At 54.2% G+C, this 121,896-nt stretch overlaps 4 protein-coding genes across 7 annotated transcripts; 1 reads left to right on the top strand and 3 right to left on the bottom strand.

The window, feature by feature from the left end:
• Nucleotides 1-1,919: 1,919 nt before the first annotated feature.
• Nucleotides 1,920-14,284, bottom strand: SCNN1G (sodium channel epithelial 1 subunit gamma). Its single transcript, XM_030002329.1, has 13 exons — nucleotides 14,158-14,284; nucleotides 13,560-13,890; nucleotides 12,372-12,666; nucleotides 11,750-11,943; nucleotides 10,688-10,791; nucleotides 10,061-10,224; nucleotides 7,017-7,115; nucleotides 5,665-5,782; nucleotides 5,093-5,171; nucleotides 4,956-5,013; nucleotides 4,558-4,619; nucleotides 4,281-4,356; nucleotides 1,920-3,835 (listed from the first exon to the last, which is right to left on the bottom strand). Exons 1-13 carry the CDS (start codon nucleotides 14,186-14,188, stop codon nucleotides 3,446-3,448), a joined length of 2,001 nt encoding a protein of 666 aa, XP_029858189.1. The 5' UTR covers nucleotides 14,189-14,284; the 3' UTR covers nucleotides 1,920-3,445.
• A 374-nt stretch (nucleotides 14,285-14,658) lies between these two features.
• USP31 (ubiquitin specific peptidase 31) lies at nucleotides 14,659-61,696 on the top strand. 4 transcript variants are annotated; one of them, XR_005931419.1, is made up of 19 exons: nucleotides 14,659-15,358; nucleotides 29,865-30,002; nucleotides 30,499-30,587; nucleotides 32,249-32,341; nucleotides 33,529-33,664; nucleotides 34,149-34,293; nucleotides 35,080-35,263; nucleotides 36,009-36,132; nucleotides 36,734-36,828; nucleotides 37,375-37,452; nucleotides 37,927-38,056; nucleotides 39,417-39,536; nucleotides 39,714-39,939; nucleotides 40,786-40,944; nucleotides 41,668-41,820; nucleotides 42,869-44,427; nucleotides 51,650-51,747; nucleotides 52,301-52,549; nucleotides 58,621-61,696. XR_005931419.1 is itself a non-coding variant. In XM_041120156.1 (17 exons), exons 1-16 carry the CDS (start codon nucleotides 14,747-14,749, stop codon nucleotides 44,410-44,412), a joined length of 4,026 nt encoding a protein of 1,341 aa, XP_040976090.1. In that variant the 5' UTR covers nucleotides 14,659-14,746; the 3' UTR covers nucleotides 44,413-44,427; nucleotides 58,621-61,696. The 4 variants fall into 4 exon arrangements, 3 of the variants coding, with proteins under 3 accessions (XP_040976090.1, XP_029857621.1, XP_040976089.1); XM_041120156.1 differs by lacking the exons at nucleotides 51,650-51,747; nucleotides 52,301-52,549; XM_030001761.2 differs by lacking the exons at nucleotides 51,650-51,747; nucleotides 52,301-52,549; nucleotides 58,621-61,696 and having other exon boundaries at nucleotides 36,009-36,120; nucleotides 42,869-51,081.
• Nucleotides 61,697-65,184: 3,488 nt separating this feature from the next.
• On the bottom strand, nucleotides 65,185-66,617 carry LOC121232605 (basic salivary proline-rich protein 4-like). The gene is made up of 2 exons (XM_041120157.1): nucleotides 66,109-66,617; nucleotides 65,185-66,000 (listed from the first exon to the last, which is right to left on the bottom strand). The coding sequence occupies exons 1-2, from the start codon at nucleotides 66,151-66,153 to the stop codon at nucleotides 65,356-65,358; spliced, it is 690 nt and encodes a 229-aa protein (XP_040976091.1). The 5' UTR covers nucleotides 66,154-66,617; the 3' UTR covers nucleotides 65,185-65,355.
• Nucleotides 66,618-86,051: 19,434 nt separating this feature from the next.
• Nucleotides 86,052-100,626, bottom strand: HS3ST2 (heparan sulfate-glucosamine 3-sulfotransferase 2). Its single transcript, XM_030002065.2, has 2 exons — nucleotides 100,041-100,626; nucleotides 86,052-87,360 (listed from the first exon to the last, which is right to left on the bottom strand). The coding sequence occupies exons 1-2, from the start codon at nucleotides 100,529-100,531 to the stop codon at nucleotides 86,742-86,744; spliced, it is 1,110 nt and encodes a 369-aa protein (XP_029857925.1). The 5' UTR covers nucleotides 100,532-100,626; the 3' UTR covers nucleotides 86,052-86,741.
• Nucleotides 100,627-121,896: the final 21,270 nt, after the last annotated feature.

Genomic DNA, 121,896 nt, shown 5'->3' with positions numbered 1-121,896 from the left:
TCAGTATTTAGTTCACAATGAAGTAATCCGTTTCTGTAGCTACTCTGTGGCTTTCTGCCTCCCAAGGATTATTCATACAAGGGGAAAAGGTGCTGCACCTGCCCTGAGAAGTAAATGCAAAAAAACACCTACAGAAAACCTGTGCTTTTCCAAAGAGCTTAAAGTGAGCATTCATGGCAAAAAGCGCCTGGTAGGACACGTCCTGGGTTATTGACCAGAGTGGCCTTACAGGCGTGCTGCAGGGGAATGCTACGCTTCAGCAGCTTTGCTCTCAATTAAATGATATTTTCCTTATTAGAAGTGCAGTTAATGGGTATAAAGTTTGACCAGTCAATACAACTACTTTCTTGCAGGATTGGCAGCACTTAGTTTATTTTAAAGGGCTTTTGTTTTGCTCTGGGAAGACTTCAAAGATACAAGGCTTTCTAAAATTACAACTAGTTGAAACATCATCCACTTTACAGCTCTCCCCGAGTCTGACTTTGCTCTAACAAATGCGGTGCTGCAAGGCTTTGCCTGTGTTGTGAATTCTCAGGTACCCCAGAGAGAGATCTGGGAACCTGCGGCACCCACACGACACAGCTTCTGGCTGCCACCGCGATGGGAAGCGTGGCTGCTGACCAGCACTGGGGACACAGCTACCCTCCGAGGCCGTGTCCCCTCGGCCATCCCGAGCTGCACCAGATGCAGGCACCTTCCCCGGCCACAGGACCCAAGTGCAGCACAGTTGTCTGGGCAGCAGCTGTGGGGGGTTTCCTTCCTTTCCAGGGGGCTGATTGCATGATTAGCACCTGCTGATTTAACCCAGCTCTCGGTGCTGGGGTGTTGCTGGGAGTGGGGCAGAGCCACTTGAGCTGCCTGAGAGGAAGAGGAGTCCTTGAGTGAGCAGGCTTGGCAGCAGGGAAGGAACTGTGCTGTCCCAGCAGCAAGCAGATATTCTACAGCCCCTCCTTGGCACTGCCTGCAAGCAGAAGTGAGCAAACGTTGCAGTCCCTGCAGAGAGCTGCAGTCTGTCAAGCGTTGTTGCATGCACAGGTACGCATGAGGAACAGAACTGTGGTATGTCCCGCTTTGTGATATTTGCTTGCTTTTTCCCAGGGGAATGTTTGCCCCCCTCAATGCTCACAGGAGGCTGTGCTTTCTAAGAGTCGGAGTCAAAACTGACCCTAGCAACTACCTGCATCTGGAAGAAGGTCCCTAGTCAGATGTAACTGAGCCAAACCAGCTCCTATATAAAGAACCAACAAACTGGCAAGGAAGGAGCTTATTGTAAGACATCATTTAGCTCTGAAGCTTGCTGTTATTTCCACCACTGTTGGTCTTGACAGCTCACACCTGTAATGCAAAGGGGAAGGTGTCCCTGGTGCGCGTGGCTTGCACAGGCTAGTCTGTTCTTCTCTAGGTCTGTTTTGCCACTGTTGCAAATGGGACAAGTCTAGTGTAATGGGTGTCCTTATTATTCGATGCTGTGTTAGAGGTGGCGGGGACAAGCAATGGTTTGCTTTGAGCACCTCACCTTTGTGCGTTAGAGAAGGGGCTCTGAGGCAGAGCAAACCCCGTTCTCTCTTCTCCTATGGTCTCTAAAGGACTGCCCAGGAATGGAACTGTTTGGGGACACCTGAGGTTCCAGCGTTTTTGGTCACCTTGCTGGCTCATGCTGATTTCTGAAAGACATTTTCACTGCACACCTTCTTGCACCCTTGGCCTCCCTGCTGCCTGCTCCTGAGCCAGATCTAGCAGCACTCTGCAGCACAGTCCCACCTCTGCAGAGGAGCCCAGGGTGCCTGGATGGGGTGCTCAGCAGTGCTGAGCACCTGGCAGCCCCAGGGCAGGCACAGGCTAGTCCCATAACCTTTTGGGATGCCCAAGTTGCTTATCATTGATTTAAAAAAAAAAAAAAAAAAAAAAAGGCAAAGCAGTTATTCAAAAATATATCTTTATTTTTTTTCAGTTTATCAGCTTTTTAAATAGTTCAGTTAAAATATGTTTTATTGCACGTTAAAGAACCTTTCTGGATTCTCACTGTCCTATATAAAATAAGCTTATATAGAGAAAGGAAAAGAGACACTTTCTTACACTGACACACGCACGTGCACACACGCTCTGAATCACTCTTGCTCTACAAAACCCCTAAGCAGCCAACCCGGCGTAGGCTAGATTCATCCTCAACATCTACACAGGGTGCTCTAGGCAGCTAAGAATCAGCTATGGTAGCAAAGAGTCAGGTGCAGAACCGGGAGCAAGGGGAAGGGAGCTGCCACCGCAGCTGGGTGCCCTGGAGGTCTCTCCACGGGTGGGCGCAGGCAGCAGCCTCTGGCCCACCTGCGGCGCGGGGAGGGTCCGGCGCGGTGGAAGTAGCACGGCATGGTGCACAGGAGGCAAGATGGGGGGAGCTGGTGCAGCACTGTGGAATGGAAGGGGCATAAGCAAGGTGGATGACGGACCGGTGGGGCAGATGTATCCTCCGGCCAACTCCCTTCAGGGATGTGTGCGGAGCCCAAGGCAGCTCCAGCCCCGCGTGGCTCCATCACCTCCCTGGGCACTGCCAGCTCCGGGGCGGTGAACCGGGCAGCCGCAGGAGGGAAGTCCTTGCCCAGGGTTGAGCAGGAAAAGAGCAGCCAGCTCCCTTTGAGGCTTCTGGGAAGTCACGTGTGGCCAAGGCCATGCACTGCTTAACGAGCTCCTCTGAGGTTACGTTTAATGGCCGGCTTGAGCGATGTAAAATGAAACAAGCTTGCAGAGTATGCAATTCACTATCGTGATCCAAATTAGACTTCATGCCCTTTTCAGATGATTCTTTTGGGACGACTTAGGTACTCCTACTCAAGATGTGTAATAACTTGCTCTACGAGCACATCTATGGCTATCCTAACCTTTCATCTCAGAATAAAGAGCTCCTCAGGCCACCTTTGGAATCAGGTTCCTAATCAAAATTCAGCTTGAGAGCTTTCCTTTTTATCCATTTTGTGCTCTTCCCAAACCTCTGTCATACCCCTTCCTACAAATGTCATGCTACATTCCTGAAAGCCCTGGGTTTTTCCCACAAGTCAAGCCACACAGCAGAGAGCAATTAGCATTAATACTCAATGTGGCATCAATCTTCTGCTGTGGAGTAATTCCTGCCCACATACAATGGGGTGTGTCAGTTGGTTGTATGTCTCTGTCTGGCAAGACATCCTAGCTCAGTGCCACATCCTGCTCCAGCCATCTCCTGCAATGATTAACTTGAGAACTGATGTTGCTTCAAGTTCCTAATGTCTCTGAGCCCTTGGGTTTTGTGTCTGAGCTTTGCTCAGAGAAGCTTTGACTGCAAGTTCAATCCCTGAATAAGGGTCTGACCCAATAGCCCTTCAGTGCTTGTTTGGATGCGTGCCTTTCACCCCTGGACATGTGGGTCCAGCACCCACCTCTTATTTTGGCACCTGGATGGGCGGATAAATAAGCATCAGTGTTGCCCAACCTCTAGCGTATCGGGCAGCTGCTCCGTGAACGCAGTCTCTAGCCGCAAAGTGCTGTAATTGGGGGGGGGAGTCCTGGGCAAGGGGTTGTCCTGGGGCAGTGGCAGGCGGAGGGCGGTGTTGAAGGTGGGCAGGTCCTCATCGATGCAGACAGGGTTATCATGACCCTGCCTCTCCAGGTCGCCAGCCTGCGGTGGCTTCCCCAGCCGGTCCCTTTTTCGGTCGTTCCACCATTTCTTTGCCTTTTGCCATTGGCGACGCATTACGATGGAAAGCGAATCAATGAAGAAGACCTCGACGATCTCAATGACGCAAACGACTGAGCAGCTCATCCAAAGGCCCAGCTGGCCTCCGAAGTTGGAAAGAAGAATTACGAGCTGGAAGAAAAGACAGAGCAAGGTTATCGGCTCCTGCGGGCACCAGACGCGCATCCATGGCACTGTTATGGCACGCAGGGAGGCTGTGTCAAGCTGGGGTACCCAGGGTTTGCTGTGAGTGCTACCAAATGCAGTGGGACTTTCCTCTGCTGCCTGTGTTATCCTCTCCTGCCCTGCTCCAGCAGGGACGCAGAGCTGTGCTTAGCACAGGCAGCCCGCAGGCTACCCCAGTGCAGGGCTTAGAACCAGACAGTTTGAAAAGCAGCCCCGGATAAAAGGGCTGCAAAGGGCAGGACTGCCCCCTGCCATGGTGCATGGTCTGAGGACAGTTTCCTGCCCCTGCCTGGATGGGACTGCTCCCTGGCCAGAGGAAAACTTCCAGCCTGTCTGGGAGGAAGAGACATGTCTTCCTGGCACTGAGCAGGGAACTGCTGTGCTCACTTACTGTGTTGGCAGGATTCTCCGAAATGAATCTCTCGTTCAGGTCTTTGTAAAACACCATGAGGTTTGCAAGGTCCGTCCTGAGAGGAGAAACAGAAGGCAGGCTGAGCGTTTAGTAAAACAATAACATGAAACATACTGAAAAACTATGCAAATAACCAGTTGGACCAGTAGGGCTGGGCCAATCTGAGGGAGCTTTTTCCCCAATTGCCATCATTAGGGCTGCTGAGATTATATCTGAGCTTGAGGTGCAAGCTAGAAACACATACATGGAAACTTACTTGTTCAGCTTCTTGTTGATTTTTTGCCCTTTGTCCCAAGAGAGAACTCGAAGCATCCAGTCCTGGAAAAAAGACAGAAAATACTGCTATAGCTGTGTGTGCTTGTGTAGAAATCCCCTGGAAAGGGAGCTCACGCTCCACACCTCCTTGAACCACCTTGGGTGCCAGAATTGAATGCGTGTGACGGGCCAGCTGTCCCTGAGGGGATCTCCCAGCCCACAAGCCAAATTTTAGTTTAATGGTGAACTCCTGGAGGGGAAGTCCTGACCTCAACACTACAGACTGAGCCTCTGGGAGGAGCATCACTGAAGTGCTAACAAATACCCCAAGGGCCTGGGTTTATTTAATGCCTTGCTGTGGCATGCTATTCTCACTGTGGAGCGCAATTAGGAACTGACCTCTGACACGGTGGATGGCCACTGGGCGATGCTGGTGGTGAGTGCCCACTCCTTGAAGCTGAAGAGAGAGACAGGCTGTCAATTGTGAGCTCCAACTCCCATGCAGCATTTTACCTCTGGTGGTGGGCAGGACTTACCTGCAGGCGTCTTTGCAGATTTGCTGGCAGCCTAGCTGCTCCTTCACAAACTTTTCATGCAGTCTGTAGTAGCAGTACACTGCAAGAAGGGAGCAAGACATGTGTACGAGAAGCTGGAAAGAAAAGCAATGATCTCTTGCTACCTGTGTTGGAGTGGGGCTTCTGGGGTGTAGGTGGCCTTTGTGGCCATCACCTACGTGGTGGGGATAAAAAGGTTTACTCTATAAATATTGCAAAATACTCTGAGAAGTGGTTGTCACTTACTATAGGCGTGAACAATTGCCTCACCTAGTCAAGTCCTCCACTTGACACTTCTGTGGTGTGCACAAATGACAAGCAGTTAGGACAACTGTCAGAAACAAGTCAATCTGAACAAGAGAGGCGGTTTTAGGCTCTGTGGTATTGGGTTTTAAGTGGGCTAAAGCAGATCTGCCTGTTCCCAGCACGCTGTGTGGCTGGGAAGGTGCTCGGTGCGGGCAGGGCTGTGCTGACTGGGGATGGTGCTGTGGAGGGCTGTCGCTGGCAGCAGGTGGTTGAAGCACGTGCAATGCAGGAGGTTTTTGAGTACTTACTCCAGTTGGGGTTTTTCTTGTAGTTGCAGTACTCTGCCCCAGCAGGTAAGGGCTGTGCATACTGGGCACAGCCACATGAGTCCACCATGGCCTTCTGAAAGCAGGAGTGCAGGCAAATCTGGAGGAGATAGACCAAGAGCTGGTGTCTAAAAAGCACAGGCTGCTGGGCTTCTGCAGCACCAAAGTCCAGGCTTGCATGCACCTAAAAACATCCTCTGTTTATCACAGTAGCAGTGAGATGGGAACCCCATTTCACTGGGCCTTCAGGCTCTGTTGCTAGTGAATACAAATACAGGCAGAAAGTACCATGGAGGATTTATGCTCTAGTGCAAGAAATAAGAATATAATCCTCTCTGAGGGGCGGGGGGGGGGGGGGGGGGTCTGTGAATGCTCCCACTTCCCCTATAGCCATCAAAAGCTTCAGTGTTGCAGTTGGTCTTTCCACAGCCATGGAGAAGGTTTTCAGTCTGCCATGGCATGTGGTCCATGAATCAACAACTAGGTGTGGGAAGTGACTCACTGTTGAAAATGTTCACAGCTTTGACCAAATTGTGTTGGTGCATATTTGGAGACCTGAAGTTGTAAGGATTAATAGGGGAGTAGAGTCAGTGTTTTGTGCTAAAACACTTAATCAGTTGGAACAAGCCGGAACTGAACTTCTCTTTTTGAAATCCCAGTCATCGAGCCTTTTGGTCCCAGTCCCAGCCCTCCTGAGCACTGAGTTTCAGTGAAGTACTGTTATTAAAAACCTGAGATAATGTCTGTGTGATCCTACCTGGCAATACATCACAGCAGAGTTCAGGTATAATACCCCATAAAATAAAAATCCAGCCTAGGCACAGGCTTTGCAGTAGGCACCAGCTAATATAATTACAATTCTTCAAGTAGAGAGTGCCATAACAACTGACACTCTCCAAGAGGACCCAATTACAGAAACCATGCAAAATTAGTGGAAACTTACTCTGTAAACAAACATCCTGCTATCTGGATACTGATTAGATGGTATCTGTTATTCTTGGAGTCCTAAAGGTCACAATTTCTGGCTTCAAGGGTTACTAAGCTGCAACATTTACTTGGCCAATATTTTCCAGTCTCACACTGCTTGAAAATTGCCTAATGAGCTAATGTTCTCTCTTTATCTAACAGGGTGCCTAAGGGAACTTCAAACATCAACCACTTAGGAATAAAACTTGGATTTTAAAAAGTGCTGTGGTATTTTACATCAGTGGTTAAAAGCAGTGACCCTACACCTGGACTGTTCACAATCTCACATCCTGAACTACAGAATATTGTAAAGCTTTTTACGAAGGTAGTTTTCAAGCGACTGATAAAAACAAATGTAACAGATTTACCTGGAGTGAGTAGCTCTTGTTATAGAGATTTTCTACTGGTATGTCAGCACCAGTCTCCGTACAGTCACTGTAGGGTTTGCTCAGCTTGCGAGACCGAGTCTGAGAACCAGAAAAGAACAAATCTTGGTTTTTGGAGTTCACAGAGAAACCAAAGGATTTAGTGGTAATTCATCATAGTTCTGAAACTGTAAGTGATGGGGCAGGTTTGAACAGCATGTTTACCTTCTGCCATCTCAAATGATTTGTCAATCACTTGTCAAAACAAGGGGGGGGGTTGGTTTGTAATATCCATTTCCCAAAACACTGCTCTGGCTGGATTATCTGCTGCCTACGGTGAAAACCTCTGCAGGAATGCCAAGATGGTATCATCATAACAGTGAGGATTTTTCAAAGCAGAGTAATTCACATGTGTCTTCTCTCATTGCAAAGTCCTAGAGGCTATGCATCATTTATCCTGGATGTGTGTTTGTGTTTTGAGGGAAGCGGGGTTGTTGGTTGGTTGTTTTTGTTTGTTTGTTTTGTTTTCTGTGAAGACCCACACCTTCCTGAGCTGTTGTTGCACTGGCTGCTCCTGTTCTGTGGGTAAAACAGCACTTCAGGCTCCGCTAGTGCTCAACAGCACCTCTCTAAAATCACTCTAAATCAAATGTTTATATCTCCTTCAGGACTTTTTCCAGGTACTGCTTTGACCCTTCCTCTCCAACGAATGCTAACACCTTTTCCTGTTCTGCAATCTCTGCCCAGAGAAAAGAGCTCTGAAATGCCGAGTGCTGCGCCTGCGAGGTCTGCTGAAACCAGGGCTGGGAGCTGTGAGATTCACAAGACCCGATTCAGGCTACATTGTCTGCTTCCTGCAGACTGCCTTACCTCGCTCAGCCCTAAACTCTTACTATCTTTCTGCAGTAATTATCCACTTTATAACAAAGAAAGTGGCCTGAAACCACAAGAAATGTCATCCATTTAAGAATCCATTCACCTGTCTTTCTCTACAGAGTTTAAAATTAGGGGCTGATCCTACAAAGATTCAATTTAGTAGGAACCTGAGAAATGCCTGCTTGCCTTTAAGGCATTGACTATAGATCTACAGGTTACCGAGGTCAAACCTGATAGCGAGCATTACCATTTTTGTCTGCAGCAATAGAAGGCTACAGGCATGTATGGTGCAAGTCAGGTCTTTTAGAAGGATGCTCAAATCTCTCTTTGGAGGGAACACAGAAATATGTGATTTCAATATTAGAGATTGATTACTTCTGAAAACTGAACGCAACCAGCTTTTAATATGCTTGTAACTTCCGCAGACAATCTAATACCAGGACACCTGCCTCAGTCTGCCACTGTATCTTCTAGCAGATGATAGATCCTTTGTATAGAATTTTTTTGTCGTGGTTTATACTCCTACAAAAGCTTACTTGTTCATTCAGGTACTGAAATAATTTCCAAACTAAATATTTAACTAAAGCACTGAAACTCCTACCAAGCAATGCCTTGTTTGCATTCCAAACATCTTGGAATATTTTTGGAGGCGGTGGGGAGTCCTAGTACACTGCAGAAATACATGAGCGATAACCTAGACACTGACATTCGCATTTGGAAAACAGCAATTGCCGTGCTCAAGCCTGTAGCAAGCAGCTTTGAGTGTGGCACATGTCCACTGTGTCCTCCTTCATGTACTTGGATGTGGGTACAAGGACTGATCCGGCACCTCCATGGTGGAGCCATGTCCTGACAATTGCGACTCCCCCTCGGCAGGCTCTCTGGAGTCTTCTTTTACTGGCAGTACAGTGATGACCAGGTTTTGTTCTGTTACGTTAGGATGTAATCAGATCGCTTCCTCATGCCATATCTTTTAAACATAGCCACCGAGATCTGTTCAATCTTGTTTTTTATACTATATGCAACAGTTCAAATCTACTGTGCCAGGAAAATATTACATTAAATATTGAGACTCTGCCTGCAGTGACTTTCTCCTGTACAGTGTAATAGTTACAAAGGAAATAGTCCTGTGAGAGTTTGCCTCCTTTTAACTGTTCTGGTTCTGATACCTCCTATTCACTTTTCGTTTTTTAGGTGGCATTTATCCCCACTGGTTAGACCAAGCAGTCGCTGCCACAGTTTTCCAGACAGCTGGAAGATAGTTAACTATTTGCACATTTAAAAAACATCAGTCCTGTTTTTAATGTCTTTTCTAATGCGTGGACTATCTACATCTGGCACACCCAGCCAGGACAGATAAGCAGGCTGGCTGATGCATTTGACCCAACCATCAGCGAAGAAAAGGCAGAACTAAAATGCTCACTTAACAGCCCATCCAGATGAAAGGGCAAAGTCTGGCTTGCCTGATGGCACTGCTTTCACTTCTCTACCACGGGAGGAAACCCCTTGGGTCAAATGCCTTGTCTGCACTACAGTAATCGGGGAAATTTGGAGCTGCAGCCTTCCCTGCCCTTGCTGACAGCAACATCGAGATGCTTCACTAAGCTGGCAAAGGCAAAGTCTCTGCCCACGAGGTTTTTTTTACAGCTGGGATAGCAAGAAACCCAGCAAAACGAGACTTACACCCACAAAACAGTTCAATGGGTTGCGCTGCAGTCGTCTTTACAGACCTGACCCTAACACGGGTTACCCACAGCTCCAGCTCATTCTCTTCTGCCCCCAGAACCTGCGTGGGATGCAAACTTGTCTGCTTATTGCTAAAGCTAAACAAGGCACTTGACAGCACATTTCTGTGGTTGTGGATTTTGCTGCGAAAACAAACAAAAAAAATCCCCTGGAAAGCCAAAGGGTTCGAGAAAAGGGAGAACAAACAAAATCCCAGTAGCTGTTTGGTTTATAAAGACCTGATTTTCCAACAGCCTCTGTGCAAAGGAAAACTGTTCAGAAAAGTGCTATCACAGGATTTTCGTCAGGGCACTTCAGCTGCTCAAGTGTGAGGTATTAGATGCCTTCCAGCTGCTGCCTATGTTCAAACATCGTATCGGTTCATATTTACATCTGTTTCAAGGAAATGGTGCCATGCACCTGGAGACAAGATTGCTGTCACTCACAAAGTGCATCCCTATGGAGGTGGCTGCTGCAGTCTCAATTTCTGTGCCAATGTCTTCAATGAAGGGATATTCGTTTTGGTCATGGACAATGATCTTGGCTCCTGTGGATGTCACCAGGAAGGGGTTGTAGTCGGCTTCATCTATATACAGAACAACCTGCAATCCTGAAGAACAGGGACAAGGCAGGAGCAGAGTTAGTTACACCAGAATCCAGAGCCCTTTTTTTTTGGTGAGGGAGGGCAGCACAGTTTATTTAATGTTATCTGGCCTTGAGAACCATAACAACCAAGCAAAGCCTTTGCAGTGCTAGACTGAGATGCTTGCAGCAAGTAATGTCCCTCCGCGGCCCCAAGTAGAGCAAACAAATCATGTCTCCATAGAACGTGGCTGAAAATTACTTTAAAAAGTTATATAACTGGGAAGCAGTAATTTCAGATGGAAAACATTAGTGATGCAATGATATTATCTTTGTATTCTCTGGCAATAGTTTGCACTAGTTCAAACAAGCATTCCCCCAATCAGCTTGCGCATCTAGAGCCAACACATCAATCACTCTCCAGTAGGATCCAGTTCGCTGAACCGCTTGTTTGTTATCTAATAGCTCCTCTGCAAACTCAGTTTCCTTACCGTACTCGCTGCCTCCAGTGGAGGTGCTCAGGATCGTCCCGTTTTCTCCACTGTTGAAGGTGTAGCAATTGCCATGCAGGGGATGATGGAATCGAGTAAAGTGCCTGAAAGAAATCGAATATTGTTACATTGCCCTCTGCAGTTTTAACTGTCTGTGGAGAAAATCAGCAGATTTGGGCTTTTTGTTTTGGCAGAGACATAGCAGGACTGGATATTTCTTTTTTTTTTTTTTTTGCAAGCAATTTATTTTGCTGAAAAGTGTGGGTCTTTTTCTTAATATCTTGAAACTGCATGGAAATATGATCTGGTTTAATAGCATCAGGAAATGAAAAGTTTAACAGGTTTTCATGTGGGAATGGGGGCTGAGTGGGGGAAGTGGATTTACAAAACTAGCAGGAAGGTGGCGGTGGAAGGGACAGAGTCCTCTTTCATTTGACAGCCAAGTGTCTAAAGGAACACAAACCTTCATTTTTCAGAAAAGATGTCAGCCACTGTCATGCAGGGGAGGGCGAGAGGACACACCCTCGTGATTCAAGCACGTTCCTGTCCTTCCTGTGAACATCCCCTGCCACTCAAGCAAACGTCTTCCTTCCAGGAAAAGCTGTTATGCATTTGCATGATCACAGACACATGCAAAATGCCTTCAGTAATGGGAGTTACAGAGCAGCTTGCTTTGCACATGGCAGTGGGGAAATTGCTAAATCCAAGTACAAGTGCAAGCTTATCCCCACAACTGCATGGGGGAACTCTGCTGCTACCCCCCAGTACAAAGGGATGATGCTCCGGCCACCAGGACGCACAAGAAGTGCATTGCCACAATCATAAGGAGGTAGATTTGATTCTGCCAAAAAAACATAGGTTTATCTGAAATGTGGACAGCAGAACACTAAGACAAATGAAATTAAAGAGCATAATTAAGTTCATGAAGATGCAAATGTTTGCTTTCATTTAAAAATGGAAACGGTTCCTGCTGGAATTCAGGATATATCAAATATTAAATTCCTACATATTATGTACTTGGAAGTAAGCTGTTAAGCTGGCAGGTATTTTCTGTGCACTGACCTTTTGTCACAAGATAGGCCATCAAAGAAACATGTCAGCAGAAGGTCATCAGCAGAATAACTCAATTTTTCTTTAGTCTCCAGGGGAATTTGTGCCATGATGTTCATGTAATGCAGCTTGTACCATTCTTGGATAGCATTAACACCAGAACTGAATGTATAAAGTGCACACTCACTGCTGTTGTTTGCATCGCACTGATAATTACAAAGGGGAAAAAGTGTTTCAGATGAAATGAAGTTAGGTATTCTACAAGGTATGTGTGACACTGTTTCTCTTCCACAGTAATAACTACGTATGAAGTTATAGTGGGACAAGGGGGCATCAGAGACCTTTCATTCATGGCTAAGTGATAAGATTACATGTTTCAGGCCCAAAGGAAAGGTCATGGAAGGCACTAAGTCTATTTGGGTAGACTTCAGGAAGGTATTTCTCTTCCAGAGAGCTGGAGATGAATCTGCAGGCAGCCATGGAGGCATGGCAGAATGGGCAAAAGGGCAGAGGGAGTGTTATTCACTACAGAGCCACCTAAGCAAGCAATAACACTGGCCAGAGGGATACCAACCCAAAACACCCCTTCGTTGCCCCACAGGGAACTTGCTGGCCAAGGAAGAGCAACACTTACCAGCTGAAAGCCGATGATATCATTTGAGTCCCCAGAGTTCACTATGGACGAATCCTTGTGAAAGACACTGCCCTCGATTTTCCTCTTTTGGCCACTGCGAAGGTCAGTTGCTGTCTTAGAGAAGTCCTCAAACTTCAGCAAAGGGATCTGTTTGAAGAAGTCGCTCCCTGTGCTGTTCCACTCATCCACTGACCGGCGCACCTTGGACTTGCCCTCTGAAAATCCGTAGAAAGTCTCCAAAGCTTTTTTTGTCTCTTTGTCCAATTCAGATAAATAGTCTTTCATGGAACTGTACCTGCATTGGAGACAATGGGATAGAAAGTGACATCCCATCTCACCTCACCACCTAGCTGCAGCGTTTTGCCTGCTGCTCTCTGAACCTCATTGCTCAGGGCAGAATTCTCTGTCGTGGACTCACATCGATCTCTCTTACCACCACATCAATTTACATCGGTGCGGGTAGACAGAGCCATACTCTCAGAGAGATCTCAGAGCACAGACCATAAGAAGCAAAGCAGACTGAACTACAGAGAAAGCCCTCACAGACTCCCAAGCTCCTTGAAGGTTGTGTTAGAAAGCCCAAGGAGGCAGAGCATGTGGAAATAAGACTTCTGTGTCTGTGCCAAGAGACACGGGAGAGCTGGATCGCCTACAGGGAGCAGGGTGGATAGCTGGCAGCAGAACAGACATCAAGGTAAAGTGTAATTTGGCAGGAGAAAAAGTACTGTTGATTGATAAAGTCAAAGCATCCTATAAGGAAAAAAAGAGGCAACAGAGGAGTGACAGATGTTCCCTTTCCATTCTTCAGGAGACGCCGTTGTTTGTAATCCTGGAACTTTGGTCCTGGGAAGAAGGGAATTTGAAGAGAACCAGGGAGCTGACCAGGGACTGTCTCGAGCAGAAAGCTAAATCAACTGAGTTTAGCTCAGCGGGCAGCAAGGGAAGGGCGCGATTATAATCCACGTGCGTCCGAACAGCATCAGCACAGAGGTGGATACATTACTCAAAGTGCCGCAGAGGGAAAATCCACGGCTGGGAAAGACTGCCCACGAGCAGCACCGCGGTGGAGCGGGACGAGCCTGGGAAGGGGTTCAGTGCCGGGCTGGTGAGGGGATGACGAATTCGGCAGGAGACCCCGGCGGCTGGGGACCACCCTCTCCTCCCTGCCAGCGCCCGCCGGTGCCTTACTTGTAGGGGTTGATGTTGCAGATGGTGACGGCGGGGAAGGGCAGCTTCTGGAACTGGACGGTGACGGAGACCGAGGCGCTGTAGTAGTTCATGAGGAGCTCGGCGCACTGCCAGAGGATCAGCCCGACGGCGCTGAGGGTCAGCAGGATCCAGATGAACCTGCGCAGGCGGCCCCGGGACACCACGATGCGCCGGCAGCCGTGCGTGTTGGTGTTGAGGCAGTACCACCGCATCAGCTCGCTCAGCGTCGGCGCCTGCGGGCCCTTCACCGGCAGCGTCCTCTTGATCCGGGCCGTGATCTTCTTCCCGGGGGCCATGGCGCCGGCGGCAGCTGCGGAGACACGCACCGGGCGCCTGAGGGGGGGGACGACCCGGCTCCCTCCCACCGCTTCGCCGCCTTACCGCCGGAGCTGCCACCGCCCGGCGCGGCCGGGCGACCCCCGGCGCTGACACGGCGCGGTCGTCCCGTCCCGTCCACCCGCCGCCGGCGACTGCGGAGCCGCGAACCGGCATCCCGCCCCCGCCCCACCCCCGGCGGGTGTTTTAATCCGTAAAACAGCCTTTTCCCGGGGGAAATCGCGCCCCCGCCTCGCCTCACCTCGGCCGCCCTCCGGGCCCGGCGGGGCCATGCTGCGCTCCCGGTCCCGGCGCCGCTGCCGATGGCGCGGCGGGCGGCCGCCCCGGCACCTACCCCCGCCGCCGACCGCCCCGCCCGGCCCGGCCCACCCCGCCCCGCCCCGCCCCGCCGCCGCCGCCACCGCCCACCGCTCCGCGGCCGCGCAGCGCCGCCCCACGGCGGCCGCCGGGGCTCGCGCGGGAGCGGCGGGGCCGGGCGGGCGCCCCCGGGCAGGGTCCTGCGGGCCGCAGCAAGCGCCGGCGCCAGCGGCGGTCCGCCGCGGGTGGCACGGCGCGGTGCCAGCCCGCCGCCTGTCCCCGCCGGGACGTGGAGGGGCGGGGCCGCGGCCGCCCCGCCGCCGTGCCAGCCACAAAGATGGCGGCGCTGCGGCGGCGCCTGCCCGCCGCTAAGGTGGCGGCGCGGTCACGTGGCGGCGCGCCCCGCCCCGCCCGCTGCATGGCGGCGCCGTGAGGCGGCTGAGCCGCGGCGGCTGCGGCCCGGCGGGCGGGCGGAGATGCGGCGGCCGGCGGGCTGAGCGGCCGGGCGGGGATGCGCGCTGCGCCGCGCAGCCATGTCGCGGGTGAGCGGCCCCGGGCCGGCCGGCAGCGCCAAGGAGAAGCGCTCCTTCAGCAAGCGGCTCTTCCGCGGGCGGGCGGCGGGCGGCGGCGCCGGCTCGGCCCCGGCCCCCGCCTCCGCCGCCGCCCCGGCCGCGGCCCCGTCCGGGCGGTCGCTCGGCGGGTTCATGAGCCGCGTGCTGAAGACCCTCTCCACCCTCTCGCACTACAGCAGCGAGCCCGAGCCCCGCGGCCCGCACGCCCCGCGCCTGCCCCCGCCGCAGGCGGCCGGCGGCCTGGGCAGCTGCTTCCCGCCGGGCCCGCCGCGCAGCCCCGAGCCCCCGCCGCGGCCCGCCGGCGGCCCCGAAGCCGTGCCCGGCGTGGCGGGGCTGCGCAACCACGGCAACACCTGCTTCATGAACGCCATCCTGCAGTGCCTCAGCAACACCGAGCTCTTCGCCGAGTTCCTGGCGCTGGAGCAGTTCCGCGGCGGGCCGCCCGCCGCCGCCCCCAGCCCCGCCGCCGACGGCCCGCCGCCCGCGCCCGGCGAGGTCACCGAGCAGCTGGCGCAGCTGGTGCGGGCGCTCTGGACGCTGGAGTACACCCCGCAGCACAGCCGGGACTTCAAGGTGAGTGGGGCGGCGGGGCCGCGGGCCAGAGGGAACGGCTGCCTCGTCTCTTCGAGGCGGGGAGGCCGAGCGCGTGGCGGTCGTGCCGCCCAGGCCTCCTCCGCCCGGGAGCGGCTCGCGACCGGCCCTCGAGTCCCTTTCCCCCTCGGCGTGGGGACGGCACGGCCCGTTGGTGCTCCTCGCCTGGCCGCTGTGCTTGGGGCTGGGCTCCGTGTGTCGCTCCGGGGGCCAGCGGGAGAGGCCTGCCCGCCCTGTGCTGGCGGTGACAACAGAAAACGTGTCTTCCCCATGTCACCGCGGGCTGCGTGGCCGCTCCGGTCGTCGGGATGTGGCGGGGCTTCGTTGCTGGTCCGAGCGTTTAAATGGTGCGAACGGCCCTCTGGCCTCGCCAGCCGCGCGCCGGTAGCTCTGGAGAGCTGCTCTGGCTTCCCAGCGTCGTTCTGGAGAAGCCGACCCCCGGCTGCACGCAGCCTGGCCAAGTGACGGCGTTGCGTGCCCACGCCGTCGGCCAGGCGGCCGCCCCTCGTCATCCCCAGGCTGAGCGCCTGCAGTCGAGGCACTGCCGCTGCGTTCGTTACTGACGGTGTTGAAAGCCGGCTGACGGCTCTGCTGCTTTTTACTGGTGAAAGTGTCCATTTTGCTGTTTCATACCTCTGTTGTGCTGCCATTAGAAAAGTTGTGTCTAATTGCTGTTGTGGGGCCAGAGCTGTGAGCATGCACGGGAGGAGGTGGCTGTTGAGAGGTGTGCCTCGCAGTCTCCCCGAGCGCTTGGGAGTTTGGGCTGATTTGGGGAATGCGTTGCTGGAGTATGAGATCGTAACCTCCTGCTTGTACTAACCAGTGTGCAATATCGTGGTGTTCTCCCTGCTGGAGGCCTCGCACCACGGTTTGATCCGACAGCACTGTCTCCCGCCGTGCCCTGCCCCGCTGTGTCGTCCTGTGCCCTGTCTCACCTACAGTTTAAAAATGTCCTACAATGCTTTTGAATGAAATAAGACACAACTGTGTTAAAAGTGCTCCATGCCGAACTTGCTTCTCGAAACAGTAAGAATATTGAGAAGTTTTATCATAACAGTGATTCCCTGGCATATAAAACTGTTAGGCCGTGTGAAAGAATGAGAGGTTAGATGGTAGCTTCCACACCATTAACTTGAAGACCTTTGCTTTAGGGGAATTTTTCTTGCAGAGTGAGTTGGAGAGGGGATGCACAGATGCATGGAAATACGTCAAGAACGAAGTTCGCACATTCTCGGGCTCTCTGCCTTCAGTTCAGATGGGGTGCGGCAGCAGGTAGAGGCCGTGGGTACCAGCGTTTGCTCTCCCTCGGTATCTGTTGGATGGTGGGCTGGCCGAGAGGCTCCTGAGGTGTCAGCAGTGTTTGGCACCCTCAGTCGTTTGGAGTGACGCATGGCCGGCACCTCCTCCCTTCGCTTCTCCTGTGTGTTTCCAGGCGGTTGCATCCACCCTCACTGGCAGCTGTGGGGGGTATTCCCTGGGGGGCCTGGCTGTTTGCCTTTGGAGGAAAGGCACCTGCCCTCTCTCGAGGATGCCTGGCGCAGGTGGTTGTATGGGCACTGGGTAGGGACCGTGTGCGACTCCGGTGTTTTCGGAAGTGTTTGTTGATGGAGGAGCGCTCGGGAAGCCGATCTGCTCAGCTGTGGTTTCGGTGCGTCCAGTCCTGGCAGCACTGTGGGGTGCTCGCCTTTATCCTAATCTGTCACTGCTCTAGAGGTGTTCTGGCAGGAGAAGAAAATGTGGATTTCTCCTGAGCAATAACAGGAATAAAAGGTTGCAAAAGCAGAATTATCTTTTGCCAGTGTAGCTGATAAAATCAAAGAGGAACGCAGACCACTTTCTAGGCCAAGATACGCTGTTTATGCAGGCCTGTGGTAGAGGTGTTCAGATAAGAGTGACAGAAGGAGGAAGAGAAACAGGTCTGTAGATTAAATTAAGGCTGTGTTTTATAGTGGAACTTTCTTTGCTTATTTGCAGGCATCACTACTGGTAAGCGAATGCTTTTCTACTCATTGTTGATGTAGCTGGAGCCCATCAATCTTCTACCTGCCAGGTCCCCTGGAGGTTTTTAAAACACAAATTGCTGTGGGGGATCTTGTCCCAGTAGGTCCTGTTCAGTGCTGCACATTGTCAACAGCCCCTGTCTTATTCAGAACGACTTTGTCATTATGTCAAGTACTTGGCTGTTTCCTTACAGGGGTCAATTACTTTTAATAGTAATTTAATGCCTCTAAAGACAGTTAAGTAGCCTGAACCTGCTATTAAATTCAGTGTTCTTAATTAAAATTTTTCTCAGCAGCAGATTTGCACAGTTAATTCAAAGATGTAAACAACAGGCTTAGGTTTGAGAAAAGTGAAGATTGGCGTTTTCACTCTGGAAACTGCTGCTTCTCCCCAAAACAAGAAAAACATTGCCCCAAGCTTGTTTTGGGTAGAGGGTGGAACATTCCCTATCTTTGTTGCTTTAATTTTTTTTTTAAGAGTGAAAAGTGTTTTCAGGAGAGTCACTTTGTGATTTCACTCCAACATAGCCATTGACAGTAACATTTATTTGGTAGTCAAAAAGCTCTTTAGCCACCAATCTTAGAAATCCATGTGTGTTGGGTTTTTTTTTGCCTTTTTCCTCTTTTGACACTGAATATAATTGGGCGAAGACACTTCCTGATTCCTAAATACTTATCTGCAGGCGCTAAGCGTATTTAGGGTAAAGGATAATATATATCCTCTTGCTCGTTCTTATATCTGTAGGCTTTTTTCTTGGGGCAGAGGAAACTTTTCTAAGAGAGAGTCTCTCTGAGTCCTTGTGGACAGAGGCCTTTGAGGGGGCGAGTTTTGAGATGCTCTTTGCCCTTAGCTGTTTTTTCTTGGTAGTATTTTCTCCCTTTTTACGTTGGTCTTCAAGAAATAACCAATCCCACGGGTTCATTAATCATGTAGTCCTGCTGCTGAAAACAAGGAGAAGGCAATTAAAACGAGTGGTTTGTATAAAATGGTTTGTCTTGTGATTGCAGGGCCGAGAGAGAGCCTTGCAAGAGACCTAATGCACAGTGAGGGGAGGCGAAGTGTTCACCCGGCCAGCAGCTAGCACATTGTCTCTGGTCAGATCTACTTGAAACACAAGGATCTCTGCTGGTTTCTGCATTTTAAACCTGACCTTTCTCTCTGCCATGGGAAATTTTTTTAAAATAATCTTTTCTTCCTGGTCTGCAGTGTGGATCCATGTGGAGCACTCTGTAAAGTGTTCGCAAATGGCTTATCTTCAGGGCAAGGATCTGCTGTGGAAAGGACACCAAGGAAGACTTTGGGAGCACTTGCTCTCTGTGATTGAAGTGGAAGTGCCATGGAAGTTGTGTGTATCCTCTGCTATCCCTGCTACAGAGCTGTTCACCACCCAGGGGCATGTGCTTTGCTTACTGTGGGTGCGGGAGGCTGAGCTAGCAGGAGGCAAAGGATGAGGGGAAGCATGTCTTCACGAGAACTGGAGGAGCACTGCGAGGCAGCTGGGGAGCAGGAGGTCTAGAAGGCCATAGCAGTAGGAAAAGGTCAGGGAAGCAATGGTCTGGGATGTGAAAGCAGAGGGGTTTGGTTCCTTGGGTAGCAGCCCTGGGGCTGGGCGCAGAAGGGAGCTCAGGCAGCCCCTTCCCAGGGAGACGATACAGGAGCACCGTGGCGGAGGTGATGGATGTTTTGTTTTGGTTTTTTTATCTATGGTTTGGATGACTTTTCTGTTGGTCCTGTGCTCATTTGCAGTTTGCTTTAACAATCCTTTTCTTCCGATTGCTCAGTGGTTTTTATTTTCCTGCCTAAACAGAGCTGCTGCTTTCATAACAAGGGCCAATATTGCAGCTTGTGCTTCCTCTTTCCCCTTTGTGATGGTGTGACAATGGTGACAAACATCTATTGTATAAGCAGTAGCTGTGCTTTGGGCTTGTTTTTTTCCAGGGAGCTGCCTGCAAAGTTCCTGCAAGGGTCAGATAGTGAGGACAGAGCGCCCTTTGTAATGGGGAATTGGTCTGTGACACTTGGAGGTGTTGATGGGGGTCTTAAGCAAGAAGGATTTTCATTTAAACTCTTTGGGCTTGAAAAATTTTATGTACTTCATCTAAATCCTCTACTTTTGCCTTCCTTGGAGTTCTGGCCTCCTGTGGATGATGAGGCTGATTTCTGTTTTGAGGCTTTCTTCGTAGCTAAGCCAGTTGCATGCTGAAGCATGTCAATGTTTAACAAGACCCTTTGTATGCTAGAACTGTGTTGATTGCATTTTTTTGCTCCACAAGATGAAGACAGCCTTATTTTTTATGACCTGCACTGTGTACAGCAAATACAGCAAAATCATAATAACTTGATTGAGTTGGATTATCAGAATTAGATCTGAACACAGAATGAATCTCTGTTAGTAGAGCAGGGATTATTGTGCCAGGTTAATAGTGCTGCTTCCATTTTTATTTATTTGTTTTTAAACCTGTGTTTAGTGTAAGATTTCATAGTAGCTGTGTGTAACTTACAGTTTCAAGGTGCTCTGTTTTGGAAATGCACTTGGTGTAAATATCACACTTGGGACACGCAGTCTGTCAACTGTGTTGGTCGTTTCTTTGTGAATTAATAAATAACAACTCTGAATTATGAAGGAACTCCTGCAAAGTATTGACATGCTCAGTATCTTTACCTTTGGTTGTAGTGACAGCAGTTCTCAGCATGGGGCTGCTTGGTGCAGTTTGGGTGTTGGAAGTCTTCAGTCCTGCACCTGGAACTGTTAGTCACAAGCTCTTTCACTCGCTAAAGCCCTTGTGCTTTGCTAACAGGGCCAGTTATATGTGAAATGGGATCCCCTGGATCGTATTTAATTATCTTACTCTCTGCCTAGCGCAGCAATCAGTTATTTTATTCTGGACAGTGTCAACTGCTTATTCCTAAAATATTTCTGCGGAGAGCAGACTGTCCTCCCTTTACACAAAGAGGTGGAAGAATGGGGCATGAAAGAAGAAATGCAAGACCCTTCACCCTTACCTCCTGGTCCCTCGTCTCTTGATTTCTTGGTATTTCAGTTCCTTTGTTCATCTAAAAGGGCTTTGAGGGGGGCCAGGTGATGTGGGATCTTGGAAGTGCTTGTTCCAGTTCAGTCCAGGTGCTCCCCGTGGTGGCATTGCAATGGGGAGACTTGTCCTAGAGCTGCTCTGGGATTTGGAGTTGACACGTGAAACAAAAAGCAAGTTACAAATTTTCTACATCATTATTGTGATGCTTCTTGACATCATGGGAACATGTTTCTCTCTTCACTGGGATTACAAAGGTCTTTAGCAGTCTTTCCCCATTAGACTTTTCTTTTTTTTAATGTTAATGATCAATAAGATGCAAGTCCATTATTGTGTGTGGTTTTGGGTTTTTTGTTTTACTTTTTTTCTTTGTGTATATTTCCTTACAGTTTCTTTACTTTTTTCCCCCCTCTGACAAACCCTCTGAGAAGGGTTTCCTGCAGCAACATCCTGGTTGCCTTAAAGCGGCAGTGATTTACCTGTCAGATCCAAAGACTTTTCTGGGGATTTCTGGCTTACGCTTCAAACTTTGATCTGAGTATGTGGAGCAGAAGGGCGGGGGAGCAGAGAGCCAAGCTGCAAAGTCCGGAGGTCGGGCGCTGGTTTGCTGAGAGGATTCTGCTGGAGGGGGAAAGCATAAGTGGTGCGGCTGCTCATCTCCAGAAGTCCAGGAGATGAGCTGGAGGAAAGGACGAGGGAGAGGCAGGGGAAGAGACCCCAATGTGGAGCAGCTCTGCGGCCCTGCTATGAGGTGGCCCTGGGGGCTGACGGCTGGATGGACCCTCTCTGGGTTTGTAAGGGTGATTACACATCGTTGCCAAAACATGTTCCCTGTCTCCTGAGCTCCGAGGTCTTTATTTCCACACTGCCTCCACAGAAGTACAAATGGTGAAAGTATGAAAACCATGTCATGGCTGGCAACTTGTGGAGGGGGTAAGGGAGCGCGTGTTCTTAGGCAGCTTAATTGGATCTGTGCGTTGCTCTGTGCCCTGCTTTGCACGCTGGTGTTTATAAATGGCCACACTTGATTGCGAGTAAACCCGTTTTGTCTTCCATCTGAACGCATGACTGCTACAAAGCAGTTTTAATGAACTCTTTTGCATATGATTGTGTCAGTGAAATTAATGTTTGTTTTGCAGCATCCTTGAAGTGCACAGGGAGGCTTGCCTGAGCAGTAGTGATCAGATCCCCCCATCTCACAAGCCCATGCTGTAACTTGGGACCTGAGGCAAAACCTGGAGAGAGCGGGAGAGGCACAAGCTCCTTGGGGTCCCAAGCCCAGCCCTCGAGTCTGTCCTCTACACCAGCATTTCTTGACTCTCCTTTACTGAACTGCTTCACACTTGTGGCATTCTCCTCCTCCTTAATCCCTCTCTCTTTTGGATCCCACCGATTGCTCTGCTAGTGTAGCAAGAAAACAAGGTCTTTTTGTAGAACAAAATCGGATTTCTGCTATTTATAAGGATGAATTCTCCTGGCAGTTAGCACTGACTCCTGGCAGTGCCTTCTGGCAGGCGTGACCATGCTCCTGCGAAGAGCCTGGGAAGGAGCGTGCCTGTTTGGGAATGCAGCACCCAACAATCCACCTTCATGTCTGGGTCGCTTTCCCATGTGGGAGAGGTGGTTGAGGAGCGCTGGCCCTGGCTGCGAGCACTCTGCCCGCTCCTGCTGTGCTCCATGGTGTTGGGCAGCTGCCAGTGGCTCTGCCCGCTGGTGCCTGCATGGAGGAGGGAGCACTGCGTGCATGCACAGCAACCCTGGAAAGCGTAGTCTTGACAAACTTCACTCTCTTCTTATGTGTTAAAGAAAGGTGGTTAATCAGGATTAACTAAGGCTTCAGCCTGGAAGGGTGAGAGTAGCTGCTAGCGCAGGACAGATGTCAGGCAGGGGCCGGTGGGGTGTTGCTTCTTGTCCAGGCTTGTTAAATGCAGTGGAGAACCCGCTCTGGTCCTGGCATGCTGCACTCTGCTGTGCTCCTCTTGTTTTTACTTTTTGAAGTGGAATAATAAATGGCTGTGCTTATTTCCCGCTCTGTGGCAGGCAAGGGCCCAGCTGTGCAGGGAGCTGTTCTGCACCAGCCCCGGGGGCGGCTGGCTGCCCACAGAGCTGCCATGCTCTCCCACGGGGTGCTGCCTCCAGAGCCCCAGCACCTCTGGGATTCCCCACGGGGCAAAGGAGGAGCATTTTGTCCTGCCCTGGCTGCTTCGGCAGACCTGCTGTCTTCAAAACTCCCTGTTTCTGCCTTTGGGAGAGCTGTGGTAAAGCTCAGGCAGCGGAGATCTCTTCTGTCCCGGGCTGGACCAGCGCCTCATCCTCGGTGCTTGGCAGAAGGAAGGATGGTGAACCCCTGGGCTGGTGCTGAGCTCAGGGGGCTGTGAGTTCAGCTGTCCCTGTGCAGCAGTGCTGGGCCCTACATGTGCAGGGAGATGCTGCAGAGGCTCTGTGCCACCGATTCCCAGGTCCTGGCAGTACGGGTGGGTTGCCCAGTGCACTGCTATGCCAGCGCTGCTGCGGGGAGGCAGCCGGCATCGCTGTGAGCCTCCGTGGAAGGGGGGAAGCTCATTGCACCGAGTCTCCCTGGTTTTCTTTTTTCTGTTGTGTGCAGCCTGCAGCAGCTGAGGCAACATGTTCCAGGTGCTGGAAGCTGTACAGGTCTGTTGGCGGCAGCCAGCAGCAGGGCCCTGGCCAGGAAAGAGCGTAACAGTCCCTGCTGGCAGCATCCCTGCTGGCCCTTTCAGCTGGGCGAAGGGTCACTGCTGGCTTTGGCTTTGTCCCTGGACCTGGGGAAGAACAGAAGGTCTGAACCACACTGTTTCCCTGGTATAGCTTTCCCCAGAAAAGAGTATCTCTCTTCAGAGAGGGGAAATTGCTGTTTCTGTGTGTGAGTGGGGGGAGTAGTTCAGGTAAACAGTCTTCATGAGATGTCTGCTGTAGAAGTTGCCCAAACACAGAACTATGTCTGTGGGTTTAAAAAAGGAAAAAAAAAACCAAACCTGGTTGAGCATAACTTGATGATGTTCAATGAAAGATAAAGAATAGCCTTTCTTTCCTGCTCATGTGTGTCATTGTGTCAGGTCTCTAATGAGCTGGCTTCATCCGTTCATGTACAAAAACCTTTCCACAGCTGCTTCCTACCAGAGACACACTGGAAAATAGCAGACTGACATTTTTCCTTTAGTTGTCTTTGTGATCTGGAACAATAACAGCAGCAAAGAGGCCAGTAGTTCAGCTATGTTTGGATTTATTTATTGCATCTATTTAGAGCAATAGAAGAATGATTATTAAACTTTCAGTGGACTGATAAAAATGATAATGTGTCTTTGCTGTAAATCTGCTTTATAGATGGACAGGGACTTGTTTGGTTATAGGGTGCTTGCATTAGGGGGTTAGATAAGTGTATGCGATCGATATGAAATTATGATTTTCCCCCTCTTATCTCATTTGATGGTGCCACTTCCATTCAGGGTGCCTGCATGCCAGTGCTTGCACATCTGGGGGAAGGGAAGATTCGTTCCTTCTCCTGCCAAACTCTTAGGGGTTGAGCTGAGGAAAGGGGCTGGAGGTGCATGGCTGTATGGTCATGGAAGGGTGTTGGGAGGGAGCTTCAGAGTCTGTACCTGCTCCTGGTATCTCACAGCTGAAACAGGTGCACCAAAATTGTTCCTGACCCGTTCTTAATACCCTCTGGTGATGGACGGAGTCTGTTCGGATGTGCCACCTATACTTACAACACAGCCAGATTAGGGGCAGAGGATTAAAGGCTATGGGGGGTTGGTAAATGTGGTGTTTTTAATGTTTTTTCCTGTGTTTTTTTAAACCAATTGCTTCTTAACTCTGTATCTGCAGGCAGTTGCAATTGCTGTTGTGTTATTGCAGTGGATTCAGCATAAGCAGGACCAGCAAAATGAGGTGTTGTCTTCTCTTACTTGATGAGCGAAAGAGGAGAGAAAGTTTTGACTTATACCTGTCTTTGTGTAAAGTAATCTTTCTGCAGCCTAGGTGGCTGAGCAGGTATCTTGGGGAGGGGGTGTTGCAGTTGGGACCTCATCTAAACCGAGGTCGCTGGCTGAGCTGCATGGATGTCACCTGGATTGCGCCATTACAGACTAAGTTGAACTACCTTAACCCTGCACTGAGAGGAGGCCAGAGCATGCTCTGCAGCAAGGGCAGGAGACCCCCTGCCCCTGGGTGGCAGCTTTGCAGCTGACAAGCTGGAAGGCGAGTCTCAGAAAATAAACACAAAGAGGTTCTAGGTGGATGATGCTTCATGATGAGATACTTGCTCGCTTTGTCTTCTTGCCCATCAAATGTTATTGGAGCTGTTCAGGAATTGCCAGTCTGGCTTGCCAAGAGGTTGCAGTCCCCCTGCCTATTGCACAGGGCTGTAGGGACCCCAGCACTTGTTCGTACAGCCTGCTGCCCTCGGCCTGAGCGAGAGGGCTGGCTTTGGAGACAGGGAAGCATGTGGGGCTGTATTTGATTGCTGAGCCGTCTAGTTGAGTGGGGGCTGTGCTTTAGGAGTTCCTGGTATTTTGCTCAAATTATTAAATTGTTTATTTGAGTCAGCACCTTTATCTTTCACTTGGATTTAATTGTGTTCCTTAGTACTGACTGTTCCGCGCTGCGTGTCTGTTGCTCCTCCTTTACACCTTGCCTGTCTCTGATCGCTTTGCTGCCCCAGCATTTAAAGGAGTGTGTTGGGAGGAAGGCACATAACATTTCACAGAGCAGCAGATGCAGAGGTTTAAGTAATAACAAACCCACTTGTAGCAGCGATGGCAGGAAGCATGAGTAACGCTGGGAACACGCTGCTATTGCTGGAGTGTTTTTGTAGCGGAGCCTCTTGTGAGGGAATTGCATCTGATATTTTGTAGTGCTTCCTGAATCACTTCCAACATCTTGTGATCTGTCTCCACAGGCAGCTCTTTATCCTTTGTCCACTGAGGCTGCGAGAGTGTTGAGGAAACCAGAACAGTTATCATGGAGATGCTTTGGAGATGGGGAATGACACAGATACAGCCCAAGGCACATGGCTATGGGGTTTGCTCTGCTGCGGGGTGTTACGGGATTGTGCAGCTCACTGTAGGACGGACGACACATCACCAGGAACGCGTGTCAGTAAAAGCCAGTGAGGGTCTAGACTGGAGTGATGCGCTGGTGACACTGGGAGAGAGGTGATAAGAAACACTAGACTGGATTCCTGAAGTCCTTACTTATGTCTGTTTCCATACAGAACTCCCCCTGCCCCCTTTTTTTACTTGAAATACCAGATTCACTTCCTCCTAGCAATACTAAAGACCCTTTTATCTTCAACTCTGTCTAGACTAGGACTTCAAGTACGGTGGTAGCACCTGTTGGCTAACTTCACTAAAACAAACTAGACCAGATAAGGCAGCTGGCTCTTAGCATGCCAACCGAAAAGTGTTAATGCTGCCCTGATGATATCACATCCTTTTATATCTTAGTGCAGAGAAGACCATATGCTGCTGTGGCAGGGGCGTGTGTGTGTTTCGGCACCTCTTTTTCTCTTGGCCCTCTTTGGTCAACTCGCTGCTGAGAAGGAGCTTGGGCTTGCTGTGACCTGCGCTGCCATTGGAGCCCTCCTCCCTCGCTGGTGGTACTGGACTTTGTCACCTTGGCGTGCTGAGCTGGGTGCAGGAGGGAATGGGAAGGATGAATAAGGCCATTAAAAGGCAAGCGTGGAGTCATAGATAGCAGTTCTAGAGAAAAGATGTAGTGAGATAACTGCTTAAGACTGGACTAAAATCTCTGCTTCGCAGTTCAGTGATTGATTTTCAGTTTGGAACTTGGCACGGTAATATAAGGGCTAAATTTAATTTTCAGTGTGTAATATTTTTGATCAAAGACAATGTTTGCAAAAGAATTCTCTACGTGCGTGTCTTAAATTCTTCCCTACAACCTTGGGTGCATTCAGCTAAACACAGCTGCTGTGAATATCAGCCTTCTCTCCTTGCTACGGATGTTTTGGATATTTTTGAGTATTAATTTTTCCTAATTCTAGATGACCCACTAAATCCTGTCAGCAATGACTGACTGTTACCTGGGACCAGGGACTCAAGTCATGGTGTCATGGGGCTGGAAGGGTGACCAGCTCCAACGCCCCTGCTCAAGGCAGGGCCAGGGTCTGCGGAGCAGTGCTCCTCGAGACCTGCTGCTGGGCCCTGCTGGTATCCAACAGGGAGTAGCTGCCTTGTGAGCGCCCTAAGATGGGTCAGCCTGGAGTTCTGTCAATCTAACAGGAGAAGTATAAGACCGGGAATTGTAATAAAGTTAGTGGGAGTGGGACCCTCTGCTGCAGTGTTCAGCTGAAGGATGTTTAGTGATGCGAAGGAGAGATCTGGCTATGAGAGCGTCTGTGGTCTAGGCTAGTCATGGTCAGCTGGTGAAATGACGAGGTTGTGTCTTCAGGTGTGACTCAGGGGTGGTGGGTTTCTAGCACAGCTAAACTAGGTTTCTCTAGGTTGTTGCCATCTTGTCCTAATATCCTGGGTGAATGTCGAGTGTTTAGGTATCAGACCAGGATCTGCAAGTGTGTGGACTGTATTTTCACGATTAGTGTTAAATTTCATGAATTGGTGCAACACAAATAATTCACTAGGTTTTCTGCTGAAGGAGGGCAAGAGGTCTCAGCCTGATACCTGAAGAGGCTTAAGATAATTGTTTGGACCATGTTTTGTCACTTTTTTTCGTGCCTTGTTTTGCTCAATGGTAACTAGGAGTGGAGAATGCTGTTTGGTCCCCTTTAATCTTTGAGTCCTTACAGACTACTTCACATTTTTCTCCTCAATAAATTGGCTTGCAGCAGTGTCCCAAGCTCATGTTATGTTGAGCACCGAGCAGGGATGTGCTGGGCTCACACCTGTGTGGCGCAGAGGTGAGCATTTGCTGTGGAACACTCACTTGTTTAAAACTGTGTTTACATATTTTATGTGGAAGGGTGCTGGTCCCTGTACAGGCAAGGGCAGTAAATCTGTTGTCAGAAGGGCTTGCACATATGTAATGAGAGCAGATTATTTCTGTTTTCCCTTATTTTTGTGCCTTGAGGCAGGTGGACAGATTATAGAGGATAGAGAGTATATGTTTATCATCCTTTCCTGTCTTTTTCATCACCCTCCCCTTCTGGTGACCCCATTTTCTAGAGGGATAAAGCGAGCAGCCCAACCTCATTTCTCAAATCTGTTGTAAAGTCTGATTAGAGAAATGGAGGAGCTCTGGTACCGTGCACATGTGCAGCCTGCCTGGCCCCTGTTGGCGCTCCTCGGGGCAGCTGGTCTGCTGCAGCCTTCCTGCGTGGTTCTTGCCCTGCAGGTGCAGTCTGGTCTCTGCTGGTGCCACTGTCCCTTTTGGGGGACCCTGCTCAAACAAGTTTGAGTCCCGTGTAAGCCCTTTCTGTCTCTCCACAGGTGTACCAACAGACATAGGTGCAGCACTGCTAACATGGCACGTCCCAGACAGGATTGCTTTTCCCGGTAGTATGCAGCGCAGGAAGGTTGGGGAATAGCTGATGTGAGCTTTGCTTACAAAGAAAAGCCTGGTATTGACTTTGTTGTTAAAATTGGTGGGGTGGGAGCGTGGGGGTAGCTGACCCGTGACCATGTGTTAGATGAATGTCCTGCCTGTTCCATGAGCAGCGGGAGGAGCAGGCTGGTTCTTGCAGCTGCAGCTTGGTGCCTCCTTGGAGAAGTATAACATGCTAGCTTTTCTACAGCAGTGGTGGTGTCTGCTGCTCGGGAAGGAACCCTGGCTCAGCTGCTGGGGTCAGCCCACCATGGCATGTTACTCCAGGGAGTACTCATGGCAGGAGTCCTGAATGCAGAAGCTGGTGCCTGCCTCCTATCCTCCAAAGCCTGTGCCGTGTCCCCTGGTAGGCAGCAGTGAGTGCTGGCTGGTGATTCGGGTGTTGTTGTGGAGGTAAAAGTGAGATCAGAGAGCTGGAGCAGAGAAAGTGTTTCCTGATGTGGGTTTTTGGTGAGGAAGATGCCCTTCCAAACCCTGCTGTGGGCTCCTGTTGGCTTTTCGAGGAGGAGGAGGAGAAGACATCACCCTGAGGAAGGGGCATGCATGGCCCAGCTGGAGAGGTCAGTGCAAACTTCAAGGCTATGAGAGGTGAAAGAGCTGCAGGGCAAGGATAAATCTGCAAAGAGCAGATTTTGATTGCTGCTGAGCTTCAAGCCCTTCCCATTCATGTCCGGAAGAAAAACAGGTTTGAGTAAATCCCTTGGGTGTGCTGGTGTCATTCTGAGACAGCTTTTCTGGAAATTCAAGAGTAATTAGATGTGTTCTCCAGGCTCCTAGCATGTATCCAAAGTAGTGCCAGTTGTGCGTATCGCACCTGTGGCTGTCTGAGTCCTCGCTTGTTTGGAGTTTGCTGGTCCAGCAGCGCCCGTCCCGTACTGCACTGCTCTGGCATCAGTTGCTCTGTGACGCTTTGGTTCCCTGTGCTTGCTCCAGCTAGAGGGAAAGCTGCAGCTACCTGGCTCGGACAGTTGTTCATAACTGTGTGCAATGCCAGCGCAAACTGCACTTTTCCTCCTGCTCAGTTGTCTGTCCTAAGCAAGTTTTCTGTTTCGCGTAGTGGCAACAGAAGATGGTATTTAGGATAAGCAAGTTGTGCATAGTGGGTACTTGATACCTGGTAGAGAAAGTCACATGGTGGTTGTACTGCTTATGTGCTTAAGAAGGTGCCTGATGGAAAGTAAGTTTGCTCTACCTGCATATTATTGGGATGATCAGTAGCATCTGCAGTTTTGATCTTGGCTGATTCCTGGAACTGTATACGTATATTAGCATTGAGCATCTACATCTAGGTTTTGGGAAATCTGTTAACCTCACCAAAGCAGGAATGAGCTAAACGGGGTGAGGGGACATTAGGAGGCTAAATACTTGTTTTGCTTCAGCGTAAACAAATAGAAGATTTTGAGTTGAACAGTTTCAGACCCTGTGGTACATGGATAGGTATGATTAAAAATGGCCATGGCTCTGTGTTAGCATGGGAAATACTGCCTGTCATTGTCAGTGGACTGAAGTGAGCTTGCTTCACTCTTGACTTGTGTGGAAGTACTGTAGACTGTTTGGTGTTCATCTCATCTGAATTGAGCCCCAAGTTTGCTATAAATATTTCTGTTCAAATAATGATGCAGTTCCTCCATAACCACTGCCATAACCCCTCTGGGCTGTTCTGAGAGCTGGTGGCAGTTTCTCTGCCCAGCAAGGCATCAGCTCCCTCTTTAACTCAAGTTGTGTGTAGGGTCCTGCATGTGATGTTATGTCCTGGCCTGTCCCCAGGTGGTGTGGGAAGGCAGTGTCCCATCCAGAGCTGTCCGCAGTCCCTGGTTTTGAGTGTGCTGTCAACTCTGCCTGTCTGATTGTGAGGGCTTGGTCAAGGGAAGAGCTCAATTCTTGTGCTTTTGCTGTATGCTGTCTCTGTCTCTCTGCAGAACATTGTGTCCAAGAACGCTATGCAGTACCGTGGGAATGCCCAGCACGATGCGCAGGAATTCCTGCTTTGGCTTCTAGACAGAGTCCATGAAGATCTGAACAATGTAGTGAATTACAGTGGCATGCCTCCACTCAAGGTAAGGGATTTTGCTGGCAGCCAGCATGGGAGAGTAGCTCTAACTTTGCATACAGTCTTTCTTTTTATATTAGATCTCTCTGTTGGCTTCTCAACTCCAATAGTTTGGATGGAACAAAAGCTTGCATTAAAATACTGTTTGTTTCTGGCCCAGTGAATGTAACTAGCTGTTTCACTAATCCCTGACAAGTGCTCCCCAATACAATCATTTGTGAGTGGTCACATACCGCTCTGCAAGAGCTGGGAGGTATTACAGGGGAGGGACTGCCAGACGCATCATCTGCTGTGAGATCCCTGCCTTTCCTTGGGCTGCCCTAGCTACCTCACGTTCCTGCATAACCACCCATGTGAGCAGAGTGCACTTATTTAAAAATCTGGTGACGTTTTTCTGGTGGTTTTGGGCAAGGAGGGCACAAATTCGACTAGGAGTACTGAAGCTATCTGGTGTCATGCACCTCCTTGCCTGGGTGTGCTTCTAGGGTTTATTCTTCTTTTAGCCACCGCTGGAGGATGATGTGCTGCTCGAGGGACCAGCCTTTCCAATCAGTAGTACTTTCGTGCAGGAACTCTTTCAAGCCCAGTACAGGTATGATATTTTGTAGATTTTGAGGCATTATTGCATGTATTGGTGACCCCATATCATGGTTTAAGCACAGCTGGCAACTAGGCACCACGCAGCTGCTTGTTCACTCCCCCCTCTTCCCAGTGGGATGGGGAGGAGAATTGGAAAAAAAAAAAAACCTCGTGGGTTGAGATAAGAACAATTTAATAACTAAAGTAAAATAAAATGTAATACTAGCAATAATAATAAAAATTACAATAATAATAACAACAATAATAATTGTCATGAAAAGGTATATAAGAAAAAACAAATAAAACCCAACCCCCCCAAGTGATGCACAATGCAATTGCTCACCACCTGCTGACTGATGCCTGAGCAGCAATCTGCCCCTCTTGGCCAGCTCCCCCAGTTTATACACTGAGCATGATGTTCTATGGTATGGAATATCCCTTTGGCTAGTTCCGATCAGCTGTCCTTGCCACGCTCCCTCCCGGCTTCTTGTACACCTGCTCAGTCAGCAGAGCAGGGGAAACTGAAAAATCCTTAACTTATCCTACGTGCTACTTAACACACTGGTGTTCTAGTTGTTGCTGTCAACATTATTCTCACACTAAATGCAAAATACACTGTACCATCTACTTAGAAAAAGATTAACTCTATCCCAGCCGAAACCAGGACACCCCAGTATAATTCTGCCCTGATGCTAGCTCCCAGTACAGTTGAGACTGGTGTCATTTTGTTAACATCTGTTTCTGAATTCCTGCTGAATGACATCTGAACTAAGATCTTGCTCCAGAGGAGAGAGAGAATTTCACTACTTCAAATTTGGTATATTCTGTGAAAAACTACAGTATGTACCACTTCTTCACCTGCCCTGATGCATCCTGAAAGCAAGTCAGTGCTCAGTGGAGCAAAGACTCGGGACAACTCAGTGCTGTGAGGCTTACCCTGGCTGTTCAGAGGCAAGGGCCTGTGGCAAGATCTGGAGGTGCCTGGAGGCTGCTGGGGAGTTACGGATCCTAGGCGTCTTGCAGAGTTCCTGTTGTCTGGCACTTGAGAATTCTGAGCTGAATCTTTCACTGTCCCTTCAGGGCTTTCCCATGAGTTTCCCATGCTTCTGGGAAGCGAGCTTTCTAATTTCAGAACTAATACAAGAAAACAGCCTAATTTCCAGTGTTCCTCGATGGCTTGTATCTGTGCTGCTGTAAGAATTTTAATTGCTGGGCTTTCTCCCCAATATTTACCAAGGCTTTCTGTGAAAGGAGAAACCTTAAGCCTGGTATAGAACACGAAGCCAGTGTAAGGAGCAGGTTAGTGCTGAATGTGAGAGATGTGTTGTCTGGAGTTTCTCCCTTCTGAGTAAGAGATCTGTACACCTGCAGTGCTGACTGTCCCTTTCCCGTCTTTATTTGTTCAAAGCCAAATTCAGTGACTGGAGTGAAGTCTTTTCCTGGCATGCCCTGTAATGAACTTTGAGACTAATTACTTTAAAAGGATCTAGAAATCAGGAACCCATCATTTACAGCAGCTATGTCTGTACAGCCTCTGTGCAGAGCTGCTCTGTATGGAGAAGAGTAGAAAGGGGCAACCAGGTTGACGTGCGAAGGCTGGTATTTGTGATTTGACAATTTATCCATTCCTGATGAAATGAGGTATAACTGCCCTATTATTGATATTTGTACTAGGTCCTCTCTGACGTGTCCTCATTGCCAGAAGCAGAGTAACACCTTTGACCCTTTTCTCTGCATCTCTCTGCCGATTCCTTTGCCTCATACACGGTATGTAACTGTCTTGAACTTCACGTTGGCTGTTTCCCATGCATATAGTCTTTAATTTGCTACAGAAGGAAGAGAGATGTCAGCAAAATCTCTCCAGTAAGTCTTTAAAAAAGATAGATAGGACCATATGGGGCTTTAATTTTTTGCTTAGCAGGTAAATTGGAAAATTGAGCCTTTTACTTGTTTCAGAATGGCCCTTCGCTCCCACCCTTAGCTTCCTATAGAATTAATTTTGGGGAGAAAAAAATATCTTTGATTCAGCTAACCAAAATATTTTGCTTTTGACTTAATTTATAGCATTTTTCATCCTTTTTCCCTTTTTAATTTTAACACTACTTTTTTTTTTTTTACTTTCTTTAGAACAGTCTCACTGATCACTCCAATTTCAAAAAGTGAAGTTAAAAGCTTTCCTGCAAAATGTTTTGCTTTTTTGAAAGGTGGCTGTTGCCAATAAAGAAAAAAGCTCCAGGGAGGAAAAGAAATCCAGATAAAAAGTTCAGAGCAAAGATAGAGATGCGCAGTAAAACTACCCCTTGTATAAATGAGCAGTTCCTTCACCTGATGTTTTAGATGAGGAAAACTTGTATGGGTTCAAGAAGCAATGGAACAAAGTAATGAAAGGACATATTAAATATGACTATGTCACATTTGGTTCAGAAGTCCCTGCTCCGCCACTGCATGGAGGCTGAGTGAGCTTTCCAGGGAAGGGTCCCTGGTAGGCTAGCTGCCCCACTCTTCTTTCCCAAGGCAGTCCTTCTGGCTGCTGGTGGAGGCAGGATTGAGTACGGAGAGGCAACCTGGAGCAGCTGTTCCCAGCAGCAGCTCCCTCTGAATGCTTTAAGGTGCTGCCTCGGACTAAGCTGCATTACAGGATCCTTGTTGGAAAATTATGATTGCATTGTCATAGAGAGTTTTATTTTTAACTTTGTGGGGCTTTTTTGAGAAGATGTTCTGCTTGTGGAAGCAAGTAACACCAGTCCATGTAGTAAGAAAGGAATCTTTGGAAATCAAACATACTTGCCTGGCTGCAGCTGAATGTACCTCCAGTGTGAGGTGGATCTGGACTGCTGGGAGGGCCCTGTAGCTTATGGGCCGCCTGGATGCACCCAGGTTGGGCTGACTCTGTTGAAGGTGCTGCCAAGAAGTGCTCAGCCCAGCCCCAGCAGTGCCTCCCGTGCTCTCCGCAGGCCACTCTACATCACCGTGGTGTATCAGGGGAAGTGCTCTCACTGCATGCGGATCGGGGTGGCGGTGCCCATCTCTGGAACGGTGGCCAGGCTGCGGGAGGCTGTCTCCTCAGAAACCAAGATACCCACGGAGCAGGTAACAGGCTGGTCTCGTCACCCACATGCCCTCCCTTCAGTGAGAGGGTGTGCGGAGGCTTTCATCTCATGTTGGATATGTAGGAATTGAAGTTTGCTGCCCATGATTGAATGGGGAAAGCAGAGTAGTGGTGATCTGGATCAAGCTTTTCCCTGTGTGTTTGCTTGGGATAGCCGTCAGTGGAGCATGCAGAGGGGCATGCAGGAGCTGGCAGTGAGGGAACCACTGGGCACCTGTGGAGAGTTCCTCTGTAGGAAGAACTTCAGGAAAGCTGTTGGATCCCACCAAAACCTCTCCATGTGCTGCCTTTACCCCAGCTTCTCTTTTATGGCAGTCCTTTTCCCTGTTCCTTGCTCCTGGCCGACGCCAGGGTGTTTTGAGGAATGCCATCCTTCAGCAGGAAAATCCCAGTTGAGACAGGGCGGCTCAGCTGGATGAGACATGGGTGTTTTAATAGGTTCTGGTTTGTTTCTGCTGACCCTAGATCGTGCTGACAGAGATGTACTACGATGGGTTTCATCGTTCCTTCTGCGATACTGATGACCTGGACACCATTCATGAAAGTGACTGCATTTTTGCCTTTGAGACCCCAGAGATATTTAGGCCCGAGGGTATCCTCAGTCAGAGAGGTAAGTCGATAACTCCGCTTAATGCCCAACTCAGGTGACTAGGTGAGGGAGGCTTGTTTTGGAAAAGGATATACTTGAGAATAAAAATCCCACAAGTAGTTGATGTTCTGGTGTATTGATTTCAACTCTGACTTTGTCCAGACTCATTTCAGCAGACTTAATGGTGTTGTCAGCCAGGAGGTTATCAAGAAGCGATGTACACTCCTTTCTTCCTCTTCGTGGGGTTGATTCTGCAGGCCAGGCTGGCTTAATGTGAAATCTGTTGTCAGGCTTAATTTAAAGACCTGCTAGGGAGCAGATGAAGCCACTGAAATTGTGTTATTTAAAATCAGATTGCCAGTGATGAATAAACAGTCTCGGGAATGAATAAACACTTTCTTTTTCAAAGCTCAAAAACCTCAGCTTCTCTGCATCTCCCTCTCAGTAAAAGGCAATAATTGCATCCTGGGTAGACGGAGTGTAATCAAAGGCAAATTTTATTATTGGAAGTAACAAGTAGGGTTTCTGTCACTTCAGCTTTTCTTGCAGGCAGACAAAGCCATGAGTGCTTGTACAAATTGCTGTGAAAAATCATCTAGGTGAGCACTTGCATATAATTTCTTTCTGTAAAGAAATAGTCACTATGAAAAGTAATTGGTCTTCAAAGCCTTCATACAAGTGATAAAAATGGTCTTGATTCCATATTGACCTGCTCCTCTGCAGCCAAAGGAGGGTTTCTTGAGGGGGGCATCAGGGCACTAAAGGCAAATGACATAACAAAATGTTTCCTTTCTCCTAATTTTTCAGGAATACATGTGAACAATAACCTGAATAACTTGAAATGTGGCACTGAGCACTCCCGAACAATATCTTACTCTCAAGGAACAGTGAAGTCTGGAAAACTGGAACAGTCCTGTACTAAACCAGCAGCAAACGACAAGATTGTCTTGCTGGTGTGTAACAGAGCGTGCACTGGACAGCAGAGCAAAAGGTGACTGGCAGCTTCACAGTTAGAGTTACTCTTGTGGCTGCTTTCTTAATTGACCTGGGGTTTACTCACCGTGTAGTGAGAACACAAGGTGAAGGAGCAACAGCTTGCATTCGTAGCTTGCATTAGGTGCTAAAGAACATGTTGTTCAAAAAACATTAATGAATGCAGCAAAATATTCCTGATTTTGGTGAACTTCAAGTAGTCCAGTGTTACTGGAAAGTGGTGAATGTAGACCAGTCTGAAGGACATACCACCTCTCTGTAGAGCTATCTGGTTTCAGAGAGCAGCAAGCAAGTCTGACCAGGTCCTGTGATGTGTGGAAATTTTTAATTGGAGTGCAAACAGGGGGTGGGGAGGAAGTGAGAAATGACCATGGCAAAGGCATTTGTACCAATCACAGGCTGAGAACTATCTCAGCAGCTGAAGTTTGTTTCACAAAAAGTTATCCTGGCCAGGTTGCAAAGCTCTGCAGCCTGAAGTAAGCCACTTAAGCACAGAGCAGGGCTGCAGCCCGGTAAAAAGAGCCCTCTGCATGGGCAGCTGTAACAGCGTTTCCTCAAAGTTAAGCACCTCTCCTCTGGAAACAAGTTTTTAAATGCCTTATTTCTGGGGAGTTTCATCCAAAGCCTGCCGAGCTCCATAGGTGCCGAGTGAAGAGGAGGGTGGCACTGTCAGAGTTTTGGGATCTGACTGCTGAACAGAATAATCTTTTAATTGCTCCCTCAAATGCTACTCCTTCCTGTAGGTTTGGCTTGCCCTTTGTGTTGCATTTGGAAAAAACAATTGCTTGGGATATTCTACAGAAGGAAATTCTGGAGAAGATGCAGTATTTCCTGCGGCCTGCAGCCTGCATGCAGGTGAGGAAAATGGTTCATCTGTTTTGATACTTCCAGCTCTGTGTGACATGAACTAAAGGGGAAGCCAGTTACCTGGAGTGATAAACATGCTACACATGCTGAACTGATGGCTTTCCAATATTTCTTTGTGCAATAATGTCCAAGTCTGGTATTCCACCTCTTTGGTGCTTTTGTCTATTTGCTGAAAGGTGCAAGAAAAATTAGACTGATCGGGTGAAGAAATTGCATGCTTTGCTTCCTTCCTTACCCCCAAGAAATACTTGAGAGATTAGTGCTGCTGTCTGCACTGGAAATCCACCAGTTGGTGGTGTTTGCCTAAAAGCAAAGCTAAAACATTTGCTTGGTGACTGCATGTTTCTGAGAGCAGAGGGGTGAAGAGGGGTGTCTTCTCTGGTCACCATAGAGGAGTTGTTGGATACAAAGCCTCAGTTGCTGTACCTCACCCCTTTGTTAGCTGCTTGGCGTAGGCATATTTGAGACCTTGTGCATTTGCTTTCTCATGTAAAACACAAGTTCTAGGATAAAGTACATGTCAGCTGGTGCTGAGAGCAGGTTTGCCCATACGTAAGTTGGGTCTGAGCCATTGAGATGGCCTCTACTCTCTTTGTTGCAGGTTTGCCCATTCAGCTTGCGAGTGGTCAGTGTTGTGGGGATAACGTACTTGCTACCTCAGGAGGAGCGACCCCTCTGCCATCCAACCGTGGAAAGGTGAGTTGGCCCTCATTCTCAAAAGTGGAGAGAGGTTTGTCAGCTGGAAACTCAGTGTGTAGCCATGCAGGGCTACGGTCTTGGTGTGGGTGTGTGGAATGGACTTCACAGGCCTGAGGAGCAGGGAAACCACTGCGTGTCCTCAAGAAGCTGTGTGAGGATTGCTCAGTTGTGTGTCATGCCATCTGGAGTCTGTCCTTCTTGGAAATGGAGAACAGAATGAAAGTATTACACCCCCCCATTTTAAAGTGTGGGTTTTTTGGTTTTTTTTTTCCTAGTGACTGTTATTCTTCAAAAATTTTTGTAGATGCCTGTTCTGTAAACAAGTGTACGTTTATTTACAGAACTAATGTATTTAGGTAAATGCAGTTGGCCAGCTTTGCCATGTTCTTTGCTGTATGAATTCCTTTTACTCCTTTGCAAACTTGAGCTGTGTGGAAGAGAAGGAAGGATGAAGGGCTGGTGGAGAGAAGTTGTGTGCGTGTAAAAGATAACGTAGGCTTCAGATTGAAAGGTGGTTTAACTTCTGTCTGCTTCTCTCTCCAGGGCATTGAAGTCATGTGGACAGGGGGGAACTGCTCATGTGAAATTAGTGGTAGAATGGGACAAAGAAACTAAAGATTAGTAAGTATGAAGTAAAAAGCCTTAAATTGTGTTCACCTTAAGAGTGATGCTTGTGGCTTGCTTGTGTGAATTGTGCACCCTTCAGTAAACATGAGTCCCCTCAGAAACTTGACCCCATGCCCTGGCCCTGCTTGCAGGGATAGACTTTTCCTTTTCTCTGTAGCTGGAGTTTTGCATTATGGAGCAGGCATCTTGCCTATGGCGCCTTCCCCCACAAATAATATTCATGTGAGAAAGTTTGTGGGCAGTGAGTAGCTTTTTCTGTCTGAGATAAACTGGATTGGGTGCCCACTGAAGCTGTTCACCCCTGTGTTCAGTTGTGTTGCCCTGGCAGGCTCTCTTGCCAGTCAGCTCTTGCTCACATGTAACGGGACAAATGCAGGAAAGAGCTGCTGATTGTACCTTCAGAACAGCTCCTTGGCAGTGTGGGGAGCAGGTGGATGTGCTGGTAAATGTGTTGTTTCCCTGATGCAGCTTGTTTGTGAATACAGAAGAGGAGTATATTCCAGACTCCGAAAGCGTCCGCCAGCAGAGAGAGCTTCATCATCAACCTCAGACCTGCACTTTATCTCAGTGTTTCCAACTGTACACCAAAGAGGAACAGGTAGGGACAAAACTGTATGGCAGTCAGGACTCAGAAGGTCTGGCTGGTCCACGTGCTGCATGAACTCCCATACTCAGCAGAGTAGCTCTTTTCTGCAAACACCAATTTATTGAGACCAGAGAATAAATTTGTAACACAACTAGTTACCAGTCCTGCTAACTGAGTTTCTCTGCAGTGAGGAGAAAGTTGTGGGAGGTACTGCTTTTGGGGGTTTTGCCCCCCGAATGTTGATATGAGAACTTACTTCTCTGTTCTGCAGTTTCCTCCCTGTGAAATAGTGATGCCTTTTTCTGGCATACATTATAAAGGGTTAGAACAAAGTGGCTTCTTCATGGGAATTTACTGCTCTGTCTTGGAGCAGTTGTGTGTTTCCAAGCCTGAAACAGGGCTGGGGTGGGCTCAAGTCAACCCCTACTGAGTGGGACCCCCTGAACGGCAGCGCAGTGACCACTGGGCTCAGTTCTCGAGAAGCGTTGCTGCTCTCCTCCTCTAGCTCTGCTTGTGGTGTGAGGAGGTTGAAGTGGCAGGAGCGATGGTGTGCCACAGGGCAGACTAGAGATGGGTCTGAGCTGGCCCTTGCCTGGAACACATAAGCAATCTGCGTTTCTTTGCCAGAGGTCTCTAATCTGCTGTAAAAAGGGGTGGTCCTAGAGGTGGACTATGGACCTGTGACTGAGCTTTAATAATTTTGGAGCCTCTCTCTTCACTTCTTTCAGAGGTGAGGGAGAAGTTGTTTGACAGCTTAAAGTTCTCTGGCTTCTGAGTTTTCTGAGCACTGGGCTGTGGAGGGAAACAAATGTTCTGTTTGTGTCTTTGAAAAGACACATTCTCCTTGGTGGACAATGAAAATCTCTGCAGTTTGTAAGTGTGTGCCATTGGGACATGGGGAGGAAGAGGGTTTCCAGAGGGCAGCGAGGTGTTAGAGATGAAATTTGAAGTACACCTGTCATCTTTCTGTTCTGATTCTTTCTTTGCTGCTGGTTTTCTTGTGAGAGTACTTCTACTCAGGCTGCCAAGCCTGCCTGCTTTTTGCCTTTGTTTTTTCTTCTCCCCCACTTCAAAGGGATTGGGGTTTATAAGGTGGAAATAGCTTCTCTGCACAGCAGCACTAGCTGAATTCTGTCTTGCAGTGGGAAGTGCCTCCTGCATAAGGCACACATGTCTCTTTGCTTGTCGCTATTTTGAAAAGCATCATTGGGAACCCTGCATTTCCAATGAGCTTGATAAATGCTGGAGGTAGATGGCTGCAGGGGTCAGTGTCTGCGCTGGGCCTGGGGCAGCAGCAGAACAGTGACGTAGCGAAAGCAGCCTTGGAATTTGAAAACTAATACTCATACCCTCTCATGCCTCTTCCTTGTAGCTTGCCCCAGATGATGCATGGCGATGCCCACACTGCAAGCAGCTGCAGCAGGGTAGCATCACACTGAGCCTCTGGACCTTACCTGATGTTCTCATCATACATCTCAAAAGGTTTAGGCAGGTAAGGACGTCTGCAGTGATGCTGGAGGACTGCTGCTCAGCCAGGGAGTGACCTGACTTGGAACACCTTTTCAGAAGCAGCTGTTCTGCCCTATGCATTCCTCACCTGGGTTTTTGTTTTCCCCAAGCATGGTGGCCTCACTGCCACTGCAGCTCATGCTATTCTCTGTTTATACAGGAAGGAGACCGAAGGATGAAACTTCAAAACATGGTTAAATTCCCCCTGAGTGGCTTGGACATGACTCCCCATGTTGTTAAACGCAGTCAGAGCAGCTGGAGTCTGCCATCTCACTGGTCACCCTGGAGGAGACCTTATGGTCTTGGAAGGGATCCTGAGGACTATATCTATGACCTGTATGCTGTCTGCAATCATCACGGCACCATGCAAGGGGGACACTATACAGGCAAGTATCCTGCAATATTATGTATGTTGGATCCTTTCAGAAAGAAAATGGTTACATTTTTCTATTGAGTGTCTATAACTACTTCATCTATCTTGGCAAAAGGACCTAACCCAACTAACAAGGGCTGGCTATGTAATACCAGATGGGTAACTTTTATGACTTTGAGGAATGGAACAATGCCTGTTGACCCAAAATGTCTTACTGTACGTTTCTTTCTCTGCTTTTTTTTTTCCTTCAGAGTAATGTAACTGGCCTTTCATGTTTCAGAAATGCTCCTGGCCACTCAATGCAGAACTTCTGTAGTTGCAAGAGGCTGCTATACATAGGAAGTATTTGCACATTGCCTATGTGTGTAGCCAGTTTATGAACTCCTCTTTGCTTGTTCCAGCAGCTCCCAGAGCAACCAGAGAGAGACAAAGTTGCTTGGTGGTTCTTAGGATCTGTATGACTTCACACAGCAGCCCAGAAAATGTGTGTGTCTGGTTTTGTCCTCTGATGTGTGACTCTAGGGTGCGTTGTCCTGGGTGGGCTCAGTCAGAAGGAGATTCACTGAGGGAGGCGGACTGCCACAAGTAACAGAACATGAAGTGAATGCAGCCATCCCAAATGGTGTTCTGTTCTGAGCAGTAATGTTGGACAAAGAAATCCTGAAATGTGAGCTGTTTATTGTATTCTGGTAGCCTCAGGCCCCCATTTTGCCAGTAAGACTGGAAAAGGATGTGTTGCATGAATAAATCTGTTCCTTTCATTCTCCTCTGAGTCCATCATAGCAGATAAGGTCATGTTTAAGTTATCATACAGCAAAGCTGAGAGTAGTAGGACTAATAGTAATGTATTTTCTCTCAGCATATTGCAAAAACTCGGTTGATGGCCAGTGGTACTGCTTTGATGACAGTGATGTTCAGCAACTTTCTGAAAATGAAGTCTGCAAGCAGACAGCTTATATTCTTTTCTACCAGAGGCGCACAGCAATCCCATCGTGGTCTGCTAACAGCTCTGTGGCAGGTAAGCCCTGCTGGCATTGTCAAGGAGTGGTTGTAGTTTCTTTCGTGGATAGTTTGCCCTTCTGAAGAATTTTCTGCCCAGCTCTACTTAAGCCCCTACTCTCTGTCCCAGAACTCAGCAAGGCTTGTCTGAATCTGCTGCTGTGCATCAGAGGCTGTGGGAAAATCCCACCTCTTCTGTTAAGGCTAGTTGTGGCAAAGAGGCTGCGGAGATGGGGGAGCCCCCCTCCATCCCCATGGGTAGTTCTGCTCAGAGCTGCCCTTGTCAAAACCACGACATAAAAATGTGACTATCTCATTCCCTCCAGCAGTGCTGTTGGTCTCAAGTAGGCAGCCAGCAGCTGAATGTGTTGGTGGAATCTGGGGTGAGCTGTGGATGGATGCAGGCTTGGTGACTTGCCTTTGGAAAGGAAATGATTTGCACTGCATTTTTGTGGCAGCTCAAGGACTGCCCTCTGTGTGCTGTTGCACCGATTCTTTTGATTCACAACGTAGTGGGACAAGTGCAATTCTGTCTTTCGCTTATGACCATAACTATTTCATAAGAGTAAAGACTTATTCTCTTGGCGGTGTGTGGATGCTGTGGCTGTGTGGGCTAGCTCCACACTCCAGTTATCTGTTGAAGGCAGTGCAGTGCAGTATTTACCTGGCTCTCAGTGGCCTTCCAAGGTTTCATGTGTTCTGCAGCTGCATTGGCCTGATGCCTGTGCCTGCTTCCTTGCAGGCTCCACAAGCTCCTCGCTCTGTGAGCACTGGGTCAGCCGTCTTCCTGGTAGCAAGCAGCCCAGCATTGCTTCAGCAGCATCATCACGACGCACGTCTCTGGCTTCACTCTCGGAATCGGTAGAGCTGACTGGGGAAAGGAGTGAAGATGATGGTGTGTATCAACACTGTAGTGTGTGGGGGGGATACTGGGCCGCTAGTCTTTCTGTTACAAGATCCCTACTAAAACAGCTGCAAAATATGTAGTTACAAGGGACAGTTACTCTAGCAGCTGGGGGAGGCAGGCACTGTGCTGGTAGGAAGTGGATTCTGGCACAGGTGAGCTCTTCTCTGGTATGAAAGGATGGAGAAGAGCAGGGCAGGAACCTTAAGGAGCCTTTCAAAGAAAGGAAATGCTGACAATGAAACCTCTCAATCAAGAACTTATTGTGCTTGTGTTTTTTCTGGTTTTCATTGCAGCACCTTTGCAGGGAGACTGACATAGTGCTACAGCTTAGCATAGATACTTATTGTCTGCTGCTGTGCTGTAGACTGCTCCCAGGGAGGTGAGAAGGTACTCAAATTCACTTGTGTGTCAGTTCCTGGCTTTGCTTGGCTCCTCCACATAGTGCCTTGTAACTTCTAAAAATGTGGAGCTTCACGGGTCAGTCTGAGCATTTTGGAGCAGGTATAGAGATGTCCCTGCAGCAGTGTCATGATAACTGTCAGTTCTAGCCATGGTAGCCACATTTCTAAAATGCTTATTGTTGTACTTTGTGTTGTAAATACAGATACATCGCTTTAGATAAAGAGGTAGGAATCCTACTTTGCCTTTTACAGGATTGTATGGGAAATATTCTTTAATAAAGAAAAATGTATTTCTGGGAGCATAATCATAGTTGGTGAACTAGTTTCAAGGACTTCCAAGGTGCAAAGCCTGTGTTTGGTCTCCTGCTGCTCAGGGATGAGAGGAAAATCTGGATTTTCAGTTATAGGCTTCAGAGAGTTACTTCTGGGTAACTGCTAGCAAATAACAGTTGTTGAATTCCTTATTCAGCTTCATGCAAGAAGCTGTGCCTGCAGCAGGCATGAAGAGACAGGCATACAACGTGGTGTGGGTGGGCTGTCTGACTCTCTTAGGGAAGTAGTGTCTGTGGATGGGAAGGATAAACTGACTGCAGGCTTGGCTTTCATACTGAGGATGTCGCTTTCTTACTCTGCAGGAGGATTTTCAACTCGGCCATTTGTAAGAAGTGTCCAGCGTCAGAGCTTGTCATCTAGATCATCTGTCACCAGCCCACTGGCAGTGAGTGAAAATGGTGTTAGGCCCTCATGGTCACTCTCTGCAAAACTGCAGTTCCGCTCCAACTCTCCGTCACGCTTCTCTGGAGATTCCCCTGTACATACCTCTGCTTCCACCCTGGAGAAGATCGGGGAGGCTACTGATGATAAAGTCTCCACCTCTTGCTTTGGCAGCTTGAGGAATCTCTCTAGCAGCTACTTGGAGCCCTGTGATGGCAGTCGGCGAGAGCACAGGACAGCTCGCAGAGCTCCTTTGGCTGTCATGGAAGGGGCATTCAGAGAACAGTCTGTTGTAAGGACATCTAGCTCAGATCTTTCAGATGGGTATGGTAAAAGCTCTGTGCAGCCAGACAGGAATCACCCTGCTTTGGACCCTTTTGATAACAACAATCAAATTGCCTTTGTTGATCAGAGTGATTCTGTGGATAGCTCTCCAGTCAAGGAGGTGAAAGCCCCCAGTGCGATAGGGCTCGCTGCAGAGAAGGCAGATGGCACCCCTAAGAAGGTTCACGGCTCCAAGGGAGTTTCTGAGCCAGACAAAAGTTTGAGGAAGGGAAGGACAGTCTTATCTACCCAAGAGACCAAAGTCTCTCACTCTTCTCCACCACCACTAAAGAGTTCCCAGAAAGTTTCCCGGTCTAGAAGTAAGACGGACTCCTCTAGGGCCAGTGGGCGACATGGGTCTCCTGCTCCCGCTCAGGCTAGGAAGGACCATAGCGCGAAGCCCCTTGAGGTGGCTGTCCCATCGGCTCAACAGAAGCAAAAGTCAGGTTCTTCTCCATCCTCCACAGCTGCCAAGAAAACCCCATCAGGCTCATTGACTAAGGGCTCTTCTGCTGGGAAAAGCCGGACTTCAGACCGAAGCCTCAGCAGGGAGGGCTCTAAGATAAGTTTGGGGTCGGATAAAACAAGCGTTACCAGCAGTTCAAGAACGAGCTCCCCACGGATAAGCCACTCTAGGAGTGACAGCAGGGCAGTAGACAGCAAGCATGTGCGGAGTTCCTCTATGGCCAACCTGCGGTCCCCAAATGTTGGTGTGCGTTCTGGTTTGAAGAGGGACAGCAAGTCAGAAGAGAAAGGATTGTCTTTCTTTAAATCAGCCTTAAGGCAGAAGGAGACCCGGAGGTCAGCAGACCTGGGAAAGACAACGATGCTCTCAAAAAAGACAGGGAGTGGCAGTTCCAAGTTAGGCAGTAAAAATGTGCTGGAAGACAAATCAGAGAAAGGTGTTGTCCCACCAGCCTCTCAAACCAATGCCAACATTACTGCAAAAGAAAAACTTGTCCCAAAAGATGCCACACCCAACAAACATTCTCTGCTATCCAGTCGCAAGTCCAAGTCTTCCCAGCTAGATCCCGGAGTCCAGTCTCCTCCTTCCAGTGGCAAGCAGTCTGCTGACAAGCCGCTGAAAAAATTACCTTCCAGCATGCAGGTGTCTGTACGGCCTTCTCTGGAACCTCAGTGAAATGCTGCAATCCAGGTGTCTTTTCTTCTGCTGAGAAGCTAATTTATTCTGAGCTCTTGTTTTTTTGTTCATGTGCCTAATGTATGTTTTGAGGAGAAGTTAACTGCAAGTTGTTAAAGCGCCTTTTGATTCTGCCATCAAACCAAATAGCTACAGGCAGCCAGCACCGATGCAAGTAGTCTAGCTGGAGTCATTGTTGAACATGAATGCAGCTGTCCCATAGCACTTGTACAGGAGTCTCTTTATGGAAAATGCAACAACTTTCTTCAGATTCAAGGTTTGAAATCTGAAACCCAGTTGTACTGACGCTAGTGTGCTTTGTAGAGCTGTGAACTGATATTCCTTTGGTCTTGTTCCGAGCAGGCTGTGTCCACACTGGTATATGGCCTTGTTCTGAGCTGTGGAGGATGCGAAGGAAACTGGAGAGACTGCCGCTTCTTTTTGCTCTCTCTCAACCCTCTCTCCCTGCTCCCTTCCATTTTTCAAGCTTTCTAAAGGGCAATATTTCAACACTAATGTTGTTTCTCAGGTATATACTCAGCCAGTATAGGAGGGACTAGCATTAGTGGGTGGACAGAAGGGTACCTGTGAGTCCGTGTGTACACGTGTCTGTAATAGACTTCATTTTTGCATTCCAACAGCAGAAAGTTGGGTTTTTTCCATGAAATGTAACCTGCATTTTTTGTTGCTATGTCTACGAAGAGTTTTACTCTGTCCACACCTAAGGCAACCTCTGCCCTATCCTCTTTAATTACTTTCTCTCTTTTGAAACACTATACTAAGCAACAGAAGAAATCACTAAGCAGCAGCTGGTTGCCAGCTCGTACCTGTGAAAGTGCTAGGTTGGAGATGGTTGCAGTGCCGTAGGAGAGCTGTCTTCATGCACCTGAATGGCAGTGATGCTGTTAGGACCCCTGTTCAAACTCCTGAGAAGAAGCGTTTCCTAATGTGCTCAGATGCTTAATTGTAGTGGTGTGAATATAGCATCTGTTATTTATAGGAGTAATGTTTAGATAAGCCAAGTGTCGTCTTGTCTTTTCTGCCTTCTCTGAGCATGCTTTGAACAAGCCTCTTTGTGCGGGTTGGAGCAGCTGTACCAAAATACCGCAGAGCAGTTTTCACATTCTCCAGAGCGCTGCTACGTTCCTCCCTTCAGCATGCTTGTCACCTTCCCCGGTGGGTCTGGCTACCACAAGTCTCTTTGCAAAATGATTCCTATTCTTGTTTGGATGACAGTCTCTATCAGGGTTAAAACACTGCATCTAGTGACGTCTTTGTTTACATGCCCTTCTTACAGGGGAGATTCCTCAAGTTCTTTAAGATTCCTCTTAAAAGGTGGATTCCTTAAGTCCTTTTATATACATGTGGTGTAAGCTTTTATTTCATGAGTTTTTATTAATGTGCTGCATATCGTTTATGTACAGCAGCAATCTGTCGTGTAGGTCACGACATGCAGCAGCTGGGCAGTGGGCAGTGTGCTGGGCACGCTTGTCTTCTGAATGAGGTCTTTGCCTGTCATACAGTCTTGTGTAGCAAAGCTTCTCCAGGCTTAGCTTGTGGACAGACATATTTGTACATCTTTTCTGTCAACGTAACAAACAGCCCTCAGACAAGTAGTGACTCTGAGTTAGTCTGTTCCACCTCCTCTCTTGAGCTGATGTGCTGATGACCCTGCAAGAAGCCCTGCACCCAGGTCTGCTGGGCACGTTGCTGCTCCGTGATTACTTTTTATACTTGGCTCACCACACAACTGCAGCAAGCTTTGGAGAGAAGTGTTTTGGGGGTGGCTAACACCTTGGAGAAAAGGCAGCGTGTGTGTGGAGCTGAGCTGGGGGTGCCCCAGACCTCTGGTCAGTGTGTGACGGTGAGCCCACCTGCAGTATAACCCTCGCTCTGTCCCGATGTTGTTCTGCAGTACTTGCCTTCATGCAACCCAGAAGCAATGCCAGTAGCCTGCATGTTTTTACAATGTGCTGGACTCTGTGCCCTGGACTATGTTTTTAAACCTGAACATGACCATCTTCTTGATGCATTTCTTTTCCCGGGTATTGTTTCAGTCTCATTTATAGCAGCAACAAGAAGCAAAGATTGCATTACTTGCTTCTTAAATGTATGACTTGGATTATTGTTGGATTATTTTTTGTTATATCCAGCAGAGCAGATAAGACTTGCTTCACACTGTAGTACTTAAATTACTCCCTGAAATGTTGATGTTGAAGTATTTGTTTAAGGTTTTATCTGTATTAAGGTCTTGCACTGTGTCAGCTCTTCTCTTGTAACAACTCTTCTAGCAAGAATGTAATTCTGGTAGCTAGTGCTAACTTGGTTTGGTATCTTTTAATAGACAGAACCTAGTTTTCTGTGCGTTTTACCATGGGACATTTGTGAAAGGTTATTTTTATCAAATGACATTTTCTTTTCATGCCATTGTTCACTGAAGAAGTTTAAACTGGAAGCTGGTGTATGGTTTTTGAGGTGTTTTTGCTCCTGTATTGCATGCCTGGACTGAAGGAAATTTGAAGCCGTGTCCAAACTGGAGTTTTTAGCTGAACGCCAGTTCAATATGTTTGTTTGGGGCATGAGAATGGTCATTAGAGCTCCCATTTGGACAAAATGGGAATGGAGATCCTGGTGCCAGGTGTTCCAGCAGCTGATGTTAAAAGCAGTTGAACCTCTGCAATCCTATGATATGTAATCTAGTTCTTTTTCTGTGTATTCCTCATAATTCCTGATGGAAATTTCTGCCAGCTCCAGCACTATCTACTCTGTGTATGCTGCCAAACTGGATTTCGTACCTGCCCCTCTGAAAACAGCAGCTGTGGTGCACAGGCTCCTCACTCTGCAAGTGAGCATGGAGTGGGCAGAAGAGGCTGTACTGACAGTGCCCTTGTCTTAGAGCAGATGAGATGCTGCTCTTCTGTGGTGGGCTGCCAGCATGTGGCATGTTTTCTGGCTCAGGAGGGCTTGACTTAGGGTGTCCTCAAGCAAAATATTTTGACTTAATAAGGGTGCACTGTAGTTCATGTTGAATATAAGGCCCACACTGGGCAAAATGTGCAAAGCATGCCCTTGCAGGACCTGGAAAGTACAGTCCCTGTTTGTCGGCAGTGTCGATTCTGTAACAAAGCAGTTTGGAAAGCAGCCGTTTGCTGCCATTCTGCATCTCTGCTTTTTGGTATCGCAAATTTCCAGTAGTATACGAACTTCCTTGCACAGGAGAGGGTTTGAAAGGTGTGGGTCCAGGAGACAACAATGTTCATAGTGAGTGTAAAACCAAGCCTCGTTGCTGTTGAAGTCATGGCTCCATCAGTGATGTAGAGTAAATCTTTCTAAAACTGAATGTAGGTTATTGCAGGCCCTACTTAAACTGATTTGGGGAAAAGCAACATCAGTCTTCTCTCCTTGCTTTAAAGCAGACTTGTTTCTTAGCCCTTTCATGCATAGGAATTCCTGTCTGTGTATTGCGTTGTCCAGACGTAAGGATGTGGCACGATACTAGGGAACACTCTAGAGTGGGAGCTTCCATGTCCTAGATGCCAACACCACCTTGGCTTTGTGTATTGATCCTTAGAGCAGTGAAGGCTTGAGGCTGTTCTGAAGCAGCCACTTGTACATGGTCACCTCTTTTCTTAAAATTCATGTTTGGCTTCAGAAGCACTCGTGCCTGTGGAGGAGGTGGGTTCTGCCATCTTCCAAAGGTCACCGCTGGCCAGGGATCTCCACCTGCCCTTGGGTGGTGGCACATGGGGCCCAGAGGTCTCATGGCTGGCCATCTGAGTGGGACGAGAATGGCTGCTGTCTGGTTCTGCTTTGCGAGTCACGCACAGCTATGGCACGTGTGGAACGGCCTGTGGCGTGGCTGCCTGCGGGTTGAGCTGTCCCGGCTTGGGGGTGGTAGAGTCTGGGACCCCAGTGCCGATGACCTGGAAGCAAAGGTTTTACAGGGCAGCCTCACGCTGGTGAGAATGCCTTGAAAGGGGGAGGTCCAGCACTGTCCCTCTGCTCAAACAGTGTGCAAGCTCCAAAGAAAAGCAGGCTTCAAGTCCTCTGAAGGATTTTATGATGCGTTTCCAACGAACTTTGGGTTGAACTCACCTCCATCGGCCATATGTAACTCGTATTTCACACCACATCCCTAGTCTGACACTTGCTCCTGTTCCTGGAATCAGCCCTCTGGGCGCAGGAAAGCAGCGCCTTCATTCCAGTGCTAGATTCCTGCTGGAGTCACCTAAAGAAATTATTTTTACCCTTTTTGGGCTGCGTCTTTTGGATAGTGTTTAGTAGTATACAAATTATAAGCACATTTTCAATGATGTGAATTAAAGAGGCACCTTTTATTTGTATTAATCACATTTGATAGACAATTTGGTGCCTGCAGTTCTCTGTAACTTATAAGTGTCTCACTTTGGGTGTATAAATTGTTAACCCTTTCAAACTTATCAAATATGGCTAAATAAAAAAAAGATGCTTAGGATAGAAAATTAGCAGCTTAATTACAGTACACTTATTCCACTGTAAGTGCCCTCATCCATCTCAGCTGCAGGGGTTGTTTGCTTTCCAAAGCTGAAACTTGAGCATGATCAACTTTTTTTTTTTTTTTTTTTTTTCTTCTTCTTCTCAGTAATAAGGGCAGTTTTGCATGGCAGTTCTCTCGCTGTACCCAAATGCATGCACTTCCTAACTATGCAAGCATCTAATACAAACCACAGACCATGCTTTCAGTATCAGAATCTGCTCGGTAGACTCCAGAGCACTGCCTTGAGTCTGTACTTCTGTTTCTCGGTGCAGCTGCGTGTCGGCACATAGGAGCATGTCCCTGGGTTCCTGCTTTGTTTGCACATCTTTGACTCTTTCCTTTGCAGAATTCTGCATTACTGACAAGGCTGGAGTGTAGCATAATGTCAAAGGGATCTGAAATGTTGAAATGAGAACAAACTGGTTTTCTGTATTGTATTGTTTTTTCTTTTTTTAATAGGGAAAACCTGATCAGTGTTCTGTATGTAGCCTGCCATTTTCCATGTAACTTTAATGACATGTTCTACGTTGTGAGAAGAGGCAGTCACCTGTAGCCGTATAAGCACTCGAAAACAGAGTTTTTGTTGAATTTCCATGCTACGGGAGCAGTTTCCAGTTGTCGGTGTGGTGCCCATACTGGTAACGGGGCTTCTGCCTGCCTTCCCGGGAAGAGCCGGGCTGGGCCCCAGCGGCCCATGGGGGTGGCTGTGCTTCCCATTCATGCTCCAGAACCGTGGTGGCGTTTGCATTTCTGAGCCGTGCTGCCATTCGACTGCAGATCCCACCGGGGTGGTTGTACGCACAGCGGGGCCGGCCGGGGTCGTAGCCCGTGGGGCACACCGGGCAGAGCGGGCAGCTTGCCTGCTCGGGGCGGCTGACGTGAGGGCAGGTTGGCAAGGTCTTGCGAGCAGCGTGTTTGGTTGTAGCAAGAAGCGTAGGTCCCGGGATTCCTCCTGGGCTGCCGGGCTGTGCCCCTGCGAGGGACCACCGCGCAGCACCCTTGTCTTCGCAGAGCAGCCTGCCTGAGCAGTGGCTGGGTATCAGGCAGGTTCTTGGCCCCACTGGCCCCGCGGGCTCTGTGCCCGTCCCCCTTGGTCAGCGGGCACAGAGAGGGTTTGGAAACAACATTCCAAATAATTTTACTGTTATCTTTTTTGTATCCTTGTCATTTGCCTACTAATCCAAAATAATTTGGCGGTATCTAATGTTACCTGTGGAGGGAACTGAAATTTAGTTTTAATCTGTGGTGAGATGAAAGTACTACATGGTTTTCTTAATAAAAGCACCGTAAAGCATTTACTATTAGGAGCTTTATTTTGTAAAATAAAGGTACCTGAAGACTTGTACAATATCTATATTAGGTCTAAAGGTTTAGGGAGTCTTCTATTTTTTTAAAGGCGATAGCACTCAATTTATCTGCAAATAGTGTTTTTTAAAAGACACAGATTAAAACTAAGTGTAAACACAAATTCTGTTTCACTCTAGGCCCTGCAGCACAAACGCGTTGCAAGAAAGTTAGCGTTAGGTTTGTATGGCATTTGTGCAGTGCAATAAGAAACCATTTTTAGGTGCTATATTGCCTTGGGTAGGGGTGACACAAGGGAATACAGGCTACAAGTGGCTAGATTATTTTCTTGTGGCCTTCCAAGTATTAATTTGTACAGGTTTGCTCACCAACTGTGCCTCACCATTGGTTAAAATTGAATTTTAAGTCCTGTTGAAAATGCAGTTTCTCTTCTGGACGCAATGTCAGATTTTACACTGGAATATCTACAGTTCTAAAAACTGCATGTCACATCACTGTACACTGATACTGGGACGTGGGGCTTGCCCACACCTTTGATATTCTCTTCTGTATTTTAATGTTTTTGAACTGTACAGTAATCTGGAAAGCAGGCTGTCTTTACTTGGGATTGAACATTGTACCATAAATTTTAAATTATTTGAGGACAAGTGCATGAGACTGTGTCAATGCCTTTTATTATTTATTTGTATGTTTTATTATTCAAGGTGTATGCACTTTTAATATGCAGAATTTATATTTTTATGTTAAAAATCATTTTCTTTCAGAAAGAAGAGTTTGAATATGAGGAATTGGAATTAAGTGCAAAAAGGGGAATATGTAATAAAATACAATAAATTTATTACTAGGCATCCTGCCTGAGTGAGCATTTTTCCAGGTCCACATCATCGCCCGACAAGGCAGCAGTGGCCGCACACCGTGCTGCTCCAGCCTCGCCAGGTTCCCTGCTCTGGCTCGCCGGTGGTGCTGCCCTGCCTGCTCCCCTGCGCCGGGCACCCCCTGGGGCTTGCTCGGGGACGACCCCCTTTCTTTTTTTTCTTGGGGTTTGTGTCAGCCTGTTGCAGCTGCGGGTCCTGCCGCTGATGCTCCGTGCTGTCCGCGGTGGGACTTGCTCCCCTGCAGAAGGGGAGCGTCTTTCGGGAGCAGGTCCCGTGTGTGCGTGGGGGGACCGCAGGGGGCTCCAGTGCTGGCTCTAACCATGCAGCCGTGGCTGCTCTGCCCCCTCCGTGCAGGCACGGGACGGGGGGCAAGGCCTTAGTAACTGCCCCCTGTGTCCTGAATGGGGGTCCTCTCTGCTCCTCCTGGGAAACAAAAAACCCGGAGGCCTGTTTTTGGGCATAGACCTCTGCGCTGGGGAGGGGGAGAGACGGGCTCCTACCTTACGCCGCGGTGTTGTCCCTGATGCTTCTGTCTCCACAGACCAGCAGCCCAGGTCCTGCTGGTGCTCAGCTGGGGTCCCTGCTGCCGGCACATCGTGAGAGCGGGGTGCAGGACCTGGACGGAGCCTTTTTGTGCTGGTGAGTTTGGTCCGTGAGCCCCATGGGCAGGGGGATGTGATCTGGCCCCTCTTTAGGGTTTGGGGGCTCATACCTGGCCAGGCAGAGGTGGGGTCTCCCCTGTCTGCCCGGCCGTACCTTCGTGTCTGGGCTCAGCCTCCCTGTTCCTGCCCCTAAAGCCCTGCGGAAAGCTCAGGCCTCCGCTTGAAGGCTGCAGCTGCCCCGGCGCCTGTCTGTCCGTGGGTCTCTGATCATGGCTTCCCACCCGTGTTGGCCCCAGGGCAGCTGGGGCTGCAATCCCCTTGCCGGTGGGTGCAAGGCTCTGTTGGGAGCGTCCCCGTGTCCCCTCTCAAGTGCAGTGCTGGTGCTGGCTGTGCTCCAGCCTGCTCCTTGTCCCCTGGCTGCTGTAGTGATGCAGCATGCAGCTCCTCTGCTTGAGGTTTGGTTCGATACTAGCCTTCTTTAATGGTTCTTTATTGAACCGAGGCTTAAACTGTGCAAGAGTGATAGTAACAAAGTGTTTAATTGTGTGCTCCTCTGGCTCTGTCCTAATTAAATATTGTTTTTCATTTAGCAGGGTGTGCAGTGGTGGCTCTCCTGCTGTGGAGGAGAGCATGGGCTGCTGGGCAGGAATGCAGATGGGCTGCTCCTGCCGCCTCCTTGCCTCGGCCCAGTGAGGAGGATGAGGAGGATGGAGCAAGGTGGGAGGAGGATGGAGGAAGGTGGGAGGAGGATGGACCATTGCTCTGGGCTGCTGAAGGGAGGACCTCTCTGTCTGTCTATGCAGGTGACTGCATCGTCTGCAGGGGACTCCCTCGGCTGGGTGAGCTGCTCCAGCTGCGGCTGCTGCAGGCACGGCTGGGCGAGCTGCTCCAGCTGCGGCTGCTGCAGGCATGGCTGGGCAACCATCCCTGTGGCTGCTGGGCTGCCTGGGCTCTGGTCTGGAGGGCAAATGGGGTGCAAAATGCTTTAGCAATCCAATTTGTCATCTTGGCTGAAGAACAGGTGGAAAAAATGGAAGACTTTGTGGCTGGAGCTGCCTGGGGGCATTTCCACTGTGAACTCTGATCTTCCTGCTTGAGTGGGCCATCAGATCGGTGTAGTAAGGGCTGCTGCTTGTGCTTCACAAACTTGCCTTTAAATGCAATTTTTGATTCTCAAGGGTTTTTTTTCCTTCTCCTCTCTCCTCCCTCCTGTGTGCATATTTTTGTCTTCCCACTTTTGAGATGCAGCATCTCATATGTGCCCAAACACACAAAAGCAGTGCTCCAGCCGGAGGAGCAGCCTTGGAGGTTTGGCATCGATACTGGGGCTGCTTTGGTCTGGCTGGGCAGGTCCTGTTGGCCGAGAGCACGGTTGGGGCAAGGCTTGGCACACGCTGTGCTATCCGGGCTCCTGTCCTTGGCAGTGGGGCTCTCATGTGGGGTTGCAGAGAGATGACTGTCGTTGTGGAGTTGTGGCTGGCTGCTGCTATTTGGTTGTCACCTTTGCTATATTGCTACAGCAAATGGTCAGTTCTGCGGGGTGTGGGGCAGGATGGTTGGGCATTTCCCCTTAATTGGATTTGTTTGCAAGCTGCTGCTTGTGGGGTTGACCTACTCCAGGAGTCAGCAAGGGCAGGTGTAGGTGGGGATAAGGTGGAGAGTCTCTTCTGCTTTATTCTGGCCAGTTCTGGGGTGAGGCAGTTCTGCAATATATTTTTGGTGGGAAGAGGAGCCTCAGCCCAGCCTCCTTATGCCTGCAATAGCTGCTTTTTCCTTATAAATCTTGTTGCCTTTCTGTCTCAGGGCTGTAGAATATTGTCATCTCTCCAGCCCTGGGGACAGCAGTAAGCTGCACCATGGTGCATTGGTAATCTCCAGTTCTCTGGACAGAAAGGGAAGGGGCAGCTTTGCCCTGGAGCGCTGGCTGGAGGGCTGTGGAGTTGCCGTCCCTTCAAAGGAAGCCAGCGGGATCGTGCCACGGGGATCGTCCCTGCGATGCTGAGCTGGCGGGAGCCTGGCTGGGAGCCCAGCACCTCCCCTGATAGCGGAGCTCCAGCTAAAGTGAAAAATACACATCTAAGGGACTACTCTGCCTTTCTCCTGATCGCACTGAGCGCTCTGGTGCCTGTGATTGCCGTGGTCTTCCAGCAGCCAGTGCTAGAACCACGGCCCAGCTCCGAGAGCTGCATAGCCGTGGCCCGAGGGGTCCCCGGCTGCGCATCCCTGGGGTGTCGAGGCACCGATGACCGCTTCCAGGGAGGGCTGGGGGGCAGACGGTGCATCTGCCCCTGTGCCTCAGGGCAGGGCGCTGGGGGCCGCTGCTCCCACCCCAGCCTGGGGGCACAGGGATTCCTGGGGGGCTGTTACAGCCTGGGATCTGCCCCTGCTCCCCGGCTGGTGCGTTTCCCAGCTCGGGACGTGGGGCACACGCTGCTTCCTGCCCATCTGCGGTCCCCTGGGTCTGACTGCCAAGCCCAAGTCTGGTGTCCCCGGCAGGGAGCACGGCAGCAACTTGAGGGGACCCTGGCTCTTCCTGCGACAGGACCAGTCCCAGCACTGAGAAACCAGTTTGCCAGCCCTCCCACGCTGTGGGGTTGGGGGATGTGGCTGGGGCTCTGGGCTTCATCTTGCCCATCCAGTGGCCAAAGGGCACAGCAAGGTGGGCAGGGTGCCGTTGGCGTGGGGCACTGTGTCTCGGACAGCAGTAAGCTTTGAAGTGATGTGTTGGTTGTCAGTGTGTGCGTGCTGCGGTGCTTACCGCCCAGGACAGGCAGGGGCCATCCATGAATCCCCCCTTCGTCCCCAAGTCACAGATGTGTTACCAGCTGGTGCTGATCTCCCATCACCCAGCTGCAATTATAAAAATATTGAAGTTAGTTTGTTTTCCAAAAGCCATGCTGCGTTGCCCCCTGCCACAGCATGTCCCTGGGACCTGGGGGGACGCGTGGGCACTGCCAGCCCCCGCCATACAGCCGTGTGTGCAGTTTTGGTCCATGTTTCCATCCATCCCACTGGGAATGGTGAGCTGGAGCTGAGCCCCCCGGGGTGGCCCACGGGCGTTGGGTGGAGGAGCTGGTGGCTACACTGGGCAGTCACGGCATACAACTCCCATCCTTTTATTGCATACCAGAGAGATTAATTACTTCATGTCTTGTATGGAAATGAGGATGACAGATGTCATAAAATCATAGGGTCATCACTTATTTATAGGTGATTACATTAAAGAGATATTAATATAGCCAAAGGCTTCGCAGAATTAGTGTTAATATATTTTTGTTTATTATATTTGCCAATATTTTTCCAATCCAGCCGGGTTTTTATGGCCCCTTATTAAATAGAGAGCCTGCTGCAGTTCCCCTAACCTAGCTGGGAGGATGGCAAGAGGACGATTGGAAAACACTTGAGAACTTTGATCTTCAAGTGATTAAATTTTATTGCCTCCTTGTTTATGAGGGTCCGATGGCAGGTGCTTCATGTGCTGTGAAATGAAGCGAGGGCAGGTTAGGGCTCGAGCGGTTATTAAATCTGGGTCAGGAGGGGAGGCTGCATCTGGGCACAGAGCTGGGGCTCACAGATGTTTGGGTCCTCGGCCGGGATTACCGCTGTTCTAAGCCAGGATTAGATTACTACAAAACGAGTCACAGACTTCTGACACCCTGGGGAGGTGGGGGTGTCCCCGGGGAGTGCTGGCTCGGGGGGGGGGCCAGGCTTTCTGCCTTGTCCCCGTGTCCCGGGAGCCTGGTCTTGGGGCTGGCGAAGCACTCGTCCCACAGGGCTGCAGCTTGCCTGCCGCTGGCTTGGGGGGCACTAGCAGACCCCCCAGCTGATACGCAAACCAGAGGAGCCAAGAAAACCACTTGTTTGGCTGGAGGACCCGACCCGGTGGTGGCTGTGCTGTGCAAGGACAGTTGCTGGTTGTGCCGATTGAGGAGGCTGAGGGTGCGGAGGATCGATGTGCGAGGAGCTGCCTGCTCGCTGCCTGCAGGCAGCTGCTGTCTGTTGGGATATTTATTAACACCCGGCTGCCTCTGAGAGCCAGAACAAAACCCAATCTTTGGAGGCCGTCAATAAATTATAACATATTAGGCACTGTCATCCATACCCCTGGACTCTTAAATTTTGTTCTAATTAGAGTATCGCTTTTCCTTTCTCAGCACTTTTTCCTCTCTGCTGTGTATCGATCCTTTCTCTGTGGGGATCTGACCAACTGTTGACAATTTATGGTAACATAAAACTAGTACCTCTTATAGCAAAAACCCAGCTTTTAATAAAAACTGCTGACACCAGCCTCTTGCTGGCAGCCTAACCTGATTACCAAATGGATTTAGCAGTTAAGGCCGTGCTCATGCCCTGGTCGTTTTGCACATAGGGATTTTTACTGTAACACTTAACGGGCTTTCAATTGTCATAATATTTCATAAATACATATGTACCTAATTGAAAGCTTTGAGGCCAACAGCAAGTCCTGAGAGTGCTCATGAAACCTTGCCTGGCTGGTGGACACTCACAGCTTTTATTTGATGGTGAACTGGGGCAGCTGTAGGGTTGGGTCGCTGATGAAATCGCTCTCTCCATCTGCCAGGGGGAATCCTATGTGCAGGTTTTTGTCATATGCAGAGAGGAGCCTGATGATATCTGATGATATCTCCCATTAACACCTGAGCGTGGTGTTGTGCTGATGAGGTGCACTCCTCACCGTGCCAGCCCTTGGGAGCTTGCTGTGCCTTCATGGCCCCGGAGGTGGCAGCTCAGTTTTTGCACCTACAAAACCTCTACGTCAGTTTGCGAAGGCTGTAATGCCCTCGGTGTTAAGGCTCTTCCCGACGGAGGGCTGGCTGGCAGCTTGGAGCTGGTGGTGCTTAATTGCCCTGGAGATGGAAGACCTCGAGCACCCTGCAGGGCTTGTCCTGCCCGTGCCGCCTGGGACACTGGCTGCCCAGGTGAGGGACCCGGTCCCCGTGAGCCCCCAGGGCTGCTCGCACTGCCACTGACCCACGCCGCTCCGCACCCTGCTGCTGCTGGGGGCTGAGCGGCATCCCAGGGTCTGCCCTGTGGTGTGGGGTGACGGCTGCAAGCATGGGGAGCAGAGACTGGCCACTGCCACAAAGGAAATGATTTTGCAGCTTCTGGGGTTTGCTCACTCGTTGAGGCCATTTCTGAGGCTCCCACCCAGCTGGGAGCGCTCGCTGTGTTGGTGCTAGTCCTGCCGCCTCTTCTGGAGATGTTTAAATTGGGGAAACAAGCACATCGTTGGCTGCTGGAGCAATTTATCAAGGCACCGCATGGCCCTTTTTCCACATTAGTTTCATCCAGTGAAAAAATAGTAAGAAACTGCATGTCTAACATAATGACCTGAATTTCTTAATACACGAATGCAGTGTGGATGGCTGTGTGTTTCCACTCGGTCTGAGCTAAACTGTGATAAATTGATCCTTCCTGAAGGTATTGAATATTTCTCAAACTATTCATCAGCCCCACGACAAATTCTTCTGTCGGCCCTAGCTGACATCTGATTTTAAACACTTCTTCCAGGCCCCGGTGCAGAGGAGTGGCTGCTTGGAAAGCAGGGACCTTATCATTTTTTAATGTACTGCAGTTCCTGGGCTTATGGAATATTTATAGTGAAGTCGTTATTTACCAAACAAGCTAGAGCGTTTGCAGGAACCCCTGGTCGGGGGATAACCCGGGCATCTCCCGTGCCCCTTTCCTTGGTGGCTGAGGGTCCGGCTAGGGCGTCCTGGCCCCAGATGCCGTAGGGCCTGGGTCCCTAATGTGCCTCTGGCTGCACGCCCCTGCCTGGAGCTTGGGCTTATTGCTGTGGATGACGAGGAGCTGGTGGGCAGGGATGGGGATGGCAGGGGATGGGGGGATGCTGCTGTGAGCGGAGGGCTTTGATGCTGGGAAGCCTCCAAGCCCTTTCACTTGTCCTGGCTCCAGCTCCCCCAGCCCCTTTGCCACTCTCCTCCATTGATGAGCGCCAGTGGCTTTGCAGGTTGAGGCTGGTTGTGGATTCCCAGACCCGTGGGTCATCAGCCCGCTGGTGTGTCCCTGCAGGCTTGGCGGGGGCGTGGGGTCCCTGGGAGCTGCTGGTGGCCGTGCTCTCCTGGGAGCAGGCGGCACGGTGGCATCCAGCGCTGGCAGCCCAGCTCCTGCTCCGGGGCCGCGTCACTCCCTGGGCATCCCTTTACTCCCAGCCCTCCCGTGCCTTTCCTCCCAGCCCGCGCCCGGGGCTGAAAGCGCCGTCTCTGCGTAACACAGCGCTATCGGCTTGTTCTTCTGGGTGTCGCCAATACTGTAACATCTGCTCTCCCTGCCATTTGCTTCTGTCTAATTCTTTTTTTATTGAAATGAGTTTAAATTGTCCGAGAATATATTAGATTACTCTTTCCCTGCGGTTAGCACACTTGTATAGATGTGAATAAACCGCACAGTTAGCAGCAGTCGCATGCGCTCTTGCTCCCTTTTTTAATCTAAAAGAAGCCGGCTCCCTGGAGAACTGGCGCATTTCCTAACGACCTTAATGAGTTTCCATAGCCGGGGTCAGATTATCTAGAAAGGCGGTAATGGCGGGCCCAGGAGGTGGTTTTCCCTCCACCGCTGCGCCTCTCCGATAGCTTTGTACTCCAGACTGTAAATAAAGCAGAGTTTGATAGCTCTGCCTGGGTCTGCGATGAATACATTTTCTCCTTTAATAGGCAGAAGTGTGTGTGTTGCAAAGCAATTCATGAAGCCCATATGACAGTCTTTAAGCATTTTAATATTTTGCAAATGATTTATCATTGGTAACGAGCAGATGATATACTCCACTTCAAGGGTATGGATTATCTATTAAAGTCCATGCGTAAAAGGCATCTGCAAATGACATACTGCTACAGAAAACGGAAAGTACAACTTATCTTTTGTTTTACAGGAGGGGTCAACAGCTTCTGCCACAGCTCAGGAGATAACCAGCCTCCCCGCTCGCTGCTCTAATGACGTCGGTAAATATCTGCCGTGGTGGGGTCCTGTACCGTGCCGGCACCGATCCTGCCCCTGCGCTGCCTTTGGAAGCTTCAGCCCATTGAACCGGAGCTCACGTCGTGCCTGGTTAAGAGCGGAGGGTGATGCTGATTCACTCCTGCCACTGGATGAGTTCATGGGCTGTGATATCATCTCTCAGGGCTCCCTCTGCTCCAAGGAGTGCAGGAGACGTCTGCTTGCTTTATTGATGAAGCAATTCATACGGTGGGGCTGGTCGTACCGCATGCTGCCGAGGCAGGCTGGGGAGGGGGGGGCTGCCCGGCAGGTCGGTGCCGTGGTGGGTGGCAGCCCTGCGGGAGCTCGCCTGGCTGGGGGCCGAGGTGCTCCATCCCTGCCTGGGGGGCTGCAGAGGGGCTGCCCCCTTCGTGCTCTCCACACACCGTGCTGGGGGGATTGTGTGTGTGTGTACCGGTGGCCTGTGTTGCCTGCAGCTCCGGTGGGTGCTGGCTCCATCGTTCAGGGATGCACAGTGGGGCTGAGCAGCGCGCCCGGGCCTGGGCACCCGCAGTGGGTCTGCCATGGGCTGGCGAAGCCACAGCCGGGGCTGGTGCCAGCCTTCCCCGCGGCCGTCGGATCGGCTGCTGGAAAAGGCCTTGCTCTGCTCTTGCTGGGGGGCACGGGGATCTCACTGGCGTGAGATGCGAGGGGATGGAGAGTTGTCGCCCCCCTCGCGTTTGGAAAAGAGCAGGCAGGGGCTTCAGGGCTTAAAGCTTACCCTGGGTGCCCCTTGGAGCCCAGAACAGGTCTGTGAGCATGCAGGGAGACGCTGCATGGTGTGATGCTGTCGTGGTGTGACGCTGCATGGTGTGACATGTGCTGTGATGCTGTGCCTGGCCCCGTGCCCCAGCTGCTCCCTTCTGCAGAGGACCCACAGCACAGGGTGTCTCCCATGGATGTGTGGGGTTGTCCCCCGCTGCTCCTGCAAAGCTAGAGCAGCAGAAGGTGCCGTGCCGCCTGGTTTCACCAAGACCTGCTGCCCCCCCCCTCCCCGCCCTGCATATCGCACTGGGCTCAGCATCCCTGAGGGAGGTGCTGGCTGCGGGACGCATGGCTCTTTGCACACCTCAGTGCCGACTTTGACCTTCTTTCACGCGTTTTGCAGTCAGTGCTGCCCGTCCTGGCGTGGCATAGCCAAGCTCTGGGGCCAAGTGAGGCTTCGTGGGCTTGGGGTGATGGTGACGGGGGCACGTGTCCCCTGAGTGCTGGGCATCTTCCGTGTGTGCCCCTCGCTTCACTGTGTGAGCGGCTGCAGTGGCTTGGTGGTCGCAGGTGAAGGCGAGGCGGGACCCTCGCTGCCGTGTGGCGGCTGCCGTTGGTGCAGGAACGGCGTGCGTTTTGCCCCATTGCTATGCTGGCGAGATTAATGCTGGTTATTGGGTTGGGAGTTTTATCACCTGAATGTTTCCTCTTAGCTCCTGAAACCAACTTCAGCCCAGATTTATTACCTGGCAAATAAATAAAAGTGCAGGTTTATTTTGCCTCCTTGTTCATCAGAAAGGAATGAAAATGTAAGCAAAATATTAAAAATAAAATAGACTCAGTTTTACTTTAATTGACCTTTGATTTTTAACTTAATACCTTCCCCATGTTGCTGCTTCAACCTTTAATTTCTCTTGGTGAAGTGGCTGTGTTCAATGATTCATTCTGTCCCGAGGCAAAGCACACACTGTAATTGGTTTTTAACTTCCTGGAATGTCAAAGCCAGGATTGAAATTTTACGTATCACACCACCAATTCAATACTGGCTTTAATAATAATGTTGCAGAAAGGAAGGCAGATTTACAGCTGTAGAAAAATGTAATCAAATTTTAAGCCAGAATGCAATAAGTCCAAATGCTAGTTTTCATTTGGAAGCTTGTTAGATAAATGTGGTATCACCCAAGCGGTTCCCAGATCATTTCTGCCGCTCCCTGCCACATCGAGCGTTGCCCGCGGAGGTGGAGGAGCTGCAGGAGCTGCTGCCTGCGGCGCTGCCCTGGGGCAAGACACAGCCCTGGGTGCAGGCTGCACCTTGGGCATGGGGCACCTGCATGGGTATGGGGTACCCCCGCTGCTCCCCAGTCCTGCAGCCTGGGACAAGCTGATGGGAAGTGTGTGAATGGGAGCTGCTCGTGACGGCATCTGGCCCAGTGTCCACCCTGGGACGGAGCCACGCTGCAGCCAGAGTTGCCGACCCGTGCCCGGGCGATGCTGTGGTGCCCACCACAGAGCTGCTGCTGCCCTTCTGCTCTGCCAGCCAGGGTGCTTCTGGGGGCGAACACCCCTAATACACTGCAAATGCCAAATAAGTAATCGATTTTGGCCAATTAATGTCTGATAAAAACTAATAACCCTTCTCTCCCTTTCTTATTACCCAATGACCTCCAGCAATCCATTAGTTTAACAAATGATATGTGAGTGTTCAGCATGGCTAATGACTCTGGATTAAACCCAGTGACACCTAATTCATCAGTGCGCTCCTGCACTGCAGTGCCCATTACGCCTTGTTCTCGTCCATCACCGCCAGTTTCTCACGCCACTGGTTGGCATGCTGCTGGCACCCTTGCATGGAGGTGGCCCTGGGGATGCTTCATGCTGGGTGCTCTGTCCCCTTGTCCCCCGCTTGCTCTGGCCGGAGCCACCAGCACCCATGCTGGGCCAGACCCACCTTCACGCAGCAGCCTGGGGGGCTGGGACTTCGGAGAAGCCATCTCAGCATTCAGGGACCTGGCAGCCCTGTGGTGCCTTGTGCTGGCGTGGCCGAGCAGCCCGGTGCCGGGTGCCTGTTGGCCGCAGGCTCTGTGCATCTCCCTGCTCCACCGCCCGCCCTGCTGCTTGCAGCTCTGCTGTCCCTGCTCCCTACTTAGGCTGTCCTAAAAAGCTAACTAAGCTGAAATTATTTTCTTTCCTTGGAATAGCCTTTAAATAATGTATCGCCCTCACTTGCTGTTACTGAATGTTTTAAAAATCCAAGGGACTTTTCCTTCTTGCTCGTGTATTTGCATCTGTTTGTTATGGGGCCGCGAATTACCCTTGGCAGGGGTCGTTAGAAATTCCCTTTCAAGGCCGCTGTCCTGGCAGCCTCACCACAGCTGGCGTGCTAGGACGCTGGGCACCGCCTGCGCCGCAGCAGGAGGTGGGTGCAGAGCGGTGCTGGGCAAAGGAGCAGCCGCTGCCAGGCAGGTGGGCGAGCAGCAGCCTGGCCACCTCGCCGCTGGCAGGAGCACCAAGTCTGCAGCTCCCTGCCGGCCCGAGGGGCCGATGTCAGGTGCCCGCTGTCCCTGGCACATCCAGCTTTGGGGTGTGCGGTGCATCACCGCACAGCAGTGACAGCTTCGGGGCACCCACGTGCTGCACGTTCACGTGCAGTTGTACCTGCAGCGTCTCGCTGTCGTGCTGCTGGAGGTCTGCTGGGTGGGCCTGTAACCCCCACAAATAGCCACGCTAGAGCTGCAGGAGCTGCTGGCAGCCACCAGCTCGCTTTCAATGTTGCGCATCACGCTATGTTTCCTGCGTCAGACACAAAGCACAGCACTGGCCCCGGTCTGGAGCAGGGACCTCCATCGCCCTGGGGGGGAGTGCGGCTGCGGGAGGGTGGCATCCCCGGCTCTGAGCTGTTAGCCAGGGAGATCACCGGCACGGCTGAGACGGGGCTGGCAGGGGTCCCGTCCCTTGTCCCTTCCCCTCACCTGTCTGACAGCAGAGGGACGCTGGATGACCGCTCATGAGGGCAGTGCCTGGAGCCCCCAGCCTGCTTCCCAGGAGACGTCTCTACCGTGGGACTGAGGGGGTGGCCCCACCAGGTGCATCCCCCACCAGGAGCAGGAGCCCAGGCTGAAATCCAGCCCCGGCAGCTCCAGAGGAGCCATTTCCCACCCGTCCAGGTGCCCGTGGTCCTGGCTGGCCATGCATCTCCCTGTCCCGTATTCAGATGACAGTGAATTGCAATTAAATTTGAACCACTGAAAACAGAGCCCCTAAAAACATCCTCCAAAGAACGTTACCTCCTGGGAAATGGCAATAAGAAGTTGCTGAAGGAAGGATAATTAAATTAGGGGAACTGTCAGCAAAGCAAAGATGTCCTGTCTGGAGCGGTGAGGGAAATGTTTTCCTTTTTGTGCTGGTGTTGGATGGATTCTCATGTACTCTGTGAGGTTTTAAATATTATAATCAAAATTTACCTGGCATTTATCAGGCTGTCAGGGCTCCAGTGCTCACATCCCATTGCACAGTGTTCCTGCGGGCCAGTGCTCTTGGTCAGTTGGAGGGAGATCACTTATTTGAGCCACTTTCCTGGCTGGCTGAGCAGCCAAACTCATTTGCAACCTGAATTTCACAGGAAATTAAGCTCTCCCAAAAGGGCTAAAGAAGGTATGAAACTGGGTAAATGTTAAACCTGTTAGAAATTCCTCCCATAAAGTTTCTTCCAGATGCATTCCCTTTTTCCCTGAAGTGACAGTATTTTTTAATCATGTTTCCATAAAATCCAGGCACTCCCAGGGGAAGCTGACCGAGCGGTGCAGCGGGGTCCCCGGGGCAGCCGCTCGGTCTGGTTTTCAGACCCTGCACGGGCAGGGGCAGGGGTGGGGGCAGGACCCGGCAGCTCTTTGGGGACTGCAATGCTGGGGCTGGGCTGGGCACAGGCTCCCCAGGGATTTGGGGATGGGGGAGGCGGGTTATCCCTGCCCGCACACAAGGAGCCAGCCTGCTGCACCAGCACATCAAGCGCCGAGACGAGGCACCATATGAATATTACATCCAACTCCCCAGGTTGCTTTTCATGTCAGACCACCGCCTCCCGGCTGAGCCCTTTGAGTGCACTATTAGGGTATGTGAACAGCAATTAGTCGGGGTGGCAAAGGACTGCTGAGCGGAGGTGCAGCCGGGGAGGAGGAATTGCGTGAGGTGCTGCCTGCTGCCTGCAGGTGAGGAACCCTCTCCCCGCTGCTGCTGCTGCAAGGCTGCTGCGCGGGGCAGCGGCGTTTGCTGAGCGACTTCAGGGTGCACGACACCCCTGCGACTCACAGCCCTGCTGCGCTGCACCGGCACCCGCAGTACAGGCACCGTGGGGCAGAGGTTGGCAAAGCGCTGCTGCCCAGGCCTGACACCAGGGTGACGGGTGCCTGGAGCAAGCCAACGGGATGGTGTGTGCAGCCCGGCATCGTGCTGTGGTGGCACAGGCTGTCCTGCGCAGCCGCGCTGTGCCATCGTACCTGCACGCTAGCGAGACCCAGCTCTCCCCAGCTGCCTCGGTCCCTGCCGGGCTGCTCGGTACCGAGGCTTTCCAGCACGGCGATGGCTGAAGAACCTTTCCGTTAGCCTTCACCCAGAAGTACTGGCCCTGGGGGCAATGGCTGTTGCCCGAGAGGTGCTGCAGGAAGAGAGGACCAGGTGAGGCTGTGGGCTGTGGAAAGCGAGGGGGAGTAAATGCAAAGAGGTCAGTGTGAAGCCGGTGCACAGCGTTCCCAGGATAGCTGGTAACATGCTGGGGATGCGAGGTGGCCGCAGGAGGATTTTCCTTCCTGCCGGACAGGCTTTCCTCTCTGCGTGGGGTTTGTCACAATCCTGGTGTGATGTGCGACCCCATTGGAAGGCGGCGTGGCATGCAGGGCTGTTGTTACTTCCCTGCCAGCCGTGAATCACAAGGAGCAATTCTCAGCCTTCAGTTAGCCTCGGCTTGAAATCTTCATCCCTCTCAAAGGCCGTCGCCCAAGCTGACAGGAGGGGTTCGGGAGCTGCCGCGAAAGCCTTCGCTCACCCTGGCAGGGACCCGAGGGGCAGCTCTGCCCAGCAGGACACCGCAAGCACTGGTGCCGGTGGGGCCGGGTGGCAGGAGATGTCGGCTCAGGCAGGGAGCGAGGGCTGGGACCGGGCACTGCCGGCCCCTTCCCACCAGCACCGCTCCCCCCCCCAGCCTGCCCCATGCCAGGGAATGATGAGTTTGGGAGGCCCCAGTGGCGTGATGACGCTTTCTGGGGAACTTGCAGCCCCCCCTAAGCCGGAGAGCAGGAATGTCACTGCTTGCTGGGGCTGGGGCTGGCTTGGGCACTGGCTTTTTCTGCCAGCCTGGCGCTTTCTCCGGCTGCCGCTGCCATTCAGGCTGGGGCTGGGAAAACAATAAAGAACAGTGTAATATATGGAAATGAATCCCCAAACTCATACTGTGTCTGTTTTGCATGATTGGTTTCTATTAAATTACTGCTGTGCAAACACGCTGGCAGAGCCCGGTAGGTTTGTGCGTTCTCGAGAGCAGGAGTCTCTGCGCCGGCTGCTCCGAGATGCGTCTCCGGCAAAGAGCCGCTCGCATGATTGTCCTTTCATTCCCTTCTTCGCAGCCTATTACTTTCTGTGATGATTCAGCTTCAAGCCTCTCATGCGCTTTAAGGGATCGTTTAATATTTAAATACTTGTCACCAGAGCTGGAGGCTCTGAGTGCAGTTGGCGAGGGGTCTCCTCCTCCTGCCAGCCCCCGTTACACCAACAACGGAGCCATGCATGGGCACTGGTGGAGGCCCGGCCCCGCGACGGCAGAGAAAGCAGTGCTCTTAATTACCGAAAGCCCATTTTCAATTCTGTTTCTTCTCTTACTTCGTCTTTTAATCCTAATTACAAATAATCTTAGATGTCAGTCTGAGGAGCAGAGGACCTAATCCGATGTGATGGTCCAATCATCTCTGCCGGTGCACGTGGGTTTGGCTGCGGGTCGTGCCGGGAGCGGTGGGACCAGCTCTGATGGTCGAGTTCTCCCTCCGCCGGCTGCCTGGGGGTGGCCGGGGCGTCCATCTGCCAGAGGCCGCGGCTGAGAGGGGGGCACGTTCCCGAGTGCACCCCTGGTCTGCTGCAAGCTGATGCTGCTGTGCCCCTCAGCGCTGGCGGGGCCGTGTTCACCAGGAGACACGTGAGTCCTTGGGCAGCCCCAGAGGATGCGCCGCTCGACTGGGGGCCGGTGCATCCCCCCGTGCTTGCGGCTGGGTGCAGCTCTGAGCCAAGGTGACGCTCCCGGTCCCGCTCCCCTCCCTGCTGCGAGTGCCTCCCAGCCCCGAGCCCGGCCAGGATCCCCCCACCGCCCCAGTGCCCTGGGGTTTAGCTGGGGCGAAGTCCCCTCCGGGGGCATCCGCTCGTCCCCCCGGATCCCAGCGCCCGCCCTGGGCGACAGCAGCCTGCAGCGCGGCTCTGCCCGGCAGCGCCGCCGTGGCTGCGGCTGAAGGACGGCCGCAGCCTGGGTGGCTTCCCCGGGGCAGCTCCCCGGGCACATGGGCTTGGGATCAGGAGCCGAGCGGGATTTGCAGAGCTGTGAGGATGAGAGGGAAGGCGGGAGCTACTCACCAGAATAACGTCTGTCTCCACCACACCGGTTTCCGTGCTCGTTGACTTAGGGAATTACAGCAAATGAACCTACTTTGCAGAAATTGAGGAAAATCCCATTTTGCAAACATTTTTTCATGACGTTTGCAACATTCTCTGTTGCTTTGATGCATTTCACCCAATTCTGCCCAAGACTGAGCCACTGAAAAATAAACCCAATGTCCTTGGAAAGTAATAGAAAATAGCAGGGACTTAAAATGGCTCCCCACACTTATGCCAGTGGCAGGCAGGGGACTGGCGATAGATAACCTGATGGCATCGGTGCAGCTGCCACCTGCCGCCGGCTAACACCGTCAGGTCCTGCTCCGTTGGCCTCAGGGCTCCTGGGAAAATCAGCTTGGCTCCTGGAGCGGAGGGCTTTGGAACGGCGGTGGCAGTTTGCAGGTGGGAATCTGAGGGGCTGAGGGTAAAATCTCCCAGCCCAATTCACAGCAAAAAAAAGCTGAACAGCCCTGAAGACCATCGGGAGAAGGATGAGAAGGGCTTCTCAGTCTTGTAGGCTTCCATCCACCAGCTCCTGCTGCTCACCCCATCACCCTGACAAGTGTCTGGCAGCTCCCGCTGCCCACGCTGCTGCCCCGCTCCTTATCTGGAGGGGCTGCACCGCGAGCCGTGCTGGATGGCTGCACGGTCCTGCCAGGAAGAGCTCTCTGGGCTCGCGGCTCAGCAGCAGCAGCGGGACTGCAACAACTCCTCCAATTTCAGAAAAGCTCTTTCCTGCGAGAGTTTGTGAAAGAGGCCCCAGCCTAATTGGTCCTATTGCTGGCACTGTGGCTAATTCTGGTGTTTTACAGCACCAGGGCTGTGTTTCCTATTGATTTCATAGGTTGCTAATGGTCTTTTTCGTACAATAAGAGGCTTTTGTGGGAAGAACTTAATCCAGTCCTATCGCAGGGTGAAATTGCACAGCTTACTGCTTAGATTTCCAGGACGTGATCTGCTTTAATAGCAGAAGGAGTTTTATCTAATACATTTAATGCTCCAACATTTTTATGGCACAACAGGTCCTAATTGAGCTGTGTTTCTGTACTGGGAGTGCGGGAGGTTGGGGCTCTGCCAGGGAGGGGGTGGAAGCTGCCGTGGTGCATGGTGGCTCATGGGGACCTTTGCGGTGTGACCGTCACCTTCACCAGCTGCTGTACCGAGCCCTGGCACTGCCACAAATGCATGTTATTAAGGTGATGGTGAGGCTGGGGCTGAAGACAACAGAGCTGTGCAGAGAAGTGGAACTTTGTTTTCCTGAGTTATTTTTTTATAAATAATAAAACCCCAGGGTCTGGGGTGCTGGTGCACGGTGCCAGTGAGCAGCACCAGCACAAGCATGGGGTGATGGGCACTTCTTGGGGCAAGGGGGGACCAGGGCAGGGCCAAGTCCTGGGCACTGCAGGACATGCTGTCCTGCAACGCAGGGCAGGCAGGACATGCTCGGGGCAAGCAGGACGTGCTGACATCGAGATGCAGACATGCTGTCCCCAGGATGTAGGACGTGCTCGTGCTCACCTGTGATGCAGGACATGCTCGCCCTGCCATGCAGGTCAGCATGCGCTGGCCCAGCTCTATCTCAGCCATGGTTGAAGCAGTTGGGCTCATTTCTTCCCAGGCTTGTGGTGGCTGAGAGCAGAGCTCTGGGGGCAGCGAGCACAGAGGGAATGGGGCTGTGCTTCTGCCTTTGAATTAAGCATGCAGGAGATACCTAAATGGATTGTGACGGCCAGGATTAAAGGTTAGGAAATTTCTCTGTGTAGCTTATGTAAATGAGGACTAATGAGGTTTTCATGATTACCTTTAATTAGCCTTTCCACAAGTAGTGGTGATTTATATGGTGTGAGCCTGGATGGATGACACACGCAGATACATATGCAGTGGAGCACCTTCATGAAAACTGTTTTTAAAAATGAATCTGCAATATGCAAATTACCTATTAAATGCTCAAGAAAAAGATTTTAAGGGGGGAAAAAGGCACAAGCAAAGCACTAGCTCTGCAAGAGCTCCGGGGCTGCGGTGTGCCGGGGCGGCAGGCTGGGCTGCGCCGTGCCTGCTGTTCATGCCGTGGGGGACACTGCTGCCCTCGCGGCCGTCCCACGTGGGTGAGTCTGGGGTGACCCTGTGCGGAGCAGCCGTGCCCAGTGCCTGGCACAGGGCATCCCCTCCATGGAGGGTCTGCAGTCCTAGGGGACTTCTGCAGAGGATGCTCCATCAGCCGTGGCCGTGGGTGCTGGGCGTCCCCTCCTCCCCTGCCCCTTCTCGCTAGTTGGTGGCTTCAAGCTCTGGCAGCATCACCTCCTGCTCCGCTGCACGCTGGGGAGACATCGTGTGGAAGCTGAGCTCCCGAGCCTGCAGGCGGGCAGCTTCTCAGAGCTGTCCCGAGCGTCCTGTTTGTCTTCAAACTCGAACAAAACCAGGAGATTTCCATCGCCAATAAAAGACAAGAATCATCGTTTCTTTTGGTTGCAGAGAGGTACTGGGAAATGAGGCCTCCAGAAGCTGAAACCTGTGCAGCAGATGGTGAGAATGAAGGGAAGCATGCAAGCCCATGTCTGGGGCTGTGCTGGGCTGAGATGGGTGAGCAGCAGTGCTGGGTGCCGGGTGTGCAGTGAGCGTGCCATGCGGTGCCGGTGCTGGGTGCTACCGCAGGGTCCTGCAGCAGCCTGGCCTTGAGACCTGCACAAAGGCGTTTTGGGGAGAAACGGATTTAAACTGGAGTCAGAAGCAGCTCCCCTTGGAGCTTCCCTCTTCATGCTGAAGAGCTGGAAAATGGTATCGGGTGGGAGAAGAACGCGTTGTACCAAGAGACAACAGAGTGAGTGAGTGAGATGGCTTGGACAACTACGTCCAATTAGCTTGACATTAGTCCTGGGCAAAGGGGTGGAAAAACTAATGCAAGATTCAATTAATGGGAGAATTAGAGCCTGGGAATAGAAATTCATGCCTGTCAGCATGGTTGAAAAGAAGTAGGTCCTGTCAAACCAACCTGATTTCATTCTCTGATGAGATTATGAGTTTGGAGGTGGCACAGAAATAACAGGTTCTGGACAGCGTTTCACTCAGTGCCACAATGCTCTGGTTAAAAAGGTGTCGGAAAGTGGATTAGAAAATGAGGCTGAAGAACTGGGAGGGACTATTGCCGCTGTTGCCATTTTGCAGCCGGGTGGTGGCGGCGGCATCTTCCCGGGGAGCCGCATCCTGGTTGGGGTTGCGGGAGCGTCGGTGCGCAGTGCTGCAGTGCCACGGGGCACTGGCACTCGGTGCTGTAGCAGTGTGAACAGAGGAGAGACGTGAGTAATGTTCACGCTGCTCTGGGGCAGTAAATCACCCAGCTCGCACGGGAGCGTGTGTGCTGCCCTCCCTAAGTTACACACTGGGTCTCCAGGGAAAATGCGCATTTGCAGAGAATGTCAAGTTTGCTTTATTTTCCCAAACCATTACGTGAAGATGATTCTGAGTGTAGCAAAAGCAGCGGAAACTGTGCCCAAAGTAAGACCCAAATCCATCTGATTATGAATGAATTTAATTAACCACCATATTCCCTTTTATCGGGGCTCTAGCCACAGCCAGATTTACACAGCTCTTGTCTCAGCCCTCTTCACCACTTCAGGGCCTATTTCAAGGTGAAGGCAGAGGTCCCTGGCTGATTTAGCACCTGGCTGGAAGCCGCGCTCTGCCCAGGTTGCTGTCATCTCCAGCGCCCGGAGCCCTGGGCAGGGCTTCGTGCCCGCAGCCCCTGCGCTGCAGCATCAGCTCCCCTCTCTGCGGAAGCCGCCGGTGCTGCCGAGCAGGCGCTGCTGGGCTTGCCCGGGAAGCACCGCGGCTGGGGGGCAGCCGACTCCTGCCCCATTCATGGTGTCTGCTCTCAGGACCTGGTTCCTCCTCCGGGAGTTTTCAGGCAGTTTTGGGACGTGCAGTCTGCCACCCGCTGTGCCAGAAGCCAGAAGACTGCTCAGCTCCATGCTCACGGCCGTTCGCCTTGCTGGCTGCCACGCTGCCGGAGCTGCACGTGAGCAGAGGCACGGTGCTCCCCGCCGGTAACTGCTGAAGGTGTGCTGGGGCCTGCTATTTCCCTGCTTGTGAGAACATGGGGCCTGCTAAAGTCCTTTATTGCTGTTTTTTAAATACTGCTTTTTGTTCTTAAAATCCAACACTTGCACAGCCGTGCTAGCCGTACTTGCAGACAGGTACAAATCCCACGCTGCACTAGAGCTCCTGGGGGAGAGGAAGCAGCCAAGAGCAGGAGAGCAGCGCGGACACACGTGTGTTCACTGCCGACAGCCGCCCTCCCTGCGTCCCCCCCCGTGTCCCGAGGGGCCGGGGCCGGCTGGCACAGACGCGCTCGCCGGGAGGGCTGAGCCGGCAGGGCCGGGCCGTGGCAGGGCTGCGCTGCCCAGTGCACGCTCCGCCGGGGCTGCTCAGCCCCCGGTAAACATTATGGACCCCACGTGTCCTTCGCACGCAAAGGACCCCATTAGGTTGCATTAGTAAGCCATGACTGATTGCCTTTCTTCTCTAAAATAGTACAACAGCTTTTCAAACACACCAGTAATGAAAATTTTATTGCAGCCGGCTTGATCTCCTGCAGGTCTGTTGTTTCAGATCAGCGTGCTGGCAGGTCAGAGCCCACCCAAGGCCCACAAGAGCTGCCACAAAATGCCGAGTGGCCGCGGGGAGCGGCTCACAGAGCAGTGGGGACTTTGCTGGAGGTGCCAGCTGGTGTGCTCCCGGCAGCTCCCATCCCGGCATCACGGCTGGCAGGCTGGCGTGGGCATGGTGCTGCTGCTGGGGCTCCTCTGCCAGGAGCTGCAGCAGGAGGGGGCGGCCATGCTCAGAGACTGCATTTGGGGTGCTCTTTGCATTCCCCCAGCTCCAGCAGCTTGGCCAGCAAGGCAGACCCTCACTGCGGCCCTGCCCTGTAAGCACCCCACCGCGCCGTGGGGCTCGTGCTCTCCCTGATTCGCTTGCAGGGCCACTCCAGCCCAATTTCTTTTTGGTTTTCAGTCTCTTGCTGGCCGAATGTCTCACTGCCCATCCATGCACCCGCTTCCCTCGCACTGCCCTGGGCTCTCATGTCTGTAGGCAATGGGTCCCCCCAGATTCCGGGAGGCTGGAGCGAGAGCAGAGGAAGGGGTTTGCACGCTGCTGCAGGACACTCTCTGCCGGGACAGGGCTGCCAGCATGGTGCAGCGTGGCAGGGAGGGATGGGATGTGCATGCCATGGGGTGTGATGGCCAGGGCATGTCTGGGTCTGTGCAGTGGCCTGGGGCAGTACCTGGCCAGTACACTGGGGCCAGCAGTGCCCCAGATCGCCGGTGCCCACTCAGGGATCCCAGGGCTGTGCTTGGATGTGCTGTGGGTAATGTCCTGACTCCTGTTTCCCTGGGCTGACTTAAATAAAGTGCAATGAGGCAGCACTGACTGCTGGGACTGCCCTGTCCAGGGTGACATGCTCCCCTGGTGCAGGTGGCACATCACAGCCGGAGTGACTTGCCGCCCTGTGCCTGGGCACTCACCGGTGCCGTTTGGCTGCAACGGCTGGAGGATGCTGCCTGTCCCACGCTCCCCAGGAAGATGATGGGCAGCAGAGCTGGTGGCTGCTGAGCGCCCCGCAGGAGCCGCACGGCTTCACCACCGCCGCTACCTTTTCCAATTTCCCTCTGGAAATTGTTTCTGTCAATATTTTAATTTCATTTGGGCTGAGCAGGCAGAGTGGAGGCAGCGCATCCTAAGCAGATCATTTGTCTCCTGCTCCGGATCACGGCGGGGGCCCAGCACGTGAGACGATGCCGACGGCTCCTCACCGATGGAGCCAGGGAGCCGGCTGGGCAGGACGAGCCAGGGCAGGAGGGCACCGAGCCCCACCGCCCCACTCACCCAGTGCCCTGCTGCAGGGCTGAGGCGCCGGGGCAGGACCCTGCCCAGTGGCCGGAGGCAGGTCCAGGGTGGGGGGCAGGACGGCACGGGCAGGGACCCGTCGGTCCCTCCGGCAGGGCTGCGCAGGGCCACCACGCTCCCCCAGAGCCGTTCAAGCGCCCGCGAGGCTGGAGCCCGGCTTTGCAAAGCCCTGTGCCGCAAAAGAGCCCAGCCCGCTGGTGCGCCATGCGGCACGGCAGAGCGGGAGAGCCCCTTGCTCTCTCCTCTGCTTTTCCACGTGTCTGCAGCTGCCATTTCTGCCAATGAGGTATGTTTATCTGGGGGAAAGAAACAAGGTCTTAACCAGATGGCGGGGCTAATAAATTGCTCAGGAAAGGCAAACTAGTACATGCAGCCTGTGTCTCCTCTGCATATCAGTTGCAAAGTGCCAAAAGAAATCCATCTCAGGAATTATTTCAGAGAGGGTAATTTCTGTTTCCCACTTGCTGTCATACATTAGAAATATCTGAAATGCCTCCAGTTGGTTACCAGTGGTGAGGAGCAGCCAAGGGCTGCCATGGATGAGAAGCACTAAAAGAAAATAAATTAGCCTCTTGCACTCAGCCCTTCCCTCAGCTGCTGAACCACAAGTGACGAGTGGCTGTTGCTTAAGTAACGACCAGAATAATGAGGAGAACAAGATCTGCAAGGGAATATTAACTCAGAGAAACAATATTTTCTCCCCCTTTTGAAGTTTGCCCTGGGCAGCCCCTGTCCTGGCATAGAGGTGAACCACGTCCCACCGGAGCAGGCAGGGAAGGGTGCTGGTGCCAGCGCAGCCCCATGGCTGTCCCGCAGCATCCTCTGCCCTGCACCTCCATTGCCGATGCTCTTCCTTTCCTTTCGCCTCATCGATCCCATGCCAGTCCATCTCCTCCTGGCTTAGCCAGGTGTAAACCCCACCGTGCTTCTCTTAACCACCCAAAACCAGTTGCCTGCAACCAGGGGAACCAACACCACTGATGCTGGTCACACACAGTGCGGCACTGCTCACACACACACTCACACACCAGCCCTGCAGCGAGGTAAGAGCCCGAGGAGATGGGAAAATGCCAGATTGGACTATGCAGCTAAACCACATGTTTTCAAGCAGGCTGGACCAAATTAATTTAAGCAAGCAGCTGGAGCATCCAGAAGCTCATTAATGGCCATGTCTGAGCCTCGCTTCCAGGTAACAGGGGCGAGGGCAGCCCACCGCTAACGAGCAGTGAGGGCAGGAGCTGCAACGTCGGGGACCGACCGCTCTGCTGGCGGTCGCAGGGTGTTTGCAGAAACTGCAGCCGAGCTGACAAACAAGGAAACCGCTTGTGGCACCTAGGAGTAAACAAGATGAGGAACAGCCAACACGGATCTGTCATCCAGAGCCAAATCGTGTCATCCAATCTAGTTGCCCTCAAGGACAGGGACCCTGGGGGCTGGCAGGGCCGGGTGCAGGTGATGCAGCATTGGCCATTTGTTTGTGCCCACGAGCAGCATCCCGGTGGGACCTGCTGCTGCGCGAGCCCCCGCACGTCCTCCCGGCTGGGCACCTCCCGTCCCTCCCGAGCCCCCTGCAAAGCCACGGGCATTCGCTGCTGGTGTTGGTGGGCGCAGCTGGAGAGGAGCACGCGGATGGAGGGACCTGCCCTGGCTCTCGCACCTTCTACAGGAGAAGTGGCAGTGGGACTCCTCTGAGCCTGGTGTGACTGTTGGCACCGGGCTGGTGCCTTGGCTCTCTCTGCAAATGGATTAGCCAGGGCAGCTAGCAGTAAAATGAGGAGATTTCCACCAAGAGGCACCGACATCTCCTGCCCAGGGCCACACCGTGGGCTCGTTCGGCAGAGCCTGAAGTGCAGGTCCTCTTTGCTGCCAGTAAAATACAGCCCCATGTTTTCCGTCACTTCTGCAGCTCATCTCTTTATAGCCTTGGGCAATCTCTGGTTCGGGTGCAGCCCGGCCGACCCAGGGCAGCCAACCCAGGGCATCCGACAGCGCTTCTGCTGCCGGGACACGGCCGGCTGCGCATGCATTCCAGTTATTTGGAGGCATGAAATGCCTTAATCACAGCCTTGTTAATGTGCACCCTGAGCATCGGCAATCTGTCCCCTCTTATTTCTCTGCTTGCAGCTCACATTGCTCTAACTGCTGGTTTCACTAATTCCAGTGAACGAGCCGCTGCACAGGGGCCGCGGGGGCTCCGGTGCTCTGGTGAAGCTGAGTGACCACAGACAGGGACAGAGCTGGGCTGGGGGGAAAAGGCAGGAGACCGAGAATGGTGTCTCACACTATTTTGGATCTGCTTTATTGGCAATAAGAGATGCTGTCGTTCTGTGCAGCATCTTGGGCACCCTGATGGCACCTGGGAATCATACCGGTGTGGTCCTGTCCCCACATCTTCAGTGACTCTGCCCCATCACCTCCATGTTTCCCTTGGAAACTGCTTCAAGCTGAGCACCCAAAGCTGCTAATCTCTCCTGAAAGCATGGGCACGCTGTGCCAGCTGGCTGGGGAATAGCCTAACCCTGCTCGCTCCTTGGCGTTTCCTCATTATAAATAATTATCATTATGGTGTGAGCCATTCTGCTCCGGGTGTCGCTAACCATCTGTACCGTGACTGTGGCGGCTGGAAATGCAGTGAGTGCCTGGGCTCGATGCCGGTAAAGCAGTAAAGCATGGGGCCAGGCACCCTCCCAGGGGCACTGAGCACCCCCAGTGATGGCCCCAGGGCCAGGAGGAAGCAGAGTCAACCCGGAGGCTCGTTGTTGCCCCTTTGCTCCAGCTGGAGCCACTGGCACTGAGCTCCCCTGCGGCAGCTGCATGGACACGGTGCGCCTGCCTGCCCTCCCAGGCTTGTCTTGCCGGTATTTCATATTTCACAAAGCCAAGGGGGTGCGTTTGTCCAGTTCCTAAAAGGAACGACCCACTTTTGAGCCCCGCTGTGTTCTAACAAGCATTTTAAGGAAGTTCATCCCTCTGATGATGTAAACCAGGAGCGCTCCTGAATTTCAATTCCTTTATCTGCTCTGGCTGTCTGAGTCATCTGGGGAACATTACCCTGACTTACTGCTCCTTGTTTGTATCCAGTAACAATTATATGGGGGTGCAATTTTGAGAACTACCTCATTTCACAGTGTGTGTGATTAATGATGGAAATCTTTCCCATTTAGCAGTTTGTTAGATACCTGTTGCAGCTGCAGCTATCCCCAGGAGGACACATGTTCACTTAATGTGTCATCGCAGGGAAAACAAAGTTGAAGAATCTACCAAAAAAAGGCAATGAAACAAACCTAAATGGGGCTATAAGTTTTCTTTGTCTTGTTTCCCTCCAACACCCTTTTCTATCCATCCCACAGGTGTGAGCAATGGGGAAGAGGTCATTTCACTGTGTGCTCTCCCCAAGGGAAATCCCGGGCTGTCTTCATCTTAAACTTTCCTGTGGGTGTAATTAATCCATTGAGCGGCTGGTGTTGTAGGGGCTGTGCTGCCCACCTCTGCAGCGCCAGGAGCACCGCGGGCAGGGTGGCAGCCGCCACCTCGGCTGGTAGGTGCAGTCCCTCTTGTCCCGGACGGTGCCAATCACTGCAGGGGCCTCTGGGGACGGGTTTCGTGGTGCTTGGCTGGTCAGAGAGACCTAACCGCCCCGGCAGCCGCACTAGCGTGCCTCCGGCTGCTCCCGCAGGGCTGTGAGGCCACAGGCGGGATGATCCCTCCGGCTGCTCCCATGGCCAAGCCACGGCAAGCAGGGGTGGCCATTGCATTAATAATGCAGACGTGCACTTCTGGTGGGCATTCCCCGCTGGGCTTCCTTGGATTCATGTCATGATAAGATTTTCTTGCTCCTAATCCTTCAGGGTCAACACAGTGTGGAGGAATCTGCCTCAGCTGCCTTGGCTCGTAGCGGGATCGCCGCCTGCCTGCGGGGTCTCCTGGGAGCCTGGCACCCCTGGGATGGAGGGGGGCTGCCCATGTCTGGGGTCAGACCCGCTTCCCAGGGTGCAGGCAGGTCCTCAGGTCTTGGCAGGGAAGCTGGTGGGAGCTGGAGGGGCTTTCAGCTCCTGCCATCACTGGGGACAGGCTGCACCGCTGCCTCTGCCAGGGGCCGCACGGCTCCGACGTCTCCCCCCACTGAGCTCCGTAAATGCAGGGCTGGCTCTGAAAAGCGAGGAGTGTTTTGCAGGTGCTGCCTTTTGGGCTGGAAGCAGAGCACAGAGCGTGCAGAGCCCATGGGCAGCGCGCTGTCCGGCCCCACGGAGGGCGGCAGGAGCAGGCAGGGTCTCTAGGATGGGCTCATCGGGGCTGGGCTGGCGCGCCCCATGCAGAGGGGAATTGTGCCGTGCCGCTGGCAGAGCCCGTGCCTGCGGGTGGCCTGGCCGTGCGCCGTGGCTGAGCCGGGGCAGCGACGGTGTGGCGTGTCCGGCTGCTGCCGGCAGCGGCGGCTGCCGTTTCCAGGGGAGGCAGCTCTTGGCAGCATCTCTGCCTTGGCAGGCTGTGGCCACAGGAGCGACGGCATTAAAATGCTTGTGTTGATCTGGCAGAGGCAGCTGTGGGACATCAACAGGCGATGTTTTGCTGGGAAAAAGGAAAATTACAATACTTTCCATCAAAATTATTATAGCACTGTCCCTTAGAGTCAACAGCCCGAGAGCTGCGAGGGAGGTTTTCTTGTTTGCTTTTTTTTTCCTAACAAGGAGAGTTTTAATGGCACTCAGCACAGCTCTGGCCACAAGGCACCTCGGCACCAGGCCATCCAGTGTGCTTGCGGTTCGTGCTAATTGCACCAAAGCACATGGCATTGCTGAAATGATGCTCCCAGACTGGGGCCAGGGGCCGGCGTCGGCGTGAGGAACCCTCCCTGCTCCACTTATTTCTACAGAGACGCACATCTGAACGAGCTTGTCAAGTGAAATTTTCTGTCTGGGTTAGAAATGGATTTTTGAGCTCCTCACTCACATGTAAACATTTTTAGTGGTCCCCAGCCAAAGCAGGAACAGTGAAAGCAAACATCAGCCTGAGCAAACCCAGTCCCTGCAGGGAAATCACCGGCCACAGAAGGAAACAAAATGAATGATGGCTTCAAAAGACATCCATTAAACTGTGTGCTGAAGTGATTCGTGGTGCTGGTAGTTAGACTTTAATTAGATCTTAATCACATAATTTTATCTTTGTTTTAGAAATTAGAGCTTAATGACTGTATTGCTCTCATAACAGCGCCGTGACTAAATACAGTAATATCACATGGCAGCACTGCAGCGGGCAGAGATGGGACGGAGATTATCTGCTGGTCTAGGATCATTATTTCTTAAATAAAGAAATACATTTAAAATACACAAATCCAGCAGGACCTGCCAGCGCTCAGGGAAGGTGGGAGAGGGTAGGAGCTGCATGAAGAGGAGGGGTATGGGCCGAAGCCCCTGTCTCCCAAGACCAGTGATGCCCTTTCCCACCGGGGCTGAGCGAGGGCCCGGGGCTGCCTGCGTGGTGGGTGCCGCGGGGGGGGGAGCGGGGGTCCCATGCCAGGGCAAGGTTTGCGGTGGGACCCCCTCCTCAGCCCTCCCGCCTTCTTCTCGCCACCTTGCCAAGCTGTGTCTCTCCAGCACTGAACGATTAACAAGCAAACCAGGCTGCCCAAAGCAGGGGCTGCAGCTCTCCCGACCTGAACGCGCCAGCGTCTCGCCAGCAGGCACCGTGAGTCCAGGGCTGGACCGCTGCGGGGGGAGCGGGCGGCTGGGGACGGCTGCACCCTGCAAGCGAGGGGCGAGCGGGCACCCTTGTGCTGCAGGCTCAGCCAGACCCTGCCCTGCCCTGGGGAGGTGGGTCAGCCTCAGCTGGGCTGAGGTGGGACCTCAAACCCCTCAATCCTCCCTGGTGCCGGCCATGGAGCCGGGGTGTGAGCCCGGGCGCTGGCAGCCCGGCTGCCAAGAGTGCCATGTGCCAGGGAGGGGAAAATGGTGTTTGTGATAACGAGAGATGGATCGCGGGCTTTCACTTCAGCTGGCAGGTTGGATCCTTCACAGGATTAGCAGCAGAGTGATTAATCTCAATCACTCCTGGGTACTTTCCCTCTTGTGGTGCCCTTTCGGGCATCAATACACTTGCAGCTTTCCCCACCCCACGGAGCAGAGCTGCCATGCCCCGCGGTGCACAGGGATGGACATGCGCCGAATGGCAATGGCAGCATGGACCATGCACTTTGCAAACACACACAGCTCCTGGACACATCTCCCACGTGGGGACTTTTCTCCCTTGCTAGCTGTGGAGATATATCAATATCTGCTGCAGAGGATAAGCTCTCTGCCTTGCATCCTACTCGTTACTTATTTTATTTTAGTTGAATCACATGAAGTCAATTCAAGTTTGCAGGGTGAGTCCATATGGCAGGCAGGATTGGGACAATGCTGCCAAGCCACAGCCCAGCTTTGTGGGGGTGCAGAGCCCAGCAGCCCCCCAGGGCTGCCCCGTGCAGCCAGGATTCACCCTGTGCCCAGTATAGGCGCTGTGTCCTGCATCACATCCCTCGCAGCAACCCCTAGCTGGGGAAGCAGCAGTTTCACTCAGGTCTCAGCTTCTTTTTGCCTTTCCAAGCTTGTTGAGCTCTGCCTGGACCCTGCCCAGGCTTGCCCTTGACCCGCTGCTCAGGGAGGCGAAGCAGCAGCTTTGTGTCCCACGGCTGCGGTGCTGCGGCAGCGGCAGCGAGCAACTCCGCTGTCCTTGAGCCCTGCCCTGCCCTTGCTGCGGATGGCAGCAGGCCCCTTCCCACCTTCCCTTTCCTGCTTATTATGCCACATGAGCCACTTGAACTCATTACTGTGGCAGATTATAGGTCCCCAGGTAATAACGCGTCTTCAGATAATTACTAACACATCCTCTAATAGGAATGAACTCAGTTGAATCCATTCAGTCACTGGGTAAATATTTATACCTAAGCCGTCCTTATCACCAGCCACTGGAGCGTGCAGGAGCCAGGGTTGCTGTCCTCACGGCTGTGCTCGCTGCAGGAGCTGGCTGCGGTTAGCGGGGAGCTGTGCTGACCCTGCCAGTGCCAGCGTGGACCTGCCTGATGCTGTGGCTCAGGACCGGCCGGGGACCCAGCGCCATGCAGCATGAGCCCCAAACCAGCTTTCCTTTCCCTCCTCAGAGCCGGCAGCCACCCCAGGCCGGTAGCAGCAGTCCCGCAGACAGCCTGCCCGCCGCTGCATGCCGTGGCTGCTGCTGCCAGCCTCTGCCGGGTGAGCTGGGGACTGATCCTGCGGACAAGCAGGGCTCTGCATCGGCAGCAGCGTTGCCTGCGTGCCCTGGTGAGATGTGCCCTTCCCCGGGGCGTCTGGCACTCCCCCCTGTTTCTGGCTGCCCTCACACCACGCTGTGCAGTTGGGGCCCTCGGGGCTGCTGCAGGAATCCGTGGTCCTGCAGGGATGTAAGGAGCATCATTCCTCAGTCAGTGCGAAAGTGCTTTTGACAGGCGCTTTCGCAGCCATCGCTGTGCACCGTGCACGGCACCCGCCACCATCTGTTGGCAGCAGTTTCATGTGGCAGCTGACATCCTCGCCGGGCCCTGCAAACCACCGGCACGGCCGCCTGCGTGCCAGCAAGTGTCAGCCCCCCTCCCTGTGCCCTGAGCCCTGGCTGCAGAGGAGTCACCCTAATTGGACCTCCTGGCTAATTAGCTGTCAGGTAATGAATTATGCAGTGATGCCTGGACTTCAGTGCAGTATTGATACCATCAGCTCCTCTCATTTCTACATGCTCCTGTTCTCTGGAGCACTGAGCAGAGCTTGTAGAAGAACTTGGAAAACTTTCAAAGCAAATTAAACGTGTTAATCAGTTGTGCGCGGTGGCAAGTCACTGGGAGAGCAGGCGGACAGGCTGGCACCAGCAGCTCGGCTGGCAGCCTCAGGGACAGACGTCAGCTCCTCCTTTGCCCAGCTTGTCATCCCCCTTGTGCTGCAGGCAGGCAGGGGACGGCCGTGGGGACTCGGTGCCCATGGGCAGCTGCCTGCCCCTCTCTGAGTGCCCATGGGCAGGAGAGTGGGGCTGGGAGGAAGGAAAGCAAATTTGGGGGTCGGAGGCTAGTGATTCCTGGGAGCTCGGTGGAGACACCTTTGCTGGGAGAGGCTGGAGGGTTCCCGCTGGGGAAGGGGAGGACAGGCAGCGGGGTGCAGCTCCCACAGCCTGTGCGTGGGACCCGTGCTGCGGAGGGATGTCTGCTGGCCCTGGGGTCACTGTGAGCGCAGAGCTGGCACCCCAGGCAGCCCGTCTTTTGCGTCTGCCCTGCCTCTGTGCTGCCCAGGCAGGCGGGTGCCGGCATTGCTGGGTGATGTTGCAGCTGTACCCGTCCTGGGCAGCGGTGGCAGAGCCTGGGGGTTCAGCCAACAGCACGTTTCTGTCCCTTGCTGCAGCCTGATAAAATAATAGGAGGAAACTTGACCTACTTGAATGTATCAGCATCCCAGCTCTTCCTGAGCCTTAATCATTTCCAAGGGGTTAGAGGTTTCTGTTAATGATCGTATTTATTTGCTGCTCAGCTCCGTGTTGGGTGGAGGGGAGAGGGTGTGTTAGAAATGCGCGTAGCTCAGTGCAGAGGCACAGCCATGGCGGGGGGGGGATTGTAACAGCCAACACCAGCTGGGGGTCCAGCTCCGGAGCATCACGGAGGGGGGGACAGGGCTGGGGGTCCCCCACCGCAGGGCTGCCCCCGCCCACCACTCCTAGGGCTTGCTTGCATTCTGCATCCCCACTGCTGCCAATAAGCATGGAGCCAGCAGTGAAACTGAATTATATTCATTAATAAGAAGTTAATCAAATTTTCTCAGTGCTCATGGTGCTGTGATCCCACCTTGGTCAGATGAATGATGCTCCTTGTGCAACCAAAAATACTTGGGCTTAATTTAATGATACGCTGGTCCAGTGCCACAGCTCAAGCTTGCTGGTGTGGAGTTCCTCCTGGCCGGGGCCTCTGGGCACTTGCCTGCTGGTAGAGAATAACTGCAGTGCTCCCAGGGTGGCTCATGCCTGGGGTCAGGGTCTGCTCATCAAGAGACAGGGAAGGTAAATAACTAACAGAGATGCTAAATCGAAGTTAACATCTCTGACTGGGGGGTCCTGGGATGGTCCCCGCGGGGAGGGGGCAATCAGGGCCGTTTAGGGGAGGAGAGGCTGCTGCTGGGCAGGAGCAGTGCTGCGGCTCCTGGGGACATGCCGGCGGCTGTGCTCTCCGCAGGGCAGGGCAGGGCACTTGCCCTGCACTTGCCAGCGATGTAAATAGGCCCTGGGAAGGTTTCCCTTGACCGAGCTCATCTCAAGAGCTCTTCAGCATGAACAGGATCAGGGACCACTTAGGTCGCATTCATTATGTTTAAGTATTTATGAGCTGATAAATATTAAACAGCTGCTCTCTGGGGTTCAAGCCTGAGTGAACCGATCAAAACATGTTGCACGCAATGGCTGTGGCCGTGCCGCTGGGGCAGCCGAGGCCACGGGATGTGCTGCACCAGGGATGGCTTCGCACGGTCGCGTGCACCCTCCTGCTGATTAGCGTCAAGTGTCTCTTGGCCCCCCCTGACATAGCCAGCGCCCTGTGCCTGTGCTACAGGCTTCGCTGGTGGGACACGAATCCCATGGGTCACCCCAACAGCCTGCACGCCGTGTGCCCAGCCGCAGGGCAGGGTCTTGCCACCCGCACGGCTGCAGGGCATTGCTGTGTCCCTGCATGCTCAGCTCCAGTTCTGGCATCCTGTTACTGAAGCCCAGCCCTCCTCTGCAAGTGGGGTTCAGCACTTTGAACTGGCATACATGTTAATCAGGTCAGCAAAAAGTCCCCTTGTCATCCTGTCTTTGGACACTTTCATCAAGGCTTTGCAGTACCCTCTAGCAAGGCTCCATCACTTTTTGCGAAGAAATAGTTGCCTTAAGTCGCGTACCTTCCAGCCCAGTAAAAATTACACAGTAGTCGTTACAATTTACATGCTGGCTTATAAAGTTCACACTTAAAGAAAGCGTTTTCCTCCTGACTGTTACAGCCATTTAATGGAGTGGGAGCTGCTCAGGGTGGCAGCTGGATAATGTAGGACACACTTTTCACAAAGCCAATTCCCTGTAATTGCACCACGGGTCTCACTCCCGCTCAGGGCCGTACCGCACGTTTTGTGAGCGGACCTGAATGGTCACTGATGGCCGCCATGGAAGAGCACAGCGTGCATCTCCTGACACTCTCGCTCCTCCAGCGACACAGGCATGGCCCTGCACCGGGGCCCTCCTGCTCCTTGCAGGTGATGGTGGCAATCCCTGCATGCCAAGCATTGCTGCAAACCCCTGCTGCACCAGAGCCCCCCTCCCTGGGCGGCTGGAAACCACCCTCTGGTTTAGGTGTTGCCACGCACTATGGCTGGACCTTGAGCCAGTCGCACCCTTTCACCCAACGGCTCTCCTCCCTCCCTGACCGCGGTCCTGCGCGCCTTGGCCGGATCTCACCATGCTCTCAAAGCCAGAGCTCTGAGCAGATTTAGCCACTGGGAGGGGATTAGTCCAGCTCAACTGGTCTGCTTGAAATCGCGCTGTTGCGTCTGGCAGGACTGGCCGGTGTTTTGGGGCTCACGGGGGGAGGAGGCCAGCGATGCATCGTGGTGCTCACCAAGAGCTTCCGTGCTCGGTGGGGCAGTGGCTGGAGCAGGACCCGCGCTCAGCAGATGTGTTGCTTGTTTGCAGCGTGGATGCGAGCGACTGTCCTGAGAGCGAGGGCAGCACCGCAGCCCTGCCCGCTGGTTCTGCCTGCCCTCCGGCTCGCAGGGAACCCGGGCTGCTCCCCCAGAGCCTCTGCCCACCCGGGGGCTGTGTGGCCCCTGCCTGCGCGGAGGGTGGGGCGGTGAGGCGGGGATGGCATGTGGCTTGCAGGAGTCAGGAAGAGGTGTTTTGGGGACCCTGGACCTTTGAGCTGGCTCTCATGGCCAGAGCAGTGGCTCTGGCCCCCCACGTCCCCCAGGCTGGGGGCATTCACGGCGGGGAGGACCTGGGCTGGCCAAGCGGGGGGAGCTCCCTCTGGCAGCCCCTCTGCTCGGCATCGGCGTCACCAAACCAGCACTGCCCGATGTCCTTACCAACCCCCCCCGCCCTGCCTCTTCAGAATGCAGATCATCTACTCTGAGGCTTTTTAAGCCATGTTTTAAGAGCTCCTAATGTGATAAGCATTTTCAGTACAGCCCTTCCTGAGCCCTCATTTGCTTACCCTTTGGAAATCTAATACTTGATTTAAGCACATTTCTGCTCCCTCCGTTTGTAAGGACAAATGTAAAGTAATTGTTTGATATTGCAGCGGTTTCCTCAGGCTCCAGCTCTAATTTCCCACTAATACAGTATTGTCAGGGGGATCAATCTAACCCGGCACCTTCTGCCTCCTTAGAGTGGATTGGAAATGGCTTTTCTACTGCGAGGCTGGGATTTGTGAGTCTCGCTGTGAATGTTTTTCGCCTTTAAAGGAAAAATCATACAAGAAAATATCCCATCTTCCTGTAGACGGCTGTTAATCCCCTGCTCTCCCTCCGCCTGCCCACAGCTGGCTCTGGGTACCCTCGCTGCTGGGTCGCCCCGCAGCTCCTGTGGCTGCTGCTGGATGATAGTGGAAGAGATGCAGATAGGGCTCTATTAGATCTTCATTAATTACCTCCAATTTTTTCCTATTAGAGCTCGGTGGACAGTAATCACTGCTAGTAAGCCTCTTAAAATGGTCTGTGGTTATGTTGCATCCCCACACGGCCACCGTCCATCGCTCCAAAGCATCCTCCAGCCCCGTGCCAGAGGACAGAGGTTGCCTGGGGCCACGGCTCCCCGCAGTCACCTGTGCCCTGGTCCTGCCGGCACGGGGGTCCGGACATATCGCCAAATCACCTGGGGTCTCCAGCAGCCCCGCAGCTGACCCCTCCCCAGGGAAGCCTGCGGTACATGCACGGAACACCGGACCGCGAGGTGGGGGGAGCAGCCTTGTCCCTAACTGAGCCCCTGGTCCCGTCCAGGCATGTCCCCTTTCCTGAGCTGTGTCACAGCCCCCGTGCCAGCGTGTCCCCGAGGTGCACGAAGCCAAGGGGCTGCTCAGGCTGGGCTCAGGCTGATCCCCCTGTGCTGCATCTGCCTGGTGCAGCCCCAGCAGAAAGCACAGGTTTCAGAGTGACTCATGCCCCCTGTGAGTCACTGGCTCCGGGGGTGCCTGTGTCCCCCACACCATGGGGTGACAGTGTGCCCTCCTGGGTCACAGCCAACCTGGGAGGACCCCCCTGGCCCTTTTGCCACTCTCCCCAGGCACTTTCCCCATGGCCCCGGTGCTGCCAGAGGATGAGCCTGAGTGGGGCTGGCCAGTAATCGCCCTTGCTGTGCCCAACTCTGCACCAGCAGCTGTCAGAGGGGCCCTGGGAAGGGGGTTTTGTCCCTGTCCTGCCATACCCTGGGCTGTTCTGCCACTGAGCATGTGGGGAATCTAACACCTAAGCACCAGCCCCGCTGCGGCACCCACGCTGTGCTGGCAAACGTGGTGGGAGCCTCCTGGCCCATCCGGCTGCTCGTGGGCTGCTCCCTGCCACGGAGAGAGCCTGGCTGCAGAATGGCACGGAGACGGGTTTGTGTGGGCACGGGGGAGAGGCTGAAGGCTTGGGCTGTGATTTAGATGCTAGTGGTAAATTGCAACCTTTGACAGAAATGCCTGAGATTTACTACAAAAATCAATAGATGATTCAAACAGTCCAGCACTCGGAAAGGCAAATAACACCACTCCAACAAGAACCGTTATTGATATTCATGAACAGCGGTGCTCATTACAGGGCCTGCTAACAGGCTCATAAGATGGATTGCTGCAGGATAGGATGGGGCTACGTGTGTGCATCCACAGAGCGGGCACTCCTATGGCAGGCTGGGACCCCATGCTGCCTGGCCGTGCCCATGCGGTGCCCAGCGGCTCATCCCCATGGCTGAGCCCTGCGGGAGCTCTTTGGACCCCCAGGCCCCCCAGCTGCTCACGAGGTGCTGAGCTGGACCCGCAGCGGTGCTGAGCTGGGAGCACAGTGATGCTGCACCCGCCTCTGAGCGCCAGAGGATGCAGCCCATCAATCTTGGCTCCAGGCAGGATGCTGAGCTGGGAGAATTCCCTGTCCCCGAATGCGCCAGCAGTCAGAGGGTGGCTGGTCCCAGGATCGGCTCAGAGAGACACGGGGAGCAGTGCAGTGCTTGCAGGAGGGGCAGCGAGGGGGCTGACCGGGCTGGGGCGAGGGGCACCTGCCTGTGTGCCACCCAATACTGCACTGCTGTGGGGCTTGGCCGGGTTCGGGGACCAGCGGCTGGGCTGGTGCTGAGGGTGGGGACCAGGGACCCTCCTGCAAGGACCCGCAGGGACCAGGGCTGGGGTGCAGCGGGGAGGCACAGGGGGGTCTGCTCCAGTCCTGCTTGGGAAGGTGCGGCAGCTCCCGGCTCCCAGCCAGCACGGTCATGCTGTGGCTGGGTGAGATCCCGTAGGAGCTTCCCCGGGGCACGTGTGCGTTGAGGCACGTCCCCAACACACGGTTGCGGGTGCTGCGGCTGCTGCTCTGCTTCGTGCAGGTGAGGCAGGGTGGGAGGGGAGGGCATCTGCCAGGGCTGCCTGTCCCTGCCTGCAGAGCCTGCCCATGGTGCAGCACCTCCACCCAGGTCAGCTGCAGCCGCTGGGGAGATAAATCAAAGGACAACCATGACTAATGCACCAGGAGGTGTGCACAGGCTGGGGGGGGGGCATCTAGCAAAGTGTGCAGCACTTGACATTTCAATGTAATTGTGGGCTCCTATAGAACAGCCCATTAAATTCAACCATAAATTACTGCTGCTTGCGTTTAATGCAGCGTCCGCCCCTGCGCCTGGCAGGAGGCAGCATTAACCCCGGGGTCCTCTGTCACTCCCGAGCGGTGCCGTCACCCCTGTGAAGGGCTGTGCCACAGGTCCCCTCCTCGCTGTGCCGGGCTGATCCGCCGTCCTGCCCGAGCCCCGTGCCTGCCGCCTCGCCTGACCCATGGGTGCAGTGGGGCTTTGCACGGCCCCCAGCAGCACAGGGCTGCCCAGCCTTGCCCTAAGAAAAGCCCATGCATACGGACCGGTGGTAGCCGCTTTTATTTACACAAAGGGATCACATGCTGAACAAGGAAACTAGTGCCACTAAAGTACCCGTAACAGCAGGATTCTGTGCTTTATTCACAGGACAAAATATCGGTACAACATTTTTCATAGACTTGTTTTTCAAGCAGATACATCTCACTGTCCTCATGGTTACACACTGCGCTTAAGTGACGAAGGCAAAGCAGAGCGGCCAGAGCTCTGCCTACTCCAGCACCATGGTGGGATGTGGCACCAAGGGACAGCCCCATGGCCACTGCCCACAGTTGGGGGTGTCCAGGAGCGCCCGTTTGCTTTGGGACGCAGAGGAGGGACGTGCTTTGGAGCAGCCTGCACATAGGCTGCAGGACAGGGCCATCACTGTGGCCTCAGGGACCATGTGGCAGTAAAATCAAATGCGACCCCATGGCACAAGCCACAGCACTGCTGGGATGGGCAATGCCCGCTGGGCACACTTCCCTCAGTGGCTGTGGCAGGACTCTGTGTCTTCCCCTGTCTTGGCTGGCCGTGGAGCATCCTGGCCTCCCAAGGGCCAGGGAAGCCCCCCCACCTGCCTCTGCTCGTGGATTCTGGGCAGGACGGGCTGGCCGGGGGGTCTTGGCTCTAGCCCTCCTGGGCCCCCCCTGACGGAAGACTGCAGCCTCATGTCACCGCAGCTCTGCTCCCGGACACTTATTCCCACCTGAAGTCCTGCCCGACTGTTTCATAGAATTTGATATTATAAGGTCTATAAAAGTCCCGAAGCTGCTCGATCACCTCGGGGTCTATCTGCACGTGAGTCCTGCCTTTGGACTTGCCCAGGCAGCGAGGCAAGCCACTGCTCTCCGACTTTTTCAGGCAAGGAAAGCCTTTTGTCTTGTTGAAGTAGAAGTGCTTGTCCGTGATAACCCGTTTGATGCCCAGGAAGTCCTGGACTTTGCCCATCTCCCCGGCTGGGTCCGTGATCAGCTTCTCCCCGCTGACAAAGTGGATCTGGGAGAGGGGGAAGTATTGCAGCCAGCTCTCCAGGTGCACGGCGTACATCCCGATGCGGATGGCGTTCCAGGAGGTGTCCACCAGCCCCAGGCTGCGGTTGCGGAAGGACAGCCCCTCAAAGGTGGGGATGTCCGGCTTCTTGGAGAGCGTCTGCGTGTAGTCCGAGATGGCCCGCGTGACCGGGTTCCTCACCACCACGATCAGCTTCGTGTCCCGGGACATGTTGAAGATCCGCCGTGGTGCCTCCTTGGTGACAAAGTAGCTGGGGGTCTTCTCCACCGTGATCTGGCTGTCGAGTGTTCGCGGCATCAGGCTCCTGCAAGTGAAGCAAAAGGTGATAGTGAGGTAGGAGCCGGGCCAGGCATCGGGAGGTGGTGTCCGCAACGTGGGGCTGGTGGGGTGTCCCCTCCCGGCACGACAAGGCAGGACAAGGCAGGCACAGCTCCCTCCCGCAGCGCTGCAGAGGGCCCCCGGCCATGGCTGTCTCCCGGGTCCATCCCAGCCCCAAGGGACCCCCCCCCGTGCAAAGGACAGGGGCACCGATGCTCGGCTCCCGAGGGAGGCCAGAGCCAGGCAGGACGGAGGGCAAGGGCACAGACAGGCTGCTGGGGACCCTGGCACTGCTCAGCAGCCGGGTCTGCTCTGTCCCCATCAGCAGTAAAGTTGTTATCAATGCAAGGAAAGCACCGGAGCTCAGTCTGCAGCCGGGAAGGGGAGTGGGAGTGGGAGCAACCCACCCCGGTTGCTCGCATGGATGCATCACCCACCAGACAGCCTCTGCTGCAGCCCTTCATCCCCCATTCCTGTACCAGTCGCCATTTGCAAAAGAAATTATAGTGGCTCCTTCCGGAATTACTGCAATTACGTGGCGTGTTTCCTCCCCGATCACATTACAGCGTACCCAGGCTCCTGCACACCCTGTGCTGCCGGCACCGTAGCGAGTGCTGTGCCCGGGGCAGAGGAGGGTGCCAGCCCAGGAGTGTGCCAGTCTCCGGCACCCAGCGGGAGCACAGCTCCCTCGTCCTCTGCCTTCATCCTGGAGGTGGGCAGGAAATCAGTGCTGCCTGTACGCAATCCTTGTGCCCAGTGATGGCAAACGGTGCCAGGGCCGGGATGCAGGAGCGTGGTGGCTATGCGATACCACGCCATGGGAAGCTGCGGGGTGATGGATGAGGCCCCAGGGTGCTGTGCTGCTCCGCCGGTCGGAGCCAGGAGCAAGGGGCTGCCAGGGGACGTGGGGCTTGTGCCCATGAGGGTAGCACCCACACTGCCAGGGCTTGATCAGGCCCAAGGGCTCTGAGACGGGGTCCTGCGTACACCCGTCTCTTTCTGGCACAGGGAGCTGGGCTGCAAGGCCAGGGAGGGAGCACCAGACTGGGGGAAAATGTAGCATCCCTGCAGCCCAGCTTAGCACTAATTAAATAATTTGCTTTGACATGTGAACATCCAAATCAAATAAAAACTAATGGGATGGAAAGATTTATAAATTGGTCCTGTATTACTAGAGTAAATGATCAAATCCACTGCAGCCAGATTCATGGCGCCGCGGGTCCCCTGGCTGGAGTGGGCAGGGAGTGGGCAGGGAGCACCTGGCTGGAGCGGGCAGGGAATGCCAGCAGCCAGGACAAGGCCAGCGCCCCACAGGTACCGACTGGCACCAGCATCCATGCCAGGGAGCGTGCTGCTGCCACGGCAGCTCTGGGCACGCAGGAGCCCTCCCAGCAGCAGTGCCGTAGCGAGCCGGGCACCTGCCCTGGCGCTGCTGCCCTCCTGCCCCAGCCCCCTGGGGAGAAGCGCAGGCTGGAAGGTCACCTTCTATTGCCATTACGTTCATAGCTCAGAAGCATCTGTCACTTTTCCCACCTTGCAGCACGAGTTGGTGGCTCCTGTTCATAAACTGGCTGATTTGGATTCAGCTGTGCAGCAGAACACAGGCTGAGAGGCACAGTCAGGCGCTGCCTGGGGAGAATTTTACAAGGAACTGTGAAAAGTGTCCCCAGGAGTGTTTCCTTTAAAAGAGAGCCAGTATGTTTAACGCGAGGTGCCCACACATGCCCAGAACAGAGCACAACACTGGCTGCCAGAGAGCACGCAGGCAGCCTGGCCATGGGGACCCCAGGGAGCAGGACAGGCATCCCCAAGTCAGTCACCTCCTGCCGCATCTTTCCAGGGATGCAGCAGTGCTCTTCCAATAGTAATGGGTGAGCTCAGCTGGCTTGCTCCTCTCATGGACGCGGGAAGATGCTTAAGTGCACAGCAAGCGCATTGCAGTGAGGGGGACTGGGCAGCGAGGCTGCTGCCCTCCAGCCGCATCCGCACCCTGGCAGCCCCATGGCACTGGCAGCAGCCGCTGCATGGGCAAGCACATCATTAACTCAGCTCGTGGGATTCCATGTGAGCCCCCCGCTCCCCTGCAATGCACATCCCCCAGACAGGGTCTGCCCCGGCTGGGCATCCCAGCAGATGCTCACCCTTGCAAGGGGACCCAGGGAAGGATCTGGGGAGGAGCTGGTACAACAGTCACTTCAATAGACCTGGAGCTATGGATGTCTGGGTAACGCAGCGAGGCCTCGGGACAGAAGCGCTTGGGGAGAGCAAACATCAGCAACCCTGTCTGCAGCAATTCAGCTCGAGAGAGCGAGGCACTGATTTATTCATGGGATAAACCCTGCACAACCATCACGGTCACACTGCCTCGCTGGCACGCTGCAACATGGGTGTTTCTGAGAGCTGCATCAGCCCAGTGACCAAGACCAGACACCTCCAGGGTCCCTAAAATACGGTCCACAGCCACCAGCTTTGGGGCTTGCTCTGTAGAAACTCGATGAAAGCCCTAACTGGGAGAAGATACAACAGCAGCCCACAACGTCCTGTGAGACAAGGGGACTGCGATGGAAGACCGGGGACATCGCGGAGGGTGGCAGCACGCACCGAGGGCGGTGGGTCCCTGGTGGACACAGGACACTCCCTGTGAAGGTGATGTGGGGACAAGAAGAGACCGTGGGCCAGGGGGACCAGATGAGCAGCTGGAAGAGACCCATGGAGAGATACTGATGAGATGTGCCCAGAGGTCTGCGCCAGGTTGCTGGGGAGCTACTGGGGACGATGGCCGAGCCCAGCCTCGCTCCCCTAGGTGCTGGCACAGGGCTGCAGTACCCGTGCCCCGTGTGGCCCCGGAGCTGCCGCCCCGCTGCCCCGTCGGCGAGGGGACGGGGCTGCGCGAGGGGACGGGGCCGCCTGTCCTGGGGCAGCACAGCAGCCAGCCTGTGCACCCTCACATGCACTTGACCAGTCTCCTCATTTGAAAGAGACCAAACTGATTAGTTAACAGGGCTGTTTTACAGAGGTACCTGAGCACGGACGTGGCTTAATTGGCCTTTCCCACTGCTCCGCTTCAAACGCCATAAATCCAGATTATGATTCCCATTGTTTAATGACTGTCAGGAAATGCTAATTTAGTGGCAGGCACCACGGCTGTATCTCCGTTATCACAAACAAGTTTCATCATAAATCAGCACGGGACAGCTTTATAAGTGATTCACTATTACAATATATTGGCGGAGAATCATAAAACTGCTGTTTCATTAATGGCTCATCTTCAGGCTTGTTAGACTTTCATTACGTGAGCTATTAGGTCCATGTATTCAAAAAACGAAATTACAGGTTCTAATCCATTATGAAAAACACAAAATCTCTGCATAGTAAATTACTGAAATGAGACAAGAGTTGTTTTTTTTTTTAAATGGACTCCCAGTGTTTGCTGTTCCTGAACAACAGAGACTGCTGAGACAACAAAACACAACCCGAATAGATAAATAAATCACCAGTGAAACCATACAAGGGGGAGAAATGTCATCCAGGCATTCATCTTTACGTTAACGGCGGGATCCCCAGGGCTGCAAGAGCAGGGAAATGCATTGCAAACTTAATTACAGTTGACTTTAAAATGATATTTTTGGACTTCTGCATTCACAGAGTTATTTGCATACAAATAGCATGTCACATAGTTTTAAGCCCAAGGCTCGCGTGTTTAGGTGTGAAGGCTCTCGGTAACTGGCTTGCGGCACCGCACGGCCAGGGCTCAGGCAGGAGCTGCTCCTGCCGCTTCGGGGACCCGTCCTGGGTGCCTGTGACTTTGCTAAAGATCCGCAGACGGCCTCGGCACCGGCTCCTGGCGCATGCTGAGTGAGCCTCTGCCAGGCAGTGCCAGAGCTGACACCAGCACGGTGGCAGTGACGTACCGGTGACACCGGCAGAGAGGGATGCCTGGAGCACTTGTGGGGTGCAGAGGAGACACCAAACCTGCCATTCTTGGGAGAGCTGCTGGGTGCTGAGGGACAGTCAGTGGCCGTCTCCTCCTGAACCAGGGACAAGGATGGTGCTGCTGGGAGGTGGATGGCACGGCCACCCTCACGACCTTGCTAGATAAAGGGTCCCCCCGTGACGGTGGAGCTGGGGGGGTTGCATCTGCTGTGGGAAGGGCGGGGGGTGACTTTGGTGGTCTGGGAGGGCAGTGCGAGGCCACTTCCCTCGGGCCCAGCCCTCCCCTCCAAGGCCCCTCTGGTTCCCCTGCAGCGTGACAGTGCTGCCCATGCTGGTGTCACACCAGCTGCCGCCAGCCCTGTCCCTGTCAGTATGGTCAGGCTGGAGAAACACTGAGGCTTTCTCCACCCGGCAGTGGTCCACAAGCCATCCGCACCGTATCCTGGTGATGGGAATCTGCCATGCGGCAGAAACGGAGGAGGTCAAAAACGCTGATGCTGAGTGAATACCAGGGCAGCTCTGCACACAAATCATTAGGGACATAGTGGAGCAAACTCCTCTCTGGCCTTGCAGCAATGCCGTGGGCTGGAGAGCAGAGCAGCCTGTCCCTCCCCTGCACCCAGCTCCCTCCGACTGCCTGGGAGACAAGAACCACAAGGGATCGTGCCCAGCGCCGGCGCAGCCCTGCCGCTCTCTGCAGAGGGTGCTGTGCTTTGCCCCAGCCTGGGCTCCCTGCCCAGGCGGGAGCTGCTGCCTGCGCCGCTGCCCACACCCCCCTGCAGCTGCAAGACCAGAAACATGGCCTCGGCCCATGGAGCATCGCTCCAGGGATGTGAGGGATGTGTCCCCTCCGAGGAGGGACAAGCCTCGGCGGGAAGTGTCTGAAGCTCTTCCAGCAGTAACGGTGGGACGCAGCGCACCCCTCATTCCCTGCAGATGCTATTCAGCAGCCACGGGCTTTTCATTTCATTTGCTTTTCATTGCTCTTGCCAAGAAGGCCGATGCTCTGACCAACAGAGGCATTTAATTATCAGGGGCATCACAGCTCCTCCCAGGACAGCCCATCAGCCGGGTGCTGCAGGCACCTATGCTTGACATGCCCCTACAGACACTACCCCGAGGCTGGGGGCTCCCACGCAGTAGGACCTGCTGGGCGTACCGGGGGGAGCAGGGGGCATCCCCGGCACCAGCCAAATCCCCCGCTCAGTGCATTACTCTAGCTGGAGAGACAGCCTTAATTCCTCTTGAATTAGAGATTATTTTCATTATAGGTACTCAATTCTTAAAGCCCTTTAGTGCCATTTGATATGGGCATTAATGCCCTATCCAACCTGCAGATTTAGAGATTGTGTTTGCCCACGTTACTGGAGAGGGGACACACGTCAGGTACATCCCGTCTCTGGCACAGCCCCAGAAGAGCTGCCCTCCCCTGACACGGCCGAGCCAGCGTCACTATGCCCCACGGTGCCTGGGAGCTGGCACATCCCTGGGCAGCCCCCACGGCCCCATCCATGGCTGTGGGGCAGCAGCAGCGGAGAGCCCGGCCCCAGCTGCGGCTGTGCCAGCGCGAAGGCAGTGTGTCGCCCTGAAGGAGTTAACTTCTTACCAGCACCTTTCCTAGACCTGAATTATTAATTTTCTTATAATCTGCCTTTGGGCACCCCACGGCCCCTACAACACTCCCACATTAAAGAAACATGTGCTCCCTTGCTGGCTGCACTGCTTTGATGTCGAACATGCGTGAAACACTCTCCCAGGGAGGACTTTGTACAAAAATTCATCAGATGATTGAGATATTGCAGATAAGCGTGCATGGGGAGAGCACCCATCCAATAATCCCGTTACAGCACCAGCCCCTCCATCCAGCTTGCAGAGCACGGAGGAGAGCAGGGCAGCTCCCGGGTAAATATTTGCCTGCTGCAGCTGGCTGCGTGCGAGGACATGGCAGGCGCATCCCAGGCTCTCCTCAGAGGCTAGAGACTGACGTGTGCATAATCCTGGACTCCATCCACTCATCGGCATAAAAACAAACTGTTTAATTTGGCAAAAAATCCCAAGTGCTGGCTCTTGTGATGAGGGTTGTGCGCTTTCCCTCTTCCAGCTGATGTCACAGGCTCAGCAGCTGCACGCAGGAACGCTGCCCGCGCACAGGCAGGGAGAGGGGAGCCCACCAGGCTGGGAGCCAAAATCCTCCAGCACAAGCGAGCACCCACTCGCCGCCCTCCCGGTGGGGCCAGGCTGGCTGGGGCTCGCAGGGTGGTGAGGCAGCAGTGAGGGTCACTGCTCCGTGTGGCACCGGGGAGCTGGGAGAAGGGTGGCCTGCCAGCACGTCTCCAGCTGCAGCTCAACATGTTGGAGACAAGCACAGAAACTCTTCCAAGAGCGCAGACTGGCATCAGGATGGTCCTGTGGGACCACTGGCACGATGGCAGGTCACCTCCCCATGCCACAGCCTGCCCTTCGTCCCTGCTGCGCTGCCCCGGCAGGAGCAGGGGAAGGCACAGGCAGAATCCCACCCGCAACGGCGGAGTGAGCCCGGCTGCTGCACGGGAGTCAGCACCGCAGCAGGAGCCTGACCCTGAGCTCCCTGCCCGCTGCCGAGGGGGCTGTGCCGTGCCATGCTGTGCCGTGCTGTGGGTGCACGTGCCTGACAGCCACCACTGACTCTCGCCTGATGGCCCAGCAGGTTCATGGACAGCATCAGTAGATGAAAGCTCAAGCGAGGCTACACGGAGGCTTAAGCAAAACTGGGTCAAGCACGCGAGAAGCTGAGGTGTGAAGAAGATGAAAAGCTCTCCCTGGCTGAGTGACATTGCAGCGGACGTCTAGGACACAGGGACACCCCAGCCGAGAGCTGCACAGCTGGTGCTTTGCAGTGAAAGACCCCTGCGAGGGGTTCACGGGGCAAACAGGAATCCCCCAGGCTGGGTCCCCCGCAGTGCCACAGCCATGTCCCCTCCCCTGACCCACTAAGGCTGGCAGCACTACAATAACAGGGCCGGGAGCAGGCTGGCCCGGGGAGCGGGGCTCCTGCAATGCTGAGCGGGACGGACTCGCTGCATCCTCCCAGCCCGCACAGTTCCAGAGATTGCACCATGTCCACAGCGGGGAAATGTGGCCCCGAGGGACTGTGGCCCGGGCAGCAGCTGACCCAGCCCTGTGTCCCTGCTGCCACCGCCCTGCACTAATGCAGCCTCAGATTTAATGATGGATCGGCTGCCTTTAATAAATGTTTATGTTCAAAGAATTTACACCAGTGCTCACAGACAGCTAATGAGGGACATTTCAATGCATAAAAGCAGTGTGAACACAGTAATTAACTTTGTTGCTGATTCATTTTTAATCATTTAAATGCTCCAGAGATTTGTGCTGTCCTTTAAGTCAACAAAATCTTTTCCAAAGGGCACACTGCCGACGCCCTTCATGCACACAAGCCGATGTGTAACTCCCATCATCCTAAATGACCGTCCAACAGCAGGTGAGGGTCCAACAAAACCCAAGGCCAGTGCCGAGGGGAGCGCAGCTGGGAAGCAGTGGGAGGCGAGGGCTTCCCAGCACGATGCTCACAGAACCCAGCTCGCCGGCCCTGCTGCTACAGCTGGGTCGGGGCAGACAGCCCCCCAGCCAGCACACGCACCCCAGCCCGGTGTGAGCCCACCTGCTGGGTGAGGCCTCGTGGCTCAGCGAGAAAGGCTGGGGTCTCCCCATCTCCCATTTCCAAGGCAAGTCCTTCCATAGGTGAAACTTTAAAAATTAATATTCATTTTTAAAAAATCACCCAATATGCCCCAGCTGCTGCAGTGATTCCCTAATTAAAAGCTGGTGTCAGAGATATGTTGCCCACTGGGTGATCCTCCAGTGCTCAGGAGTGTGCAAAAGGATGGGACAATGTGCCAGCACCAAGAACAAACCACACTGACCCAGCGTTGGGTCCCACAGACCCCATGTCACACGCCAGCGCTGACAAAGAGCAACTCCAGCCACATCTAACACGCCTGCTGCCGGGGATGCACCTGGGACACGGTCATCATGCAGAGGATCCAGGGCTGCAGACACCCGTCTCCAGCCGCAAAGGCTGAGTGCTGCCAGCCGCATGCCGGGGTGGCCGGCTGTGCTGCTGGAGGGTCTTGGGCACCACCTGCCCCGGGAGCCTGCCCTGGTTCCTGCTCCCAGCCTGGCGGCAGTGGGTAGCACACACGCCCCAGCCATCCCTGGAGCACACGCTGCATGGCAGATACCATAGACAGCACCTCGATGGACACCCAAGGTCACCAGGGACCGGTGTCCTTCGCTTGTCAGCTTCACGAAGCATCTGTGCCCACAGCCACACCAGGTTATGAGCTGGATTTCGTGCTACCAAAGGGAAGGTTAGAACAAATTGCAGCATTTACAAACAAGGTCACGGAAGACAGAGCAAGAACACACCTCATTAATATTGAAGGCTTGGTGCCCTGCGTGGATTTACCTCCCTGCGTTTCTCCCAGCACCTTGGCAGGGGAAGCCTCCCTGGTACCTGAGCAAGGGTCTGTGCGGCACCCGAGCCCACCCAGAGGAGGGCAGGGCAGGACCGCTGCCCCAGGCAGACGTAGGCAAGGCAGTGACCAGGGAACATGCTGCCTGCAGGGCAGCTCCTCACACAGAAGTCTCTGCAGGAGGTTTTGTACCCATTCCTCAGAGCCAGGGCACTCTCTGAAGTCAAGGAAATTTCAAAGCATCCTTGAAGCTTGCTGCCTTCCTCTCTTCTTACTAATTAACTTTAGCAAAATGCACTGTCAGTCAAGCCCACAAAACAGTCCGTGTTGTTGGGCAAAGCCTAATGGGCTCCCATTTGTGCGTGAGCCAACCTGGCCATTAGCAGAGAGCAATTAGCGAGGCGGAGTGCAGAAGCCGGGTTTGCACGCTCCCTCCTCTCCCTCCCACAGGCAGAGGGACAGCGGGGGACGGCAAGGCGATGCTCCCTGGCTGGCGGGGTCTGCTCCCCCGCGGCAGCCGCAGTGCCCACCGCTCAGAGGCCAACAGCGCTCCTCGTGCTGCCGCAGCCCCAGGAGCACCCCGAAACCAAAGGCGGCATGCGATGGGGCACGGGGCAGAGCCCCAGCAGCACGGGTGCTCCCGGGGACCTGTCGCACCAGCGCGCGGGGAAGCCCGGGCTTGGCCCAAGCGCGGTCCCTGGGACAGGATTCAGGCAGGTGGATCCGCATGGGAGCCAGACGGGGCTCTCCCCTGCGCCCGCGCCTGCCTCCTGGCCCAGCTCCGGCAGACAGAGGCACAGCGGAGCCTGCCAGGCAGGAGCCGGGCTCAGCCTGCAGCTGAACCTGCTAGGAAAAGCCCCTCTCTGTGAAAATAACGCTGGAGCATCTGACAGGGTTACTCAGGAATTCTAGGGAGGAAAACTGCACCCTGAGATGCTGTAATTAGAGTCACTGCTCAAAGTTAACCGCAAATTAAACGACACTGTCTTCCCTGTGTTCTGGAAAATATTGAAGGTTATTGGCACACGCTACCTGCAGTAGGAAAAAGCTCTATATTGAACATTTAGTCCAGGATTGGTAATGAATCGATATTCCCCAGTAGCTGGCTGTTTGGTTTCAGTTGTCTTAAAACAGATCTTGCTAAAAATACCTTTCCTGTAGTGTATCTGTAGCTAATGAGGTGGATTAGAGAGGCTGATGGGAACTGGGCACAGCACGGGTGTTTTGGGTCTGAAGTCGGTGAGCAGGCAGCTCCTGGGCGGTGGTCTGGCATGGGGGATAAGCAGAGGGGTCTGGCTCTGCCTGGCGTGCTCTCTCCCAGAGCAGAGGGAGCCAAGGCTGCCTGGGGCAATGGCAGGAGCTAAGACAGGAGGCACCACAAAAACAGCAGCTGTGAGCAAGCACGACATTTGGAGCTGGCAAGGACAGGCGGATCAGGAGATGTCCCCTCCCGCTGGTTCTGCCACCTCCACGTCAGACCAACTCTGGGGCAGGGGAAAATGTGGAAAAACAGGAACTGATGTTTTCAGAGCATCAGAGGAGCTCAGCTCTCGCGCTGCTCTCAACTGCATCGAAGACCTACTTGGTCCCTCTGCTCAGCTCCCCACTGGGGCACAAAATAGGAAGGATGGAGCTGGACTGGGCACTCGGCCATCACAGCAGCCAGGGGCTCCTGCAGGCGAAGTCTCTGTTCACGATGGGGAAAGCCTTTGCCTTTCCAAAGGGTCTGTGCTCCGGGCTACCTGCAGAGACCCCACCGCACCGCAGTGCTCCCCAAGCACAGGAACATCACCTCTCCCCAGCTGGCAGTTGGGGACAGCCTCCAGGCAGGCCAGGAGCAGCCTCCCCGCCCCGGGGTCCCGGTGGGGCAGCCCTTCACAGCCAGCAGTTCCCAGGGTCAGCTCTGCCCTTCCCCAGGACACGGCCGTTGGCAGGACCCTGCTCTCCTGCTCCCCGGCCTCTTGGCAGAGCGACAGGAGCTCATCACGCTGCGGGTTAGACCTGCTCCACATTTAATTGCTCCACTTGCAAGGAGGAAAATCAATTCCACGTTTGATACATTAGCGGCCTCTGTGCTTAAGTTTTGGCACATTCGTGAGGTTAAAAAGAAAAAGTAATAAAACCAGGGAAGTGTCATTTAATTGTTTTAGCTGAACTAATTTGGAGGCTCCGCTGCTCCGGCGTGATCTCTCCATCGATCCAGATGCAAAGCCGGGCCCTGGGCAGCAGGCTGCTCAGCCAGCTGCGCTCCCATCGCTGCCCCTGCCTCGCTCAGCAGCTGCCTGTCACCACTGCCACTCACTGTCACAGGCTGCGTCCCTCCTGGTCACAGATGAGTCCCTTCACATGGAGGATCCCAGGCTGAACCACGGCTTGGGGCGGGAGATCGGCTGCTCAGCGGTGCTGAAGGGTGTGCGGGGGGGGGGACACGGCTCCTGGACCAGCACCATGCCGGGTGCCCACAGGTGCCCTTACGTGCCCCAGGCAGGGCCTGTCCCGGGGGCAGCCCCTTCATTCAGACAAACCACTCTTAAACACTCTCTTAAACAAACCACTGCTGCTCCTGTCCTTACACGCTTGTATTGCAGGGCTGCTCCCAGCTGTTTGCTTTTAGGTGCTGTGAGATGGGTGACAGTGTCTGATGTTGGAGGAAGGGTGGGGGAATGACACAGACCTGCTGAGACCAGGCAAAGGACACTGCTGCAGCTCCTCTCCAAAGGGCAGGAGGAACTGGGCATGCTGCAGGACAGCCTTAGGAGAGGGAAACCACTTCAGAGAGTTCCACCTGTGCCTGTTCTGGCTCTCCTGTCACCTGCCACCGGTACCGCTGCAAAAGGAGCTGAACACTCACAGCTACAGGGTGCACTGTGACCCAAGTACAACACAGGGCAGTAGACCTGCCTGTGTCTGCAGACAGTCCTCCCCAGGCATGAACCCCAGCTACAAGGGCCAGAGCACCAGCCCAGTGCCCAGCAGGCAGGTGCTGCTCAGAGAAGCTCTGACCCGCTCATGGTCAGAAACCGGCATCCTTGTGCCACAGGCACGACTTGCACCTGCCCAGCAAGGAGACAAACCAGGACCCCAGCAGAGCTGGGAGCGAGCACCATGTCACGGTGCCTCCCAACCTGCTTGGCAGCTGACAAGCACTGCCCTGCTCTGGAACAGGGGACATCTCTGCTGGGAAACCGCTGCTGAGATGGAGGGGCAAGCAAGCTCGGTGTGTGGCCCCACGGGCTGCCTCCCACCACCCGCCATGATGCTCCGATGCACTGACCGTGCCAGGTGTCCTTTCCCCCGCTGCGACCACACAGGCACCCGGGGCTAGACTGAGCCCTCCTCTGCCTCCTGAGCCTGATGCCCAGCAGAAGCACCGTGGCCCTGCCCAAGAGCAGCCCAGAGCTCCTGCAGCGCTCTGTAACGGTGCAGCAAACAACCACCGGTATGCTGGGTTGGACACTTCGGGGAGCTGGGGGTGAACTGCCTGCAGCACCGAGTGTGGGGCCACAGGTGCTGTGGGGCCACAGGGGATGAGCCCACGGGCGCTGTGACCCGCTTACGCGCGGTACTCCATGCCTTTCCGTGAGCACCCCTGAGCTCCTCACAAAAGTCTTTACTGAAATTAAAATCCCATCATCTCCTGCTGGAGATGCACTCGCTGTTCTCTGCAAATTATGAGATACCTCAGATAGAGCCGCACTTATCCGAGTTCAGAGAGACACGACGGTGGAGGACAGGGACTGCCCCTCTGATGGAGCCAGAGGTAAAACCTGACAGCAGGAGGGTGCTGAGGCACCCCGAGCAGGGCTGCGGGAAGGGCAGCCGTGCCGTCCCGCGGGCCAGTCATTCACTGGCATTTTGGAGGCCCCTTCTCACGGGCAAGTGTTCCCTGTGACGGGATGGGAACCCTGTCACTGTCCCGGCTCCAGAGCCCGTTCCCGGCAGGGCTGGGACTCGGGCGGCTGCAGCCGCAGCGCTGGCGGGGGCTCCAGCAGCCATGTTCCCACGGAGCCAGCCCGGCCCCACGCGGCCCCGCAGGAGGAGGAGGAGGAGGACGAAGAGGAGGAGGGAAAACTCCCCGAGTGCGGCCGGGAGACAGAGTCCGCCGGCAGCACAAGGCCGCCCGCCCGGACCGGACCGGACGGCTCCGCCGACGCGCCGAGGGACCCGAGACCCGGGAGGAAAGGGAAGGGGGGACCGGTCGGGGCCGCGCCGGGGGGGGGGCCGCGCTCCCGCCGGCCGGGCGGGGCAGGGGTGCCCTCACCTGTACCACTCCAGCCCGCGGTCGTAGTTCCTGTCGAAGAAGTGGGGCTCGGTGCCCAGGGCGCGCACGTCGGGGTGCACCCGGATGAACTCCAGCACGGCGCGGGTGCCGCCCTTCTTGACGCCCACCACGATGGCCTGCGGCAGGCGCTTGGCGCCCGGGCGGGCCGGCCCCGGGGGGCTGCCGGCCGGCGGCGCGGGCGGCTCCCGCGGGCGGCGGGCGGGCGCGTCGCTGCCCGAGGGCTCGGCGGGGGGCGGCCGCCCGCACGGCCGCGACTTCTGCAGAAGTTTCTTGGCGGCGGCGGCGGCGCGGGAGGGCGCGCAGCGAGCGCGGGGCGCGGCGGGGCCGCCGCCGCAGCAGCAGAGGAGGCTGTAGCAGAGGTAGGAGCAGGAGAGCGACAGCGTGAAGAGGACGAGGACCCTCCGCGCCAGCCGCCGGGACGGAGCCGGAGCCGCAGCCGGGGCCCGCCCGCTCGGCGCCCTATGCGCCATGGCTCCATGGGGCCGCGCCGCCGGGCATGGCGCGGCCCGGCCCGGCGCGCCGCTGCCCCCGGGGCCTCCGCGGCGGCGGCGCCCCGCACCCTGCGCGGCCGCTCCGGCATGTCCCGCGGCTACGCGGCGGCGCGGCCGGGCCGCCCCGGGGGGCTGCGCCCGCCGCCCCGGTCCCTGCGCGCCCGCGGCCCCGCCGCCGCGGCTCCCATCCCCGGCGGGCGCGGCTGGGCTGGGCTCGGCGCTCGGACGGCGGCGGCTCCGGCGCTCGCCTCCGCGGGAAGTGCCGGGGCAGAGGCGGCTGCGCTGCTATTTAAGGGGCCGCCTGACGTCAGCTCCTCCCGGAGCCCCCGCGATCGCTCGGCGGCCGCAGCCTCCCCCGGGCCGGGCCGGGCCGGGCCGGGCCGCGGGCACCCGCGCCGACCTGAGCCCTCCCGCCCGTGCCGGGGCTGCCGCGGGGCCGGGGCCGGCCTCGCTCCCCCGCCGGGCCCGGCCCGGCCCCCGCCCGCCCCACCCCGCCCCCCCGCCCTGGCGCGGCCCCGGTGCGAGCGTCCCGCCCCGGCCGGTGCCCCGGGCTCCGCCGTGCCGCCGGGGCGGGAGGGCAGGGCCGGAGGCGCCCGCTGTCCTGCCCGGCCCCGCGGGCAGCTCTGAACCCGCAGCGAGTCCCCAACTACCCAGAGCAGCGGTGCGGGGCCGGGGGCACCCCCGCCTCTGTCGTCCCCGTCCCCCCCGCAGCACGGGCCGGGAGCGGAGCCTCCCGCAGCCGCACGGCCCCCGGGCCGGGAACGCGAACCGGCAGCGGAGCGGGTGTGAGCAGGCACCGATTCGGGAGGCGGGCAGACGGGGCTCAGAGCCGTGCCCGGGCACAGCTGGCAGCTGTGGGGCAGCCTGCCCAGCCGGTCCCCGGGGATCCCCCTCTCCCGGGTGCCGGAGCCGCGCTGCCCCGCAGCCGGCTTCCTCCGAGGGAGGGGACGGGAGCAAGGAGGGGCCGCCCTGCACGGCAGCAACGATTTCTGTCCTCAGCAAGGACAGGGAGAGCAGCCATCGGGCGCTGTGGTGCCTCCGGTAAGCGAGAAGGAAAGGCTTGAAGATGATGAAAGAATTAAATTTCTCTGCCAGGCCGGGGATGGTCAGCCTCGCCTGTCTGGTTTGTGATGCCCTACAAGCAGGCTGACCCAGGAAAACCACAAGGCTGTTGCAGGGTGCGGGTGCAGCGTGTTGCTCTATCCCCACCCCTCTGGCTCCCTCTGCTTGACACGGCTTCCCTCCCTCACGCCCTGACATCCCAGGCTTCTGCTTGGTTGCTCATGGTAAAGCCAAAGGGCTGTGCGCAGCACCGCTTAAACATTTAACAGTCATCGTCCCTGCTTTCTCAGCACAGAAAGCTTGTTCAGCTGCAGAAAACTACTTGTCTTGTTACTTGGGAAGAAGGATGATAATAGAGAGAGACAGGCAAGAAGTGCCAGCCCAACACAAACAAGGAAGCTGCTGGCTCCCTGGCAGCCAGTCCAGGGTCAGGATGAGGTTTCCTCTTGTGCAACACCCAGGAACTCAGTGCAGATGTAAAGAAAAATGGAAGAAAAGGCTGAAAAGCAGTACTCTCTGCAGCCTCTTTCACCTGTGCTGGTATGGGAGCAGTGGAATTGGATCTTGCTAGGAGTTTAAAAATAGTTTCTTAAGGAAGAAAGAGCTTGCTGGCTCAGGAGAGCTCTGGAACTAAAAACAGGCGCTGAGTCTTCATGGGGACAACCTCATAATCCTGACACACCGAAGTGACCCACAGGGATCTTGCATACTGCATTTGCTGGTCTGTGCAACAACAGCTCCTGCCCAGGAGGGCTGGGCACCAGCACCTCTGTGCAGGTCAAGATAGGGAGACAGAGCCGTGCATCCAGTGTCAGCCTGGAGGAGCCAGCCAGTACTGGGCTGTTCCTGGCTGGTGTAAACTCACCCACGTCTGGTACTTCCACCAGGCTGTACACCCTCCACCTGAGCTGGTGCAGCACCGAGCAGGCACTGATGGAGCCCACGGGGATTCAGCCCCTCAGCCAGGGGACACTGCCCTGCCCAGGCAGTGATAGCAGGGCAGGAGCACAGGAGCAGGCGTACCCGAGGGGCCGGGCATCAGTGGGCTCCCCTTCCAGCGGCAGGAGGTGTCCATCACTCAGTTCTGCTCCATGACAAACTGCCAAAGCTGTGGAAAAGTTGCTTTTTCCATTTTTAGCCATTTTGTTGCCTCCATGTGGTGATCCAGCCTCGGCAGCAAACACATTGCTTAAGCATGAACATTACAGGCGTCTGGATAAATAAAGCTGGTGTGGATGCCTAGACACCTCCAGGTTTCTCTGCTTGCAAGGGAGGAATGTTTTATAAAGCTGACAATTTTGCTTTCAGTCTTTGTATCTTTGCAGGGCATGTCTTCTCCATGACATGTTTGCTATTTACAACCCACTCCACATAAACAACAGCTTTCTAGCACTTTTGGCACACTTCCGGCCCTGCCACCTGTGCTAACAGGAGCCCCAGGAGTCAGCCCCAAGTGGGATCCTCCCTGTGGGGTGGGAGCCAGGCACCGTGCCGCTGTTGGAGCTGCCCTGGCATCGAGGGAGGAAGGAGCCCTCTGAATCGCTGCAGGAGATTCCCCTCTCATCAGCCAGCACCTCACAGCACGGGGGCTGGAAGAATGACTGTGAGCTCCGGGGAAGGTCCTGCCTCCCCTTCTGCCCCCCTTCACCCATTCCTGAACCGAGCTGGCACTGCATTTTGCTGTCAGCCTTACACCTTCCTCTCCTCTGTCTTCTTTCCTCTGCCTCGGCCCCTTTTCAGGGTTCTGCTGGTGCCCCCCTCTCCTCCTCACCTCTCCTGGGTTCCTCGCTCTCTTCCCAAGTTGATCTTTCCCATCTTTCCTCCATCACTCCCAAGCTCTCTGATCTCCCTGCTGGGGTGGGATTTACCAAAGCAGCTCCAGACCCCACAGCCTTGCCCAGCATTAACCCTGAAGGTCCCTCCCAGGCCAGTTGCAGCCCACTGGATGGTCCTGGATGCTGGTTTGCTCCAGGACAGTTTCTCTCAATGCCCCCAGGAAGCATCTCGTGCTCCTCTGTTCCCACCCTGCCCAGAGCAGCACCCAGCTCACAGGACCACAGGGACTGTGGCCAGACAGCATTCATGACACAAACGCCATGGAAGGGATTTGGAGCTTGTCCCTATCCCTCAGTCTTTTTGCCTTGCTTCCCCCCCCACCCCTCGAGGCACTGATCACCCAGGGCCACGAATGGACAGCAGGCAAGAACTGCTGCCGAGGGGCTCCCAGCTCGGTGGGTTCACCAGCGAGGACCCCGTCCAAGGGCTCATCCCAAGCACAGGCAGCTGACGGGCAGGCAAAAAGAGAAAGGTTGCAGAAACATAGGGATCAGGAGATTATTACAGAAATACACAAAGAAAGTCTGTGCCAGGAACACATGAAACCTATAGGAAAAAAGAGAAGCAATAAAATGCATACTGGAAATAGCAAATAAGATTAAAGGTGGTATTCTGCCCTTGATGTCTTCAGGTTGTAGACAGAAGAGATCAAGGTTAGAATTTATTTCCAGAGCCAAAAAAAGCCCTCAGGGCCAAAGTGTCATTGTTAATCCAGTTTTCTGTGTCTAATATGTATGTCATTAACAACCTTTTGATTCTGGGCTGACAAACTGCCACCTTTCTTTGTGCTGGGAATTGATGGCTGAGCAGTACATGTACCTGGATGGGGGGGATCTTCAGTGCCCTGGGTCAGCTGGGGCTGCTCCAGCCTCACAGCCCTGGCAATGTCCTTGAACGCCTGCACGAAGCCTCCGCCGCAGGGTCTGCTGCTCGAGTGTCTCCCCATTCTCCCTGACCTAGCAGGAAACTTGGAGCTGGAAAAAGGATGTTTCAGTGTTTTGCAGCCAGGAAGTGGAGGAGCAAGTGATGCAGCCAAGCCAGATCTGTGGGCAGCAGTGAGGGGCCAGGAGGGTGTGAGGATGGGGTTCAGGGCTGATGGTGCTCGGAGACCTGTGGCACGTCCCCCAGCACCGCTGTGGGCACTGTGACAGGACACGTGCCAGCAGGACCTGGCCATTCCCAAACGCCAGGAGCACACTGGGACTGCGTCCTCTCTCCTGCTCCAGCCAATGCCAAAGGCTCTGGCATCGCTGCAGTGGCTGTCAGCACTCAGGTGGTTCTCCTTCGCTCCTCTTTGGTGCGGCCCTCACACCATCCTGGCCCTGGTGAAAGCCACAGGCTTGGCAATGTGGAAGGTGGATGTGATACTCAGTCCCATCAGCTAATGGCACTTCAGCTGCCCTGGCCTCAGAGCTGCTTCCGAAGGCTGATGCCAGCTCCCGCAGCCCCTCAGCTCATCACCACCAAACTCAACACAGGTCTCCCAGCTCCGAAGTGTGGGGTCTCCCAAGGGCAGCAGAGTCCAAAAGTACCTGTCAGACAGAATGGTGGAAGCAGAGACTTTCCAAGCTGCCTTGAATTGAGTCTGAAACTCCTGTTAAACTTCATTAATCAGTTGTAAATGCACTGTATTCTGAATAAGGCCAGAAACAATAAATTTAATTTTGACTCTGACTCAAGCTACTTTGGTCCTAATTCTGAGCCTCTTGCCCAGCCAGAGCAGCCAGCCCTGGCCATGCTGCACAAACTCATTTGATTCTGAAATGCATTTTTAAGCAGGATGGAGTGGTGCTTAAAAGCTAAATGGCTTCCCCCAGCTGTAATCACTGCTAGCGGAGTCCTGGAATGAAAGGGATAAAGTCTGGGGGCGGGGGGAGGTTTTAATCTCGGTAAGTAGATTACAGAGATTACTGCAATTTAATCCTTCCATATCTGTCACTGACGCTGCAAAGACCATAACTGGAGGCAGGCAGGGGTGCGCCGGCACCCTCCAAGCTCCTACCCCTCATAGTGGGCGGCCGTGCCACAGCCCTGCCACCCACCACACCAGAGGCGAGGGCTGCTCCCACCAGGATGTCGTCCAGTGGGTGCCGACCCCAGCACTGCAGCTGGCAGATGAGGATGCCAGGTCAGGCTGACCCTCCATCCCCAACCATGACTGTCTGGGTAAAGGAGGCAGCTGCAGTGGGACTATGGGCTGAATCCTGCCCATGGGGCTGGGCACCTCCTGGCTGTGCTGGGGCTAGAGATGCACAAAGGCCTGAGGATCTCCTCGTGTCCTGGCCCCCAAGGGCAGCTGGATCCTCCCTCTCTCCACCACAAACATCCTTCCTACCTTTGAAGGAGCCAGAGGCACCTCCCTGGTGTTGGAGGGCTCTGGGTGGCCGTGCCGGGTCTGTCAGCATCTCATGCCGTGGAGCCACTGAATGAACAGCACAGTGCAGAAAATTATGCAGTCAGCAGAGTTCATCTGCACACTGCAGCAGACAGGGACCCTGTAACCATCCTCTGCTCCTCATCATTACACCATCACGCATGAAGCTCTCCCAGGCTCTCCGCAGCATCTGCTTAGGTTAAATCTCATTATCATTCCTTGGGGATCACAGGGGCAGGAGCTAGTTCTCCAATAACTAGAAATATCTCTTTGGCTCACAGACCTTCACAATTATATTTAACTGCAAATGAGGAATCTGTACTCAAACACAAGCTGGTAATTTTTTTTTTAAAGCTTGTTTTCAGTGTCGCCTCATGTTCAGCCCAGCTCTTCTATATCTTTATAACCCCATCTTCGCCTTACATAAACTTCAAGGCAGAAAATAAGAAGCAAGCCGCCCCATTCACACTGAAGGGGGAGAACTGAGTAATTCACACTCACTCCCAACACTGCTGTGTCCTCTGGCGCCATCACTGGGTAGAGAAAGGCCTGCCCTCTTCTTCCTCACTGCACTGGGGAGACCCTCTCCACATGCCAGGAGGTGTCACTCCCCACATTGGAAGACACAGGCCAGCTAAAAAGCCACAAAAGACCAGGAGAGCAAGGCATGCTGGCAGAGGTCTCAGGCTGCAGGAAAGCCATTGCTCCAGGGGGAGCAGCCCCCCAGCCCAGGAGGAGTCTCTGCAGGCACCCCAACACCAGCATTAACCCACCTGCACCATCTCCTGGGGGCTGCTGGGCATCTGCAAGCAGTTCCCTCCTCTTCTGATCCCTCTGGGCCAGCAGCCCAATGGCTCTGGTTCTGGGGGGCCCTGGGGCCACTCAGGTACAGCACAGGGTACCCACCTGAGCCTCACACAAGTGCTGTGCCCACAGGACTAGCAACACCAACCCTACTCCTGATAGACCTGCACTGCTAGAAGCTTTTAAAGCCTCACCCACTACCAATTTAAATGACCTGACTAATCACCTGCATGCTCCTCACCTGGACTGGGGGTCCAGAGAAGACCTGCACCCACAAGGTCTCTCCAGGGGGATGCTTGGTGGGGACCTGTCTGTTGGGCTCATTGGGCAGCCTGGGGAGGGGTGGTGTGCCTGTACCAGACAAGAGAGGTTGTGACAGGCAGAACAGAAGCTTCTGTCACAGCTTTGCACTAAAATTAACTTGTTTTAAAGCAGTTTCTGGTGCGTTTCCACCAAAATGGGAGCCCGAGCTGCAAGCGAGCGAAGCACGCGGGTGGGAGCAAAGAAGTGAAGTGCTGCCCGTCTCAGCGAGCTGCAGGCAGGGACGTGCAGCGTGTGCAGGCAGCTGCTGGGCAGAGCATGCTGGCAGCACGGAGCCATGGGTCGCTGCCAGCCTGGGTGGGCAGGAGGGGGCTGCGGGGCTGGATCCATTCTGCCTGCGCAGTGGGCTATGCCTGGAGCAGGGCTCCCGGCAGCTCACGCTGCCTGCACTCTCCTCCCTGCAAAACCACCGGCATCAACACCCTTCTCTGGCTGTTGGGAACAGCCTAAACCAGCCACCGGTGACATTGCAGCGTCCTCTGACTGCGCGGGAGGCGGCAGATGTGGCGGCTGTCGGCAGATGTGGCGGCCGGCGGAGGGGAGGCGGGAGGAGAGCGCCCGCTGCGAGAGGGTTCCCAGCCCATGGTGCTCGCAGGCTTCCCCATCCCGGTGCCCTCCTGCAGCGGCCAGAGCAGCCGCCGGCTCTGCTGGGCAGCGTGGCTGGACACCAAAAGCTCCCTCCAGCCCAGCCTCCCCTGCTGCGGGTAGTAATTCCCATCATGGCCCATGCGAGGTCAGGGGAGTGGACGCACCTAAAGGAGAGGCTCTGTCTGCTTTTGTATCAGTCCATTACGCCAGCCCTCGCTGAGGGTCCCAGGGGCATGGGCTGCCCAGCACCTCCCCACATCGGGCGCCTGTATTGGCAGAAGCGAGCACCAACCGCCCCGGCTGGGGCAGCACTCGAGGAGCCACAGCTTCACCACACCGTGCCGCAAGGAACCGGCGGGGGCTCGTGCCCTGCCGGGGCTCTGGCCTGTGCTCTCCTGCCAGCACAGGGTGGGATGCGCATCAGGGCGGCCGCTCTCCCACTGTATCGCAGGGTGCAGCCTCGAGCCCCGATTCGTGCCAGTGCCACGAGGCTGCCCCAGCTGCCAGGGCCCATCATGGCACGGCACAGCACGGCACAGCAGCGCCTGCACGTGCGAGGTGCGGGAGGAGCCGCGGGGCTGGTGCTTTACCTGCCGGCGCAGCCACTGGCTGCAGAAGGCGCGCCTCCCGGCGAGCGCGCATCCTTCAGATCAGAAGCGCTCTCCAGCAGGAGCACTTTGAAACACCCTGCCTTCTATTTTTAATGGGATTGAAAAGAGAACAAAACCATTTAAGAACTTGAGGAATCAAAGCAAGTGTCCCCACATCACACCCAGCGCTCACAGCTATAGCCTGATTAATGACAAGAAAGAAAGGGGAAACAATATTTAATCACACCCTGTTTATACTGGAGCCAAAAATCAAAGCACTGCATTCCTCTTTCATGAGAAAAACGAGGTGGGCATTTCCCCTCTGGTGATTAAGTTTCCCACTATGAGCACATCAATTTCCGTGATTTGGCACGGGGTCCTCTGTCACACCACAAACGAGGGCTTCCTTAGCAACAAAATATTACAAACACTGAGCCGGATCCATACACAAGACACCGATGTACATCTATCATTTTGTCTGGATTATCTCAATACACTTCTCCTTGGGGAGCTGGAGATAAAGCAGTTGCAGCCAAACCACCGTTAACGATTGGCACGGCTGCAGCAGCCCTCAGCCGAGGACACTGTGGTGCTCCAGCCACTGTTACCCCGTCCCCTGGGCTCGCAGCCCTGCGTGGGCACTGCTGCCCATGTGTGCATGGCCGAGGCCCAGGCAGAGCAGGGCGCGAAGGCTTCGGTGGGCTGAACCCAGCTGGCTGGACACAGGACCCTGCCGGGCCAGACCCCCATGGTGCTGGCAGCAACGCCAGGGTGCCGTCACTGGCCAGAACCGCAGCAGGAGCCAAGTCCCGCATCGCTGCAGCCGTGCAGAGCCCTGTGCAGAGGACGGGGCAGAGTGGGGTCTCAGCGGTGGCAGCGGGCTGGGGGGTGGCACAGACCCAGGAGCCGTGGGAGCTGGCGTGGGGACCCCGGCCCTGCTCCCAGCCCAGAAAAGTGGGTCATGCAGCGCGTCGCCCCTGCGACAGCCGCTCGCTCCCTCCCCTGCTTCCCTCCTGCCCGCATTGATTTGCTCTGGATTCCTTGATTAATTAATCTCAGAGAAATGCAAGGTCTGTTAATTACCCCTGATTAATTAGGGTGAACTTTTAATTGTATCCCTAAGCTGAGATGTGCCGTTCAATAGGTTCCGTAATTAGTGACCCAGCAATCTCTTTTAAACCAATTAGCCCAGTGTAACAAGTGAAATGAGCCGGGAGCTGCCCAGCAGGCACGGGTGCTCCTGCGGCGCTCCGGCACGGCCACGCTCGGCTGGGCTGCGCTGGCTGTGCCATGGGGCAGGCAGAGCAGGCAGTGGTGGCCGCCAGCCTCGCACAGGGCTCTGTGAGCCAGTGCCATCTGTGCAGAGCTGTCCCCATGCCGTCTCCCCCACATCCCATGGGACACGACAGTGGTCGCAGTGGGCCTGGCCCCAGGGAGCAGCGATGCCAGGAGGCTGCAGTGAGGGGCGGCCGCAGCCACCTCCGCTGGCCAGGACTGCCCCCGTGCCCTCCCCAGGGACCCTGGGAGGTTTCACGTCCCCGGGGAGCTCCTCTGCGAGCTGTGACATACCTGGTTAAAAAGACAACCCAGCCTCCATCCAGAGAAAGGGAGAGGCAGAGACTGATCTGGTTTAAAAAGTCCTTCCAGCTCTTTGATTGACTGGCATCCTGGAGCTTGCAACTGCTGCAGAAATGCCCTCCTGGGCAGTGCTGGCAGAGCTGGCCGATGGCTGTGCCGGCCGCCCGGGGCCCCATGGATGTCCCCAGCGCTGCACCAGCAGCTCCTGGCCGTGGCACAGCTGCGGCACTGTGGGGTGGCCCAGTGGTGGCCGGAGTGTGGGGACACAGTGCCTGGCAGAGGGATGGCACACACGGTCAGCCTGTTACCCTGCTCACCCTTCCCCACGATGTCCTCCTGTCCTGTCCTTCTGTCTCTCTGCCTGGCACTTGCACACTTGAGCAAAAGGCTCTGGCAGGCAGAAGAAAACTTTCTTCCCATTGACATATTTTCATCATCTGCTGCAATTTAATATCCAGGTCAGGAAGCAGATGGAAACCAGCCCAGTTGTCCTGGCTAATGGGGACAGGAACAGTTGTTTATAAGCGCTTGTTTACCGAGTCAATTAACTGCACCAACAAAACCATCCGCTCGCCCCCTCCCACTCCTGCTCCCATCTCCTGCTGCAGCTCAGCGGGTCAGGTAATGTGGGGAGCGCGGGGGGGGACGGCGCAGGCACCCTGGGCCACGCACTGCCCCAGCAGCAAAATCCCGCAGGGAAACTGGAGCAGCACAGGCTCATCCCAGGGCCAGCCACAGTGAGGTCCCCCTGACTGAAACTCCCTCTGGGCTGGGGGGCCACATCTCAGACATGCCTGTGGAAACTCTCCAGCTTGTGCTAAGCAGGAGCCAGTGGTGAGGGGCTGCGCTTTCCCCAACCACAGCTCTGCCTGTCAGGTGCAGCAGCCACCGGGTGTCAGGCTCAGCTGCGGGGCACCGCTGGTATGGCACACGGACCACACCCCGGGAGGGTGCTGGCTGCCCGTGGGGACCAGGTCCCATCCTCTGGCTCCACACACTCGCCCTGCTGCCCGCTGATGAATGGTCCCCTACCCGCCTGCCCGGCACCACGGGCACTGCCGCTGCCTGCTGCTGCCTGGGAGACTCATGTCAGAACCGCCCAGGGGCCCAGGGAAGTCATTAGTAATTAATTTGGTTTCTAATCCTCTAATCCAGCTGCTCCTTGATTTGATAAGCGAAAAATCTGCTCTGGCCACATGGTCCTTGTTCTATGCGATATCTCCCCTTGGAGGCACTGGCAAGGATGGGTGCCATCCTGTGCTCTTTTCATTGCGGCCCCAAGCTCGAGGGCCAGCCCCCCGCAATGCTCTTCCCCAGGGCAGAGGACTCCGGGTCCTGCCCAGCCATGATGTGCTGTGCTGTGCCGTGCCGAGTTGCTGGAGCAGGTGCAGGGGACCGTGCTGGCCTCATCCTGCTGGGCGCGAGCACAGGACTAGAGGGGTCAGACCCTGAACCCAGCCGAGAGCGAAGGGGCTGACAGGACCACGTGCCCCCTCAGCTCGTTCTTTACTGGACCTGGAGCCGAGGCAGGACAATTCCCACCTCTGTTTCAGGGCTGAGTTCGGGAGCCACCGCACACCTCGGTGCGAGGAGAGGAGCCTTCCCTGTCGCACTGTCCACACTCCTACTGTCCCACTTGGGGTGGGCAGAGCCACTGAGTGGCTGCGCTCCGGTGGCAGTGGCAACGAAACCACCCTTGCCTGTGGCACAGCCGTGGTGCCGTCCCAGGGGCTGCGGTCCATCTCCCGGCATACCCCAGGCCCTAGTTCTCCTCTAAAGCAGTGCGGAGGAACAGGAGCCATGTGCCTGGTCCGGTCCCCCCGGCCCCGCTGGCATTGCGGGCACAGGGCCACGCGCCGCCATAAGCCAACCGATGGAGCAGTCAGCAGCGGGGCTGCGGCACACGACAGGATGAGGGAACATCACAGATGAGAGGCCAAATCCTTCATTAAATCCCACATTAATCTCTAAGAACAGCGATGTCAAAAATCTTAGCAGCAAAATTAAATTTTGTAGCTGTATTTCAGCTGCACAAAATCAATATTAATTACAGTGAGAGAGACATTGCTGCGAGAGGGCCTGACCCAGTATTTACCTGCTGCAGTAAAACTCCAGCTTGGTAACTTGTTTATATAAAATAACTGCACATTTTTGTGGCAAGCGACTTCCAGCCTGGCGGGGTGTTGGGGCTGAATACATATGTAGCTGGGACAGCGAATGTCCCCCCCGCAGAGGAGAGGCACCAGCGAGGCAGCGTGCAGCCAGGGCCAGGGCTGAGGCGGGTGCCGAGCAGGGAGGGGGAGGACAAGGCGGCTGTGGTCCCTGGGGAGGGGTCTGCTGGTGGGCTCTGGTCCGGCAGCACTGTGCCCCACCGGCGTCGCTGACTCATGCTCCCACGCCGGGGCTGTGTGCCCTCTGCGCTGGGCTCTGCTCCTTGGGGATTTACTTTCATCCATAATAAAGCTCATGTCAGAGGGTTAAATCCTGTGTTTAAACATATTTTCCTTTCAGTTACATTAAAAATGAGTCCCAGGGTGCCAAGAAAACCTGAGTGAGACCTTTTGTGTTCACCTGCCCCCTGGGCAGGCTATTGCCTGCCTTCAGAAATCCCATTTTACTCGTCCCGCTTTGTTCAGCTATAACGAGAGACAAGCTGGAGCGTGGTCTGCAGCGGAGCCTGGCTGCCTGCCCTTTCTGCCCTGCCCTGCCGGGGCCAGCGCTCTCCATGGTCCCTCTTGTCCAAATGCCTTTGCTGGGATCCGTGCAGGCAGGGCCCTGTGCTCTGTCCCCATGCTCAGCGGACCCTGCCAGTGCTGCCCAATGCAGGCAGCCTGTGCAAGGGCTGCATCGAGCTGCAGACAGGCGTCTGCCTGTGGGGAGGTGGGACACATTAAGGAAAGGGATTTGGTTTGAATGGCTCCTATCCAGTGTGGGATTTGGGAGGGGAGGGAAATCGTTGCAACTTAGTCATGAAAACCTGACTCTCTCATGCGGGAAAAGCAGACCCCTGCCGTGCAGGTGAGGATATCCCTGGGCAGGTCACTGCAAAGAGATGCCCACCAAAAATCCAGACACTGGACTCACAAGGATGAGGCTGTGGTCTGTGCGTCCCAGCTCGAAAATGGTCAGGGACAGAGCGGGACATGCCTTTTGCTGGAGCAGGGGCAGGGACACATCTGGCTGGGGCTGGGACCCACCTGGCCAGGGCCGGGACCCAGCTGCCAGGTGTGCAGGCAGCCTGTGCAGGAGCAGGGGTGGGCAGGGGTGACCCCGCGTGCCCTGACCCTGCGGTGCTGGGTCTGGGCTGCCGTGCAGCTGTGCTAGCCAGCACCGGGCCCCGGACAGTCCGGGCACGGGACATCCCTGGCTGCCTGTCACAGGCAGTTAGTGTCACATTAGGAGATGATCCAGAACAGGGAGTTCGGGGTCAAAGGAATTAAAGTGGGAGGGAGACTTTTAATTAGAGAAAGAAGTCGGTGCCCGTAATCAGCCGGGTGAGTGACTGCCCGCTGTGGGGAATTCTCCGTATGTCAAATGGCATCAATCAAAATGCCACTTGTTATAAAACTGCCTCTGCACAGGAGGAGAGGCTGCTCTATCCCTGCGCCCAGGGCTGTGCTGTGCCTCGGGCAGGGCATCCCCCCCAGCTGTGGTTCCCTGGGCTCCTGGGCACCCCATGGAGCAGGGCCAGGGCCAGGGCCAGCACATCCCGTGCCCCGTCCGGAGCTGGCACCAGCAGCCCTGCACCAGGCTCCTGCGCTGGGCTTGGTGGCTGTGTTGGGGGGGGGGGGCCGCTGTGCCCTGCCCTGGCCCCCAGCCCTGCTCCGGGGACCAGGCACGGGACGGCTCCTTCGGGGGCCATAACCGGCTGCTATGCCTATCTCCAGGCTCATCACAGGTAGCATTAATTGCTGCGAACCTTTTTAATTGTCAGAAATACAATAGGAGCGCATTTCCCCGTGTGCTAGGGCGGGAGGTGTGTCCGGTGAGCAGGAGGCTGGTAAATGGGTCCCTTTGGTCCTGCGTCCACCTGCAGCACCCGCAGCCGCAGAGACCCTCAGCAGCCCGTGCAGGCAGCCCAGCAGCTTCGGCGATGCCAGTCCTGGGCTCGCAGGAGAGGGGGTGCGGGCTGGGAGCCGCAGGTCCTGGGTGAGCCTGGTCTGATGGCCAGAGCCCAGCGGCCACGCTGGGGCACAGGAGAAGGGCCCTGACGCCGGCGGGGATGAAAGGCTGGCCTTGGCCACGTCATTCCTGCCACATCTCGCTCTCCTGTGTGCAAGCTCCAGTGACTCACCTCCCGTCCATGCTGGGCTGTGCTGAGCTAACATCTGTAGGGGTTCCTATAGAAACATATTTCATGCACCAATTGTTTAACAGCGTGGAGGTAAAATGGTTCATGCTCTGCATTTCTCCAGGAGGAGAGCAGCTTTCCTGGAGATGGAGCAGTTGGAGTGGGAAGAGGAGTGCTGCCATGCTGAACCATGAGGAGGACCAGGGCTGAGCCGTGCGGGACACACAGATGAAGCAGGAGTGACGCGAGGCCGGCGCAGCCCCCACAGGGAACTGCCCCTCCTGCAGCACGGGACCACGGCTGTGGGCAGTGGGCCACCGCGAGCAGCCGAGGTGCCGCATCTCCCAGGGTCTCCCCCGCTGTCTCTTCTGCACTGGCCCAAGGACTTGGTCACAAGTACGCCATGAAGGGCTGTGCTGCCCGGGGCTCCCTGCCCCACGTCCCCACGCGCAGGGTTTTCCCACTGCGCCAGCAGCTGAGCTAAACACTTTTGACTCTATTTATTACCAAAAAATTATGCAATTGGGTCGTGTTCTCGCTATTTTATATGCATGAGCCAAGCAGCAAATTCCATTATTTAAAAAAACTGTTTTAGCTAGTGATGCACTAGACCACGCAAGTAAATGCCCAAAATAATTCCAGCTGACACCTTTATGAAGGCAGAGTGAAGTTTAAAGTCTACACAAGCCTTTCATTTGTCATCTCACATCCCTCCTAACTGGCTTCTGGGGGCTGTGCTTTCATCTGGCTCTTTAATGCCCTTTGCTGGCTGTGCCCGTGCCCCATGGCGGGGTGCAACCCCCCGACCTTGGCGCAGGACTGAGTGTCCAGGAGAACAAGGGGCTGGGAGGACTGCTCTGCTCCAGCACCTGCTCACACATCCAGGGCAGGCTTTGGCCCGGAGACCCTGCTGTGATGGCAAACAACATCTGCAAACATCTGCAAACAGCAGGCAGGGCAGAGACACAAACTGGGAAGATCTTTAAGGGCAAAAATCATGCAAAGAAATAGGGAGAGGCTGAGGCCCAGAGGGAGCCTGGGGGAAGATCCCAGAGGTTCCCTGCAGCACCCTGGGTGCCCTCTCACACCCTGGGGCACATGGGGGGACCCTGGGGACCCTCCCCAGGCAGGGCCAGGGGCCACGGGGGCCAGCCTGCTGCCCACAGCCCCCTCGGAGACAGTGCAAGGGGGAAGGTGACCACAGCACCCAGCAAGGGATGGGGTAGGAAACGCAGGTGCTTCATCTCGTTACTGCCCATCGCCTTCTCTCTGCTTATTTACTGGTGGTTTCTAAAGACATGTCTGCCAGCAGACAGTGGCTGACGCTTTGTCTCTCTGAGGGCTGGCTTTGCCAGTGGCTTGCACCGAGAGGTGGCGAGGCTGTAGTTAATCACACCAACCTGATTATTTCCAGCTAAATTCCACCCTTCAGCCTGACCTTGCTACTTTAATGAACAGGCCACTGAGATTTTTCTTACCATAAAAAATTTTGGTTGACCCCAAAAGTAAAAGATGACAAACAAACCATGATATAAATAACCTGGCCTCTGGAAAAAAGCATTAAAGGTAACTTATCAATTAGCCCTTTTCTCACCAATAAATCACCATACTGTGGCATCTGACCCTGGCTAGGCTGACATTTCTATAACCCATTTGCCACCGTTCATGTATTAAATGGCTTCCAGTCACCCTAAATTTGGAGATTTTAATCTCCTATATTAAGTCAGTGGTTCTTAGTAATTCAGTGATTTTATTTTTATTGGCTTTGTAAATCAGAGTTATCCATGTCAGTGACCGTGGTCAGGGAGAGAAGCGTTTGTCTGTGAAATTGGGTTGACACACACCATTGACTGCAATGATAACAGGTGATTTGCAGGGCTGGCTGGACAAGCCATTTACACCAAGCAGATTATAATATAATAATAAAAAAGTTTCATTACTGGAAAAACAGTCGAAGCTACGGCACGCCTGGACGAAGGGGGCAGAGTGGGGAAGGGGTACCCTCGCTCCACCATGCTGGTGCTGAGCCCCTGGGACGGGGACAGGACCCCTCAGGGACACAGCCTAGGGTGCAGGATGGGCTAAACGAGGAGTAATGTCTCTAACATTGGTCTGTGTCCGCCGCTCAGGGCGACACCGCTGCATGCTGCTCCTGCTGCAGGACTGCCCTGTGCCCAGCGGGCTGCAGCATCCCCCCAGCCGCTGGGAATGCCCTGACCTGGAAGAAGAGGAACTCCCAGGCAGCGAACATGCGCCATTTTTAAGAGCTATTGTGATTACTTAACTGGCTTCAGGCTAAACATCGATTCCTGCAGACAAGTGGGCACCCCCGGGAGAACAACCCGTAATTAATATGTTTGCCAACCCATGCCAGCGCTGCCTTTGAACACGCTCTGGCATCAGCATCTGCTGACGGCGCGCACGTGGGCTCGGCGAGCAGACACGGTGGCCTGTCGGCCCATTCCCAGCTGCCCCGCGAGCAGCACCCAAGCTGCACCGGGCTCCCCCTGAGGGCAGGGCTGGGACGTGCCTGTCCCAGCAGCGCGGCTGGTCCCCGCAGAGGGGACGGGGTGTGGGGGCACCATCCGAACAGCCGGCGCTGCGGGCAGGCTGCAGGTGCAAGCCTGGCGCGAGGAGTGGCTGCGCGGCGGCTGGCACCGAGGCACGGCTCCATCGGCACCGTGCTTCCCGGCGGCACAGCTCATAAATCTGAGGCTGAGCAGTGGCTGGAGACGTGAAGGAGAGCAGTGATTAACTGAGCGTGCGGAAAGCATGGCAGTCGCCCCAGCCAGCGCTGCTGGGAGCAGTCATCGAGGGCTGTCGTTAGCTGAGATTTACACACAGGGCTGGTAATAACTGTCTCATCTCCTCGCACTTTTGGGATGTGCTCTGGAGGGTGCTCTATGGATCAGGAGGGATGGAGCTAGGAGCTGGAAACAGCTCGGCTCGCGTCGGGAGGAGCAGCACCAGGACGAGGGTCTGGCCAGCCCCAGGGGACCCGAGCTGGGCTGGGCTGCGCAGGGGCTGCGGCCCCAGCCCCAGGACGGGCGCTGCACTGTGGCCCCACAAGTTCTGGGACCCACTGGGACCCGCTGCCTGCTCCACAGCCTGTGCCCCACGTGGCCCTGGGCACCAGGAGCTGGCCCGGGGCTCTCGCCTGCTCAAGCGGGTCCCAGGAGGCGAAGGGCTCTCAAGGAGATATCTCGCCCATCCTCTGCCCAAGGCAAGCCCTGTGCCAAACCACTTGCATTCAGTGCATGGGAGCTGAGCCGCCAAGCTCCAGTCGGCTGCAGCAAGGGATCAAGCAGGTATGGACCTGCCGGACATTTACTGGCCCTGTATAATGTGTATAATGTATATAATATAGCACACATCTGCCTGTGATAGGAAGCACGGTCAGAGACATTTCATGATTTAACAGCCCTTCCCAACAACGGGAATGAAGGTGGCGAGGGTGGCTGTGCCACCTCATTCTGCAGATCTAGGGACAAGCCTTGTCTGAAACGTTTACTTATCCCTGTGAAAGTGCTTGGGACGCTCCGGTGCAGCTGGAATGATGCTACAGGGTCTGCGCTGTGTGGCGCACCTTGTAGCTGCTGGTGAAGCAGATCCGCGGGTATTTAGGAGTAGCAATTCCCTGGCAGAGCTGAATAATGTCATCAGCTGTTGAACACGTGTCAGATGACCTTTCCCTGCACTCTTCATGAAATCCCATTAATCAGAAGAGCAGAGCAGAGCTAAGAACTCTTTAACAAAATTATTGTAATCTCTGGGTTTCTCATTCATCATGCCGCAGCTCAGCAGCCTCCGTACTCCCTATGGGTGTTAGAGGATCCCCAGTCTTTGCTTTGAAACACTCTTCCCCTTCCTCTTTCTGTCCTTCAGCTCTGCAGGCTTGTGGCTCCTTTGCCTATTAGAGCTTTGCAAATTCCCGCTCACCGGGCTTGCAGGTTTGCTCATCCTTAGCGAGCACCTTATGGTACCTTCCCAAATCGCTGGCAGAGCGGCAAAAGCCGTGGGGGGGCTGCGAGCTGGCAGGTGGGGGTGACACTGCCGTCTGTCACCGCAGCAGAGAAGCCAGGAGGGGAGACCAGCAGCGCTGGCTGGGGCGACTGCCATGCTTTCCGCACAGAGACCACGTCTTGCTGGAAGGTGGCAAACCCATCCCTGTAGCAAGTACTCGCATGTGTGCACATGTGTGTGCAAGGATGTCCTTTCAGCTCCAGTGCATTCTCCCTGCCCCGCAGGGGGATGCTGCGTGTGGGGCCGTGGTGCTGGGGCTGCCTGGGGCTGTGGGACCCCCCTGGCCACGCTGGCGGCTGCGAGGCTCCAGCTAAAGCAGTTTGTGGAGTCCCTGGTGAGCCGGTGTCTCGTGGTGGGGCATGCTGAGCTCCTCAGGCATGGGCGATTCGAGCTGTCTTGGGTGTGTGATCCAAAGGCACCTCTGAATATTCTCACTTTAATCAGGCTGTCCTCTGGGGAAGGGGCTTGTCAAAGTTGGTATTTTTGCTGCAAGATGAAAGAAAAAATATGTAAACGAGAGCCAGAGAGAGAGAGAGATGGAGCAGATTTACCGCTGTGATCGGCTGCCTGGCATGGAAATTCCCAGGAAGGCTTTTGCCTGGAGCACGCTCAGACAAGTGGCTGTTAACCCCGGGGTCCACAGGACCTGTAAGCATCCCAAGTGCCTCGCAGGGGGATGTGAGGCTGAATTAGTCCTTTTCCCCAGGAAAACATGAGTGCTGCTGGCTGCTGCTGGCACTGGATATCTCGGGAATGGTGAAAAATGAGCTGTTCATGGTGCACAGGCACGTTGCTCCCCAAGCACCAAGGAACGCAGCTGTACCGTGGCCCGTGTTCCTGGCGGGCCCCGGTCCCATGCCATGCTGTCAGCATGGGGCCAGGCTGGTGAGCTCCGTCCCTCACTGGCAGGGTGTGAGCATCCTCAGCCGTAGCTCCTGCACGCACTCGTTTAACATGCAGGAGCCTGTGACAGTGCTGAATCCCTCAGATGTGCTGCACAGATCTGGCGCCTTTGATTTGAGGAGTCTGAGCTTGTCCTGGTGTTTCTAATGAGGGTGCGCTGCAAAGCAATAGGATCTGGATTGCTGGCTGATGCTGTGTTTCCAAACTAACAAGAAAAGGAGATCAGTCAAGGTAACTATTTGCCTTTTCAAAACTTTGCAAGCAGCAAAACACGGGTCAAATGCGGACAGGAATAAATCTGGCCAGAGCTTGCTCACGTGGGAAGCACAGGGGGGCTGCTCTGCCCGGGGCCATGCCAGTGCTCGGTGCAGGGCAGTGATGGGTGATGATGGGTGACGAGCAGGCAGGGCAGGAGCTCCACCACCACAGCAGCTCCCATCCCACCTCCACTGCCCTCCCGTGTGCAGCTGCTGGCAGCTCAGCCGCCGACCCTGCCTCGCACCCCTGCTGCTGTGGCCCCTCTCCTCCCATGGGCAGGGGATGACTCCAGCCCTGCAGCAGCTCCACCAAGACCCCCCCAATGCTGCACGGCTGCTACCCTGGTGAGGAACCCAAACTTCCCTTCCGGGCAAAGATCCTCCTTGGTTGTTGGTAATCACAGATCAGGACAAAGTCAAATTTTCAGATACCTTGTGGATGGGACAATCGGGGAGAAAGTTCAGGGGTTGTGGAAGGATCCCACTGGAACATTTCAGGGGGTAATATGAACGTGATGGTGTCTCATAGAAGAGAAAATACTGCAGGAAAGCCAGAACAAAACAATGAGGGAGAGCTGTAATGAAAGATGGCATTTATACTTCAAATCATCTCCAGTTTTTCTGCTGAGAGTTTCATCAGTGCTGACACTTTCCTTCAGAACACCTCAGTGTCAGCGAGCCAGGGCTGGCGGTGGGAGGTATTTGGCCGAGAGGGTCTCGACCAGCTCCGGTGGCAGCACCAGCCGACACTGCCGGCGTGCTTAACCCCCAAAGGGAGGGGGCTGTCTCCTGCCCACTCCTGCCACCCTCCCGGCCAGCCTGGGGTGGCAGCTACCATCCCTCAGTCTCGGTGGGTTGGACCCCCAGTGAGCAGGGCTCTGGGGACGGGGCTGTGCTGCCCGTTTGCCCAGCTCTGCTCTCGTGCGTTTATTCATCACAGGCACCGCAGCCCGTGGTGGGCACATGACTCCAGCGGCCCCCGACCTCCCTGCTGCCTTGCTGGCCAGGGAAGAGTTCATTTCCAGGCAGGTCTCTACCCCAGGACTTGCTGCTCCTTTGGCTGCGACTGCAGGATCCCAGAGCTTCTAATTACCAGCTCCAGCTTCGCTCTGCCTTTTAATCCACGCAACATCTCGAAGAATTAATTTTCAGCTGTAGAGCAGCATTCAGAAATATCCCCCTGGCATCTCCCTTTTCAGTAAGTCCCAGCTTGCAAGGTCTGTGCTTAATTAGTGAATTAAATACTCCAGAGTTCAGACTGGCTTGTTGTAACTCAAGTCCTTTCAAGCTGCGGCGTCCCTGCAGACACCCCCAAGCACAGAGGATGGCACTGGGCCCACGGCGGGGCTGAGCTGAAAGCCGGGGAGCTGACGGTGGGACGGACGCCCCTCGCCCAGGACAGCACGCTGCAGGAGGCGTCAGCCTGCCGTGGCCCTTGCTCCCTGCTGTCGGCTCTGCCAGCACAGGAGGGCCTCTTGCACACTGAATTTTGGACACAGTAGGGTCAGGAGCAGGGAGTAGCCTTTCTAAGGATGATTTCTCCCCACCTCAGAGAGTGGCAAAGATGGACCGAGTAGTCTCACATCCCCCTTGCCGGTCCATACCTGGCTCTGGTCCCAGAGCAAAGGGCAGGGTGAGCAGCCTGCCTGGCACTGGTGGCACCGGAGCGGTTGGTATTTCTAGTGTTCAGAGCAAGAAGGCAGTTGCAGTCACAGGGGGGATTACTTCAGCACCGGAGCAGCTGGGCTCCACGACCATGCCGCCCCGTGCCGCAGAGCTGCTCAGCCCACAGTTCGCTCGGCTGCGGTGGGAAAGCCACAGCTCCGCGGGGCCGAGGGGAGACGGGGACTTTCCCGGGACACAAGCCCCACTCTGAGGGCGGGGGAAGGTGCAAAGCGGCGGCGGCAGCGTGGCTCTGCCCACCGTGTTTGCCAAGCCAAGCCGGCGGAAGAGCGGGAAGCAAAGGACAGGTAACTCACAGGACCATGGAGTGAAACACCAACGACTCTAATCCAGCAATTTTAAAAAGCATCTATCACAGCAGAGCAGTCTGAACTCTGGCCCCAGTGCAGGCCACTTCTTCATGAGTAATCACTAGGTATAAGTACAGCACATTAATAATGCACATATTGATTGGCTCCAGTGCTGCGCCACATACGTGCTCAAATCAATAATCCTGCTTAAGTACACGTACCACAAAACTTTCAAGAAATACCACCCCTACACTTTAGCACAACACTGGGCTGTCACCTCCTAAATTTATTAGTTGACAACACTCCCATCGCACCTGCCTCCAGCCCCGTCCCTTCCCCGCACCAGCAGCAACCCCCCTCTGCCCCCCGCTGCCGGCACCAGCCCCTGTGCGAGCGTGACACAGCCTCCGAGCCTGGTCTTGCCCCCGGTTCTGGGGAAAGGAGCCCCCTGATCACAGACACCGAGTCTGGGGACAGGCAGAGAAGCCGGAGTGGGGCGTGGGGGCACGTCTGCAGGTGCAAGGTGTGTGACACACTTAAACACAGGTGCAAACGGCTGTGCCGTCAGGAGCAGCGGGTGAGATTAGCTCTGTGGACCACGCAGTTCAACAGTTTATTTCAGGGCTGTTAAACACTGTTTTACATATTTATTAAATTGAAGACAGTTTCTTCCTACCAAAGTGTATCAGTGATTACTCTGCCTGACAAGCAGCCGCCGACGGCTGGAAGCAGTGTCTGACTTGC

This window comes from Aquila chrysaetos, chromosome 25 (genome assembly GCF_900496995.4).
Source record: "Aquila chrysaetos chrysaetos chromosome 25, bAquChr1.4, whole genome shotgun sequence".
Lineage (NCBI taxonomy): Eukaryota > Metazoa > Chordata > Aves > Accipitriformes > Accipitridae > Aquila > Aquila chrysaetos.
The sequence above is the reverse complement of the archived record's forward strand: the minus strand, read 5'-3'. Positions and strand labels throughout refer to the sequence as shown.

Bases quoted from the DNA above. Each gene is read 5' to 3' on its own strand.
- SCNN1G (XM_030002329.1), bottom strand. From the start codon at position 14,188: ATGGCCCCGCCGGGCCCGGAGGGCGGCCGAG. The intron at 4,620-4,955 runs GTCAGTTCCTAA...TCTTTTTTCCAG, and splicing joins GGCCATCCACCGTGTCAGAG to GACTGGATGCTTCGAGTTCT. The intron at 3,836-4,280 runs GTAAGTGAGCAC...CTTTTCTTCCAG, and splicing joins CGGAGAATCCTGCCAACACA to CTCGTAATTCTTCTTTCCAA.
- USP31 (XM_041120156.1), top strand. From the start codon at position 14,747: ATGTCGCGGGTGAGCGGCCCCGGGCCGGCCGGCAGCGCCAAGGAGAAG. The intron at 33,665-34,148 runs GTAACAGGCTGG...TGCTGACCCTAG, and splicing joins CCAAGATACCCACGGAGCAG to ATCGTGCTGACAGAGATGTA. The intron at 36,133-36,733 runs GTTCATCTGTTT...TCTTTGTTGCAG, and splicing joins GCATGCAGGTGAGGAAAATG to GTTTGCCCATTCAGCTTGCG.
- LOC121232605 (XM_041120157.1), bottom strand. From the start codon at position 66,153: ATGAAAAAATGTTTGCAAAATGGGATTTTCCTCAATTTCTGCAAA. The intron at 66,001-66,108 runs GTAGGTTCATTT...TCATCCTCACAG, and splicing joins TTTTCCTCAATTTCTGCAAA to CTCTGCAAATCCCGCTCGGC.
- HS3ST2 (XM_030002065.2), bottom strand. From the start codon at position 100,531: ATGGCGCATAGGGCGCCGAGCGGGCGGGCCCCGGCTGCGGCTCCGGCT. The intron at 87,361-100,040 runs GTGAGGGCACCC...CTTCACTTGCAG, and splicing joins CGCGGGCTGGAGTGGTACAG to GAGCCTGATGCCGCGAACAC.